The sequence below is a fragment of the Alosa alosa genome, chromosome 10 (assembly GCF_017589495.1).
Source record: "Alosa alosa isolate M-15738 ecotype Scorff River chromosome 10, AALO_Geno_1.1, whole genome shotgun sequence".
Lineage (NCBI taxonomy): Eukaryota > Metazoa > Chordata > Actinopteri > Clupeiformes > Clupeidae > Alosa > Alosa alosa.
The window spans coordinates 26,163,025-26,285,657 of record NC_063198.1 but is presented as its reverse complement, the minus strand read 5'-3'; the positions used below and the strand labels follow the sequence as shown (position 1 = coordinate 26,285,657).

Sequence of the window (122,633 nt, the reverse complement as noted above, 5' to 3'; positions counted from 1 at the left end):
ATGCTACAGTGCTTAGTGAGTGGTTGCACGTGATCCTTTACCATCACCATGTAATGTAACCTTCATTTTCTGTTACACTTTTTAGGGTTCTGGTCTGTTGACATTCCTAATAAACACATTAATACAATTAAGAGATCATTTCTTTCAGCCATCCACTGTGTAATGCAGCAGTTCGCCAGATTTACAGCTCTTCTCAGAATTTAGGGTCATAGGTCATCAGGCCAGGACTGGAAAAGACAATCACCCAGAGGCGTTTCATGATCTGGAATCATTGTAGTCTCCCACTGATAGTACTGATTAAATAGAAGACTGCAGGTTTTTTAGTCATGGCCATATTTCCATTTGTAGGAACACACAAACAATTTGGGAAATAAGATACCATAGAGTTACTTAAAATGATACATACCCTTCAGAGTACCCTATAGAGTTACATAAAATGATACACACCCTTCATTTCACATTACTTATTCAGGACCACTTATAATTACTCAGTATATAGGTGTAACTTTTTGATATTTATTGAATTTTAAATAGTGTGTGTGCACGTGTTTATCCCATTGTTTCTACCTGCCCAGGGACTGCAGATGGAAATTAGCTTTTAGCTAAATCTGGTACAAAGCATCTCTTCTCTTTATGTGATTAATGTATTTTGTGCATGGTCCCTGAAATAAATAAATAAAAAACCTTCTGCGTGTATGAAATTACCCAGACTGACACTATCTTAGCTTAATTAACTGGAGATTGGATACACCAGTTGGCCTATAACAAAAAGGTTAACTGGTGTAACCCTCTTCCAGTGAATTATAAGCTGCTGCTAACATGTCGGACTGGGTTATCGCACGCACCAAGAAGAGAAGGGTTTGTATCCTTTTATCTAAGTCAGGGGTAAACAGAAAATAAGCTATTTTCCCAAAAGGTAATGCCAGTTGCTGCTGTTGGTACACAAAAAGCTGATGAGACAACCAGATGGTTAGCCTGGCCACACCCACTTAAATCTCCTTTTGGGGCGATACTAGTCTGGAACACCATAATTTACTGTTGGCATTAGACCCCAAAAAAGGTCGGCCGATCAGCGAGAAGGGATGACGCTATAGTTTCATCAAAAGTGGCTGTGGTAAAAGGTAGTAGCAACGCCTGGAAACATCAAAAATTTCTCTCGGAAGAATGTGTAAATTTATTTACAGCAAGGTAGGCCTACATACACGGTTTTGATATAGGAAGTAATCCCTGATCATGGTGATTAGTTAGGCTGGACCAATGATTTCAAAGTTAACACAAAGTCTACGCCCTTCACCATGCTAGAGCTGGAAATGTTTCCCAATTGTGAGTGCCCAAACTCTTCACAAAGTGAATGAGTCTGGTTTTAACCAGGATACCAGATGGTAATCATTCTGTTAGAATTGTATTATTTACATTTATCTTAGTCAGGGTAAGCTTGTCTGGGATCTGAGTGAATCACTGAGAACAAGAACCAGGAATGAAAACAAAATGAATCACAAATTGTCAATGTTTTTTATTATTATTTGAGTAACAAAATGTGAAGTGCCCAGAACAACCCATCCAAGAGCTGCCAGCCTACATCCTAGCTAGTATTTACATCACAAACAATAACATCTCATGTTAAATGTTTGTCTCTGTTTTGTCTCCTCGTCCAGTTCAGTCTGCGGTATGACATTAGGAGGGCATCTCGGGGGCTCCAACCATTTTGTTTAAAAGTTTAAATATTTAAAATATTTACAGTCCAGCCATCCAAACTCCAAAATCCTACTGCTGCTCATCTGATGCGGCGTGAGGCGAAAAGTAAACCTGGCTTAGTAGCAGAGTGGAGTCTGGAGCAGTGTAGGTGATGGTCTTTAAAAAAAAAAAAAAAAAAATTCTGTGGTTAATTCCCTCAAAGGAATTTTCACCCAGTCATTTGTACATAATTGCTATACTGAAAACCCAAAATGTATTGTACATGGATATTAATATTCCGTTTGTGTTTTATTGAAGCCAAAATCTCTGTAGAAGGAAGAAACAAAAGAAGTAAATCCACTTTGATGGTCATTTCTTTGTTCTTCAAACATCCTGATTTTTTTCCATGTATTTTGTAAAAAAAAGGAACAATAAAATAACACCACCAATAAATACAAATACAGCAGAGAAATGATCAGATAAGACTGTACATCGTCTGGAGCAGGGCTCCGTGTTGGCCTTTCCCTGAGCTCCTCAGAGAAACACAAACACCAGGCAGGAGAGACTGGATTAGGGAAAAAATGAGAAAAAAAAAATTACGAATGATAGAAAAAGATAATGTTCCATCGAGACGGACTTAAATTCTCAGGGACTCCCAGCTCCAAAAACGTATCAAGATAACGCCATTATCTTGATGAAAAGTGTGTCCATGAAGGTGTAGGGGTAGGGAAAGGCAGCGAAGGCGACTGTGCAAGATAATCCAACATGTCACACAGAAGTGATGACGATCATGAGGTGCTGTGGACAGATACTGGAGATCCTACTCAGGAGGTCTGGCGCAAGCCGTGACAAATGGCTCTCAGAGAACTCGCATGGCGGAAAGATCTGAAGCACATAGGCCGGCTGTGGGGCAAAGAGGGAAAAGCTCACTTAATTATTTTTTATTCAGACAGCAGGGATGCCAGATTAATTTAAAATGCACATTTAATATTTTGAAAAACTAGAATAGTGACTGGAAGGGAAAATACACACACACACACACACACACACAATGTTTACACCACTGTACCATCATGGGTATCAAAATTACATGGCTGTCTATTCACCTGATTGGAGCCTGGGTTTGGGATGTTGATGATTCCTGCTGCCAGCTTGGCCTGCAGGTAGTTTATGAAAGCTGTTCGGAGGAACTGGGTTTGACTACGGACATCATCTTGGTCACGCCCACAAGGCATCGCCAGCAACAGGCAGAACTCACTATCTCCCTAATGCAGAGAAAAGGTTGATATTCATTCTCATTCATTTTAAGAACAATTTCATACATTCATCAGCAAGTAATATCACATACTTCAGACTACTTTCTGTTACATAGCAAGACACAAAGAAATCTTACAGTCATCCTTCGAGCCACACTATCCAGCTGTGATGCCTCTAATCTCATTCTCTGGACGATGCGCAAGAGAGCCCCTCCTTCTTGCAAGGGTAAAGAGCGCACAGCCAGGGCCTTGTTTCCATACACAAAATGTAACTGGACCGCAGCAGTGTCATTCTTCAGAGCTAACAAGCCTTGCCAAATAATGGGATATTTCTGTGGAGAGAAGACCAGATATACTATGATTTAAAGATTAGGGATGTCCATTTCTAGCCAAAATATTATTCAGAGAATTAGTCGAATATTTTTAAGAATTATGATGAAAAATCGACTAATACAGTATATCTTTATTACTTACACACACACACTTTGTAACTGTAAAGTATACTTTGAAATACTTTTACTCTGTCTTACCGTTAAAAGTTGCACCATGTTCACAGACTGGTGTTCCATCTGTTCCCCTTTACCCTCGTTTAGTGTTTGGCTGCGGTCTGGATCTTGAGGAGCCTTCCAAACACAATCAAAATTCATTGGGACTCATTATATAATATAATATTATATATATATATATATATATATATATATATATATATATATATATATATATATATATATATATATATATATATATATATAATATTATATTATATATATATATATTTTTGGTCAAAGCAGAAAAGCTTTTATTACCTGTGTAGATGCAATGTGTGGAGCTTGGCTGATGTTTAAAGGAGAATTCTCTGCAAACTGTGAAGGGACACTTCTAATATTGGTATACACAGCTGGGTATTCTGAGAATGCTGGGCTCGTTCCTGATGACAGCAACTGAATCCGTTGAGGCGAGGCAATGGCAGGCATAGCTCCACGGATGCCAATAATTCCCTCTTTCGTAACAGGTGAAAGTGGCCTGTTAACCTCTGATGATTTCAAGGTGTCCTTCTCAGGAACATTTTTGGACAGTAGGTGAGCTCTTGGTGACAAGGAAGCAGTTATGCTGGTGGCGCTGGACGAAGATGGGACAGGCTCAGGACCTTGGTGCAACTCTGTGGCAGGGCGCTCCCCCTGCTGATGGTGCATGAGCACACGCATATCCCTCCCTGCAATGTTGTAACGGTCCAGTGACAAGCCACCATGTAGAGTTCCACGATATTCTTGTGGCAAGGTTTCTGGCTTAAGGGAAGTGGCTGCTGGTCTTCCCAAGGCCTGGTATCGTCTTGTATCTTCTTCATTTGCCTCATGTGACCTTGTATTGCCAGGATTGACCTTCAGAACCATATCTCTGCCTCCTCCTGCTTGAGGAGATGTTGGGCACTGTTGAGGAGGCCCTGACCATGGTGATGACAATGGATCAGAATGCATTCCATAATTCATCATAGCCAATGGAGGAGTGTTAACTCTAACATCTCCTTGAGACAAGTGTCCAATTGGAATGGTCTGGCCAACACGGTGTGGTGACATTCTCCCTATGCTTCCATGACTGCTGTGTGGAGGCATGATGACTGACTGTTCTGGGTGATGGACGTTTGGGACATATTGCGACATGGGCGGTAAGCCAGAGGGCAGGACCACAGGAATGGCTTTTGGAGAGGAAGAGCCAATGGGAGACACTTTGGTAAAAGGAGAATGAGGGTGGCCAGATTTCCGAGGAGAACGAGGCTCTTTAATCCCACTAAGGTGAGATGGACCTCTATCTGTAGGGGTGTTGGGTAAGAACCCAACAGGATTGCCAGCTGACGACGGGAGATGAGGGCTTATGGCTGGACTTATAGCAGATGCCCAGGGAGGTTTAGCACCATCACTGAGAGGTTCTGCTCCTTCTGCTTTCTTTGGATGTTTCATGAGCATAGGAAAGTCTGAGTGATGGTAGTTCATAACCTGTTGATTGCCACCAGATTGCTGCAACCTTTTTACAACTCCACTTTGACCACCTGCTTGATATGTTTCCATCTTGTCCAAAGAATTTTCTTGTTTGGTGGAGACACCTGATTGGGTCTTGTGGGAATGTCCATGATCTGAGGGAACAAGAGGACACTTGGCACTAGGAGTCTGGGCATAATGATCTGGTTTCATCTGAGGCATAGAAACCAGCTGTTGAGATTCCATGTCTGCAGGACTAGCTGGAGGAATCTGGCTAATTTTTGCACTTATCCTCTGTGGTCCTTCCATTTTTTGACCAGAGTGACTAAGCACTACCACACCCTCTGAAGTGTTTACCCTCAAACCAGGACTGGGCCCTGTACTAAGAGTTGCACTTTCAACCACAAAACGTCCTGCATTTCCACCTTCATCTCCCACAGTTGCTCCATGGTAAGTGCTACTCTCCTCCATACTTGTTTGAAACATTTGCTTGGGAAGTTGTTTTTCCCCATATGGATTATTCCTTGGGATATTTGCCTTTTCCTCAGATTCAGGAGTGTTACAGATACGACTTATGACTGAGGTGGCAGTGGAAGCAATGACAGAAATCACAGTTTTCTCTCCAAAGAGTTGTTTAGTCTCTGTAGATGGGAGGGAGCCTGGGGACCGGACAACAGGTTGAGCAGGCAAATATGAATGCCGACTTTCTGGTAGAGGGTTTTTATTGGCTACCATCTCAGATGGAGATTCACTCTCTCTTGGTGGGTGGGTAGGCATGTTTCCTGGTGCAGTGTTGGTGGCTGAGAGGGGGATATTTTTAGGCTTCATTAGAATTTTACGCAAGTCACTGTTACTTGAGTCAGGGTCATGGGTTTCAAGTCCAGATGAGACCGTTGGATTTTCTCCTTGAGCTACTGGTACCATTGGGGTGTCCCTGGACTGATTAAATCGGTCTGTTGGAAGAAGGGGAAGTTTGCTGCTGTGTGAGGGTTTGAGACATAACGATGTTGGAGAGAGAGGGGTACACTCATAGGGCTGTGGCGGTTTAAGAATATTTGGACTTTTATTCACAAGGCCTGCAGATCTTCCATGTGTAGGTTCATCATTGAGTGGTTCTTCAGAAACACTGTCTGTTTGATGGGACACATTTAATGATGCCTTCAATTTTGAAGGGGAGGTAATAACTATCGATGTTGCAGATGGATTCTCTGTAACTGCATTAGTGTCTATAACTGGATCTGGCACATTCATTTGTGAGCTGTCAGGTTCTGCTACACTGTCTTTAACAAATTCTTTTCTGCTGGCAGCAGGCTTCTGGGTTTTGGACCTCTTTGTTGTTTTAGCTCTGCCTTTAGCTCCTTTCCTAGGAGTTCCTGTTGGACCGGTCTCCTCCTGAATAGGAGCACTGCCTAAACTAGGTTCCATAGCCTTAGAATCAGTTACAAATGGCTGGATTGCTGGTTCTGACTCAATCACAGTGTTGATGGCTGGCTCTTGTGGCAATGTGCAGGAAAGGTCTTCAGATGTAATGGAATCAATAGCAGCAGCAAGCTCGTATTCACTAGCAGGATTAGCAGGTTTCTCAACCACTGTTGGAGGCTCTGGTTCAACAGGAAGTGGGACCACTGGAATAGGTGCCTCTGTTGTGGGGCTTTTGAATGGCTGGGGGCTGGGACCTTCAGTAAGTTTAGCAATGTTTTCTACGGCTTGCTCAAGTTCAATCTCACGAGATAAGAGAGATTCAGCAGGGTTGGTGATTATGGAGTCTGATGGTGCCTCATCATTATCACTTTGTGTAACTTCATTTTCTTGAGAGCTTTCCATAACTTCATCTTTGGGCAAAAGTTCTGTTTTTTTGTTCAATTCCTCCATCTCGATGTCTTCTTCACCAGACTGAAGCATTGCTTTAACTTCAGTCATGTCTAGCCTGATTCGTAGATTCTTGAGAACAAGGGACTTGTCTTCAGTTGGCAATTTTGTATTCCGAATTAATCTTGCTGCTTTTGACCTCCCCCCACTCTTTTCAGCTTGGGGAGATTCCTCCACAACTGGGGGCTCAGTAGATTTGTCAATTTTGTTCCCAGTAGCCCTATCTGTAACAACATTATCTTTTTGTTGCCCTTCTTCTATGCTCGGTTTTGGATTCTCTGTGGTTTTCTCTCCTTCTCCTGGGGAAACAAAATCACTTTGGGGAGCTGAATCTGGCACATTAATATCCTCAGAAAGATCAGCCTGCTGGCTGGTGTCAGAAGGTTTGTCCCCTTTCTTGCTAGAAGTGCTAGATGCAGGTGCTTGACTTGTTTGTTGTTTCTGTGAGTGAGGAGAATGTTTACCTTTTGAAGTTTTCAAGACATTTTCACTGTTTCCTAATTCTATGCCCTCAATCTCTTTCGTCTCTGCAATTTTTGACTTAAGAGCTGATGCATCCTCTCCCTTGGACCGATTCTTAGGAGGGCGCCCTCGTCTTGAGGTTATTGGTACAGCAAGTATGTCCTGCTCTGACTGCTGTGACTGTGCCACTTCCTTGTCTCCTCCTCGTTTCCTAGTTGCACGTGGTGGCTCTACTTCTTTACTAGGCTGTGTGGTAGACTCATCTTCAACTGGAGTGGCATACACAGACTTTACATTTCTTCGCCTTCGCCTTTGTTCAGTAACCTGCTCCATCTCAGGGCCCTGTACAGGAGATTTACCTGACACCTTGGAGTCAGGAGCGGTCTTCTCTCCTCGTGGGGAAGAGGCACGTTTCAACTTCTCTCGATCAATCCTCTCACTCTTACGAGTGGCTTGTTTATCAGCACTACTTGGGGATGCCAAAGGAGCTACAGGCATTGTTGGGGATGCCTTGGTCTTCTTATTTTTAGATTTTTGTGGTGGCGAGACTGGCTCCTCCACAGACAAAGTATCAACAGAAGTATGGTCAACCTCCTGTTTGACTTGTGGTTCATCATCAATGGGACTAGATTCAGTTTTCAAGGTCTCAGTGTCTTCAACCGGGGTTGGGGAGGCAGACCTGGGAAGATTAAAAACCTCAGGTTCAGGCTTGAGTTCTAACTCAACATTGGTCTCTGTTGCTTCACTAGGCTTGGATTCAATACTAGATATTTGCTCTTCACTGATGTCTTTTTCACTTTTGATTGATGGATCAGTTTGTTCATAGTTCATTGGTTCTTTTAACTCCGTCAACTGAGGTTCAGGTAATACAGGGCTGATGGAGGGTTGCTCTTCCTCTTGTACTTGCTGTTGTGGAGGCACAGGAGTCTTTTCACATTCATTTTCTTCTTTCACAGAAAGCTCAGAAGACTTGGGTGAATTACTTTGCAAAATGTTTTTCTCCAATGGTGGCGACATCTCTTTAGCTGACTGGGCCATTTGTGCCAATGGGAGAGGCTGAATAGGGCTAACTGGTTTTGTTTCAGAATCTAAAGCCGGTTCAATGGCAGGCTGAAAACCTGGCTGAGACTGGTCTTGTGACTCTTCTTGTGGCTTATCCATTCTGCTGCCATCTACAATTTCTTCCCTCTTTATTTCCTGCTGAGGTTCTTTGAGTTCTTTAACATTTTTATGTTGCAACCGTGTCAGCTCCAAGAATCTACTATGAAACAGCACAACTGGTTCCGAGTCAGCTTGTCCCTCTACTGCACCTTGCTGAGTGGATTGGTATCCAATACTTTGTTCAGAGTCCTCGTGCTTTCGTTCAAGGTGCTGAAGGCGTCTTGAATCTTGTTCAAAAATAGAACTATGAAGAAAACGAGAGGCAAAAAGTTCCCTTCGCTCCTGCTCCTCTGGCTTTGGATCCTCCTTCCTGTCATCAAGTTTATCTTCAGATTCACTTCTAATTTTCTTTTTCTTCATGTACCATGAGGGTGTTGGCCGTGGTGTTGCCTCAACCTTCTCTGTATCTTTCCGACTGCGAAAACTAGCAAAGTGGGAGTCATAATCTAAGAAAGACCAGTTGTCTTCTCTAGAAGATGACAGAGACTTCGCCCTCTCAAGCAGAGCTTTAGTGTCAGGTGTGATAGTCTGGTCCAGTGCAAAGGAATAGAACTTATTTCTTTCCAGAGAGGTGGACAACTTTGACTCGGACAACCTGTCCCCTCTCTGCCTCTCAGGAAGAGAGAGAGATGTAGATGGCATTGGGGAGTTCGATTTGTGTTCTCGATCCTCTTCAGAATCTGACCTTACCTCCCCAGGCTCCAAATCATGCCAGAGGCCATATTCCAAATGCTTGTGACCAAGCCGTTTTCTTCCAGAGAAACTTAGATCAGGTAATAAATCTTGTTTCAGCCTATTCTCCCAGCGTTTATGAGCATCATCTACACTACCATGTAAATGAGTGCTAATTTTAGCCATCTGTGTGGTGTGTACTCTTTTGACAGATAGTTCTAGGTCTGGGTGAACAGTTTCTTCAGATTTTGGGACCTCCTTAACATCTTTGACAGTCATGAGATGGGGCATATCTATAATTTCTTCTTCTGTGTTTTGGGAGGATTGTTGTGGTTTTGGAGAATTTGTATTATTCCATTCTGATTCTTCACTTTTTGGCCGGAAGCTCCTGTATACACGCTCTCTCTTCGAGCTCATATCCAACTCAAAAGTGTCTTGCTTCTTGTTTCTAGACGATGGTGAATTGTCTGTTACATCCTGAGGTGGTTTCCCTACCTCATGCACTAAACTGCGATGTTCTAAGTCTTCGGCATCCAAACTCTGAGGACTACCTGGCTTTCCAAGTTTATCAGGCTCCTGCTGCTGTTGCCGTAGTCTGCGGTTTTGTTCCATTTGTTTACGATAGCTCTGGGAAAGATCTATGTCAAGAGAGATATATTCTTCAGTGCTTTTGTTTTCCTGATCAAGAGTCTCATCATGTGAGAACCTTCTAGACACACTAGGACCAGAAAGGTTCTTCCCAGAGTCATGATCATCAAGATCTGATGGTTCACCTTGCCGTACCACTGAACACAAACCTTGCCCTCTCATACTAGACATAGAAGAGGAATCTTGATCTTCTTTAAGACTGTAATGACAAGTCCCCCTCTCCACCTTGGGCTTTAAATGTTCTCTCTTCTGTGTCTCTTTTTCAAGTGCCTTTATATCTTCTGTCTCTTTTGCAAGAGTTGAATTTGATCCAAACTCTGGAGACTGGATGCCCTCATCCTCCATTCTACTTCTCTTCTGTCGGATGGTTTTCCCACTAGGATCACCAAATCGCCTTTTACGAGCTGCTAAACGGTCTGACTCCAGAATCAAATCTTTCCCTTCACTTCCAAGATCAGATTTTAGATGTTTTTTCAGTCTGCCTTTTCCATCCCGATCTGATACATCTCCCTTTCCTGCATCAAGTCTCTCCCCTTTCTGGGGCTCTAGACGGGACATTTGTTCAGAAGGTGAAGGCTCGTTTTCACCCTTGTATCGTGATTTCTCAGGACCATCCGTGTCTGAGGCTTTTCCTTTATTTGAGTTAGCATCCAAAGAAGCCTCTTTGTCAGTTTCTGAATGTGAAACAGGAGACGGCATTTTGCCTCTTCTTGACTTGCCTCTCTCCCCTTTCTCCTTATCTCCCTTGTCCTTGCGTCTACCTCGCCTGCTTCTTTCCGCACCTGCAACACGTTCCATCTCCACTGAATCCATTTCTCTTTCCAGACCTTCAGTTTTATAATCCACTGGTGACTTTTCAGGCTTTTCAAACTGTGCTGGTGGAGGGGACAGCGAGCTACAGCTGCCACTTCGCTCTGAAGAATGCCGATAAACCCGTCGTTCAGTCTCTCTTGGGACGCGCTCAGAAGGAGACGGTGAAGCACTAGGGGTAACCGGACGTCTCTGATGAGAGGGGCTCCATCTACCACGGTCAGCCTCAAAACGCTCACGCTCTCTCTCTCTTTCCCGCTGAATGTAGGTGTACTTGCGCATATCCTGCTCAAATGGGTCACGGTAATCTCTGTACTCCCTGGGATCTTCATGATAGCGAGGGTCATAGTGTTCACTTGGATAGTGGTCTAGTTCAGAGTAACGATCCCGGCTCCTGCCAGGGTATTCACGTCGAGGATCATCAGTGTAAAGACCTGGAGTTCGCACATTTTCGTAGTATGCCCGCTCTGCTGGGAATTCATGATAAGGAGGCCTCCGTTCTTCTCTGCGAAAGGAAATTGGGTGGAATTTAACAACTGATCATCTTGGAGGTTATAAACACCCAAAACATATTTTGTCCAAATAAAATGCTTTTTAAAAGCCAATCATTGTTTGTATGGGGAGTTGAAGACCACCTCAAATAGAAGACCTCATTTAAAAACAATCGACAACTGTTTAAACTTTTTTGTTGAAGAGAGCTACCATTTTATTTGTGAAATTTAACAGCAAGATATAAACATAGGTTCTTACCTCCTCTCTGTTGGGATTTCATAGAAGTCCCTTATGTCTTGCCCAGAGGCTTGCATGGAGCGATAGAAGGCCATCTGACTCTCTTGACTGGCAAAATCAACCTGCAGTAACAAATTAGTTGGTGAAATACTACAATCACATACAATTGTTTACTTTTGCAACAAAGTTTCTTATTAAACAACTTATATTTTACCAATTGTTATGCATGTTATGGAACTACAACTTTTTATAGCCTACTCCTGAATTTATATTCACACATCATAATACCATAACTAGGCTTACTTTAATTTTGTTGCCACCAATCTTCCAACCTTTGGTCTCTCGAACAGCTGCTTGGGCAAAGTCGGTATTGTTGTACAAGATGAGAGCCATCCCTTTCAATCGGTCAAACACTACCTGGAATTAAAAAGTAAACAGAATGTCAAAATATAAAATTTCTAGGTACTAGACAGGTCATTTAAGAAACTACTTAAAAGAGGATGTGAATCATATTGACCTTGACCACATGCCCATAGCGACAGAAATGTCTGGTGAGGTACTGCTCTGTGATGTTGGAGGACAAACCATCCAGCCAGACACATGTTGTGGGCATACTCTTCCCAAAGCCAAGCTGAAAATAAAAAAACCAAGTCACAGTGGTGTTATTCACCTTGTTCAGGCCATTGTAAACCAAATGAAGCTACAGTGTTCTATGCATTCGCCAGTAGGTAGAGAAAAAGCATTAATGATATAGTCAGTGTACCCTGTTGCCTTGTTTTGGTTAACACAATGGCCGCCTCCTGAATAAGGCGAATTATGTGTTGTAATCAGTCATAATGGTGAAGGGATATGTATGAACAAGCACTGAACTAGTACTGGATTGTACACTTTGAACATATGCATACGAGTATAGATGATCAAACCTTTAATCGGTTGGCTCCTAGGTATTCTCCGTCCATCTTCTTTATAGCCTTACAGACACTGGCAATGTCAGAGTACTGCACAAACGCATACTGAGGAACACCATTAACCCTTTTGATGTCAATGTCCTATGAGTGAAAGCAATGATTTCCCATTAACCATACAACCAATTATTGGCAACATTTTAATGATTTCCAATGAACAGAATTCAAATGATCTGCACTTTAAGACAATTGCAAAAAAACCTCTTTAAATCTTTCGTCTCAGATGGTCTGCTAAATAAGTAAATACTCTTGTTTATTCCCATTATATGGGTACTATTACACAACACCAAACCTTTAGGCAATTTATACAGAAACATACCACTATCTCTCCAAAGCGCTGAAACACATCCAATAGCTGCTGGTAGTTGGTGGTCTTTTCCAAATTTCCAATAAAGAGAGTGCGAGTTGCCTTTGGATGAAATTCATCTATTCTTCCATCCAGTGGGCGGAATTCATTCTCACTTTCTGTCTCTGTAACATATATTACTGAATTTACAATACACATATACAGTTAAGAACAAAATTATTCATTCCCCTGTCAAATATTAATTTAAAGTTGATTTTCTCTTGACTGATGTGTTTGTTCTGACTGAAAATAATACTGCCACATGACAAAAGGTTGTAAGACAATGTGGTAGAAGCATGGAATCAAAAAAAAGAAGTGCTTTAACATTTTTATGAAAAATGGCATGTCCAAAATTATTCATACCCTTTTTTAACAATGACTGGAAACATCTTTATTTGCATTCACAGTAGGGCTGCAGCTATCGATTATTTTTGTAATCAATTAATCTAGCACTTTATCGATCGATTAATCGGATATTTTTTTTTTTGCATTTTTAAACAACCAAAAACAAATAATGCATAACGAAAATGACATTGCTGTAAAATGATCAAGCAATTGGCACAGAGGTATTTATTCTAACTCCAACATTTGGCTTCAAAACTAAGCCCATTTATTGCAATTTACCCATTTAGTGCTTATAAGTGCCAGTGCAAACAATTAAATAATGTTCAAAATGCTCTCTGTAAAATTGCAACCTCTTGTGCATGACTTAGTATGGACAGCTTTGTTCGCCCAGCTATGTTGTGAAGTGATGGGAGGGAGAAGAGGGAAAGCAATTTAATGTATTAATATGCACAACAAGTTTCATGCTGTAATCTAGACCTGACATCAAAAAAAATATCTGTTTTATGTAGATTTCTACACCTGCAGCATTTGGCATTAGACTACTAACAAATAATTTTACCATTAGGCTACTAAAATATTTCTGGGGTGAGCCTATTTGCTATGGTAACCTAGCAACCTGTGTGTGTACGCGTGCGGTGCGTGAGGGAAGATGAGGGTACATGCATGTGTATAAGAAGGGGTTCTTTTTTAGTCATACTGTCTTACAATTGAACGTGAATAAGTTTACTACTTAAAAGCATCAAAGCTAAACATTATATCACGACATCACTACAAATACAGTATGTGATTAAAATCAGCCAACATCAATGTAGGCTATAGGCTACGTAGATAGATAGATAGCCTACTTTATTGACGCTTGGTGAAACAGCATGGAGTGGGTGTTTTCGGTTCAGATGCTTGTTCTTTTCCTTTTTGAGTATGTAATGATCCCAAAACTTTACTTGAAAACTTTACACATTCTCTGACATTTATGGACATCTTGACTCCGCAATCGCGCCAGCTACTAATAATTCAGAATGCATCACGATTCACGCGCTAGTAAAATGACATTGCTTCCTGAACAACGGTCCGTGTGGAACAATCAGATCACTGCGCGCATAGTGCGCGTCATAGGAATTTAACGAGGCTTCGAGGCAGGGTTTTTGCCTCGAGTAATTTTTGTAATCGAGTTATTCGAGTAACTCGATGAATCATTTCAGCCCTAATTCACAGCTCTCAAAATGGTTCATATAATACCTACCAAGCCTCTCCACAATGATTCTAGACCGCACCTTTTTAGCAGCAACCCGGGTTTTGAGGCAGGAACGAGCACTCTGGCCTCGTGCTCACTTTTTTGACGGATTGAGGTCTAAACTATGGCTGGGCCACTCTAAAATGTTGATGTTGTTCTCTGTTAACCATTTCTTGCTTTGTTTGGCTGTATGTTTTGGATCATTGTGTGGTTTAATGGTCAAATGCCGCCTATTGTGGCAGGTCTCTCGGCACACTGTCTGATCTTTTCCTCCAGAATCATAATGTAGCTTCTTGTTTTAGTGTCACACCCACAATCGAAATAGACATGACGTCATTTGGGTTTAATGCTTCCTTTTTTATGCCAATCTCAGGCCATATCCCTGGGTCAAATCTAGCAAAAGCTAAATTATTTGTTAAGCTGAGTTGTGCATGTTTGGAGAAGAGTGATCCATGATCAGCATCCATGATGACCAAGTGATCCATTTTGGGATGGGGTGAACATTTCAACCACCAAAACACCATTCCCAAAGTGGAGACTAGCTATTGAAATGTATTAGTTTTGGGTGTTTTTCAAACAATGGGACCTGGTAAACTTCTCAAAGTAAACGGTAACACAAAAACAAGGGGCTACATTAAGATTTTTGGAGGAAAAGATCAGGCAGGCTGCCGAGAGACCTCCCCCAATGGGCAGCATTGGACCATTAAACCACACAATGATCCAAAACATACAACCAAACAAGGCAATAAATGGTTAACAGAGAACAATATCAACATTTTACAGTGTCAGCGCCCAGACCACAATCAGTCAAAAAAGTGAGCACAAGGCCAGAGAGATGGCAAATAATTGTTCCTGACTCCAAACCCGGTTTGCTCTTAAAAAGTACAGTCTAGAATCATTGTGAAGAGGCTTGGTAGGTATTATATGAACCATTTTGAGAGCTGTGAACGCAAATAAAGACGTTTCTATTGATTATTTAAAAGGGTATGAATTATTTTAGACAAGGCATTTTTCATAAAAATGTTAAAAAAGATGAAAACGCTTCTTTTTTTATTCCATGTTTCTCCTTTTCTTATTTTCAGTCAGAACAAACATATTGGTCAAGAGAAAAGCAACATTAAATCAATATTTGCCAGGGGTATGAATAATTTTGCTCTTAACTGTAAATATAAAGCTGATACATTAAATTGGTCTGACAACAAAATAATGCATGACTTCATCTCATTTGACCTTGCAACAAGTTGCATTTAGCTTATTAATGTATGTAGATTTGTATTGTAGATCATTTATAAGCTGTGTCATGGTTGGCATTTTGACTATAACATTTAAAGAAGACAAATACAAATTGATTCTGACCTGGGCCGTTCCAGGCAGTGACCTCGATCATCATGCCAAAGAAGAGTTTTCCTTTGGAGACACTGAGTGCTTTTTCCTGGTCCTCCTGTTGCCTAAAGAAAACTAGTCCGTACCGTTCCTCTGACGCCCCGTGGATCTGAACAGATGTCACCTTCCCGTACTTCTTAAACTCGTGGAAGAGTCCGTCTTTCAAACTTGTGTCTAAGGAGATTATTTAGCAAATATTCACATTAATACAGTATTTTTGTGCTTACAATGGAGCAATGTAGACAAGACCAATCTCACAGTGTGACTGGAATATCTCCCAATTCTTTTCATGAATAACAGAATGTTAAGTGAAAGAAACAGTGTGTAGGTGAAGGAGTCTACCTGTAGAACGCACAGGTAGGTTCTGAACCCTAATACCAAAACTCCTGCGAGGCTCGTCACCGTCTATGGACAGGGGGGGAGGGGCAGGGGGTGCATGTGTAGCGGCTGATTGCACTGAGCGTGCTCGTGACCCCCCACTGGAGCTGCTGTTGGAGTCACTGCTGCCAATGAAGCAAACAAGTTATTTTTGCCAGGCTTTTTTGTTTAGAATCTGGTTCTAAACTGTGCTGGGAGAATGATGTTCCATTAAAGAACACGTTTACTGTATGTTAAGGATTAAGGTCTTGGACCTATGTAAAATTGGTTAAGTACACAGAAACCAGCAGAAAACATTCTTTAAACATAGTGTTAAACGAACTGGCATGAAAAAAATTCCCTTGCCAACTTTCATGTAGGAAGCAAAAAATGTAATCATCAATTTTCACAATTATCTGACACATTTAAGCCTACCTGCCACTACCCGTGCTGCTGGTACTGCTGACAGAGTCCGAGCTGGATGATCGGGAGCGCGACTGTGAGCGCGGCCCTCTGCTAGGGGAGACAGGGGCTCGTTTGGGGGAGTGGGGATTTTTGGAAGTCTGGCCAGTGGTCCGCTGTGGCGAGGGGTGGCGTGACTGTGAGGAGTGTGAAGACCGGCTGCGACGGTGGTGGTGATACGTCCGGTCTACTCGCCGCCCCCGGTCATCACGGTAAGGGTCACGGCGCGTGGCGCTGGACAGTGCAAAGGGGTCACGCATGCGTGACTCAAAGTGAGGCTCAGGGGCATCAAACCCACTGGCCATAGCACTAGCTGCAGTGCTAGAGCCCACAGCCGAACTAAACATGGCACGGTCACGGTAATAGTCTGTGTTGTAGTGGCGCGGCCGGTCAAAGGCTGCCCCACGCTCATGGTGACTGTAGGGACTATGGTCGTAGGTACGCTCTCGACTGTCAGAGCTGCTGTAAGACAAACAGACAAAAGATGGAGGTGTCAAAATCTCTGATACAGTCTGTCCTCTTTAAAAAAAAAATGTGTCTATGATGGTCTATGGCCATATAGATCAAATTATGTTATGTGTCAATGCTTTAATTTAATTTGAGCCTTCAGGTAGCATGTGCCCTTGCAGCAGTATAGTGAAACAGGATGAAACTACGCACACAACTGCTGGCCCAAGACTTGAGATGAGCTAAACCTGACCTGATCCCTTTGCTAAGGAAACTGTCAGCAAACAGGACCTACATTTACAGAGGTTTGTTGCATCTTAAAGACCAATGCACTTACGTTCTTGAAGTTGCTTATGGCATGAGATTTAGACATTTGTATAACTTAGTCAAACTGCTCTGACCAAGTGAATCTGACTCAACAGGCAGATCAATTAAGAAAACCCTGAAATCTTTGTGAACAAAAATATTAACTAAAGTTATTTCAAAGCGAAAACAGAGTTGATTTTTTTTGCCAATATTTTTGACAAGTATTTAAATTTCACACTGTCCTTTATTCAAAACCTTCATTATTCTTATTATTGACAGAGTACCCCAGTGAACAGAAATGAGTAAAACTGAACAAAACACTTCATGGATGTGGTGACACCTTCATATCTAACTGTAAAAAAATTGTAAGCTGGCATCTTTAAGGTTTAACCCTAGCCCTGTTTCCAAAGTCCTTTACCGGCCTTGTATGGTGAAGACCCTGAACCTTCACAAGGTGACTACATAGAAGGTGAAAAGAACAAAGAAACTAAGTGTGACAGGACAGAGGGGATGAAGAAGACATGCCATTCAGCTACAAGTTCTAAGAGTTAGTGGGGGTGAAAGAGACAAGGCACACCTGGGTTAGCAGGACAGAGAAGAAGGAGATAAAGATGAGAGAGGGGTAGAGAAAGGGCATAGATGTATAGCGCAGGACAATACCAACCTTTTCAGAGCAGTAACTGAACCTACTAATCCAATATACAATTCTAGGCGGAAAATTGTGTAAGCCAAAAAAAATGTAAAAAAAAAAAATTTCAAGTTAGGCAGGAGGGAAAAAAAAACTTGATAGCGGTTGTATCTTCTTTTTTGCAGTGCATTGTGGGAGTCTGGGGTGGAGATAGTATTATCCAATGAAGCGCCGGTTCTGGACTTACAGGGCTGGTCATTTTCATCAGTGCAGAGAAAACGATCAGAAAATATATCCTCTGGGAATTCCAAAAAAAAAACCTTCGGAAGAGCGAGCCAAAAGTAAAACTTTTGCGCAACAAGTATATCCAATTTCATTTTAAGAACTGGTTATGGGGTAATCCAAATTTTAGTCCATAATTAGTTCCGTTTACAGTCATCTTCAAAACCTGTTGATAACTCAGTTTAGTTAATTGCATCTAAAAAAAAATTCATTGGAGAGATAATTCCAGTCCAGTACTATACGTTTCCATTAGCATGGCAAAATAAAAATCTTGCAGTGGGTTTATTCCATTTAAAGTAGATTCCAGATTTGTCTGAGCACACTAGTCAATCCAGAGAAAGACTTGCCTGAGCTCTATTTAAAATCCCATTAGTTTAAATGCAAATGTAGCAGGCACCTACATCCACATTGAACCACAATAATCCATGATAAGGGCTTGCTGTTACATTCCAACATCCAGAAGAGTAAGTCCAGGTCAGGTATCTTCTCACCTCAGAAAGGCACGATGTCTTCAGATGTCTTCACGGACCTCAGGTGGGGAAAAATCCTCCATTTCGAACCTCTGCTTTTCATTTTTTTTAAACTAATACCCTCCTGTAATAATTTGTGATAAACTAGTAAGTTACCATTCCTACAGGAGTGGTGACCCCATGAAGCCCTAGATGACGTACTCCGCGCATCACTGGTACATCCATGACACTCGCATACTGGACCTCCTTTCTCAACTGGCATAGAATCCAGAAGAGACATATCCAGAGCTTCATCGCAACCATGAGAATAAAAGTAATCTCAATGATCACACGTGTGATGAGGGAAAATGGATAGAAGAAAGAAAAAAATGATCCCTAATCTTATAGGTGTACCTGAAAGAAAGCTACTTTCATGTTTAATCCACCAGGCACCGCGCTGCATTCCTGGACTGTGAGATCTTGGGTGGGATAGATCCAATTTTGCTGGGAACTCCTAATATCCAAACCACATAGGGATAATTCCACCATGTGTGATACATCCAACTCACCAGGGACGATAATTTTTCCAAGAGTGTATTATCCAATTTGAAAGGTTATGGGCTCACACTGCACATCCAACACATCGAATGAATACATATCACATCCACACATTCTTTCAAATGATAAAACAAATGGCTTTAGATAATTCCATGAGTGAAGTCAGGTCTCTGAGAATGAAGATAGAATCCCTAGATTTTGTTCTATGTCAAATTGAAATGGATTCCTTATTCTCCTCTCTTTCATAACCCAAAATATACACCTCTTTGATAGTGGGAAATGGTTTAACAGACCCCTCGGCTTCCCTTGCACTTCGGAAAGGGAGCCCTCGTCCACTTACCCGTCTATTCTGCGTTCATAGCGTCCCTCTCTGCCGTGGAGGGACACGGGGGGGCCATAAACAGGACCAACCGCAGCCCGTGAGAACCCCGAAACTTCCCTGGCGTGACTGCTAGAGGGAGGGTTGTCCTCCAGCCCTCGCACGGCACTGGGCACTGAACCGGGCTCGTTGTAATCAGTGCGTAGGTCCCGGTCACCCATCTTGTTGACGGCATTGTGAGCCTTCTGTGCACTTTTGATGTCCACAAAATCCACAAAGGCCGCCACCCCACCCTCTGAGCCACGTTTCCGCAGGACCTTAACACTCTCCACACGGCCATAGCTGGAAAACAAGGGAGAAGAGTTAAGTCAATTGGGGTCACACATACTGCAAGTACAACTCTTGCCTTGTGCAGGAGAAATTGTTTTCCTCAGTGTAATAACTCAAGTTTCTGTTGGTCAGGTATCACTCAGGTCACCTCAGGTCAAGAGCAATTCATATGCAAAGTCAATTATTTCGGGGGAGAGAGATAGCCAAAATCTACTCTTATCACTGAAAGAAAGCACCATACATTAAGGGAATTATTCTATTAGGAGAATTTCATCTGATGTCTGTTCCTCAATACTCGTTTTTTTTGTAAATTTCTCATGTCTAATGGACAATTTAGTGAGTAATTTCAGACCAGAATCGCAGACTTGTCATGTATTGACATTATTTTAGCGGACATTTTTGTGGGGCAAGTCTGAGCTATCGCTGACAAGATAGATCGTACAACGTAGCTTGTTTTTTTCCTATTGCAGCTACAAGAAAGATTGCTTATCGCCATTCCGCAAGCGCGAAATCATTTTTTCTTTTCGATTTGAAGTCAAAATGTGATACTAGATCAGGCAACGTATCCGATAGTCCGGCGACCACGTTCGTGTTGTCCACAAACCTGAGGAAATGTCGACCAATGCCACCTCTTCATAACAAACCAGAAATTAAAACCAGTACCGTAGAAGAACACGAAGAAATGTGGATCTATCGTGAACGCATCCCTGATGTGTGGTATATTTTCATCACGTCAAAATACAAACTAACCATGTGTAACTTTGGCGGTGTAGCTAATCAGCGTCTTCATGCAGGGAAACAACTCTTTAAAGGACAGCGAGTTAACGTTACAAGATGGCAAGACGACATTGCGCCGAACTAGGGATCAACAGAGCAAGCTGATTTATCCGATCAGCATGCAATGCCCCCTTAATGTACTCACATGGATTAAGCACGGTTTACAAAAATGTCCACGGTTATAACTTTTTTGTAATATTGTTCTGGCTTGAAGCAGGTTATTTCTTATGCGAAACCAGCCGGTCCAAACTGAACGTTCGGTTCCTTTTAGCTAACAGATGCTAGCTAGACGTAGCCAACGAGATGAATAGCATGGCTGGTAAAGTGGCCAGCTAACTCGCTAGCCACCTCTTATCCACCTGGGGATAGTGAGAATCGATGTTTGATCTTTGGGGTTATTGTGCAAATATACTTCGTGTGAAAGTGTATTGGTTTGTAAGAGAACATTTAAGTTATAATGAAAACAACAAATCTACCAGAAACAAACGTAGCTGTCATGCTAGCAAGATCGTCTCTTAGCACTCTTGCTACGAACTACTATGGCTAGCTTACTTAGGCTACGGTTAGCTAGCTCGTTGGTCTTAAAATTAACGTTGGACTGCAAATGGCTGCTAGCCCTAGCGCTACTGTTGAACCAAATTAAAGCACGATGGTTGCACAAATAACACGTTTTGAACATACTGCGATTGTTAACGTTATAGTTTGGAATTTTGGAGGCTATCGGAGTCCGATTTCTGTGCGGATATACGTTCCTTGCTAGCAACCCACTAGAAAAGCTGGGATATAGCGCGGGCTGATTCCCTCTTGAAACCCTCTTGTGTAACTCACCGTTTAAAATGCTCAACAATTTTCTCCTCTCGAACATGTTCGGGTAAATTTCCCACCCAAAGGTGTCTGGTTTCCCGAACCATCCTGTTCGTTCTGTTTCCCGTCTATACTCATATGCTCTCACGTTTTTAATCTCCGCCGGTGGGAAGTCCGCCTTGCTAAACAAACGCCTATCGACTCGGTGAAAAAATGATCCGGGCCCTGCTAGTGAATCTAGCCCCTATCGAATGCGTGTGAACACTGATGACAGGAGCGCGCCGCGCGCAGTCCTACAGCTTTGACTGTGACTGTTCAGCTATCATTTCTCGTGACTAGCGCGTTCCCGTGATCATGCGACATCAAATATTTGCAGTCAACATTGTCATTTCTAGCCTGCATATGCTTAGTCGTTCGGTCATGTTTATCATAAAAGTCTAATGCAGGGCACATTTCATATTTAACACATTGAAATAACCTGAAAAAAAAGACGTTTCACCAGGGCAGAAATGACAGTGTGACCAATATTTTCTTTTATTTTTCTTAATTAAGTGAAAAACAGGGATGTTCGATGTATTCATGTAATATAGAAAATACCAACAATGTGTATGATTTAATGAATAAATATCTTTGGTGCATTTAAATTGATGGTGCTCACAACATGTGCAAACTAAGCTATGTGAAAAAATAGACGGGCTGCTTGCTACACATTAAACAAAGGGCTAAGCTTACATAAGGTACATTTGATATGAACAAGAATATGAGTTTCCACAAAAATATAAACACATTGTAATTTTCAGTGGTTCATCCCACAAAGTGTGATGCTCCATCAGCATAGAGTTTGCTGTGTCCTTCTCTCCTTGCTCCATCCCATCTTAGGGTTTGCTTCTGGCCTTGAGCTTGGCCTCACTGCTGTGCCCCTTGGACCAGTGTCAAGTGGCAGGGTTTACAGAGGATCTGACCCTCCAGTGGGTGACAGCCCTGATCATTAGGCTCCGGAGAGAGAATAACCCTGCAGACCTGTATGAGTGAGAGGGAGGGCATTTCAGTTTGCAGTAAAATCCAAATTTGAATTTGAAAGTCATATACACACACACACACACGTGTGTGTCCTCACTCATTTCATACATGCATACAACAAACTCACTGATATATAGACATACGGACAACACTGCTTCAATTTGTATCAGATGCTCTACCTCACAACGATAGCATTCTTCATGGAAGGAACGTCCAAGACACTCCACTGTGAAGCTGTCTGTGCCGTCCTCTCTCGGAATGATCAGCAGGTCACAGGCACTACACTGTGGGGCATACTTCCTGCATTGTTCAAAAAAGCAAGTGATTGTTAGACCACCATGTTTCTCTGCATGTTTCAGAGAAGTCCTTCATTAGTGTCAGGTCAGACAATTAGCTGAATAAGCATCTGTGTAATATGTTTATTTCAATTGAATAGTTTAAATAGTCAAACTTAGCATTATCACACTTTTTTGTCAATTGTGTACCTGTAGTAGTCCTGAAGGCAGTACACCTCCCCAACCTCTCCCTGTGCAAATCTCTGCTCCCCAATTGGTTGCTTGCAGGTCGTACATACGAAGCAAGGTGGATGATAGGCTCGTTCCAAGGCACGAATCACATGATCCTTGATGACCTCACCGCAGGCCCAGCAGGGCTCCAGGCTGGCCTTTTAAGGGTTGAGAATAGGTTAAGTGCTATTGTCCTCTATGCAGGGGTTCCCGTGAAACCAGTGTGAAACCAGCATGTTGTTTGTCAGTTTAGATCTAATGAGTTGTTGTGACAACAAAGTAGTTACACAGAGTAGCACACACCTGGTAGCAGTCCTCACAGAGTGGTATCCCAGCTTTGTTATAGTACAGTTTGCCAGCCAGGGGAATGTGACATTGCCGACACTGGAAACAAGTGGCATGGTATGTCCTGTTTAGGGCCTCGATGGCAGGTTCACTCAGAGCCACTGATTTTCTGCAAAAGCCACACAGATCTAACAAACAAAATAGAATTAAAGCTAGCCATGGCATGCACAAATGAAAACTGCAAAATGATAAGAATAAACTAAATTCGCTAGAGCTATGTTTAAAGCTTTAACTTTGTGTTGGCATTCACCTCTGCTCTCTAGTCCCACATTGTCCCTCGAGTCGTCCGGCCATGTCTGAGGCTGTTCATTTTTCTCGTCTCCACCAGAGGGGTGTCTCTCCTCAAGCTGTTTCTCAGCGGGAGCTCCTGCCTTTGTGAGAAAGGTTACGATGGTTCAGAGCACGACGACAGCTATCCGCTTTGTAAAAACTCAACACCATTCAACTGCCCAGGCTTCAAATCAATCTTTGAACTTTGGAGGTTGTGACGGAGCCCGTCTTCCTATTAGACATTCTCTGGTTGTGATGTGTTTCATCCAGGTGATGAAACTGATGTAATGATTGGCACAGCTGCTGAAAATGGCCTTAAGTCAAGAAATGATGCTACTCAGAATGTTACATAATGGATCACTGTAGATTATTGACCCCCTCTTGATCTGTCAGTATATTGTACATTCCACCTCCACATCACCTGGATGAACTGTTATCATCCAGGATACGCTACAGGTCCATAAAAACACGCATCACAAGACTCATGAACAGTTTTTATCCCAAAGCCATTACCATAATGATCTTGGAGCTTAAAGCAAACCGGAACACATCACAATAATTCTCTTTTTAACTGCATTAACTACATTGGCATGAATGAGTGGGAGATACAAATGTATGTGTGATGTGAAAATAAGACGATGAGTACATGGAGGCAGAGTATTTATTATCTTATTAATTATGTTATTTTTACTATATTTTATTATTTATTGTATATATTTTACTCTCTATAGAGCCTGGTTCTTGAGTGTACCTGAATTTCATTGTATATTGTACAATGACAATAAAGAAATCAAATCTTATGTTATCTTATATCAGTACCATTTTTGTATTTGAAACATCACCTGAGTTTAACAATTTGTCTCCTATTTGGGATTTCCAACCTAACACCTATATTGTGTACTCCCTTCAACTCCCTAAATAATGTCCTGTCATTGTGTTGTATACATGCACATTTTGTGTCTTTCATGTTCTCACAGGAAACGTTACACAAATAGCGTATGGGGAAAATCTGCTTAATGCAGAGAACATTTGTTGCCATAGATGGAGCTGAACACAAATATTTGCATTTTTGAAAACATTGTGTATTTCTATGCGGAGGAATGCTGTTTGCTGAGCTCAACCAACATAGCTGAACACTCATAGGGCCCCATGGCCTGGGTGAGTTGTGAACAGAAATGTGTGAATTCCCCTCTGACCCGATGAGGGAACACTATGCTCCCAGCCTCGGTGCCCGAGATTAGGCAGCTACAGTGGCCACTGTTTTCATTGCATCTGCCACAAGACTGAACCCACAATAATGGCGCAAGAGGGAGCGTTAAATTTCACTGAGCTGGAGAAAAGTTGCCGAGATGTGTGTATTTGGTTAAATGCTCTGTTTCTTTTGGTAAGGCTAAAAAGACAGAGACAACAAAGCGCAGGTCACGCTTGTCTCCTAAAAAACAACTGCGCCCCAGCTGCCTTCACGTACCCCCCCCCCCTCTCTAATATCATCTGCAGATGTACTTATTTGACACTGCTCTCTAGAGCACCACAAGTCCTCCAAAATCCACTGGAAATTCTGCAAAAATGTGCTGTCACAACAAGCTGTTGGATTCCCTTTGTGTTCCTACGATGGTGAGTATGCCCGGTCTTGGGGTGGGAATGGTTGTGGGGGAATAAGTGGTTCTTGAGGCCAGGAGGACTTACCTCAGCTGTTGTGGCAGTGGGTGTAGCGTGCTGGAGGTGAGGGGGGCTGAGATGGGGGTTCTGGATGGATGGAGCAAGCGGTGGGGGAATGGCAGGATCAGCCGAGAGGGCAGGGGGAGACGTCACAGGGGGCGGAGGGGGAAAAAACTCTGGTATAACAAGATCACAGTGGGGTGGAGGGTGGTTAGATGAACATGGTGGATTTTTCCATCTGCCCATCACAAGCACAGGCATACTAATGTTGATTGAAATACTTTAACTTCGCACAACACACAAATATGTTGCCATCTTTCACTGCACAATATTGCTTGCTTGCTCTGACTTGAGTCAGAAAGATCACAGGGAGTATATTATAGATATTGATGACTTTGGTAACACTCAGAGGAGAGAGGAGAGAAGAAAGGCGATAATGCATACTGATTCCACATATGTTTTGACATATTCAGAGAGGCAATGAAATATCTTTTGACTAAATCTGTATGGTCTGGCAGGTGATTACCATCAGAGAAGGGTTCTGCAGCCGAGTCCTGTTTGGGGCTCTTTCCTCCCCCAGGGCCCCTGTCCTTTCCCACGGTTGCCGCAGGTGAAGGGGGTTCGGGGAAAGGTTCTGGGGCTGAAGCTGGGAAAGGTTCTGGAGCTGAAGCTGGGGAAGGCGAAGGCATCTGTGTCCTCCTGTGTCCATCTTGCAAGGTGGCAGAGGGTCGGCGCTGGGCGAGCTGAGGCTCACTGGTGCCATAGCCAGGGCTGAGGGGCAGGCCAGAGTCTCTGGCCTTGGTGCTGTGAACGTGGGAGTTGGGTGTGACGGTGGCGCGGTAAGGGGAGGCCAGAGTGATGAACACTGAGGACACCATCCTCTTTGGGGGTGCTGCAGACATCATGGTGCTGGAACGGCAGCATGGAGAGTGTTAGTTAAAGACTCTCCTGCGTCTACCCAAACACACAACAGTCATACTTCCTTCTCATTTATAGGCCTGCTGTATAATTTGCAGAGGATAAAAAAAAAAAAAAAGAAAGTTATTCTGTATTACAACCCAAAAAAATCATGTTATGTAACTTTGTTTCATGTTGCTGCCATATTTCAGGAATATTATTATTACTAACTTGGACTTGCTGTTAAAAAAGCAATGTTTTTTCCTGTTTTTCTATCTGGGCAGGCAGTGGAACATTGTGGTTTATCTAAGCATCCAGAAAGAGAAAGCAAGGCTTTTTAACACCCATTTATGATCAAGCTGGTCAGTGGAGTCCCACCCATGGGACACATTTCCTCACACCAACTATAATCATTTACACAAACCACCCCCACTCTGTCTCCCTCCCTCTCACATGCAAAAGAATAACAGTGTCTATATCTGCTGCAAGAGTAATGTGTATTCATTTGAGTATTGTCTTTATGAAAGTAGTGTTTAAGAAAGTGAGTACAAGTACTGGCTTCAGATTGTTTTGCTTATCAATTTGCTTTTACTTTCAAATTAAGACAAAGACCAGAACTTTGTTTATCTTTTGGAGATGTATCTGGCCTTGGCCCTGCTAGAATGTTTGGTCAGAGATGGGAATACTGGCACTTATGTACGACTCCTTGTGTGGGGCAAATGTATGAGGTGTGATCACCTGAGTGTAAAGCTATTGGAATATCATATACAGAGAGTTACCAATGTCTTTCACACTCAAACAAGAACGACATGTCAGAGAGGACTGTTCCATTTACCAGTAAATACTGATATTGTGCCTTTAAACACATTCACCAGACACACAAACACAAACACAAATACACAGACACATATAAACAAATGTGTGTCTATGTACATGTGCATGTATGTACTTATAGGCTACTGTGTATGCAGTATGTGCAAAGTATACTTAAAATGCAGGAATGAACATACTGTATAAATCACAGCAAATCTTAAGCCCACAAGCACAATCCTCTCTCCCACTGTTCCCTCTGGTCCAGTTGGCACGGTTTCATCATATTCACCATTTTGTCAAGTATTGAGAAACTAAAGTGAGATCACGGTTTCCTGAAAGAAAAGAATTGCATAACTCAATGTGCAAAACCCATTCAACATACCTGTTGGGGAACCAGTATTAACCCTCTGCTCTGTAGTCCTCCTCTTTTTCTCTCTTCCTCTCCCTCTCTTTCACTCCTTCTGAATCTTGAAGCTCCCGGTCGGCCCCACTAGTGTCACTCACAGGGCCGTCACTAAAAGAGTAAGAGAGAGGGCTGTCGTAGAACGGGCAGCTATCTACAGAAAGCCACTCCTTTTCCTCCACTGCTCGCCCCCTCCCTCTCTTCCTCCCTCTCTCCCTCCCACACTCCTGCTCCCTCCCTCTCCCCTGCTTAGTGACAACACTCCTTTCCCAGCCGTAAAAGGTAAACAGTTCATCACTGACAAAGCCCACTAAAATGGATGACACTTGCACAGTCATCAACTCACAAAAACAATCTAGTCATAAAGTTTTCGTACAGTCACACACACACACAGATTTCACAACCACTCATCAGCTGTGAGACATGCACTAAAACACAAGCACTGAAAGCTAAGACATGATGTATAGTACATGCAAAAAAGCATGCACTACTACAAGGCATGCGTGTGCATACACGCACACAGGCACACATACACACACACACACACGCACATGCACACACACACAAATACACAACCCCCCCTTTCCTCTCCTTTATCTCTGAGAATTCAGCAGGATGTGACTGTACCTGCCTTTTCCAGCTTTGCCTCTGCCTCTTTTCTCTGTGTGCCCCTGTTCCTCTCTCCTTCTCATTGTTCTGTCACTTTATTTTCTCTACCTCCCTCATCGAGTCTGCCCTCTCTCTTTTTTTCTGTTCCCCTTCATTCTTCTCCTCCCATCCCCCAATGCCAATGCTATTGCCTCTTGTTAGTTTTTTTTCCCCCCTTTTCTTGAAGCATCCATTTTACACAGTTTTCCTGTTGTTTTGTGCCTCTGGATAAATCAAAACAAAGTTAAATAATAATATCCAAACTGAGGCAGGCTCAGACAGTTCTCAGGAGCTCAGGTCAGTTCATGAGGGTATAAAGTGAGACTGCAGACAGATTCCTTAAAGCAAGAAGGTAGGGGAAAGGCAGGGATTGTCTAACTGAGAGGCAAAAAGTAATGATAGGAAGAAAAGAATAGTGAATACATTTTGAATGTGGTATACTAAGCCACTGGAAAAGTAAGTGCCCCCTCTCTTCATATTTATCAGTCCTATCAGCAAATAGTTTGGCTTTGAATGGACCGTAACCTTGGGAAGCTAGTTCCCTTCACTGACTCTGGAATCTGGAGCAAGGGAAGGAAAAAAGACACCAAAAGAAGAAAGGAGTTGTAGGGGGTGGGGTGGAGGGAGGGATTGAGTGAAAAGAGGGTACAGACTCATGAAAATGGAGTGAGAGAGGGAAAAGGATTGAAAGAGATGAGATAGAAAGGGTGAGATGTAAACCAATATTAGGTAAGGGGGCTACAGGGTTAAGAATCAGGGGGAGGGGTCTGGGTCGGGGGGTTGTGTTGTTCCAGTGTCTGAAGAATGGAATGCCACAGTGATGTCACAGCAGCAGGAGGGAGCATGCCCAGCAATGACATCATCCCCGCCAGCTCAAGCTCCTCCTCCTCACCATCACTTTAGTTGCCAAAAGCTGCAACTATAGACAAGAAGTGGAGGAGCAGCTCTGATGCTGTGTTTGTGTGCAAGAATCTCTCCATATGCTTGTGTGTTATATGCAGATAACACACTATCACTTTTGTCCTGTTGTGAAGAGGACAACTGACAAGGAAATGGGTTTGGAATATGCCTCAAACATCTCAAAACAGGAAATCACACAATTCTGCATGAGTATACTGCTGGTTGAGATATGATTCTGTCCTTGTTAATTTAGTAAGCTCGATGTGTGTGAGGAAAATGAGTCATAGCACATAAGTGTGTGTGTGTGTGTGTGTGTGTGTGTGTGTGTGTGTGTGTGTGCAGACTCACATTTGTGTTTAAACTGAGTCACATTAAAAGTGTGTTGTAATTGTCTTTAAAAGACGGTAGTGTGTCTCATTCACTCTATGGGCTCTATCTTGCACTCCAGCGCAATTGACTTTGTATACTCGCGCTTTTGTCTTTCCTATTTTGCAGTCAGCGCATATTGGAATTTTCCCTCCACAGGTAGGCTAATGTAGCTACTTCAGACCACCCAATTTTAGATTTGCGTCGGGCGCAACAGTCATTATCCCGCCGGTAAAGTAGCAACAGCGCCCGGGATTCGCCCACAAGGCTACTTACGCTTTGCGTTTTCATAATTCTGTTTTCTGTCGTTAAGATAGAGCCCTATGTCTTTTCTGTATTTTCTCTTCACCATACAGACGGTGATTACAAAAGCTAATCCAAACACCCCATTCTATCACTGATAATAAATATGACCAGTCAATGATTGGAGGTTTTCACATTTAATTTGACACTGAACGCATCAAGGTACTGAGAATGTTCTAGAAAATGTGTCCCCCGTGCCACCGGTGAGTTAGTCAGCCTCTGTGGATGGCAGTCAGATTTACTAACAGATATAAGCAACTCAATGACAGACATAGTTGGAACATGTTGGTCTATGTACATGCCCATGCCCCCCCCAATAATGTAATCACGTTATCAAGGTGTACATTGGACCACAGCTGCATTTAACACAAGAAAACAAAACTAGTGCTCTAAATCAAACTCACACCATCCTACCAAACCACTATTTGAGTGTGTGAATGGTTTATTGAGGTAGATGCTTTTGTTATTAAATGTTTGAATCCCGTGAACACCTGAAATTTTACAAGAAGTTCAAAATGTTTAGACCACTGTATGGTGTTTCCCCATTCATGCCGACCATGGAGTTTAGTGGGAGCCTGAGATAGTTACCACATTTCCTTGTTCATGATTGAAACAGCCAGGAGCTGAGGTTGATTACTGCACAAGAGTCTTCTTCTGTTGGGATGGTTCTGCTGACTGTGCAGTAGGCTGCTCTTATGAACAGTCTGAACAGTGTGGCCTTGACATACAGTTCTCTCTTTGTTCACAGACCAGTTCTCTTAACAATGTCCTCTAACTCTAACTTTCTTCCTTTGTGTTTTATGCTATATTTTTTCTGGAACCACTTTTCTGGAGTCCCATTTACCCATGGCATTCCATGCTATTCCTGTCATCACAGACTGTAAGCCTGTGTCTTTAAAGAATGATTTCCTGTGGCAGTGGAGAGGCCCTGCTTTATGAGTTTGAGTCATTGTCATTGTCAGAGCTTTGGCCCTACGAGGACCTGTGCCACACCCATATGCCATTCCACCTGGTTAATGAGTGAAGAGTTACATAATATGCCTGCACGGCCTGTAGATAAAACAGGTTGAGTCCACATTACAGAGCATGAACATGGGACCACATCACCATGTACAGGAGTTTAGCGGTCTTGTGCAATGGGTTCAGTCAGTTAGTCATGCCACAGTTGGCTGTGTGAGAAAAGGAAGCCTGTTCTTGTCATTCAGAGGATGGTGGGCCATGAGGATCCTTGTCATCTTCCTTGAGAAGGAACGGGATAAACACAGCCTTTAGAAACACACCCATAGCATAGAGAGCAGGTCTACATAAAAATATGTTTTACGTCATTATCAATTACACAACGAAAGTAACAAATAAAGAACACAATGAGCCAAAACAAAAACAATAGCAACCAAGTTTATGTCCTGTATTACAGGGGACCAAAACTTAAATGCAGTGCTGTGAGTTGATTTCCCCTTCTAATTACCAACTTACTGCCTTGCAGGATATATTTATAGACAGAAAGTAGCTATTAGTGCACTTGTCCTAGTTAAGAAAAACGCCTGCAGTCGATTATAGCTAACACTTGGTAGCATGTTGAATTGTCTTTGACTTCCAAAAGAGCTTGTAATCTTGACAAATTAGTGATTCTATTTCTGGGCATAGAGATCACTGCAGCATTTGTAAGTCACAGTGAACTTCAGTGCTCCTGTCCTAAATTTATTCATTTTTAACATTGACAACTTTGCTATAAAAGGGACAAGGGCACAGGATTGTTACAAAAGTGGTACCTGGGCATGTACATAGACCAACATGTTCCAACTATGTCTGTCATTGAGTTGCTTATATCTGTTAGTAAATCTGACTGCCATCCACAGAGGCTGACTAACTCACCGGTGGCACGGTGGAACGCAGGAGGCCCAGAGAGGGAAGCAGGCACACACTCTCCCCCAAGAAGCAGAACAGCACCTGGAGCACATCGGTGAAGTTCCCCACCATCAGCAGCCACACAAACAGGGTCACCACGCGGAGCCCTGCCGACCGCAGCATCGCCTGGCCGCCTGGGCTGCTCTGCTGGTCCTCTGAGGAAAGACAGAAACAAAGCTATACTCAACAAGGTGCAATAGGATCAAAGTTCATTCTTTATTCATCTCCATGCATCTTGTGGTTACTTGTTGTATGTGATGATATGATTATTAGCTTCCTCAACTAATTAAAACAAGATAAATTAGAATGGAGTGAACACAAGCTGGGGAATCTTCTCCCCAGCAGCATTTCTGAAAAGCTCATTCCCTGTCATCACTCTACTTGCTTATTATAACCTGATGTTATCATGTTGATAAGGCTCCCATATGCATTCAAAGCCTCTGAACCATGAACAGCTTTATTTTTTAAAGAACTTTTGTTCTGAGCTGATTGTCTAAGGTGTTGTTCTGAGCTGATTGTCTAAGGTGTTGGTTGATGAATGGTTACAGTCACACACACACACACACACACACACACACACACACACACACACACACAGACACAGACACACACACACATGCACACACACACACACACACACACACACACACACACACACACACACACACACACACACAGACACAGACACAGACACAGACACAGACACACAGACAGACATACACACACACACGCACACTTACCCAATACCCGAAGCAATAGTAAGATGTAGCACAGGGTCATTGGTGTCCAAAACCTCAGGTCTTCCGCCCCCAACAGGAAGTGCTGACTCACCACAGCAGTGGCAGCCACACTGGCTAGAGTGAAGATCATGACGACACTGCGGCGTAGCATAGGTAGCAGAGCGTCCCGAGAGGAGACCAGGGTGAGGCAGACGCCGCAGTCACGCTGAGAGTAGTGCCTGGGGTATAGCAGCCCTACATGAGCCCACAGGCGCTCACCCTGCCTGGCCAGGAACCAGCAGAGGCCGGCGGCCAGCAGGAGGCTGAGTCCGCGGTGCGGGGCTCCTCCGTGGAGGTACTGGAGAGTGCAGGTGAGCGCACAGCCCAGCGAGAACTGGCACTGGATCAGGAACTGCTTGGTGACTTCATGCAGGGTTCCCTAATAGAGTAGATAGAGAGAGTCTCAATCTAACTAGATCAAAACAGATGTTCCTCCAGCAGTAATATGAAGGGCCACCACAGCATTGTATTACAATACAAAAGTTTGAGCTGGAAAACTGTGTGGTGATAGACACAAGATAACGAGAGAAATTCTTTACAAGCATAATGTGACCAGTGACTTATAGTGCCTTGAGATAAAACCATTGGTGGAATGATTATGTGTAGCAATTATTGTATCACCCCAGGACTGTATAAGTTTGTGTGGTTAATGTGGGTTTTGTGGAATCTTGCCTGTCCAAAAATGAGTGAGGCCAGGACAGCTCTGAGGCAGAACTCCAGGACTATCAGGGAAGAGACGCGAGGTCCCACCAGAGAAAGAACTCCTGTGAGGAGAATGAATTGGATTCCACTGCTTAGGCGACCAATCGACTTTGTTTCACCATTTGGTCTCTCAGAAGTGCCATCTGCTGGTGTGTATCTGAGGAGTACAAGTCAAGAGACATTTGGTCAGATCCCATCAAGTGTATTATATCACTGTAACTAATAATGCTGTTTCAGACTCACTCATCAGTCCCAGCACTCAAGAAGTCATACAAATGTTGGATATTTAGGGTTGAGAGTAGACTTTTTAAACAACAACAGTTTTGCATGAAAGCCTGGAAAAGGTTTGAAAACTTGGCAACAATGTTTCATATCATCAATGTTATTATAATGGTTACAGAACATAACAATTCAAAATGTTTTATGGTTTTTATTGCTTAAATAAAATATACTGCAAAATCACCTTGTGCAACGGACGAACAGGCTAACCCGTAACAGATTACACATCAGAGTTGTTCCACAAGCCCCAACCACTCCTGATAACAAAAGAGTCATTAACTACAGGACATTATGTGTACTTTTTGAAATGTATATATTAATACAGCAGCAAACATTATCACATGAGCTCTCCCTTGATTATTTTTATATTCATTCTGAAACATCCCCACTCACTTACCTTGCAGAATGGAAACCACAGGATTGTCCTCCATCGGCAGCCACACCATTACAGCACCAAAAGTCATGATTCAAGTATAACAAACGGTGATTAGTCCAGCTCTTATGTGGGACAAGTGATTCAATCATCAAGGATCCTTTCATCAAAAAACAGAATACTCTTTTCAAAGACATGCACCCATTTCATAGCACTGATCACAGAGCTCATGTTACCACTATCTATCTCAAGCTACAAAGGTCAGGACATTACTCAACTCAAAGGAGATAACCATTCTTTTGCCTTGTATTTTCTTTCAGAGTGTACTGAGAATGAGTTTCAGTCTCGCTAAAGAACTGATTATCAATGGTGCTCTGTATTTGTACAGTATATATTTTATTGGTTTATATTTTCTAATATAAAGTACCATCAACACATTTTTATATCAGCAAAATCTTTATTAAGGGGGATACATAGTGATTAATATATCAACATTTATAGATAATTAGTATTTACATTTTTCATTCAATACATAAAGCACAGACGGCATATCATTTTCTCCATTTTACTAATGAATATAGCACATCTTTATCTTCAGGGAGAGCATACATCATATTAGCCTGTTACATGACAGTGTACTCATTCTAAGGTCAGGCACAGAGAGGAGGATTGCATCCGTTTTATGATGAGTTGTGTTCATTGACCATAGCTTTAGTATTAGTCCAAGACGTATTCAGAGGTAATTATCAGTATGTTCACTAAAACATGGAGATGTAGCACCCTGTGATTCAGTATGTACTGCTTAAAAGACAAAATGATACAAGGAAATCCTGAGAGACCTACCAAATGAACATGAGGCTAAATTAAATGGCCCCAAGAAAAGTTTCCCTTCCCTTTCTCAGCGTGATCCTGTAACACATTCTCCCTGAGAGTGTCTTTAACTGGAGTGCTCAGACTAAGGCGCAGCTGCGCTGCCATAACCTCGGCACCTAGACAAGCGAGCGTGGTTCCTGACAACCCCCCCCCACCCCACCCCGGCATGACTCTCTTTCAACAGCTCTTCACAGGGAGTCCAACTGGTACTGGAGCGCCCTCTGCCTCATCACGTCCCACAGCAGCATGCTGAGCACCGTGTGGGGGGCCAGGCGCAGGAACACCGGCCCGATGCCCTTATACAGGCCCAGCGGGCCCTCGGCCTTCATCACCTTCAGCATGCAGTCCAGGAAGCCCCGGTACAGCTGGCCCTGAGCATCAGGGATGACAGAGAAAGACAGAAGGAGAGGTAAATACAAACGGAACGAAACAGGCTAGAAAGAGTAGAAAGACTAAGAAAGACAGATGTAAGAAGTATTCGTGGCAGCGCAATTTAAACAAAAATGTGTAAGCATTATGGAATTGAGAGACATGTTTAATGTTTTGTACAAAAGTTACTAGGGGAAATCATATAGGTCATCTCAATACACAAGGCACCGACTGACACACAGATAGCCCAATTAAGAAAAGGGAATATGAAAACCCTACCCTTCGAAACTCATCCACAGGTTGGTTGTAAAGTCTTGTGCTAATCACATCAAATGGGGTCATCGTGATGGTCACCGCAAGACCACTTAGCATAGCAGCGGTCAAGGCAACCAGCCAGCTGTTTGGATGAAACCACTGTAGGAGACAATGTGCATTAAGTTAGCAAAGACTCCGCAAGAACAGCAATAATGCCATGAAAGACAAATGTCTAATTTCAGGAGGCACAGAATATCCTTGTGCTGTGCATTCACCAAGAGCTCAAAAGGATAATGATTCTTACAACTTCACACTCGGGGCAAATGAAAACTATTTTGGTGAATCTACAGAAAGTGAGAGATCTGTGTGTCTGGGGCCCATGACCTCACCTCTGTGTGAGAGACCCACTCCTTGGCCGAGCTGAAGGTTGCAAGCTGGGCAGCTGAGCCCACCATGACCCTGGGCACAGCTCCGTTCACCCCTCTCCACAGTCCCACCAGCCCCTCACGACGGTAGATGGAAGCAAAGGCACTTGACACTCCCTGAGAGGGAAAGAGACAGTGAGAGAGAGCGAGAGAAAGAGAGGATTATTAGTTTAAATCTGTAAGTCTGTTTAGCAATTGACAGTCATTTCAGGTTTAATGCAGCATGTCCCCTCTAAATTCATGTAAATCTGGCTAAACACATCAGGAGTTCCAGAATAAAAGAGGTGTTCAGGGAATTGGTTGCTTTAAAGACATAGACACAATTTACACAACTAAACATCACTGTGCTAAAGTGAATACACAGTATGTCCTGTACAACAGAATGCACTCAATCATAATTAAATGAAGCCACAAGACCGCGCTTTAACACAGAAGTGTGGGGTATTTCTGAATGGGTCCCCTTTAATTGCATTTTTTAAGCATATTTTTTGGGCTTTTTAGGTCCATAGGACAGTAGAGAGAGAGAGAGAGAAAGAAAGAAAGAAAGAAAGAAAGAAAGAAAGAAAGAGAGAGGGAGAGAGAGAGAAAGAGAGAGAGAGAAAGAGAGAGGGGAGGCGAATGGGAGAGAGATATGAGGTGGGATCAGGAAAATACTGCAGGTCGGAATCAAACCGATTGATCGGAGATCGTTCTATGTACATAGTACTATACTATAAACATACAGAGCTATTGAAGTAAATAATTCAATCACTTAACAGTAAGAGGCTACAGTAAGTAAACTAATTGTTTACGCAATGAAGGGGAAAAAATGGTATCTGTGATGCGATCCAAGCCTGGCCAAAGTTCACCTCAGGGACAAGACAAACCAAAGCCACAGCACAAACCAGGCGCACGCCTCTTTTTGAAACCCTCTCATTGGCTACAGCTAGAAGACTGTGGGAGGTGTGTCACAAGCATTTGTCTTGTGGTAGGAAACACACATGCTCAGCAGCACCTGTCTAACACGTTCAGATATAGGCCTGCTGGAACTCTGTTTCTCAACGAGACGCCATCCCTGCACACAGAGTGCAAATATGGACAGATATTTGGATGCCCTGTAATAACAGAGCCTCTGGCCATATATGTAGATCAAAGGACCATTTACTTCACCTGGTGGTTATGTTGATGACCCACAGCAATAGTCTCCACTGTTTGGGCTTGAAGATGTGTCTTGACCTTTAAGAGGGGAAAGTCAGCAATGAGACACAGTGTTAGCTTTCTGTGTGCATGTAGACTAGTGTAAAACTACCACAGGCTCTGTGTGGAATGCTCTGTGCTACAGTCATTCAATGTTAACAACCATAGAGCCAGTCCGCCAATAAAGAGTAAGGTGTGGCTGTTGCATAACACTGAACCATATGTTTAGATTATGGCAGATTGCTCACTCCAATGCTTCTTTCAATCTTTACTTTTTTTGATCTATATTATTTTTACTGCTTTACAGTTTTGAAATTTAAAATGTCATCTATCCCACGTGACTTCATACAGTGAGATCCTTGTGAGATAATGTTTCTCTTCCTGATAGCTATATTAGCATATGACATGAGTGCTCTGCTAAAGATTACTTGGCAGTTTATAGAGCGGGAAATCATGCACGTTATATTGAAGTACACAAACATACACACAGCTTGGACACCTGCCAAAGGACCCTTAAAATAGGTACACATCTCATCACATCAGCCTCCTCTGTCACCCGAGCCTATGGAAGCCTTGAATGCTGGAGAAGCCAGATAGGGTGACAAAGTCACATTTACTGGATATGTGTATATGCCGGATATCTTGTCTGACCCAGATACACATACACACGTATAGAATTTTAAATGGGTCAACATCAACAACAGGACCTGCAGAATTTCAGACATGTAACCTTACAAGACCCGACCTCTGTGAGTGGTGTTCAGATAAGGACCTACTAGATTGTAAAACATTAAGTCACACATGAAAAATCCTGGAAAACATGACTAAATTCTGCATTTGCCGTTCTGGACAATTGTACATAACTGTAATTGTACTGGACACTGTTAATAAAGCAAAGACCTAAAGAGGTGAGTAAAAGCCAAGACCCTGTCCATATTGGTAGATCTCTCAGGATATCTTTGCATCACTTTTTGTCTTTTAAGCAGTACATATATATATCAGAGGCTGCTACGACTCCATGTTTTAGTCAACATTATTGTTAACTGATATAATTAACTGATAATTACCTCTGAATTGCTTTTAAAACCCAGACGTTGACCCACATAACACCACATTCCAATAGAAATGTAGACCAAATTTGTCAAAGGGCCTTTTCTTCGCTACCATAAACATTAATGGAACTACTTAAACATGCCCTCCCCAAATTAGTTCAGCACTTCATCTTCAGAGTTCCAATCAACAGGCTTCACTTCTACTTGACCGCCTTGTCTGGTTTACTCACCAGGTAGGCTGGTGATGCCACGAAGGCCCCCAGGGCTCCCGCAACGGCTCCAGCCATGATGTTCCCTCCTGGGGCTTGGGTGAGCCCAGCCGCCTCGCTGTAGGAGTAGAAGCCCAGTCGCACGCCATTCATGAAGCCCTGGTAGAGTAAACCGGCGCTCAGGCCCTTCTGAAGGCCACGGAGACCATCGTTGCGGCCCACCACCCACAGAGCCTGCAGGACGCCCCGGTAGTGCCTCTGGTAGGAGCCGCGGGCCCTCAGCTCGCCCTGCAGCTGCAGGCGTGTCTTCACCACCTCCAGGGGGTTCGTGAACACGCAGGCTCCACAGCAGGCCAGTGCGCCCAGCACAAAGTCCAGAGGGGGCCAAAGGTGGGGTGGCCCTTGCGTCGGAGCCCGGCTTAGAGCTGGCATGGCGACTGGAGGACTGCTGAAGGGAGACTCTGTGGTTGGATAGTCCAGCAGGGTGCCTGTCGTCATCTTACGAAATGTCTCTGACGTCACAAGGAGAGTTAGTGCCTCTGATCTTGATAAAATCCAGTTTGCTGACTACACGTCAGAGAATTCCCTGGCTTTTGTTATGAGGGCTTTACAACATTTGTGAAACCCTGAGATAATCAGTGATGTACAAGCTGGTGATTGTGTCCTTATGATAGTAGTCCCAGTCCTGTTGTCAGCACTCTGTGGTCATAACTGACACACTGATCCTGCATTAGAGCAGACCACTGCACTAATACTTGGTATTTCAGATATCCTGATCCACATGCTTCTTCTAGAATCCTTGCATACAGTCTTCAGGGTCATCAAAGTGAGATGACATGAAAGTTATCCAGTCAAGTCTGGCTCCAAACTATCTCTTGACTCTACCATCGTAGTCAAAGGTAAAGATTCAATGATTTCTGGAAGGCCAGCTGTAGACAGTGCCTAAACAGGTCTTCCTGAAAGTTTCCTTAGGCTACTCTAGAGATCTGCAGGCAACATTTCAGAGGAAACAGTGATTATAATACGTGAGAGATAACCATAGTAGAGAAAAAATCTTATATTCTTATAATTTAAGAATAATTTACATAATAGCAGCGTTGTCATATTCTATTTGAAGGGTTTTCTTATACAATTAGCCTTCAGTCAAAGTGTAGTGTGACATATAGAACAACACTAACGTCATATGAAACTCGTACGAGTAGCAGTCAACCGAACTCAGGTGCTTTATGGGAGTATACAAACAGTGTGGATATGTAAAGAGTTAGTCCTGTATCGACAGTAACTTCAAAACGTTTTCAGTTTTCAGCTAGTAAGCAAGCCTGCTTACCTGTACTGTAGCCGCTCACTCTCCTCCCTGTTTGTGCCACTGTAGCAGCGAGCGATGGTAAACATGTGCATTCAATACTTTCCAGTCCCCGAAGTCCCGCCCATAGACATTTCTGTCCAATCATCACTATGTCCTAGAATAAACTACCCTCTTCCCTAAGTGTCAGACCAATCGTTTCCTGCTCCTGCCCGTCCTTCACTGCTATAGAAATTCTCTGGGTAAAAGGTTATGGAACAGAGGTGGGGGGTTGTATGATAGTGTATAAATGAGACGTTGTTATTGTTGCGTAGAGAGCGAAAGGACATAGCGTTTTCCTTGGAGAGAAACTATCCGCGTTTCTCATTAGGAAAGCATGCATAAGATGAGAGCTAAACTACTAGTCTACTTACGTATGTTTGAGAAGAGGTTTCCAAACAGACTATGAATTTTGATTGCATGAGTAAAATTGGGTCAGTTTACTGCCCAAGTGGCATCTTGAACCATTGGGGTAGGAGATAGGCCTGTGCATGACAAAAATATTATTGTTTACGAACAAAATTGACCATTTCTCGGGGAAAGCGTGCATAGGCCATGCATGCTCTCATTTCACTCGTCAGAAATGTTCGGATTAAATGGGAACCCACACATCATCATCACTGGCTGGTGTTTACTCGGTCACTAAGGCAGCAATTTTTAACGACAGTCTCATCTATGGCCAGTGGTCTGGGAAACAGAATATTTGAGCAGAATCACATATGAAAATATAAAACGGACAAGTCAACTCTATTAGGACCAAACTCATTCTTCTCACTTAAAAAGTCAAAAATACAGTTAAGACATGTAGGCCTTTATTATTTGACTTTGCTTACATTTCACTGCAACACCCCTCATCCACCCCTGCCCTTCCCAAACGCCAGCACACTGCTTTTTTACACACACACACACACGCGCGCAAAAACTCATCCATTCACACAAACAAACAACACACATAAACACACATTCAAACGGAGTGTTCAATGTAAACAATGCAGGTTGAAAGTGATAAAAAAGCAAGGTAGTAGTCCGCTGCTGTCCTTTCATTTGATCTTCTTTCCCCTCTCCATCAAATCGTTTGCACACAGAAAGAGGATACACACAAACACACTCACACGGTGTTATACATTAGAAACACTTTCACACAAAGCTCTCACCCTTCGCTTACACAGCCACACAAGCATGCACACAAACACACACACACACACACGAGGGAGCCAGGAAAGTGATTTGAACCATCACTTCAGGATCTGGGTCTTTCATTTGTGAGTGTCCTTTAAATGTACTGAATTCTTGATACTGCTGAGCAAACAAGTTGAGCAAACGGAGATGTCTGTTAGAGGTTAACAGTGTAGGAAAGGAGATGAACAGGGTTTAGTGACATTTCTTCTTTTTATTTCCCCAAGATCCTCCCTCTCCAGGTAAAGGCGAGTTTAAATTCCCTTGCCGGGCTGAATGGAGGGAACATCCCCCCTCATCTTTCATTAAATTGTGGAATCCATTGTTCTTTTTTTTTTACACTCTCCCAAACCCACAGGTACAAGTTAGTGTCAGTCTGCTCGTCCGTCTGTTTCCTGCCCTGCTACATTACCTTTTGGCGCGCACAAAGTACAAGGCGTTGGTTTTGGGATAGTATTTGACGTTCTGTTTCTTGTCCATGAGGCCGCCGAAGATGATGAGCTCCCCGCGGCCCTGCACCACCGTGTGCAGACTGGTCTCGGGCGGCCCGGTGACCGCGGCCGGCGCCCCGCCGCTGCCGTAGACGCGCCAGGCCACCGCTCCCACACTCTTGGCACGAGACACGTCCAGCACGTACATCTGCATGGGCTTGCAGTTGAGCGACTGGTACAGAGGCTTGCCCACGTTCAGGCTCTGGGGCGGGTGGTGGCCCAGCTGCCGCCGGGCGATTGGTGGGATGGAGTGTCCGTCAGTGGGTGGTGGAGCCTGCGGAGGACTGGAGGAGGAAGGGGGCGGGCTGGCTAAGGCCCCACCCCCTGCTGTAGCTGCCGCCGAGGAGGAGGAGGAGGAGGAGGACGGAGAGGGTGAGGGGGAAGACGACAGGGCTTTGACGGCCTCCAGGCCCCGGCGCAGGGCGGCGGGGGAGACGGCCCCGGGGGGCGTGCGAGGAGAGACAGAGGGAGGTGGCGTGTGCAGGCCATTGGTGCTGAGAGGCTCGGGGGCGGAGGCCAAAGAGGAGGAGGAAGAGGAGGGAGGGGGCGAGTCCCAGCTGTAGTCCAAGGGGGCGTGAGGCCGGGAGGGAGGGGAGGCGGCCTGGGCGGGACTGGTGCGTGGCGAGGGGGAGGAACCGTTGAGCAGCGGTGGGAGCGGCGGGCTGTCGGGGCCCTGGGAAGGGGAGGGCTGCTGCTGCGGAGAAGAGGCCGAGGGGCTGCCCTCGCGAGCGCCGGAGCGCGGGGACGGCCGCGGACGCAGCGTCCCCCAGCGGCCGTTGACGCAGGGGGCCTCCTCCACGGCGCCCAGCACCACCTCGCCGCCTCGGGCAAGACGGGGGACTGGGGAGCGAGGGACGGGGGCAGACCCCAGCGGGCGCCGGGGGCACCACTGATGGGAGAAGGCCGAGAGTTGAGGCTGGGGCTCAGGGGGGCGCGACCGGACGGCGCCTGAGAGAAGACCACCACACACTGACCCACCTACAGGCAGAGAGGGAGAAATACACAATCACAGAGAGAAGACACAGTGCAGGAGGGCACAGCAAAGGAGAGTAAAGGTGGAGGCGCTGAAAAACTAAGTACCGATGGAACCAATGGAACAAGGAGGGAGGGAGGGGGGATGAGGAGAAATAAATGAGGAAGAGGAAAAGAGGAAGAATGTGAGAGTGTAACATGAGAGGGTGAAACAGACACTGCCATACGAGTCTCACCCTGCAGGCTGGATGACACCAGAGCTCAGGGGCGCCGTGCTCCTCGTTCTCCACACGCAGCTGCTGCCAGGACCACGCCGGGGTGCCCATGTGCAGCAACCAGGCATCCTTCAGCAGCTGAGGGAAGAAGAGAGAGAGAGAGAGAGAGAGAGAGAGAGGAGAGAGGGGGGAGACAGAGAGAGAGAGAAGAGAGAAGGAAGAGAGAGAGAGAGAGAGAAGAGAGAAGGAAGAGAGAGAGAGAGAAGAGAGAGAGGGAGAGAATATATATTAGAGAAAATACAATAAAAACACATATAGAGAATATTAGAGAGGGGAGAGAGATAGATATATAAACAGAGAGATAAGATATATATATGAGAGAGAGGAGACATACATATACGAAACACATAAACAAAACATATATATATATATATATAAACACATTAAAAAAAACATATTATATATATGGAAGATATATATTTTTTTTTATATATAAAAGAGATTAAGGAAAAACATAAACAGATATATATATAAAAACATATATATATATATATATATATATATATATATATATATATATATATAGATTATATAAAACATATTATTTTAGAATATATATACTAAAATTACTATATATATATATTAGACATAGATTTACATTAAACATATAATATATAAAACATATATTAAGAATATATATATATAAACATATAGAAAAACATAATACAAAATATATATTTTTTAGAGGAATAATAATAATAGAGACATAGAGAGATTATATATATATAAAACATATATATTTTTATATATATATATATATATATATATATATAGAGAGAAGGAAGAGAGAGAGAGAAGAGAGAGAGGGAGAGAGAGAGAGAGAGAGAGAGAGAGAGAGAGAGAGAGAGAGAGAGAGAGAGAGAGAGAGAGAGAGAGAGAGAGAGAGAGAGAGAGAGAGAGAGAGAGACTTAAGAACTCAGCACTATACTCAGCTATGTACTACACACATGACCACTGCAGCCAGGAACAAATGCATTCGGGTCAAAATAATACACTTTGCACTTCATTTGACTCAAGATTAACCAGAACAACAACAGAAGCGTACAGGAAGAAAAAGGATGTGATCAAGTCAGCTAAAGACAAACACAGAGAGACTGATAGTGACACACAGTATAGAATGATCAGACTACTCACAGCATTAGGACCACCACATCCTCCCAGGATAAGCAATGTCTCGTTGTCTATAACAATCTGTGAAAGACAAATGGGCAGGTCAGCACGGCAACAAATATTAGAAAAGGTAGCACACAGAAGGGGGGGGATTATATTTCTGCTGTGTTGCAGCAAAGTGAATCTACTCATATAGGTCACCTCAGCACTTTATTTCTAGTATCAATTTCAGTCAATTAATTACTAAAAATATGCCACTGCAGTACCATGAAGTACTAACACTGACATTTTAACACTGTTCAAAGCTACCTTTAGCATTGTTTTAAAAAATATTTTTTTTTTTGCAACACAACTCAGTCAAGCCATTACCATGGATGACATTGGAGGACATGGATGACATGGTACAGTGCATGTGGCACTGAAGGCAGTCTCAAGATTTAGGAACTCTGGATCGAGCAACTGAATGGTAGCTCACCTGTGACTGGCCGCCGCGGGGGTGAGGACTGGGGCCAGTGATGTTGGGCTTGGACCAGGACCACTGCTCCAGATCCAGAACCCACACTTCATTACTCCTGCATAACCAAAAGCACAGCTAACATTACTCAGTGACACCAGGACACCTGGAAGGAGGAGGAAGGAGTAACTGATGCGGCACAGGCAAGCAGGACTCCGCCACAATACGTGAAATGGTCATCTAACAGCATACGTTCCCCCTGGTGTTTCGATGTCAAACACTTGTCAGTTTAGAGCTGTGTCAGGTCAGTTAACATGCTGTAAAGGGCTGTTCTCCCCAGGATCGATAACTATAAAGACAGACATAACTATAACAATATGAGCATCTACACGCCTCTCCTCATGATGATAAAATGTGATATCTAAAATTCAACTCTGATTGGCTGTCAGCTTTTTGGTTCTTAAAATCGCTCTGAAAGAGATCCCCAATGATATCATTCTTCATGATGTCATTGTCATAACATGCGGTGTGGACGTTGTTATTCATATTAACTAAAGCAGTACTTCTGTTATCGTTACCAGTTATCATTTCTGATGTGAAAGGCCCTTAATACTGACCATGTCTAGATATAAGCCTATATTTCAAAAATACTGATGTGGCTTCAAGAAATTAGAAACATTTCAGAACATTTATGCGTCTTCATGCACACTAGAACTGAACTTGGTGTTGATAAAGAAACAAACACATGTAGGGTACTCACTTCTGATTTTTACATTACATTACATTTGGCTGACGCATTTTTAGCCAAAGCGACTAACTGATTTCATGACTTCATACTAAAAGCTATTCTTAGAATAACAGAGAAAGTGGTCCCTTTCAGGATCAGTCCTCTGAGGTAAAAAAGACTCTTATCACAATACATGGATCCCTGCACTGCTGCTTTTATGAGCTTATTTCTACTCTGCTGTGACAAATGAACCGCAAATGTGTTATTTTTCCCTTTCCCAAGCGCAGACTGAAGATATACCTAATAAATTAAATACATTAAGTAGTGACATCGGATATCCAGGGCCTTTGTATTTATATGGAGAGCAACAGCTCCTCCGTGTCATGTTGAAATTTGGGGCGACTTTCGCGTAATGGCCCCTATCGTGCACCTGGTGCAAGGTGGCGCAAAGCTTATTCTTATCTTACACTTACTTAAAGTGTCGATTTTTCACCATGCGCTATTCTTCTATTAAACCTTGCGCCCAGGGGTGTGGTAATTAGCAACATAAGGTGTGGTCTGGCGCATGATCAAAAAATCGCTATCTTACACACTCTAAAAAGCATTGCACAACTGACCAAGAAAAACCTGGTCTATAGCGAAAGGCGCCAATAAAGCACAGCTGAAGACGCACTGTCACGAGATATAAAAATCACTGGTTTTGGTTTACAGGGTCTTTAAGGCTTAGATGTTGGCCAGACAAACACAGGCTAAACACTTTTCATAAATATGGCACCTTGTCTCAAGTACTAGGTTGTGTGGGGTCTTACGTACATTTGTCGTGCTCCAAGAGATCCTCCAAACACCACCATGGTACTGTCAATGACTGACGCAGAATGACCTGCCATTGGCGGAGGTCCATGGGTCGTCACTATACAGTTCCACCTGAGCGGATAGGATAGAAATGGGTTAACATGACAGACAAGGACAACAAGATAGTAAGAGATAACCAAGTTGGTGAGGCTCAGCATCTTACTAGTTTATGCAATATGGTGTTCATTTCTGTGACACTTTCTTTTCCACATCTTATCTATAAATAAATAAATAAATAATGTTATATGCACATTTTGGCCAGTCTAATAAGAAAGCATGACAGGAATCTAAAAACTTGAATCGCTAGAAGGGGGCAAATTAACTCTTGATTCGTGTAATGCCATAAAAGTTGATGAAAATGAACTTATTTCCACAAATTCAAATCTGCAATTTTATCACACTTTTCTGTAATTTATGCCCTGACAAGATTACATTTGATCCTTAAGCTGTTCACAAGTCACAGAGTTTCATGAAGGCGCTTAAAATATGTGAATGAGTTAAATGGAGACCAAGCTATTGTCTTTGCATCCGTATTCTGCTGAATGGCAATAAAGTTTTGCTCTAATACAGCGGTTCCCAAACTTTTTTTTCCCGCGGACCACCTGCTACATCCTGACTCGGCTGGCGTACCCCCACCATCCGAAAAAAGTAACACATTCTATTGACGCATTCTAGGCATCAATAGACGCTATATAATACCAAATAGCAAAATCACAATGTGCAACTTGTCTATGAGCTCTCATGCTAAAAAAAACAGTGTGGAAAACAACATTAGACTGGTTAGATAGCACCTCACTGCAAACCACGCACTGTGGCTTTGGGCAGTCTGTCTCCCAATCCACTTGAAGCCGAGGCCTATATGCCTCATCATAGTGAAGCCCAGGCCCATATGCCTCATCATAGTGAAGCCGAGGCCCATATGCCTCATCATAGTGAAGCCCAGGCCCATATGCCTCATCATAGTGAAGCCCAGGCCCATATGCCTCATCATAGTGAAGCCGAGGCCTTATATGCCTCATCATAGTGAAGCCGAGGCCCATATGCCTCATCATAGTGAAGCCGAGGCCTTATATGCCTCATCATAGTGAAGCCGAGGCCCATATGCCTCATCATAGTGAAACCGAGGCCTTATATGCCTCATCATAGTGAAGCCCAGGCCCATATGCCTCATCATAGTGAAACCGAGGCCTTATATGCCTCATCATAGTGAAGCCGAGGCCTATATGCCTCATCATAGTGAAGCCGAGGCCTTATATGCCTCATCATAGTGAAGCCCAGGCCCATATGCCTCATCATAGTGAAGCCGAGGCCTTATATGCCTCATCATAGTGAAGCCGAGGCCCATATGCCTCATCATAGTGAAGCCGAGGCCCATATGCCTCATCATAGTGAAGCCGAGGCCCATATGCCTCATCATAGTGAAGCCGAGGCCCATATGCCTCATCATAGTGAAGCCGAGGGCCTTATATGCCTCATCATAGTGAAGCCGAGGCCCATATGCCTCATCATAGTGAAGCCGAGGCCTCTATGCCTCATCATAGTGAAGCCGAGGCCCATATGCCTCATCATAGTGAAGCCTCATAGTGAAGCCGAGGCCCATATGCCTCATCATACTTTTGTTTTCTTCGCGCGGTCTTTTCTGTCTCGTCCTTTTTTTTTTACCCCCCTGCGCTCCACCTCCATCATTCTGGCCCCCATCCCATCGTTACCCGTCTCCTGCTCTGTTTCTCTCGCTTCTCTTCTTCGATCACTTTAATTAGTCCTTTTGGACAGTGTCCCTGTTTGCGTAGCCTTCTACATAGCCTAAACTTCCACAAAGTCAGATATTCTGGCTGCCCGCAGGAAATCATATGCATTGTGGGTAGCTTATTTCTTTAATGAAAACATAACCTGCTATAGAGTTTACAAATGATTTCCTTTAATTTCACGTTTCCATATCATTATAACCCGATTAGTAATTATTGATGAACTAATTCGATTATTAATTAATTAATAATTTTTAGCACATTTCTGACATAGCCCTTTTCATCTCGCATACCCCCTAGTGGCAGCTCGCGTCCCACCGTTGGTACGCGTACCACAGTTTGGGAATCCCTGCTCTAATATAACATGTTGTTTGACCAAGGAGACAAATACAAATATAACAAAGAGAAAAGGATGAAAGCTGTCAGCTGTAAACAGTCAGAACAAACATTTCTTTACTGTGACACTGTTTTCCCTCACCAGTTCTTGGAGGGCGAATAAGTGTGGATCTCATCGAAAAACCTTTCGGGTTGGTGCAAGGGGTATGGGCTGGGTCGTGTCCAGCCCCCAAAAAGCACAAGGAGGTCCTTGTACATCACCAGTGTGGCTCCTGCTTTGGGTGAGGGGTAGGAGCCTGCACAGGGGAGAGGGCCAGAATGGAGTTAAACACTTCAGTAAAACAAACACAACTCACCTATCGTAACGCCTCCAATTATCACCACTTTCGTTCGAAAATTCTAAAACGACGATGTTTTTCAATATTTCAAAATAACATTTAATAAATGAACCTTACATTTTTCTTACTGCCTGAAATATCCGATTTTGTTTACCACGCTCGGAGGTTAGTGCTGGCCTAGTGGTTCGCCTATTTACGCCGTTTCAACTGCACATGAACGGTTAGACCGAGAATTCTCGTCATGAAATTAAAATTCCACTGGAGCTCCAAGCGGATGGGTACACGCATCCTTACAACACTGTTTATAGCTCTTCGTGTCACGGTAAAATGTAATTTTTGGTACATAGCTAATTTAGATACACCTATGGTGTGGGTGCCTGCATTTCTTTAGGAATCCACCGTCTTGGTTTGTATAGAAATGGATATTAAGTGACACATACACGCAAGACGGCGGAAATACGGGACCGATGGTAATAGGGGGAGTTCCGATAAGTAGTGGTGTGGGTGCAAAAGGGGTTTACAGACAGTGGTGCACTGGCATTAGAGGCCTCTCTTTAGGCTTGTACAGGTCTATAGGCCTGTGTGAGATCTGACTGTCAATCACAGTCTGGTGCGCACTGACGAGCACAAACTCGATGAGAGGGTGCTCGGTAGTAGTGGGGGAGGGGCATGAGAGTTGTAAACATTCAAAATTTTGGCTAAGTCCCCTCAATCTGTCAGACTTGCCAACTGCAGCTTTAAGGGAAAATTCTAGCGAATTTTCACATAGATCTCCGTTTCTCGATGTCACTGAGTACTGTCGACGCAAAATAAAACGATCAGTTTTACAGTTTGAAAATAGTGCTGTTAAAGTGTCAAAAAGTGCCAAATAGCTGATGTACCAAATACTGAAGAGACTGTCGTCTCAATAATTGATGGTGAATGCCTAAAGAGGCTGTCCTGCCGCCAGCATATACCTGAAGCCAAAGGGCGGATCCACTCCTTGCTGTTGAGGTCGAGCCTCCACAGGTCATTGAAGGCAGCATTGCAGCTGCTCTGAGTGCAGCCACCAAACACATACATGGACTGGTTGGAATCATAATAGCACGCACCTACAAAACACCAAGTTAGTTTCATTACACAGGGGAAACATTAAAGCTTTCTAAATCACTGTGTACAATTCTTGATAAATAAATAAGCAACAAAAGCCAAACAAATGAGATCAGATATCCCGTCTTCCTTACACACCTTCACCCTGTACCTTTTGGGTCTGCATTGTTGAACGGTGATAATCTATTTCTTAAAGAGCACTACTGTCTCCATTACACACACACCCTCTCATATTGCACAAATATACTTTTGGCAAATGAAAACCTATCACATTGTATCTGACATCTCATTGGTTAAAGACCAAAAGAGGTTCTATGTTAAACTTCAGAAGTTCTCTCTCTCTCTCTCTCTCTCTCTCTCTCTCTCTCTCTCTCTCTCTCTCTCTCTCTCTCTCTCTCTCTCTCTCTCTCTCTCTCTCTCTCTCTCTCTCTCTCTCTCTCTCTCTCTCTCTCTCTATATATATATATATATATATATATATATATATATATATATATATATAAAAAAACACATCAAAACTGATTGTGTTGCTTTACTGGCTGCTTCAGGAAAACTAGAAGGTGCCATATTGACAAGATGAGACTTGAATGACAATACAGCCTCATTCACACAGGCCTGCTTCCCTGTCAATTAGCACTTCCTGCTAACGGCCTGGTGTGAATGCAGCCAAGGAACTGGACAAATATTGATCCCGCTACTTCAAACTTACTGACAAAGCAGCGAAGTGCGGCATCATTTTCAAACAGATGCCAGTGCCTGAAGGCCACCAAATTAGTGCTTCATTTAATTAACGCTTCATGCCTTACACTGTAACATATTGTTCTATAAAGACCTGATTTTAAAGTTGTTTTATGTTATAACTTCCACAGAGAACAAACCTAACAGACAAGAATTCACAGCAAAGCCAATCATGTCCAATATATGAGACTGGAGAATCTTAGAAATTCATGTGTGACTACTAAAATTATTAGTTTGCCTTGGACATCTACACTGCGCTTTTCAAAGTACAGCATCTGAAACATTGATGCAAAATGGACTCTTAAAGTGAGGTGAAAGGTGGGGAAAATCATAGGCAGCCAGTAGACAGGGTGACCAGAGACAACGATATATACTGACTGTGCGAGAACCGCTGGGTGATTGGCGTCCCAGGATACGGGTAGGTGCGACTCTCCCACTGAATGTTCCCCTCCTGGACAGCTCTCAGGAAACCATGGTAACACTGATATGCTACACCTGGGAAAAAAGAGAAGGTGTGAATATGACACCTCGATTCTCACATACATACAAACTGCCCAAGGATGTAAGCCCAAATCACCATTTACATTTACAAAACGATAGCCTCATGCAACCAAGTAAAAGTATCAGTCAAATAAAAATATGTAAAAGTATCACTACCACATGCAAAACTAACAGCAGCATTTATACAGTATCATAACCACTTTTTAAAGAATGCTCCTTCAACTGGATTGTCCTCACCTTTGATGAGACGATACCACTGTTTACAGACCAGAGCAGCAGTCTTGTGCTCCTGATATGGTGAAAGAAAGGAGAGGATGTACTCCAGCACTTCTTCTGGAAGCTCCACCATGGCCCTGTGACTCCTTGGCTCGTCCTGGCTCATGCTCTGCCCGTTCTGCTCCTCAGCGCTTACCCCCACCTTCATGCCAACACTGGTGTCCCCTGACCCCACCCCACCCTCTTCTGTATCCATGGCAACAAAGCAGCCATCCTCACTGTCTGAGGAGCGGGACATACTGCCTGATAAAATAGAAATAAATAGAAGAAATATTAGGAAAAGAAAAAGAAGAAGAAAAATAGAAGAAATAATAAGACAATAACCATCACTCAAATGAATACGCAGTTGCTTCAGGTATGATTATAAAACAATACCACTCTGTACGCGTCTATTCTCTTTCAGTATCATGTATTTGGTCGAGATGAAGATCCAACTCCGTAATGCTAACGTTATGTTTATAAGCACTCATAACCTCATACCTAAAATAATTGCAAGCAAATGGCTTCCGTTTTTAGAGAGGTATATGGATGCTGGTAAGTCACACTAACAAGATCAACAAAGTGCTTTGTGAGACCAAGTTTATCGATGAGGCAGCCACATACGAATAACAATATTGCCTGTCTATCTACAAGATGAAAATAGACGTAAATTTTCTTCATGACATTGACGTAAATCTTTACAACAGACCCAGAATTTGACCCGTGTTGCATGCTCGATAAATAGTTAACGTCACGAGATAGCCACACATTTAACATTCAGTTCTTATATTTTAGGTAGGTTTAATTGATATTATGTGTTGTTGTGTTGTACTCACATATAGCTAACCAAGTTAGCTTACCATGCTTGTCAGCCATGGTAACTAGAATGATACAGGCACACCTTAGGAAATTAGATACTTAAAATGCGTGAAGCACCTAACGGTGAGATAACGTTAACTCCCTCATATTTAACATGTAACCACAATGATCAAATGAACATTTGAACTACTGCCATTCGCCTGACTTGAAGTAGGCTGACGGAAACTAGTTATTTGGTTAACAAAATCAGCTAACGTTAGCCAGCAGCTAGCGATGGCTGGGGCAGGGACTTTGCACAATGTAACGTTAAGTGTTTTGCCGTTGTGCACGGAACATGATTCTCTCATCAGGTATAACCGCACTACCCAACAGCAAATATCAGTTATTAAAGGTGTGTGGGACAGCATACACAGTCCCGGTATTTGGTATGTCCAACATTAGCTTGCTCATAACAAATCTGCCGGTTAGCTAGGCCGAAAGCTAGCTTGTTAGACCTGAACCAGACTAGATTCTAACCTATAACGTTAGTGGCTAGCATGCTGCACAGGCTAACGGAGGCTTACAAATCAAGATGGACACCTATTTTTCTGTACCTAGTTCTGGAATTTCTGTTAATTTGACTCACCGTACTTACCACTGTTGTACTCTCTCTCTCTCCTTCTGTTTACTTGTGTAACCCGCTCTATGGTAGTTCCCTTTATCAGCTACAGTAGTAAATCACCAGTCTCAAAACATTCGCCATCTTCCCCACTGGCAGCAGCTTCCGCGAGGACTCGTGAGCGCGCACGCATATTGCTACAGCTAGGCGTCATGAAAACATGTTGACAAAAGCCATCATAAAAGCCTGAAATACCTTATTTACAAGTGTTTAGAGAGTTGTATAAGGATACAGAAAATAAAAGTAAAACTTATTTTGTTGTTAGAAACGTTTTGAATAGTTTATACTTTCCAGATCTGTGCAGTCTTGAAATATAATTTAGGTAAGTAGGCCCAGCCTCATATCCTATCATTTACATTTACAGGCTGTCCAAGAGGACAAAGTTTGTTTTGAAGCCTTCTCAATACAGTGTCATCATTGGTGTCAAAAATGAAAGAGAAATATTAGGTCTAGGCCTACAACTCTGTTGTAACAGCGTTTAAAAGGCATGGGCCTATACTAATGTCAAAAACGTGCACTCGTGCAAATCAGTCCATTTCATATGAGTGAGCGTTATTTCTTGTATTAGGTCTATTAGGTCTATGAAGTTACCAAAGATTAGGCTGCAGAAGAATTAGGCTACTTAGATCACACACACACACACACACACACACAGACACAATGTGTGTGTGCATATGATGTGTGTGAAGATTCTACAGTGTGTTGGTCTTTGTGAATGTGTTCATCTTTGAAACTGATAGCAAACCATGTATTTCAATGGTTGCATACTATTTTATACCATGGTTTGGAGAGAGATGACAATAAAAAGTGTAATTAATACAATTTATTGAGGTGGGCCAAGGCTATGACAGTGTTTCCCACAGAATTGAATTCTATTTGTGGTGGTAGTTTTGCAGAATTAACTTGAATGCAACAGTTTTTAACAAATTAGCGCAGCGTGGTTATGATGCTAACCATATTTAAGCACAATGTAGTACAACCTGGAAAATCATTGTGTTGTGGTCAATGTTGATATTGTGGTGGGCCGCCACAAGTCAATGTATGGGAAACACTGCAGGTGGATCAGACCTACCCTGCCCCCACTGCTGCCCCCTAATATCATTTTAATCCTGTTGTGACTTTAGTAATTTCCTGTTGTTTCATGTTGATTTGTGAATATTTTGTCAACTTGTCAAGAAGCTGGAACTCAGAAGCATAAAGGGGTGAAAGTATTTCCTTTAAGGCCGAATGATTAAAATACAAAGCCGGGCATAGCCAGACTGGAACTCAAATTTTATGGGCGGGGTACAGGCCTAAATTTGCTCTGGCTAACTTAACCTGAACTAAATGTTCACAATAATCTTTTGTAAGATGATGATTTAAAAGTAATCTGTGGTAACTAATCAAATAGAAGGACATTTACCTAAGGATAGTCAGTAGACATTACAGCACAAATTATACAGGGGTAAACGTAACTACCACTGGTGGTGCTAGAGGCAACACCGGCCCATCGGCCACAGAGGAGGACAGCAGCTCCCCGTTCTGAGGTAAAGTTTGAGTCGGCCAGAAGACCTGCGAGCGTGTGCCTGTTTGTGGTCTGTCTCGGTGGGAGGCTGGTTAACATGGAAGATGATGAGGTCTCAGAGAACTGGGAGGAAGCAGCGGACAGCGGTGTAAGACTAACAATTATATTCCTCTTTACATTGAGTTAAGATGAAGTAATCTGTATAAATATTCACTTAACGTTGTCTCAGGACACACAGAGGTGTGTCAGATGCTTTCTTTGCGGAATGATTACTAGCCAGCTAACATAGCTAGAAAACAAGATGCTCGCATTCTAAACGAGAAATGTCCATATCGTAGGTAAGGCCTAGCAGTATGCTAGCGGCTTGCCTTAGCTAACTACATGTACATTCAACGGTCTCTAGACAGACAGTCCATATTTAGAATAGGATATCGGTGTCGGCTAGGGTTATTTTGAGTGTTTCCAAGAACATGAACATGAAGACCAACTTAGTACATGTAGTAGTTAAGTGAAACTATAAAAGTGTGCCTGTTAGCTAGGTTAGCTGAACGTTAACTAGCATGCTAGCTAGCAGCTAATGCTATCTGGCAATGTCGACTAGCTCGGATACCAATGTTTGCAGTGTGAATTATCATATCATTTAGTGATTCCCATGTCCTTTGATATTGAACTCTTTAAAAGTTGACACAGCGGTTAATTTAGATTAAACCGTCTCTATTGGCATGTGGTCAGCCCTTTAGGATTCCTGAGAAAACTAATCAAAGCGATAGTTTCACTATCATTAAGAGCTAACCCCCAGCACCTAATCGTTACAATAGACTGTCTCTGAAGTTATTTTATTCATGCAAAGGCGGATTGTAATGTTTCAGAACGTTTAAGGTAAATTGCGTGTCAGTTGTTACATAATAACGTTAACGTTAGTGAAGTATAATAACATTAGTGAAGTTAGCCAGCCTGCATAAATGACTGACGTTTACATAGGTCACCACCACCTGAAAGCCATTTACAATTAGCAGCTAATGTTATACGGATTTTGATTTCACCCTGTGATAGATTCACGATACTATCAGAAGTATGTATCTATGCAGTGTACCTCCTTTTAATATTGCTTTCTCTATGTTTAAGATTAAGCCTATGTGTGAATGTTAACTTGCTTAAAAAAACTATCTATTTTTGTGCAGGACTTCTTGCTTATCTTTTTTGTTAAGGTTTTCCTCTGACACTTATTGCTTTCTTCCTTTTAGGAAATTGAGAGGAGATTGGAGGCTAAACTAAAAATTAGCGAGAAAGCTAAGTGAGTGTCCCTACTATATTCTATACAAAAAAGATTGTCTATGGCATAATATTCATTGTTAAAACCAAACATTTGACTTAACATCATTAATCTTTAATTACTGAAAAGATAGTTAATACATATAAAATATGTTATGTGCATTTTGCAGGAAGTCTGCTGGTGGCTCTGGAGGTTCCCCGGTAAGGACAGCCATGGTTATACAGGACGACTCACTGCCTGCTGCCCCTCCACCTCAGATTCGCATTCTGAAGCGCCCATCCAGCAACGGTTCGTTGGGCAACGCATCCGCACTGGCTCGACCTGCCATGCAGGTGAAGTCCCTGGCTCAGAGAGAGGCGGAGTACGCAGAGGCACGCCGGCGGATTCTTGGTAGTGCCAGTTCTGAAGAGCCTACTTCAGACAAACCAAGCCCAGACAGGTCAGAACACTCTACATTTTTACCTCTACGCAAGATGTGTGAGTTTGAGATGAAAATAGTTGTGTAAAGTACCATATTATTGATTTATTCTGTGCTTCATCGGATGATGTATAATAAACCAAGATAAACTACCATAGTGATGTAAGAGGACAGGCAATATACAGTAGTAGTTGTGGCGTAGGGGTGTGCATCTCTCCCTAAGATGATCCTATAGTCATGATGGTACATAGACTGACTGAATATGAGACTTCATCCAAGATACTGCAATAAGCAAGTTAACTTCACCCATATATTGTAATTCCATGCTTGTGTTGAGCAGCAGTTAACTTGCTTATTGCAGTATCTTGGATGAAATCATATATTATGCTTCACTCAATTCTGCAACCCGTTGGCTACCATTGTAGTAAACTGGGACACTACTTATCCTAGTTGAAGAAGGCTACCATACTCTGGACAGATCTGGTAGCAAATTAGTTGGTCTATATAATTTTGAAAGTAATGTATTGGTAACATTTGGTCTTCAGCTGCAGGTTTGCTTATTAGCAAGTGATTTTTAAATAAAAAAAAAAAATTGGGCCATTGGCCATTTCATAGTACATAATCAATCTAGATGTCTGCATACCAATGCACTTGCATCTTTAATGCTCAAATTGGGTGCCGATATGTATTGGGTAATCTTTGCACCCCTATTGTGGGGCACTATCCATTTGTCTATGGTTATTCGTTCCCCATCGATATATACAATGCATCTTTTCTAATATATAATTTCTTTTGTATTTTCTTTCACAATATGTCAAGACAATTTATTTAACCTTAGTTGTGATCTTCAAGTCTCTATAGTAAGATAGTCATAGAAGCTTTTCCTACTGTTATGTGGACATCATTTCCAACCCGTTATGTGTATATATATAATTCCCTTCTAGGCCAGTGCGTGTCACTGCTCCATCAACAGAGCAGGTCACACCGAACAGTCACGCAATCCGCCAACCAACAGGTCCTGATGGCTCACAAGGCTTTCGCCACTGTAGATAGAGAGGTGAGGGGGAGAGAGGGCTCCGTCTACTACCCAGAGGGAGTCTGTGGGTATGCCCCAATGGAACAGAAGTCTACACAGATGGGCTGGTGTCGAGCAAAAACACACAACACAACAGTGACATTTTCCAGAATTGGAGAGAGCAGCATGAATATAAAATATAGTGTTTGGGGAGGTCACACAAAGATTCCCCCCTCCATTCTCACCCCAACCTCCACTCCCTGCAACTATGCTCCTGACACTGGCTGCGGGTGGACCCTCAGCACCCCCCACACTGGAACGTGGGGCCATGATGCTGTGTTGCTGAGGGTCAGGACTGTTGGCCACAGCCCACACTGTGACTCCCCCACGGCTTCCTCAGGACTCTGCTCACTGTGACTGCTCCCAGTGAGCATCCTCCCAGCCCGGTGTTGGGCCCCGGTGTGCCTGGAAAAGCCAGGAGTGCACCAGCTTGGGCTGGAAGAGTGGCTGCGCTTGGACGCGGAACAGGTGGAGGCCCGACCACTGTCAGTGGACGGAGCCTCACCTGGCCCCAAGAAGGGACCAGCACAAGGGTAGGAGTGTAGTTTTCACTGTAGGTGTTAGCTCAAATTAGCAATAATGCTGAAAGAAATATGACAACACAAAAATATGGGCCCATCTCTCCCCTGGGTCGCTCCTACCCATGCTAAAATAGCCTCCATCTTTGAGTATTTGGACTGTCTTTTTTTTCTTTTATTCCTTTAGTTTTTAAAGCAGCTTATAGATTAGAAGTCACTGACAGTATGTTGGAGTGGCATTATTAAGTATGTGTACAACTTCTGTATGTTTTATGGTTTCAGTTTGGTCATACTGTCATGCCTTTTTAATTTTTGTCACAGTTGTTTAAAACGATTACTGAATTGTAGCTTGATTTAGGTATTTCCAAGCTCTAAATAGTAGTCTTAACAGTTTCTTCAGCTCCTGAGTGAGAAAGAAAGCAAATGTTCAAACATCTGTACTGTTTAGCAATTGTGTAATGAAATTCATAGTATGGAATTTGGAGGCTTTAACTTTTTACTGTGGCTTTGGTTCAACACGGTACCTTCTTGAAGCATTTTCAGTAACTTACTTCCGTTTTGTACCCTGCCTTTCATACAGCTGTTGCTTTGTTCAAAGGTAATGTGTACAGTTATGGGTACATATGGAACGTATGAAATTAGCTATGAGCAGAACTTGTACAGACAAGATCACTCAGCTTAGAGAAAAGCGGTTTTAACAATACTGGTATGCGTTATGAAATAGAAAGGCCTTAACCAGCTGTTCTGATGCATGCATCAGATCCTGGCTGTTTGTTCCCGAAGTGTTAAAGCATCTCTAGATTCTGGGATTTGTCACACTTGTCCCTCACCCCCCACTGCTACACTAGTCACCCCATCTTCCACCCAATATAGGAGTCCTCAGGAAAAAGAGTTGCATAATCTGGATCCTTTCCAGTGGCAAACAAATCTGTCTGGGTATTCACCCACAACTTATGTGATCATATCTTATGTCTTGTGGAGAACACAAAACGAAAGGCCTGTAACATTTCTGAAGAATCCCTTTAATAAAATCTTTGGCAAAGTACGTATGTCTGATTAAAACTATTGGATTATGAATGTTACTGGTGTCGTGTTTACTTTGTCTTAAATCCTATGAAATGTATGACCGCATTACAAATAAAATGTCTCTTTTCAAAAGCATTGAATTCTATGTAAATATTGAAACACAATTGTGCCTCTCTATCATAGCAGGTTGGTTCAAAACCCTACTGCAATAAATACTTATGTGACTATGCTTCATATAACTGACACTATGTGGTTACAGTACATTAGAGCCAGTATTTGGGTAATGTATCGATTGAAAATGCACTCTAGGCATACGATGTGGATTGCCAGGGCCATCCTGTCAGACCAGTCTGGTAGAGGGAAATCAACCATGAAACAATTACTGATCTAGGTTGCTGCATTTATCTACTGTATTGTTTGTCCCACGCGTGTTGACTTTGGAAAAAGGAGACTAAATTAATACAAGGGCTAAGACCGATAAGACGACCATGACCGCAATCCATATGATGGCCGGAGAGATGACAATAGGTTACGAATTCTCCCACCTTTTTGTGCCATTGGACCCACACCCAGACTTTGTTTGTTATTGGTGTTGAGTAAGATCTAGATTCGAGGTTTTACGGTGTTGTACTTGCATTCATGTGTTGTTCATTTCTCTGTCATTTGCAATGAATTCCTTTTCCCAAATTATTAGACCAGCAACGAATCATCCCTTCCATGGGTGGCGCTATACATTCGCGTATCGCGATGAGGTGCAGGGGGGTAACGTTCCTGGTCATTTGCACTTCGAAAGTTTTGGATGAGTGAAGCAAGATGGCCGAGGATAGCGGTTATGAATCAATACTTTGTGTTAAACCAGAAGTTCATGTTTACAAAATTCCACCTCGAGCAACAAATCGTGGCTATCGGTGAGTTTGTGTTAAAGTAACTGTACTAAACTGGTTGGACGTTTTGTACGTTATTAGAACACGGTGCCTGACTCGAGTAGGAAGTTCCAGGAAGGCTAAGTCGAGTGTCAGGGTTAATGTTGAGTTATCTGCAGTTTACTTATCTAGTAATACTAGAGTTGTTTTGTGCAGTTTATAAGATAATATGCAATGGATGGCACACACTATTATCTGGATGCTATGCTGTTCAGTTAAAAGTACGTAGCTACCGTAGTTTTCAGAAACGTTACTAAGTTTAACAGCGAAGTAACGCTGACGTTTTCCTTTGGTGTGTGTGGAATATCCTGTAAACGTTGGTATTTCAAATGAATATTCGTAACTCTTGGGCGGCAGCAGCATAGTTTTCCCCAGCTGTAGTATTGATCAACGTGACTTGTAGGCTATGAAATAATATAATGGAAACTAAACGTAAAGTTACTGAACAGGAACCACAGACACGATACACGACAGACTACGGTGGCCGAGACTGGGAGGTGCAAAATACTCTGTAAATCTTGTATTTTACCAGAGGACAGGCTCTGCTTTTACGATCTTGAATGCTTGCATGTAAGCAGCGAAGGCTTAGGGTCATCCGGTTTTGAAAATCTGATTTGTCCTAATACCTGAAGGTGTTCCCTTGAAGTTCTTGTTCGTATGATGAATTTAGCACAAATTATGTAAATAATAATGCTGTTACTATGAAGGCAAGGCATTTCATCACAACATGGATTCTCCCATACATTCTCATGGACATACACATACCCATACAGTCAGCAGTAGACCTACTAATATGTGCTCGGAATGAATGCACCTTACACCAGAGTAAGATAGCCAGACCAACTGGACATTCTGCTTGCTTGGTGCTCATCTGTGGATGCCTGTGTCTCTCAGAGCAGCAGACTGGAAACTGGAAGAGCCAGCATGGAGTGGCAGAATGAAAATCACAGCATTGGGAAAGAACGCTTTCATCAAGCTTGAGGACAAGAACTCAGGTAAAACTTAGAGATTACATAATCTCAGAAGAATTGGATAAATCAGTGGGAGTGTGCTGTTCATATGTGGTTGTGGATCACAAATAGTTGCGGAATCCCATGATTGTGTACATTTTGTATGTTCTAATGCACTGCTCCGCTGGTTCCATCAGGAGAGCTGTTTGCACAGGCCCCGGTAGAGCAGTATCCTGGTATTGCAGTGGAGGCTGTGACTGACTCTAGCAGATATTTTGTCGTCCGGATAGAAGATGGAAATGGTGAGATCGGAGTTCTTGATGATCTTTCCAACAATCACAAGATCTAGTCTTTCATGCGTGAGGCCTATAGCTCAGTTACTCTAACTTGAATTTGACTCTCCGCAGTGTCTTTATTTCACTATCATATCATCATGTGTTCATTGCTGGCTTTTGGTGTAGCAGGACGTCATGCATTTATAGGTCTTGGATTTGCTGATCGTGGAGACTCTTTTGACTTCAATGTAGCATTGCAGGACCACTTTAAGTAAGTACTATTTCCTCACCAGCAAACATGAATGGATGCATCAAGCTCTGAAGAAAAAATAGGATTTGCTAGTGTTTTGAATTATTTTATTTTATTCCATTACACACTAGATGGGTGAAACAGGAATCAGAGCTTGCTAAACAAGAGGCCATTCAGAGTGCAGCTCCCAAACTGGACTTGGGCTTTAAGGAAGGACAGACCATCAAGATCAGCATTGGGGTATGAAAATATTTTGCTGTGCTTAAAGGATAATTCCGGTGTGATTTTGACCTAAAGTGTGTTGAAACATGATACCGAGGTGAGCTATGAGACATACGTTCACACTCAGTATCATGTTTCAACACACTTTAGGTCAATATCACACCGGAATTCTCCTTTAATGGATTGCATTCAGTCTCACTGATTAGCTAAAAGAAAATAAATGCTTTCCCATGTATAGCCGAAGAAATTTGACAAAATGATACTGTAAACCTGGGTTAGCTGGAAATATGGCAAGTGTACTAGGGACATTTGATTTAGTTATCTGTCTGTATGGCTGTGTTACTCTTCTGGCATATGGCCTACTATTGCTTATACTAAATTAGGGTGTTTAAGCTAGCTTGTCAGCAACTTTCAGTTTGTAATATTTGTATATTTACAGGCTAGAGTTACACATAAAAGCCTAATTGTCCTAAAAGTCTGCCAGAAAGCATTGCAATGTACTCTTGTTTGTGTCACAGAATGTAAAGAAGAAGGATGGAACGTCACAGGGTGGTGCCAAGGCACGCCCAATGGGCAGTGGTCTTCTCCCTCCTCCACCTGGTGTGAAAGCTGGAGGCTTTCTCCCCCCTCCTGGAGCCCTGCAGCCTGCCCCACCAGCACAGCCCAGCTCAGGTAATATAGCATCCCCATAAATAAGCCCCCATGTTCCAAGGTGGGTTTCTGTCCTCAATTTAGCCCCTGAGTAATATATGGGCACCCTTTAATGTTGGAATGTTTTTGTATTTTCATGTTAATGCAGTGTTTCCCACAGAATTGAATTCTATTTGTGGTGGTAGGTTCTCAGAATTAACTTGAATGCAACAGTTTTTAGCAAATTAGCGCAGCGTGGTTATGATGCTAACCAGATTTAAGCACAATTTAGTACAACCTGTAAAATCATTGTGTGGTGGTCAATGTTGATATTGTGGTGGGCCGCCACAAATAAGTCAATGTATGGGAAACACTGTAATGGTAGGAATCTGTGTTAAACCAATGAATAAACTTGACCAGATGCTGTCTGTTGCAAATGGTTTTGGCCTTTAACAACACCACATTGACTCTGTAATCAATATGTGAACACTCCTCCCACTCAGCAACCCTTTTGGAGTTCGGAGGCCCAGCTGCAGCAGCTGCAGCACCAGCTCAGCCTGCTCAGGACCTCTGGGGAGACTTCACTGCTGCGGGCTCTGGGTAGGTCAGACCTCCACGTCGGGTAGCTGTTAAAGTCGGCTAAGCGATGCTAAGCGAATTTTAACATGTAATACTCAGCGAATATCTCCTCACAATCCGTTAGCTTTTTTGTAAAAAAAACACAGCCTTCTTACACAATACAACCCTGGCTCCATGAACTGTGTGTCAAGTTTCTCGGGAGCCCTGAAGGGAAGGCTGAGCTACCTCTCTGGTGTGTTTTGTTTGCCATTTTGGTTCAGATACAATGTAAGTTGCTTTGGACAAAAGCATCTGTGAAGAAACATAAATATAAACAAATATGATGTCATCCAGTTTCGCTTACCCTACCTTTAACACTCAAAATGTCAATACTTTTTCAAATCGGCAGAGAAGGCTTTTGAGATCTTTTGTGATGTAAAAATGACAGAATTAACAGTTTCTTGCCAAGTTATTTGCTTAATGAGGATGATGGTTTTCATTAGAGCAGTGTTTCCCAAACTTTTTTTCTGTCACGGCACGCTATTTACTAACAGAAAATCTCACGACACACCACCATGATATTAAATAAACATGGGGGCTCATGAACATGACCCCAGAGTGTAGCACTGTAGCCTGGAGCCTGTAGCCTCAAGTGAGGTAGAACCGTTTATTTTAGTGTTTTTTTTTCTTACCGATTGTATTCTACCGTCTGTCTTTTGCTCACCGCTGTCATTTTTTTCTTTTTTTTTTCTATTCTGCATTATGAAAGGGGGTAGGTAAGGTTTGTGATCAAGCATCCCTTTTAAGTGTTTTTCAATGCCTTTGGGCTAGTTATTAGCACACAGCTTTTTGCTACTTCTGAATGCAGCCATGTTGTTCTGCTGTGTTTTAAGGTGTAACTGCTTGGTCACTAAACCAGTATCTAGATGGATTAAAAAACATTATGCTGATAGTAAGTTAGGTTTAGGTGTAATGTCATTAAAATGTGATCTAAATAGCCAGCAATTTCGGCTGATGGTAAACTATTATCAACGACAATAAAAACTTAATATGTATTTTCCTGTGGCACACCTGCGCAGACTTCACGGCACACCAGTGTGCTGCGACACAGTTTGGGAAACATTGGGCTAGAGTACATTAAACTAATTACTTTTTTTTTATTACCTGTCCTATGAACTTGATGAACTCTTCTGTCTTCCCTCTATACAGTGGCTCCTCTGAGACGTCCACCAAATCTGGATGGGTGCAGTTTTAGCAGCTGGACTGACAGTCACTCTACAAATGTTTTTTAGAGAACTAGTTTTTAATCTCTCTACATTCCCCTAATAGAGGGAGTTTTAGGGGTATAGAAATTGGCACACAATCACACTAAGCTCAGATGAACAGTGAGTGTATGTGTGTATATATGTCCCTCACACAACACCTGCATTATTTGACCTTCTCTCCTTTTGTACAAGAAGTCCTATTTTTTTAACAGAAGGTTTCCTATGCAACCAATCAACAGGTGACTCGACTAGACACTTCTTTTCATAGCTTGATTGAGTATCAAATAGTGCATTCTTTTTAAGATCTCCTTTTGATAGAATGTACATAGACGGATTAGCTGTGACACTTCTGAATCTCACCTCATTGGCGCTGCAGTAGCAGTTCCTATATGGTTATTCTCTCACTTCGTCCAATCAGGTGAACATTGGTGCATTCCATGATACTGTAATAACATTGTGCCTTTTCCCTAGACCCCTCCCTTGCTCTCAGTGGTTTATGTTTTCTTTGCCTTGTCAGTTTTGGTTTTGCTCATCAGAAAATTCTTTCCTATATTACATGTCTGCAGTGAAAAGGCCAGCATATGTGCTCTTGTGACTCGGACTGTAGTATCTTGGTACATGTGTCTTCTCTGCGCTGCAGGTAAAATCATTGTATAGGTAGATAGCTGAAATATTTTGGATTGGGAGTGTATGTGTGTGTTTGTGAAGAATTTCATATTGTGTGGGCCAGCAATATTCGCTAAGCAGATGGCAGTTTTAATGAGATTAGTGACTCCCACTGAACTGGAGGAGGCTGTCTCCACCATGCACCTACTGAGCCACTGGCTAGAATTATGTGCACGTACATATGTCGTATCTGTGCTTTGGCTTTTGTGGCTAGTACCCCATTGATTTGTTTAGCAAGCAGGATTGTTGTGTGTTTTACGTGTCTCTCTGTGTGTGTGTGTGTGTGTGTGTGTGTGTGTGGTCTAGGTCAACATGTTCTCCTTCTCTCTGCTTAACTTTTGTTATTCCTCTTGCCTAATCAGGTGCCTTTAATATTAAGTGTGTGCGTATTAGGACAAATGCTTTAAATGTATTCAAAACACTTGTTGAAAGTGCCTTCAATACAAAATATAAATTCTGTATAAATGTAAAGTCTCAATATATTGTAAATAATAAACTTTTCCCTCTTGTCCCTTTTATGTATAACTAATTCATCACTGGACCAAATGTTTCATCTTGCATTGTAACTCTGCTCATAACTGTAAAGTGCAGAGTTTTTCTTTTTCTGCAGGGATGTTCTTGCCAGTACTTTAACTCTTAAATTGCCATTGTTCTATGTGTTCAATACACCTATTGGCATGGACTTGCTGTCTGCGTTTGAGTATTTAGTAATCGGTCACACATCACTGTAGTAACCAGTTGTAAAATAGGATGTCTAGGGAACAAAAGATTACTGTGTGTATATGGGGAGGGGGTAAGGCTGGGCCATCTCCATGGTTGGCTGTTTGACACATGTAATTGTTGAGTTCTGACCTGACGAGTGAGCAACATTGCAGGGGTTTATGGAGACATAGTGAGGACACTTGAACAGCTCAGATGTAAGTAGTTGATGTCAAAGAGTAGAGATTAGGTCTACATTTGTCTTCATTTCATCAGATCGTTCAAGAATGTAATAACAATTTTAGATTTAGTCCAAGTAAAGAGGTGAAACTCAGACTTTACTGGTTAGACCAGCGTAATTCTGACCTGAAGGAATGATCCTGAAATAAGATTTCGTGGTCAGAGATTGTCTCTACACAGTAGACGAAAGGGTTACATCTGAAAGCCGGCCACTCGTATCTTGCCGTTCGGTAGTCCCACCCCGGAAAAGCTTCGCTATAGCAAATCGGCATGGATAGACAACGACATATTGTTTTTACTCTGTACATTTTAAAATAATCCCATGGGCGGTAAACTACATCGTGGAATTGACATGAGCTCGTTTTTCATCTTTTGTTCACACTGTGCCTAGGCTAATCATATATGAGGTAAGAGTTCTGTCTGAAGAATAGAGAGTAACATCTAAAATCGAATGCATATTTTGTCCGAATATGATGCTCATGCAGAAATCCCTAAAAGAAGAAGTGAGCTAGGATATAAGGGGAAGCATCGAAGCTATCGCAAGTTTCGTTCATTAGCTCAATATGGTCTACTGTAGGTTAATATGGTCTACTGTAGGTTTAACTTCACAAAGTGTCAAGCCATCACTGTTGCCACACTGTAGCACAGAGGATGCAGGTTACATCCCTGTGCAAGAACATTCTACCTGTAGATTCATGTTCTGTTGTGATCAGCTTGGCTTCAAAGTTCCCAATAAATCTCGCGCGCGCTAATGCTATGGTGAAAGGAGTAGGCTACTACTATACTATACTATAGCCTTCTGTGCTTCTAAGCTGTAGTGGCTTATCTTAAACTGAGACTGTTAGAAGTTTAAATCATAAATTGCGACACCAAATCGTTGGGTGATTTCAGTTTCATCCACGAATGCAACATTCGGTTTTATTCGGCGTCGGTGGTGCATTACACAAAAACAGGCAAACGGGGGCGCGCAAGGATGCAGAGGACAATGTGCAACATCCCAACAGTTTTGTTGTAGGCTACATCCTTGGTTGGATGATGACACGGAATGCTAAAGTGGTGTGCCATTGGGCCAGAGAGGTTGAAGGTGGAAGTCACCAAGCCTTCTTGTGGCTAATTGCCAGACAGGCTATGGCCTATTACAGATTATGTATAGTTTGAGATGGCAATATTTTGTCTTAGATTTCTGAATGAGATAGACAACAAATGTTCTTAGATTTCAGAATGGTGACATAAGTCTAACCTTAACACCCACCCATCAGGAACCTGGGTGGCATGTCTGGAGTTGACAGGGAGAAAAAGACCATGTCCTTTTTGTTGATATGTTTCTATGGTGACAAAGGCACTGAAGTGATTTGTCCATCAACCCCTTGTAGAGGGGCCCCTCACCCAGAGCCCTCACCCTACCACATCCCACATGAAGACAATTGCTTCCTCTGATTTATCTAGCCTAATTATTATTATTAGCCTGGTTATTGTTTTATTCTGTCAAATAGTCTATTACTAATATCTGTATTTTATTATTATTATTATTATTATTATTATTATTATTTAAGATATATGACTGCTTATAGCTTACTAAATTGTCCTAGTGTGGGATACCTAAGCTCCAGTGTGTGGCTCTTCCCCAACATAATGAATGTCAGTGAAACTATGGGAAAGTCAAAGAGGGTCTTGTCATCAAAATTGGATGTGGATTAATATGTTGTCCTCACATTGTAGCCTAATATAGCCTATAGGCTACTACAGAAGTCAGAAAAGCAAAATATGTCCCACATTAGGGGAAATCCACCCTAAACAGTTACATTTAAAGTTGATTTAATGTTTATTGACTTATTGAAGTTGCTTTATAGACAGGCATCTAAGCCTAAACATAAACATTTAAACATAATAGATTTAGGCTAAAGCCAATTTACACCAAAGACTCACGACAAGATGGAACTGTTGCATAGAGAAGTTGCAACGGTGTGAATTAAATGCTGCGAGATGTTGTTAGCATGATTTGACTTCAAATCACAAATCAAATCACAGTTGCCATTTTTTAGAACACTTTGAATGTGGATGCATCAGCATAGTGAAAGCAGGCCCATAGGGATTAACAGGCCATTGATTGATTTAATCTTTAAGTATATATGTGTGTGTGTGTGTGTAGTCTACACCCAGGCTTCTGGTCTGGAGAAATTAATTACATAACCTATTTATAATCATCCTATTCCGTTTTTTATTTCTTATTATGAAGCATGTTCTAATAATGTTAGGGCCTATAACAAAAGTTTAGTCTAGTTTTAGAGCGGTTAATCAAATTAAGGATAGGCGCGCTAAAGAGTTTGTTACATAGCTACCGGGAAAGAGAATGTGGTGCACCACGTTATAGCGACGTGGGAAGTGGGTGGAGAGGGCAAATCCTAATCCTGCGTCCTCAATCTCACCACACCACTTTTAGTATCAGCAGACGACGAGCGGACGGACACCTGCCATAAGAGTTTAAATTGCTTGGAAATTATATGGCCTGTGTCGTAATTTCTTTTTAAAAGTTAGCTGTGGGTTTCATGATTTTTTTTGGTAGGCCAGGCGACAACAGCATTATTGTATCGTATATAAAGTAGGCTATTTTATGTGAATGGCTGTTGGCTAGACAACACAGCGAAGGGTTAATCCTATTTTATAATGCAAAGCCGACTTGGAGACTTTTCCATTTAAACCTGTCCTCCCTGGCGGTAGGGGAGTTTGGTTCTTTTGATTTTTGCTCGTCTGCAGGTGAAGATTTAACTTAACTCCATGACTGACTCAGAGAATGTTGACGCAGAGTCCAAACTGGAAGCCGTCATACAGGTGATGGTGTAGCCTATTGCATGATTTCTTTTTTCCCATAACAGTAAAACCGTTACTGTCATCGATACTGGGGTCAGTTTAATTTATTTTCACTTGGTGTATTGTGGTCTTCCATTGCGTTTTGTTTGTTGCTACTAGCCTGTGTTGGTGCGTCAGTATCGCTGTGATGCTTGTGACTAGCCACGTAGTGCTAAATATACACTAGAAGACTGCGGCTGAAAGCTCTACTGCTGTGAGGCCACCTGTTCTTATTGCTTCGACCAGGACTTTTGAGCTGGATGGGGCATCCTTGGCAGCATGGGCGTCATGGGTGTTGTACACATCAATAATAACTGTAAACAAATGAAGGAAAACTATCAGAAATAAGCTCTGTGACAACATAGAAAGTAAAGTAAATTGATTACTTTGACATAAGGTAACCAGTATTATCAGGCTTTCACATCAATGCAGCTGTAAGTGTGAATTTTCATATTGCATGCTCCATGTTTGTAAGAATGTCAAAAGATAAGTGCCCAAACTGCCTGAACAAAAAGTAGATTTACAAGATGACTGTCTGCAAAGCCATTCCAGATTAAGGACTTGCAGTGTTGGAATTACAGGCAGGCTGAAATCAGTAGTGCATCATTTTACCCCACACCCATCACATAGACTGCATTCACAGGACACAGATCACCTGAAGTTGCATTTTGTCTGCTTTTGGTGTTCATGGTGATGTATACGGTATTTTTTGGTTTGGTAAACAGAATGTCTATGAATGACTGTGTATATGTCTGAAATATTCTTTTACTTTTTCTTTAATATTATTGGTAAGTATGTACTATTGTTAATAGTATAGTTATATGTTAGCCTTGTGTTTTATATTTGTGTGTGTGTGTGTGTGTGTGCCTCCCTTAGAGGTTGGAAGAGAGTGTCCTCTCTGAGGAGAAGAGGCTGACGCTCCACGGCCCCTCCCCAGATGCACCGCCTGCCTGTCTGCCTGTGCGAGTGCGAGAAATTGTCACCAAGAACCTGAGCGACAGCTGTGAGTACGCGCCGACGTGCTGTGTAAGCTATGGCTGTCCAATTGGATGCCCTGTGAAGCATATGAGAGAGCTCCCTTTCACTTACACCTGTGATTTTGTCCCTCCCATCCCCTGCCCTGCCCTGCCGTGCCGTGCCCTGCCCACCCTCCCGCCAGCCGCAGGAGCCATGTCCTCACTCATGTCCCTTCAGGAGGAGAACCGGGTGCTCCAAGGGGAGCTGGGAAGGCTGGAGGACCTCTTGGCCCACAGCAGAGCCGACCGCGATGAGCTGGCCATCAAGTACAGCGCCATCAGTGAGAGGGTGAGCGGACTGAAACTTACTGACAAAGAAAAGGGATAGAGTAGGTTTATGGCTGTGTTATAGCCAAGCATGATGTTCTTTCATCTCTCACTATTGTGTTTTGTTCAGTCCAGATAACCCTGAGTTGTTTTTTGTTGAATTGTTTGATTTTGACATCTGTGAAAGAGAGGAATGTTGTCTTTGGGGACTGGTGAATGGAAGAGATGTGTTAATATGGAAGTAATCCGCATACAAATGCAACTCCCCCCTTTTTTTGTTTCATTACACTCTTTGTGGGTCTCTCATAGAGAGTTTGACCCATTGCCATGGTAACGTGGAGTGGAATGAAGTGAAGTGGCTTGTTGCCATAGCATTTGTCACCCCTGGTGACTGTAAACACTGACTGTAGTGGAGGGGGTTTGGGGAAATTAGGAGGTGTGAGACCACATTGAGGACACCTATATTGGCAGAAAGCTTTGTGGTGAAAATCTATCAGTATGATTTTGTGAGTGAATTGTTCCTCCCCCCTATTTGAAAATAATATTTGTATTTTCAATCCAAGATGAAAACATTTTTAAGTGCTGTACTAGAAGACTTTAGTGTTCTTGTCTATGCTCCCAAAGACAGAAACAAGGCTGTGTTAATCATTGAGAGCATAGGTCACCTTGGAGATGAGGGTTGGCTTCTCATTTAACCCTTTGATTTACAGAGCTGAGGTTTATGATGTGGTAGAACAAAGCCTGCCCTGGTAGCTCGCTCAAAAGCATCCTTTTCTTTTAATGGCTCACAAAAAATATACTGCTTTAGTTAATGTAGCTATATTTGTTCCCTACACATGATATTTGGTCCAGGAAAGGTGACAACAAATTGATTGGCCCTGGATTTGAATATTGCTGTTTAAACAAGAGGGATAATTCATGCTGGAGAAACAATTGTGTTGTCGCCTGTTACTAGGTAGCCATAGGGCTCAGTCAACAAAGCCATGGTGAGCACATTTTGTAGAGCAGAGCTTATGTGTTGAGACTAGATGGCTGTAGGAATATGATGTCATGAAGACTGTTGAGTGCAAATCTTAACGGTTTCATTCAAGGTTGAATTAACTAAGAATGCTTGTGGTGCTCATAATCCTTATACATCTGTGTGTTGTGGAGAGAACTGATCCAGAGCTGCAGATCCAGTGAAAAGTCCTAGCAAAATCAACCCTCATTGGGCCGTTTAATTAGAAGTTCTAGTCAGGCCAGTTAGATAGATAGATAGATACATAGATAAATAGATAGATACAGTACCCTCCAGAATTATTGGCACCTCTGCTAAAGTTGACTAAAAAGAGGAATATAAAATCATCTTTTGGAAATTGATCTTAATGCCTTAAGTAAAAAAATCCAAGATACAAGGAAGTTTATTGTAACATGCATATAGTTACTGGATGTAAGAAATGCAGTGAAATTATGTCTGGTGTCAGCCTATTTGTGCATTTATGGTGGGGGGGTTGGGATTGGGGGAGGGCACCAACAAGGAGCACCCAAATCCCAGATCCACGGCTCAAGGGGCTAACCCAACTGCCAGGGGTCTTGGTGTGTGTGTTGGGGGATGACAGGGGAGATGGGATAGTGTGCTGTGTATGTGGGGAGAGGGCAGTGTGCAATATGTGTGTTAGAGAAGCTTCCTCATGAGACAATGTGCTGTGTATTGGGGGGGGGGGGGGGGGGGGGGGGGTGCTGTATTGCTTTACAGCAGTGTGCTGTAAAGTATGTTGGGGATGTGTGTTGGAGAAGCTTCCAGCCTTTAAGGACACCAGTTTTCTTTGTGAATGAATAATGTATCATAAATAAATAGATGTTCTTCCTTAAAATACAAGGGTCATAAGTATTGCCACCCCTATGTTAAATTTCCATAGAGGCAGACAGATTTTTATTTTTAAAGGCCAGTTGTTGGATCCAGGATACTATGATGAAGTTCCCTTGGCCTTTGGAATTAAAATAGCCCCACATCATGACACCCTTCACCATACAGATTGGCATAGTGTTATTTCAGTTAGCCTATTAGCTGGTTGGATGCTCATTGAGCTCAATGCAAATCAAACCAGCTAATAGGCTAGCTGAAATAAAACCTATTCACAAAGCTACTCTTAGTAAGGAAAAATGACAACTCCTAAGATAAGAGAAGAGCTCTGTTGCTATGGTTGACGTCATTACTCATGCACAAGCTATTGAAGTGATCACCTTGATTGGCTGATTATAATGCGGGAATGATGCCAAAAACCTCCCCTACGATGATGAGTGACAGGTATAGTATAGTATATATACTCTTTTCCCATGTGGGAAATTTGGTCTCTGCATTTAACCCAATTAGTGAAACACACACAGCACACAGTGTACACACAGTGAGGTGAAGCACACACTAATCCCGGCGCAGTGAGCTGCCTGCATCAACAGCGGCGCTCGGGGAGCAGTGAGGGGTTAGGTGCCTTGCTCAAGGGCACTTCAGCCATGGCCCACTGGTCGGGGCTCGAACCGGCAACCCTCCGGTTACAAGTCCAGAGTGCTAACCAGTAGGCCACGGCTGCCCAGGTCTTTGCTGGTGAGAATATGCGTGTGCTACACAAGTACTGCGAATGATGGAAGATGATGAATAAATAGCCTAAATGAATAAAGAGCAAGAGAAAGCAAATAGGCCAATATGAAATACACTATGGTCCTGCCGACGTGAAATGCCTCAAAAAGCGGCTTGTGAATAGGTCTTAGTGATTTAAGAGTCCTCTCGATTTCTTCTAAGCTGTCCCCAGACTTAGGTGATACTTTTAGGGCTAAAATGCTTCGTGAATTACTCTTAGTCAAAAAAATTAGGAGTTCTAAAGTTACGAGTGACACGCCAATTATGTGTAGGATTTTCTCCTAAATTCGCCATTTAGGAACTACTTTTAGCCTTAAGATTGTTTGTGAATACAGCTCAGAATAATACAAGAAATTTTGATAATATATAAGGAGTTATGGTCAGATTACTTGCTTTTGCTAGGTTAGACCTAAAGGTTGGCACACATTTTTTCTATGCCATTTGTGCAAAACACAACTCTGCGTTGGGGCAAGAGGGGTCGAATAGTCAGTATGCAGATTCAGTCTGTGGTGTTGGTGGCTCTGACTGTGGTGTGTGTGTGTGTGTGTGTGTGTGTGTGTGTGTGTGTGTGTGCGTGTGTGCGTGTGTGCGTGCGTGCGTGTTTATGTGCCTGTGTGATGCGTGTGTGTGTGTGTGTGTGCGTGTGTGTGTGTGTGTGTGTGTGTGTGTGTGCGTGTGTGTGTGTGTGTGTGTGTGTGTGTGTGTGTGTGTGTGTGTGCGCGCGCAGCTGGAGCAGGCTCTGCGTCTGGAGACGGGTGACGGCGAGGGCGACTCACTGGAGTCTCGCAGCCTGGCGCAGCAGAATGTGGACCTGCGCAGACGGCTGGACGAGGAGCAGGCCCAATACAAGCGCAAACTCACCGCCTACCAGGAGGGGCAGCAGCGGCAGGCACAGCTGGTGCAGAAACTCCAGGCCAAGGTACTGCAATGAACAGTGTGATGGACCCGTGAAGGAGTGTCCAGGACTTTTGTACAAGGATACAAGGATACAAGGAAGTTTATTGTCACATGCATATAGTTACTGGAAGTAAGAAATGCAGTGAAATTATGTCTGGTGTCAGCCTATTTGTGCATTTATAGGGGGTTAGGAGGATTGGGATTGGGGGCACCAGGGCAAGGAAAAACTCCCTTACTAAGGAAAAAAATTATGGGGCTAAAAGTGCAGTAGAAGAGGGTTTAGTAGATTAAGTGGCAAGGGCTGAAGAACAGGGGACAGGGAGGAGGAAAAGAAAGAAGGGATGAGAATATGAGGAATAAAGGAAAAGTGTAGGAAAATAAAAGAAATGAGACAAATTAAAATGTGCTTTATTGATTGATTTCATACAGCTTGATATGTAAAGCTAGCCTAGAAATCTAGACGCGCCACTAGCGAGGGCTAGTCTAGCAACTCTCCGTTGGCTTGTGAGCTCCAGAAATCGAAACTTAATCAGGTCATTGAAATCGTGTATAGAGTCGTTAACATAATGATTGATGGCAGAGTTGCAACGGTTTGGCTTGAATTCCCTGCTACTTGAAAACAAATATCCTATTAGTCCCTATTAGTGCAGAGGGAATTTGAAAGGCAACTGATTATCCCGCCCCTCGGACTGAGCACTGCGAACGGTGAGTGCCCAGACCCTACATTTTAATGTGGGTCTGGCTCGCCAGGCTAATGTAAAGCACCAAAAGTGAGGAATGTTCTTAAAGACAATCTTTGTCCTGGTATGTGATGCAAAGTGGTTCTGTCCTTTTCTTCTAGTCGACACACAGTATATATTTCACTATCTCTGCTGGGAAGGGTGTTTCAGAGGTCTGCATACAGTGTTGTGCTTCTTGTGTTCCAGGTCCTGCAGTATAAAAAGCGGTGTGGTGAGCTGGAGCAGATCCTGCAGGAGAAAACCTCTGAGCTGGAGCGCCACCGACTCAACGTGAGAGCACATGCCTCAGGACACCCTAGCTATACTGCTATCAGGGTTGTGCAAAATTCGAATTGCAATTCCGCTTCCTGTTTGCTACCTCAATTTATATGCAACTGAAATTCAAGAATTTAATTGGTATTTAAGAGCCAGTTTCAATTCAATTCTGGAATTTTGCACAACCCTGCTATGCATAGAGCACATATGCGCAGGAGTAGGCTACAGGTGCCTGCTATACATAGAGCACATGCACAGGCTATATGTGCCTGCTATACATAGAGTACATATGCGCAGGAGTAGGCTATATGTGCCTGCTATACATAGAGTACATATGCGCAGGAGTAGGCTATATGTGCCTGCAATACATAGAGTACATATGCGCAGGAGTAGGCTATATGTGCCTGCTATACATAGAGTACATATGCGCAGGAGTAGGCTATATGTGCCTGCTATACATCGAGTACATATGCACAGGAGTAGGCTACAGTATATGTGCCTGCTGTACATAGAGTACATATGCGCAGGAGTAGGCTATATGTGCCTGCTACAACGACAGGGCCTGTTTTCAACTAGCCACTAGACTTTTTTGTTTTTCAGCAACCTATCTAAACTCAAGGTTTCTGCAACTCAGGGCTTAGAGATTCATAATGCAAAGCTAGAGCTTAGGGTTAACATCAGAAAGCTAACCATCTATTTGCTTGTTTAGAGTAGCCAATCAGGCCCACCTCTGCCCTGGTACTGAGTTAGAGCAGATTGTTCCATTCTATAAACGTATTAGTGAGCCAGAGCCTAACCTACATTACACCATTATAGTCCTTATAGGCAAGTCCCACCACTCGGCGGCCATCTTGGTAACGGATTCGGCTAGTTAACGTATTTTAGGCAGTTATTTCATCAATCATGCCGTTTCCAACAATGTGGTTGGTTACTTATATTACAGGAAGGGACAGAATATGTGTAGACAACTGACATATTGCCGTAACGAACTAACCCCATACATTTCTATGAAAGATTCTTTGAGTGCTGTGTCTCATTATAAAGTCAAACACCAAACAAAACAGAAACCATCCTTCACTTCCTACTGTCTAATTTTGAGGAAGCTATATACTTCACATGGAGACACTTACTGTGCTTTCTCTGTTTATGGGTTTTGAAAATAAAATAAAAAACTTGTCCCATAGGGTCGATGTGACTTGTCAAGCGATCGGCGAGAGGATGAGGAGCCGTGCAGTGATCTGGAGAGCGCCCTCATCAGGCTGGAGGAGGAACAACAGAGGTGGGTCAAATGCTCTGCTCGGCCCTAAGCATCCTAGAGCTCACTGTAGAAACACAATCTGATGCCAGTGCTCTGCCTGTCAAACATGCTCTCCCTCTCTGTTTTGCAGAAGCAGTAGCCTGTCTGCTGTGAATTCCATGTTGCGAGAACAGCTGGAACAGGCGAGCCTGGCCAATGAGGCTCTTAGCCAGGACATCCGAAGGCTCACCATTGATTGGACTAAAGCTCGAGAGGAGCTTGAACAAAGAGAATCTGATTGGAGAAAAGAGGAAGAGGTAGGTGGTGACCATGGTGACCAAGCTGACCATGCTTTACATGCTGTTGTATTTAGACCCAGCCTGCGTTTGGCATCTTTGTGATCTCTACCTTGTTTTGTCTCCTCTCCACAGTCCTTCCACAGTTATTACAGCAGTGAGCATAGTCGGCTTCTGCAGCTATGGAGACAGGTGGTTGGGTTCCGGAGACATGTGTATGAGCTGAAGAGTGCTACAGAAAGGTATTACTGACATGTACTGCAACGACAGGACTTTTTTAAAGTATAATTTTTGGGCTTTTTTGCCTTTATTTGGATAGGACAGTGAAGAGTGACAGTGGGAGAAAAGTAAAAGTAAGTAGGAGAGAGAGATGGGGTGGGAATCGGGAAATGACCGCAGGTCGGATTCGAACCTGGGTCCCCATGGGGACTCAGACCCGTACATGCCACAGCGCACCCCACGACAGGACTTTCCTGACATGGATCTCTGTCTCTTCTCTCTTTCCTTTTTCCCCCTTTTTTCCCGTCTGTATCTATTGCCCAGTGAGATTGACCGCTGTCTTGTGAACCTCTTTTCCGTCTCCGCTCAGGGACCTGTCGGACATGCGTAACGAGCTGGCCTGGGCCTCCCACACCGCTCAGTCCTCGTGTGCGGGTCTGACCTCGTCCATGCACAACCGCGAGGAGGGGCTTGCCGTGGCGCTGGAGCGTGAGTCTGCCCAGCGGGCCCAGCTGGAGCTGCAGCTGCGGGAGCACGTCAGCGACACAATGACCCTGCAAGCCCGCGGCGACGCTGAGCGAGCCGAACTCAACGCCAGGTCAGGGCTCATGGAAGGGGGGGGGGGGGGTATCGGTGGGGGGATGATGATTGCACTTGTAGCGGGACAGTGGACAGGATGAAAGGCCTTCTGTGTGTTGGTGTTTATGAGTCTTTGTGTATATTTGGTGCGAAGGCAATAGCATGTTTCCTCAGTGACCGCAGATCCAGTGTTGATGCCGGTACCCCTGAGTCAGTTATGTAAGTCGCTGATTGCGTGTGCTGGTTCCTCAGGCTGGTGGAGGCGGTCAGGGAGATGGAGAGACTGAAGGCCCAGAATGAAGACAAAGAGCAGGAGGTCTCCTCCCTCACCAGGAGACTAGAGGTACCCACGCAGCATCGTCTCATCCACCTTCCACATACACATTTACATGCTGTCTGAAATCAGGCACACTTATGTGCCATTACGGCAAGCATTCATGTTTTCTTATCAAATGTGGCTAATCTATTCTAGTCTAAATAAGGAATGGACAGTGGAAACCTAGTTACTGCTGACTACTGGTGACCAAGAAATCTTTTTTATCAGCAAGAAAACAAGCAACAAAACAAGCAAATCACTGTTTCAGTGATTCACTTCAGTGTGATCTTCTCCAATAGTATTACTGTTATTGTCACTACTTCTACCATCACTAGTTCTCTGACTGCTACAACTAATAATAGCAACTCTATATCTATGTGGAATTAATTTTATGTGAACATCCTACATTTAGCAAGTCATTTATCTAACACAGTCTGCAATATAAGTCATTTATACTTTGTATATTTATTTAAACACCATAGCATTGGTAGCACAGGGGAGTGTTAGTTGAGCGTGTCTGATGAGATTAAAGATCCAACAAAGTGATTAGAGCTCATTCAGCATGCTGACAAGGGAAGAATTTGATCCAATTTGATACATGAGCCCAACACATCAGCCAGTAACTCAGTATATCATTATATACTGTATACTATGCTGAGTATCTGCAGTGGAAGACACTGTATTGACCAATCCAGGCCTGTAAATTAAAGGCATGGCCCTCTGTACAGAAACAGTTGTCTTGTGAATATCGTGTTCTAGTTTTTCCTGTGCTGATCCCTATTAACAGGACCAGAGTGGGGTGGAATTAAAGGCATGGCCCTCTGTGATGTGTTACTACAGAAGCAGTTGTCTTGTGAATGTCGTGTTCTAGTTTTGCCTGTGCTGATCCCTATGAACAGGACCAGAGTGGGGTGGAGGGCACCGAGCTGCAGGCTCTCCGATCTCAAACGGAGACCTTACTGGACACCCTCAGGGACATAGCTCAGGTAATAGTCCAGCTCAAGAAAATGTATGGGTGTTATTTAAAGGTTGAGTTGAATTAAATGTGAGTGTGATGCATGAGGATTTTGTGTTGTATTAAACTACTAATGTATATTATAGTCATGCAGTGTTGTCAGACATTTTATTGAATTCATTTTAAATAGCTGGCTTTGCGATATGTGCTTTTTCTTTCACTTGTCCTTGTAACTACAAGTCTATTAGATATGTGTATCTCTTTCTGTGTGTGTGTGTGTTTGTGTAGGTTTAAATTAAGCCCTGATTTATTCCTGGATTAACACTATCTTTGACTTGGGAATCAGATTAGTTAAAACTAGATTAAAGGTGCTCTAAGCGATGTTGGGTGACGTCACTTCTGTTGACATTCAAACAAAACAGAGAGCTAGCTTGCCCCACCCTCCCGTGCAATTGAAACTCTCCTGAACGTGCATCTCGTCAATGAATGGCTGGAAAAGTCTGTTATGTTTCATGGTCCAGGCCATGCACCAGGCTGTTTTTGGAGCCTGGGCTGTCTACAGAGACCGTGTTTTTTTTACAGTATATTCAGGGGACGGGCAGCTAGTGGATGGTGAGGAGATGTTTAGATCGCTTAGAGCAGTGGTTCTCAAATGGGGGTACGGGAAGGCACTTCAGGGGGCATGTGAGATTTAAAAATATACATACATATATTGATATTTATCAGTTCCAAAGTTTAATAAATTAGACACTGATGGCACAGTGCTCTGTTTTAAGTCTTTTTTTCTCAACTAAAAATGCTTTGCGCTGGTTAGGGGGTACTTGGCTGAAAAAATATTTCACAGGGGGTACATCACTGAAAAAAGGTTGAGAACCACTGGCTTAGAGCACCTCTATTTAAATCCATGACACCGAATGTGAATTGACGCAGCCCAGTTTAGTTTTTCCTCAATGAAAGGGCTTAGTCTAGGTATGGGAAGTAGCCCATTGAATGGTGTAGTACAAACTCTACTGTAAATCCTCAGTGTTGGGAACCAGAGAGGACATAATACAGTAATAATAGTCAGTAATTTTACACTTAATACATTTTACATTTAATACATTTTAATTTGCAACTTTCCACTGCTGAATGTCTCCTCCAGACGATGCTGTCAGATGGAGAGTCTGGAATATTCTCTGACTCGCAGGATGGAGAAGCCATCGGAGCCTCTCTCACGCCCCTGCTCAGGGTGACCTCACAGCGGTCAGCGTCACCTAGACGACCCTCCTCCCCACGACGGCCTTCCACCATGGCCCTTCCTGAGGCCAGCCTGTCTGCTCTACGCTCCGCTGTGTCCAGCAAACAGCTCCAGCTGCAGGTAGTACCCAGACACTGGAAGGCTGACCACAAATAGGCTCTGCCACAGTTGATCTAGAAAGACTTTATGAATCACACATGACCTCCACGTTCACCCAGGTAGACCTCTGTAGCATTTAAGAAAAAAGTTTGCACACTCCTTGACCAAGGAGTGTGCAAACCTTTTTCTTAAAAAACTTGACTTTTTTTCTTCAGCACCTGGGATGTGCACAAAGTCTCCCTGTAAGAGACCTCTGTAGCATACCGACAGGTGATTCTACAGAGGATGTATAGAACTGTAAATTTATATATACATATATATATTTCCCTCTAAATGTACAGTACAGTTAAAATAAGACCCACGTAGATGAAATAATAACACCCTCCTCAGTCCTGCTGTCTTGGGCTTAAATGGGACCATTCTGTGAGAAGCTGAAGAGCATGTAAGCACATGATTCCATGTTTGTGCTAGGGATGTAACAATTACCGGTATAATGGTAAACCGCGATAAAAATGTTGACTATAATAATTACCGTTTTCATTTCAAATATCATGATTATCACTCTTGATTACCGCGGTGTGGAAACCGTGTGTTTAATCCTTCCCAGCTTCATCTGAGCCTGCTTTTGACATACAGTAGGCCTGGTACAATGGAACAAAACTGGCACCCTACTGATTCTGTTGTCTAATTGAACTGCGATTCGGATTAGACTACTCCTGATTTTAAAGGCGGAATTTTTTCACCGCAAAACGTGCACTGTATCATGTAGCCACTCTGCGTCTTTTTATGATCGCGTCCACATTAAATCCATTCCACTCACGTTGTGAGGAGAATACAGTAGCCTAAAGTTTTATTTTGAACGCTTACTTTGGTCTCACTCATTGCATCCAAATAACAGAAATAGCAAACTCCAAGTTATGGTAGTGTAAGTTAAGCTATAAGCACATAGCCAATTAAACATGAAGAAAAAAGTGAACGGGACACTTTTTGAATTTTAGAAATACCGTGATAATACCGAAAACCGTGATAATTTTGGTCACTATAACCGTGAGGTTAAATGTTCATACCGTTACATCCCTAGTGTGTGCCTGCCTCACTCTGCGCTGCGCTGTGTCTGGACAGGAAATCCGCGGGCGTCTGCTCTCAGCGCAGTCGTCTGTGCAGCAGCTGCGCAGGCAGCTTGCTGAGGTCGAGACAGGCCGGCGGGACGCGGAGCTGCGTGTGCAGGCCCTGCAGGGCGAGCGGGACGATGCTCTCCGAGAGAGAGAGACGGCGCAGAGGGAGAGGGACCGCATCAGGCAGGAGAGGACCTCTCTCATCAGGTGAGCGCCTTGGTCTTTGTTTATGTGCTATCATGTCATGGTTTTTTTTTGCTTTGGCAATAGTTTCCCAAACATTGGAAGGTGCCAGTCTAAAAATGCCTTTCAAATGAATTGCCACAAGTGGTCACTAAGTCACTAAGGGCTGTCATACACTGAGTAGCAGCCTATAAACCACAACCAGGTTGTACTGTCAGTCTGTACTGGCTCCATCTCTGAGACCTACAGTGCTAATAGTTAGTCTGTTCACTTCACTAGTGAGAAGCATATTTTCAGTAAGGTTCAATAACTTGTGAAGTGAACCCTCTCATGGAAGTAATCTGTTCTTCTGGAGGAAAATAAATATGCCAGTGAATATATATTTAGCTGTGGCTTATAGCAAAATATAGATGTTCTGAAACCACACCTCTCATGTGACAGAGCTTAGTTGGGTGAATTTGTTACTGAGGTCAGTGTTGGATCTGCATGGCTGTTTCATGTCCAACTGACACTGACCATTTTGCTTCGTTCCAGAGAGAAAGATGGTACGGAAAAAGCCTTGCAGGCAGCGCAGACCAGAGTCCAGCTGTTGCAGCTGGAGAGTGAGAAGCTGCAGATGGCCCTGAGCTCCAGCCAACGTGAGAGAGACCACGAGAGGGAGGAGAAGGAGGCCGCCGTCCAGGAGCGCGAGCGGACCAAGACCGAGATGGATAGAATGTGAGTGGGGAAAGAGAATCTCCTACTCGGTTTCCTGAAGAGACGAAACACATACGTTTTTTTGTTAACTCTTAACTTTAGTTATCCACACACACAACTAAGTCAGTGTAAGAATCAGATCTGCATCAAGTATACATCATCTTCATCTAGTGAAAAGACAATCTGATTTGCCTGAAATGGAAAGACCTGTTGTGTAGAAGTGTCATGTTGGTCATTTTTAAACAGGCACATCTACATTACCATAAACTTTAAGAATTTATTTGGACTGTGGAATTCTTACTATGTTCACCAACCAATGCCGTATATAAAAGAAAAGGTAGAAATGTTATAATGCCAAGTTCAATTTGGTGAAAGGTAGCCAGAGCTGCTAACATTGCTTACAGCTCCTTCCTATCACCCAGGGGCGCGTTTCCCAAAACCATAGTTGCTAACTAAGTTAGCAACTTTGTTGGTTGCAATGCAATTTCCCATTGCCAACCAATTAAGTTGCTAACAGGTTAGCAACTATGGTTTTGGGAAACGCACCCCAGATAAGCATGGATATCACCCAGATAAGCATGGATGTCACCCAGATAAGCATGAATATCACCCAGATAAGCATGGATATCACTCAGATAAGCATGAATATCACCCAGATAAGCATGAATATCACCCAGATAAGCATGGATATCACCATAAATATCACCCAGATAAGCATGAATATCACCCAGATAAGCATGGATATCACCCACATAAGCATGAATATCACCATGGGTATCACCCAGATAAGCATGAATATCAACATGGGTATCACCCAGATAAGCATGAATATCACCATGGATATCACCCAGATAAGCATGAATACCACCCAGATAAGCATGGATATCACCCAGATAAGCATGAATACCACCCAGATAAGCATGGATATCACCCAGATAAGCATGGATATCACCATGGATATCACCCAGATAAGCATGAATATCACCCAGATAAGCATGGATATCACCATGGATATCACCCAGATAAGCATGAATATCACCCAGATAAGCATGGATATCACCATGGATATCACCCAGATAAGCGTGGATATCACCATGGATATCACCCAGATAAGCATGGATGTGCTAATGCTGTGCTGGTGTTGTGCTGATGCTGTGCTGGTGTTGTCCTCCACAGCCAGATAAGCGTGGATGTGCTGATGCTGTGCTGATGCTGTGCTGATGTTGTGCTGATGCTGTGCTGATGCTGTGCTGATGCTGTGCTGGTGTTGTCCTCCTCAGCCAGAAGCAGTGGGAGCAGAGTGAGGGCCGGGCCTCTGGCCACCGTATGGAGCTGACCGCTGTGCGGGAGACGCACCAGCAGGGTCTGGTGGAGAAGCAGATGCTGGAGGGAGAGAGGAGCCAGCTGACCGAGGCCCTCGCCAAGGTGGGAGGACAGACCGGGCCACAATGATGGCATTTATATGAACTTTAAGATCCCAGTTATGATTGCGTTTATAAGTGTTCAGTGTTCGCGCATGTAAACATATCCTGATTTCAGAACCCAGGATGAGCATCAGAAATCTAGATGTAAACGTGGTCAACACTTCACTTTTAATCATAGTGTGTAACATTTCCCCTCTGAGAGCAAATCAGCTATTCCCCAATGCAAGTAGTCTGAAAGCAATATATAAACCCATCTTTGTCATCTTTGCAATACAGGTGTCTGTCCCGCCCCCGGTCTGTTTTTCCTGTCTGTTTTCAGTTATAGTTTTCATTCAATTCTCAACATTTTCTCTTTCTTACCCTCCATGAATCATGAATCATGAACCCACAACTACAAACCCATCTTCTAAATGCCGAAGATGTTGCACCTTGACTTACAATAGAATATATAGAAATCACCTATCTCTTGAGTATTGTCAAGACTGTGAATAATCTTTTATTTCCTCTGAGGTAAAATGGGCCTCCTGTGAGTTGTGTTTATGATGTACAGTATGCGGGACGGCATTATGCAGGGTAGTGTGTGACCACGTGTCTCCTGCAGGCTGAGTCCTCCAACGCTGAGCTGACCCTGCTGGTGAATAAGCTTCGCTCCGAGGAGGCTGGCCTCCGCGACTCCCTGGCCAAGATGGGTAGCCTGAACGAGGGCCTGGCCCAGGACAAAACTGACCTCAATAACATCATCAATCAGGTGGGTGGGGGCTTACCAGGCTATAGCACAGTGTACATGAATACTATGCTCTGTCTCTCTTTCAAGGTCTAGTGCACTTTCAGACATGAAGACAGACAGCTTGCTACATACTAGATGAGTGAACTTCCTATTAACATGTTAGTTGGATTGTTGGAAGTTTTATTATTTCAAGTCACATCGAGCAGATATATGGCTGGCATCAGTTCCACATTAATAAATAACAGTTGGCTGTGTGGAGCACTAAGTTGGAAGAGTATGTAACATGCAGTTAATGAAATTCAAACAAAAAACCCTAAAAAGTAAATCTTTAAGGGTGGTCACCTCATCCCTGTCCACTTTGCCTTGCGCTTATCACATCTCAACCCGAGCGTAATCTTGAGGTTCTCATACTCCACATAGCTGAGGCTGAAGACAGGGATGACCTCCATGAAGTTGATACACATATACGGTCATTGGCTTAGATGGCAGTATGTGTCTTACAAAGCATCGCAAAATCAAAACATGGATACTTGGTTTGAAAGGAAGTATTCAGATTTCAGGCAGTAAATGTCATGTGTATATATATATATATATATATACACATATATATATATATACACATACTCTTTTGATCCCTTGAGGGAAATTTGGTCTCTGCATTTGTCCCAATCCGTGAATTAGTGAAACACACACAGCACATAGTGTACACACAGTGAGGTGAAGCACACACTAATCCCGGCACAGTGAGCTGCCTGCAACAACAGCGGCGCTCGGGGAGCAGTGAGGGGTTAGGTGCCTTGCTCAAGGGCACTTCAGCCGCTTTCTACTGGTCGGGGTTCGAACCGGCAACCCTCCGGTCACAAGTCCAAAGCGCTAACCAGTAGGCCACGGCTGCCCCATGTGTTTCTAAAAATAGAATGAAAGGTGACCCATCCCATTGTCCAGTATGACCTGCTGCTTTCCCTCTCCAGTAAAAATTTCCAGCATGGTAGTGGCCATTTTTACAGCCAAGATTTAAAGCCAGTGCACGTAGCCCAATATTGGCTGACCGATCTCATGTCCAAACCTGTGATGGTGCTTCATTTGGCCTCAGCTGGAGGAGGAGAAGAGCCACCTGCTGACCCAGAAGAGGGAGGCCGAGCAGGAGAAGCTGACCATCCGCGATGAGCTCGTCCGGCTGGAGCAGGACCGATTGGAGCTCGACACTGCCCGTCTGGCTCTCCACCAATCACTGCAGGAGGCTGAGCTGGCCAGGGTGGGAATGGAGGCGGAGCTTCAGACTGTCAAAACGGAAAGAGCCAGACTGCAGGACAAAGTCATACAGGTGAGAAGCTACAGCCATCTAAAGTCACCTCTCTTTGGGGGATCACAGTGGTGAATGGTACCAATTCAGTAAAAGAACGGGTGCATTTTAACACGGCCTATAAAGTTAAGATTAATGAAATAGGATATATAAACTTGGAATGAAACAAATGTCCCCTGATTGCTCTGCCGTGCATGTGGACGTTGACATGGATGTGTTGTGTGTGGAGTGCAGCTGTGTGCGGAGGTCAGTGCCTTGGAGGCGGCGCTGGGCACGGCCCAGGGAGAGGGCGAGAGGCAGGGCGCGGCCCTGGAGGAGGTCGGGCGGGGTCGGGCGGAGCTGGCCAAGGAGAGGGCAGGGCTGGTGGTCCAACTGACAGCGTCTGAGAGAGAGAATGCCGCACTGACCGAGGAGCTGGCTGCTTTCAGGTCCAGCACAGATGAAACACACTTATCATGATTATTTGACCCTGTTGCAATATTCCACAATAGTATATACATATTTATGTGTGTGTGCGTGTGTGTGTGCATGCGTGTGTGTGTGTTGTGTGTACAGGACTGATAAAGAGGCTCTGGAGACCAGCCTGTTTGATGTGCAACAGCAGTTCCTGCAACTGGAGTCTCAGAAAGAGCAGCTGGAGGCCGACACCCACAACCTGCGGCTGCGCCATGAGACCACCACGGGTAAGCTGCCCGGTTCCCAGTGACCACAGTGTACCTGAGCCCACAGTGGGATAGAGAGCGTATAGGTCATAGTTATGAGAATGAAGATCCATGAGATTCACAAATCGTAAGGTTTATTGTCTCGTCATATTGTCTCGTCTGTTTTATAAACACGTTTTGCCATCAAGCACTAGTCTCATCTGTACCCTTGATTTCAGATGACCAGTATTAAAAGCTCTATAGATCAGTGACAATTGGAAGGTTCTTTGTTGTGGCATTTGCCTTACGGCGTGTTTGTTTACTTTTGACGTTTGTGATTGTTGTTTGGGTCGGTGCAGCGGAGCTGAAGCGCATGCGAGTGGATAAAGACAACGCGCTGGTGCAGTGTGAGCGCGAGAGAGAGGCCTTCATGCAGAACCTGGCCTCTGCACAGCACGAGCACCAGCAAGCCCTGCGCAATGCCATGGCCAACCACCAGGAGGAGTCAGAGAGACTCACTGCTGAAAAGGTGAGAGGATCGCGTCTCTCCGGTATCTGATCGGGGAAAGCATTTTCCTTTTGTTAAAAAGCTGTAGAAAAATTGTGTTTAACTTAAAAATAATAATTAAAAAAAAAATCAGTATTTACATTAGATAAAGCATGAAGTTACAGTATGGTTACACATGAGATATGAGTGCTGAGCACGAGACGAGGTGGCCGAGTGGTTAAGGCGATGGACTGCTAATCCATTGTGCTCTGCACGCGTGGGTTCGAATCCCATCCTCGTCGTGATATTATGTACAAGTTCAATTTGCTAGAACGTAGCCTAGATAAACAGCACATAAATGTCCCTGTCACATCAGATGAAATGAATGGCTGTAATATGTGGTAATATGTGTAACATGAATCTTGCTCAGCCTCCATCTTGATTCTAGGGAACTACAATGGAGTCTCTCTGGCAAATGAGAAAATATTTCCCTACAACATCTAACCCTTTGGATGCCATTGAAATTGAATTAGAATTCAAAGTTCAGTTGAGCATAATGCAGTAACAGCAATAATACAATACAATATGATATCTGGATATAATGAATTAAAATGATATAATTTCAATGAAGAATCTTTGTAGCCAGTCTTTGTATTTTAGTAATCTTTTATTCCTAATGTACATCACACTGTTTACATTGAATATAATCACTATAAGTGAAAGATGAGCTCTCCTGACGCTGGCGGTCTGTTGCTGTGTGTGTCCTGTAGGAGGCGCTGCAGCGGTTACTGGAGGCGGAGCGCGAGGCGGCGCTGCGGCAGACGCGGCAGGAGTGTGAGGAGCGGCTACAGCGGGCGGAGAAGGAGAGGGAGGAGCTGCAGGAGGAGGTGCGGGCGCTGCAGCGCGACCGGGACCAGAGCCTCCTGCAGGCCGAGACCGAGAAACAGCAGGTGGGAGCAGGTGGACCGCAGCTCGCTGGAGGGACCGTGATTTGATAGCAGTTCACACTCACATCACGGCCACTCTACTGCGTTTGGCTGGACTCTGTTAAATGTATAGTGTAATGTTTCATAACGTGAAAACTGGTTGCGCTGGTTATATCAGTATGTTAGTTTGGCTACACTTACACACGAAACCTAATGCATAGGTAAGGAGACGAGGTGGCCGAGTGGTTAAGGCGATGGACTGCTAATCCATTGTGCTCTGCACGCGTGGGTTCGAATCCCATCCTCGTCGTCATTATGTATGAGTTAAATTACACAGTTTTGCAGTAAGTCAATGCCATTTCCTCTCCTAATAGTGTGTGTGTGTGTGTGTATGTGTGTGTTTACTCCAATTAGGCACTGTCTCTGAAAGAGACGGAGAAAGCAGGCCTGTCTGAGCGTGTGTCCACGCTGCAGGCTGAGCTGGCCGTAGCCACCCTGGAAGTGGAGCGTCTGAGCCGGGAGGCAGGGCACGCTAAAGAGATGGAGAGGGTAAATTCTGACGGAGGTTGAAAGACAGATCCAAACCCTCAAGAAGTTACTGCCACTGACTGATCTAGCTCAGTTTATAGGTGGAGCCGTAACTTCAGAACCAACTGAAATGAACAAATTAATGTGAAATATTATATCTCAACTTGACAGTACCCCCTGCTAGACTCATTGTTTCTGATGAGTTACTGTCCCAGGCTTTCTAATGCATTCTCTGAGTGGATTATTGTGTTGTTTTGGTCCCCACAGGCCACCGTAGCTGCTCTCAACGCTGAGCTTGAAGAGGTGCGTGCCCAGCTGGAGGAGACAGCGAGCTCGTACGGGCGAGAGCTCCGAAGACTCCAGGACAGCAGCGCTGACCAGCAGACATGCACAGACACGGCCCTCAAGGAGGTGCGTCAGCACACCGCAACACTCCGCTAGAGCCACACACAACCAAGATGCCCTCTGCTCCAACATCTCAAGTGTTTTTAGTGTATGATATTACAGAGCTGTAAGACATGTTGAATAACAAGTGGCAGTTATTAACGTTTGAACCCTTTGAGCTTTATTACGATGTGTTTTGGTTCAAATTTTGTCTTTGTAGGAACAGAATGAAAAATGGACTTCTTGACTAAAACCTCTAACTAAAGGTTCATGATAGATTATTCACTGGTAATAGATAGATAGATAGATAGATAGATAGATACTTTATTGATCCCCAGGGGAACAGATATATTGTAGATAATAGATAGATCATACCTGACGAAGACCTGAGTGGTGGAAACGTTGTAACCTTACCTACGGCAGTGTGCGGGTATCGTTTCTTTTTATATACGCTGTTGCTAGTATCCAGCATCCGCCGAATTTGTACAGATGTGTGTATATCTCTACACCACAATGATAATAGATATGTCAGCAGCACATTGCTCAATGGGTGACCCTTTGCTGTGGGCAGCTGGAGGAGTGTCGGGCAGCGCTGTCGGCCAGTGAGGAGAGTCCGGGACGTGGTGAGGCGGGAGGTGCTGGAGTTGGAGCGGCGGCTGTGCCAGACGCGCGACGCGGGCGAGGGCCACCGGCGGGACACGGTGGAGCTGCGGCGCTCTCTAGGGGACGTGACGCGCGAGAGGGACACGCTCGGCCAGTCCAACGGCCAGCTCAGGGAGGCCCTGCGCTCCGCCGAGAGCGAGAGGATCAGGTGACCGCAACCGTGTCCGCAGAATTCCAGAATTAGAAGCAGCTCTCTGCACTCACACATACACACACACACACACACACACACACACATAGTGTGTGTGTGTGTGTATGTGTGTGTTTACTCCAATTAGGCACTGTCTCTGAAGGAGACGGAGAAAGCAGGCCTGTCTGAGCGAGAGGATCAGGTGACCGCAACCGTGTCCGCAGAATTCCAGAATTAGAAGCAGCTCTCTGCACTCACACATACACACACACACACACACACACATAGCACAACACAGTTCCAAGAAAGGGTAAGGGAGCAGGGCAGTGTGCATTTCAGTAGAGATAAGGATTGACTAAAAATGCTTTGATCCATTCATGTTTGCCCAGTGTAGAGAACACTTAACTCCACTATCTGATAACCTTGTAAACTGTGAGGGACCTGTAATTACCATGAACAGTCAGTTTTGATGCATAGCCTATGGTGTACTTAAAAACAGAAATTGATCCAATCTGATAATCTGCCAATTACTGGATTTGAAAACTTGTGTGCGTGTTGTGTGTTCACTGAATTGGTCTTCCTCCCCCTCTTTCTCCACCTCTGTGTCTCTCTATCTCCTTCTCTCTCTCTCTCTCTCTCTTTCTTTCTCTCTCTGTCCCTCCATCAGTGTGAAGCGGCAGTGTGAGGAGAAGGAGCAGAGGGTGAGTGTGCTGGAGGAGAGCCTGGCGTCTGCGCAGAAGGAGGTGGCGGATCTGCGCAGCTGTCTGCGCGAGGTGGAGCGCTCCCGACTGGACGCCCGGCGAGAGCTGCAGGAGCTGCGCAGACAGGTCAGTCCCACTGAGAGAGGAGGAGATAGAACAGACAGACAGGTCAGTCCCACTGAGAGAGGAGGAGATAGAACAGACAGACAGGTCAGTTCCACTGACAAAGGAGGAGATAGAACAGACAGTGAGGTCAGTCCCACTGACAAAGGAGATAGAACAGACAGGTCAGTCCCACTGAGAAAGGAGGAGATAGAACAGACAGTGAGGTCAGTCCCACTGAGAAAGGAGGAGATAGAACAGACAAGAATGGAGTAGAAACTAAAAAATAAATCACGCTTGTCCATCTCCTACTCCTACATCTCCTACTCTTTTGTGTTTATGTGCTTCTGTGTGTGTGTGTGTGTTTCTCCTTGTGTGTGTGTGTGTGTGTGTGGGGGGTAAACACAAATAACTAAAGAGAAAATGAAGAAGAATTAAATAAAGGTTGTGAACCACAACATGAACATGAACATGACTTGAGCGCTGCTTCGATTGCCCCCCATCTTAACGACTCCTCTGGGCCTCCTCCGTCAGGTGAAGGTGCTGGACGGGGAGCGCGAGCAGAGGAGCAGGGAGGTGGCTGAGCTCCACACGCGTCTCTCTCTGGAGGAGCAGAGGGAGGAGGAGAGGGGCAGGGAGCTGTTCGCTCTCAAGCAGAAACTCAGCGAGGCCGAGACCACCAGGACCTCCATCAAGAAGGAGGTGAGGAGAAGAGAGAGTCTTCCAGTGCTGGAACTCTGGGCTCTGCTCCACTTCAGAATTATGTAAGGGATAGAACGCCGGTCATTATTGGGAAAATAAGTCCCGACAAGGCGAACCGGACCCCATCGCGCAGCAGAGGAGTCTTGTTCCGCCCTGAAGGGACTTATTTTCCCAATAATGGCCGGCGTTCTATACATTATCCCGCTTATTACACGGCTACTTGCCAAAACGAAATAACAAACTCCCCACGATATGGCTTTAGCCTACATAGCCTAGCCTATTTGTTACCGTTCATCTTGGCATTTGCTGAAACAAATAGTTCGCAACAACACACGCTGAACTTGAATCAAACATTCTTTAGAACACAGCTGATCAACCGTCTGCTTTCACTTTTGAATGAAGTTCCAGTCCTTGTGTAGTGATATGAAATACCTGAATTAGAAGCACAAATTCCGTTGCCATTGACAGCGGTCATTATTTTTAGAGGTCCTTTCCTCGGAAATAATGACCGCTAGAACTTTGGGAAATCCCATTCAAGTCAATGGAGCGTTCTACTTGCCTTGTGAAGAGCCGTGTAATAAGAAATGACAATGGCATCATTATTTATATAACATTTATTACACGGCTCTTCATAATGCTGCAGAATGCTCCATTCACTTGAATGGGCCTTCCCAACATTCGGTGGTCTGCTATTTTTCGATAACAGACCGTCGCTGGCGCGTCGGGGTCCTGTTCGCCCTGTCGGGACTTATTTTCCAATAATGACCGGCGTTCTATACGTTGTCCCTCACTTATATTAGACACAGTATAGATCATGTATTATTAAGTAAGGATGAGGGATGACTTCTCTGGTCCACTCTTTCTCGCGGCTTCTCTGGTCCAGAATGGAGCTGACCATGCTGCAGGCGGCTGGACTGGACTGAAGGACGGAGAGCACGAACCTGGCGCTGCTGGGAGGGCGAGGACTGGCTGGCAGCTGAGGGAGGAGCAGGGCGGCTGCCACCGGAGGGCCGAGGCCGGCCGGCGCGAAGAAGTTCCGCAGCAGCTTGCAGGGCGCTGACGCCAACCTGGGGCATCGGGGCGGGGGCCGGGCGCGAGGCAGGGCCGCAGTCCTGCGGGGAGCAACAGTGCCGCCACCTCACCTGGGGCCAGCATGACCATCCTCCGCCACCGCAGCAGCTCCCCGCTGCACGCCTCAATGTCGCCCCCTAAAGGTAAGGAAGACTGTTAACATAACTTATCCCGGAGACGAAATAGGGTGTTTCTGATTGGCTGACAAAGATGGCAATTAATTCTCTGTATTGGGAAATAGATCTGGTAAAAAGTTAAAATTACCATTTCATATCAATGCACTTTTTGAGAATTTGCATCATGGAGTTCTTTTGCTCCACTTCCATTAAGTTTGTATATGGACACCACGGCGCAGGCCCAGCTGCAGCTGAGCGGCAGGGTCGACTGGCCTCCACCGAGGCTAGCTGGCGAGGGCGACCGTCCGGCTGGGCTCCTGGAGTTCTCGCGATCAGCAGCTTGCAGTCGGTGGCCAGCGCCACTAGGCATCGGGGACGGGGAGACAGGGGCAGGACATGAGTCCTGCGAGGGGAGCAACAGTGCACACCCTACCTCACCTGGGGCCAGCATGACCATCCTCCGCCACCGCAGCAGCTCCCCGCTGCACGCCTCAATGTCGCCCCCTAAAGGTAAGGAAGACTGTTAACATAACTTATCCCCGGAGACGAGAAATAGGGTTGTTCTGATTGGCTGACAAAGATGGCAATTAATTCTCTGTATTGGGAAATAGATCTGGTAAAAAAGTTAAATTACCATTTCATATCAATGCACTTTTGAGAATTTGCATCATGGAGTTCTTTGCCTCCACTTCCATTAAGTTTGTATATGGGGACACCACGGCGGCCATTATCCCGTTCTTACTGTGTTCACACCACTTCCTTTGTCCTCTTGTCTTCTTGTCTCCTTGTCTCCTGCTGCTGGTGAATTGCAGTACAATCCCAAAAGAGCTGTAAATAACAGCAAAAAGATCTGGTGTAATGGAATCATCCATTTCAAATCACCTTCTACACATTGTCCCACTTGTGTCTTTCTCGTCCAGATTTGGGTCGCAATCCCACTCCAGACAACAGTGTGAGCTCTCGGCCACTGTCCCCAGAGAGAGGGGACACGCCACTGCCTCTAGCTCCGTCCGAGCTGGACCCAGAGGCGCTGCGCTCTGGTCTCAGAGACTTCCTGCAGGAGCTCCGCGAGGCACAAAGAGACAGGGTAACACACACACCCACACACACACACACACACACACACACACACACACACACACACACACACACACACACACAGGCAGGGGGATGTATTTAACTTAAGGGAAGATGAGAAAATGCATACTTAAACAGAAAAACTTTTGTGTGTGTGCTTTACTGAGTGTGTCTATGGTTGTACTTTGACTGTGTGTGTGTGTGTGTGTGTGTGTGTGTGTGTGTGTGTGTGTGTGTGTGTGTGTGTGTAGGATGAGGCACGTGGCCAGTTGGGTGTGGTGCAGCGTGAGCTGGAGGAGGTTACAGCAGAGAGAGACTCTGCCCAGAGCCGTCTCTCACAGCTGCACAACTCACTACAGGACTACCAGTTAGGTGAGTTACACACACTACACACACACACACACACACACACATACTGTACACACACTCACACACACACACACACACATACTGTACACACACACACACACACACACACACACACACACACACACACAGCATATATACTGGAATTAAAATGAGTAAAGTTTACATTGACTGAAAAAGTAAAAACAAATGGCTGCTCATGTACTTTGTGTGGTGTGTGTGTGTGTGTGTGTGTGTGTGTGTGTGTGTGTGTGTGTGTGTGTGTGTGTGTGTGTGTGTGTGTGTGTGTGCAGTGAGGCGTGATGTGGATGGGAAGCTGAGCTCTACTCAGGCCCTGCTGCAGCAGCAAGAGGAGGCGATGAGGAGAGGGGACAGGGAGAGGAGAGTCCTCACTGACCGCATCAGAGAGCTCGAGAGAAATGTGCAGAACGCGGAGGCCGAGAGGAAACACACACAGGTACACACACACACACACACACACACACACACACACTCTCTCTCTCTCTCTCTCTCTCTCTCTCTCTCTCTCTCTCTCTCATGTGTAAACATACATAGTGACTCAGACAACAAAGATACACACAGTCTCACTCCTCACTCACTTGCATACATCTTGACCACCAATCCAAATAGTGCACCAGACAGGAGCCCCAGCAGGCCAGGCCCTGTTGTCCCACACTAACTCAAACACATTCTTCACCAGCTGCAAACCAGAGTACACAAAAGCCCACGCAGACACATAACCCACGGCCTGGTTTAATGTGCTCCCCTCTCATCATCTCTCTCCCTCCCTCTCTCTCTCTCTCTCTCTCCCACCACCATGTGCTCCCTCTCTCATCTCTCTCTTCCACCACCATGTCCCTCCCTCTCATCTCTCTCTCTCTCTTCCTCTCCCACTGCCATGTGCTCCCTCTCTCATCTCTCTCTCTCTCTTCCTCTCCCACTGCCATGTGCTCCCTCTCTCATCACTCTCTCTCTCTTCCTCTCCCACTGCCATGTGCTCCCTCTCTCATCTCTCTCTCTCTTCCACCACCATGTGCCCCCTCTCATCTCTCTCTCTCTCTTCCTCTCCCACTGCCATGTGCTCCCTCTCTCATCTCTCTCTCTCTCTCTCCCACTGCCATGTGCTCCCTCTCTCATCTCTCATCTCTCTCTCCCTCTCTCCCACCACCATGTGCTCCCTCTCTCATCTCTCATCTCTCTCTTCCTCTCCCACTGCCATGTGCTCCCTCTCTCATCTCTCTCTCTCTCTTCCTCTCCCACTGCCATGCGCTCCCTCTCTCATCTCTCTCTCTCTCTCTCTTCTCTCTCTCTCTCTTCCTCTCCCACTGCCATGCACTCCCTCTCTCATCTCTCTCTCCCTCTCTCATCTCTCTCCTCTCTGTCCCTCCTCCAGGAGCAGCTGAGTAATCTCTGGGCCCTCTCAGGCGCCCTGGAGAGCCGAGCTGCATCTGGGAGGGGAGGGGAGGCCCCTGAGGCGGGGAGGCCCTGGAGACGCTGGCCACGCTGGTTGAGCTTGAGCAGGCGCAGCCTGGAGGGCGAGCTGCAGAGGGTCCGTCTCAGCGCCGGCGACAGGGAGGCCGAGAGCCAGGCATCGCAGGAGCGCCACGACGGCCTGCTCAAACAGGTCTGGCCCAACACACACACACACACACACACACACACACACACACGCACACACGCCTGTCTGGAGGCCGAGAGCCAGGCATCGCAGGAGCGCCACGACGGCCTGCTCAAACAGGTCTGGCCCAACACACACACACACACACACACACACGCCTGTCTGGATACAGAGTTTAGTGTTTGTGACTTACAAGTTTTTGAACGTTTCCCAGTCAAGCATCTTCTTGTATAGTAGCGTCTTAGAAGCTGTCTTTGCTACTAGAAACTATATACAGTACACACTGTTATTGTGACATACAGTATCATAATGTTCTGCCAGTGCCCCTCAAACAATGTGACTAGACGTTTAATATTGTAGTCTTAGTTAGGCATACTGACCTGAATCTGTGTGTGTGTGTGTGTGTGTGTGTGTGTATGTGTGTGTGTGTAGGTGGCAGAGTCGGAAGGCCGCTTGTCCTCGCTCCAGCGGGAGGTGGATCGTCTGAGCCAGCTGCTGACCAAAGCGCAGGAGAGCGAGAGCAGCCAGCGTGAGCGTGTCCAGAGCCTGGCCCAGAACCTGCAGGAGGCCACTGCTGCCCACAGCGCCACCCAGGGGCGGCTTGCCACACTGCAGAAGAGCCTGGGCCTGGCCGAGCAGGAGCGCAGGCAGCTGCAGGTAAGCAGACCCCAGGTGCATCGGGCTCATCTCTGAGAGTATGGACTTATCTGGGTACACAGGGGCCAGACATGGGTAAAACCCCAGTGATCAGAATCTCACGTTATTGAATCATAGTCCAATAATTATGATTCAGTTGAGTCATGAGGACCTTGCAGATGTCCCTGGGCCTGTGGACATCATAGTTGAACTGGACTATGAAGTGGACTCTTATATAGATACTGTGCCTGTGTGTTTGTGTGTGTGTGTGTGTGTGTGTGTGTGTGTGTGTGTGTGTGTGTGTGTGTTTAATCCTCCATGAGACTCAAAAGAGTGTGTGTGTTCAGGACCGTGTGGATGGAGTGCGGGCATCTCTCTCTGAGAGCAAGAGGAATGTGGCCACCCTGACTGAGCGCGTGCAGAGCCTGCAAGCTGAACTGACCCAAAGTGAGCTGCGCAGGACAGAACTGGAGGCGGAGCTCTCCAACACTCAAGAGGTGTGTGTTTGTGTGTGTGTGTTTATGTGTGTGTGTGTGTGTGTGTGTGTGTGTGTGTGTGTGTGTGTGTGTGTGTGTGTGGGGGGTGGGTGGGGGGGGGGTTATGAAATGTAGAGAGATGAAAGATAGTCTAACAATGTTTAATAAAACCATAATATACAGACTAATTTCAAATTAAAGTCGAACAAAAAAGTACTTTTAACAGCAGAGCAGGTTGCATTACATTGACATTTCATTCAGCAGTGCTCTCAACCCCATTTCTCTACCTGTCTCTTACTCTACCCATCTGTGTCTCTGTTTTGATCCGTCTGTCCTCTCCTCTCGTCCGGCTCTTAGGCCCTGCGTCTGCGCCTAGCCAGCCTCACAGAGGCCCAGCGCAGTGCCCAGTCTGCGCAAATAGAGCGAGCGACCATAGACGAGCGTCTGCGCAGCCTCCAGAGGGCCCTGGCCGTGCTCGAGACGGAGAAGAAGGATGCCGAGAGACAGGCCGTTCGTCTGGAGAAGGACAAGAACGCGCTGAGAAACACCTTAGACAAGGTAGTAGCGTTAGACATTTCAACTGTTTTGAACTCTTAACGGCTCATTTCTTCAGTTCAAAATAAATATTGATGTCCCACTCTCTCTCTCTTGCTCTCCTCTCTATCATCTCCTTCATCAGAGGTGTGTGTGTGTGTGTGTGTGTGTGTGTGTGTGTGTGTGTGTGTGTGTGTGTGTGTGTGTGTGTGTGTGTTTGTGTGTGTGTGTTTGTTTGTGTGTGTGTGTGTGCGTGCGTGCGGGTATGTGGGCGTGTGTGCGACGTGCGTGTGTGTGTGTGTGCGCGTGTGTATGCGCGTGTGTGTGTGTGTGTGTGTGCGCGTGTGTGTGTGTGTGTGTGCTTGCATGCGTGTGTGTGTGTGCTTGCGTGCGTGCGTGCGTGTGTTTAATCCTCCATGAGACTCAAACGAGGTTGGGGTCGTTCTGATCGTCTCTCCTGTCTCGTCTCTGGCTCCCTCTCTTCCTGCAGGTGGAGCGCGAGAAGCTGAAGTCGGAGGAGGGCAGCATGCGTCTGTCCGCTGAAAAGGGACGTCTTGACCGCTCACTCAACACCGCCGAGCAGGAGCTGCAGGACGCCCAGAGGCAGATTACTCTGTTGCAGGTGAAGAGGCATACACACAGCAGAGATCTGAAAAAGCACACACAGACTTACACACATACAGACACACACACTCACTCACTGATGCTTATTATACTCTTAATAAACAGACCCAAACAGCCACATTCACATATACAGACATGCATAGTGACATAAAAACATGCAGACTGAAGCAAGACAAGACATGAGAAGGCAAGACAATGCACCAATGAATGGGAAGACATGACATGAGCAAGCGAAGCTCTGTTTCTCTGTGATTGAGCTGCTGGGTCACTGTGGAAGTGTGTGTGTGTGTGTGTGTTTCTATCAACCTCCTTGGTGGATAGGGGGATTTTGTGGACGTGAGACAGAAGATAGCTTTGTGTCTGGTGAGTAATTACCGTAGCTTGTGCCATAGTAGCGCTTATAGCTCCCCTCTCATATTAGCTGACCAGTCCTGGACTCACTAGCCGATCCCTGGGTGACGCAGTGCTTTCTCTCACTAAATGCAGTGTTAGCGTCTTAGATATGAGCATTGGAGGGTGTTGTGGTCCACCCTAAACAAAAGCAGCCGGACTCCTGGCACCCTGGGCCGGCCACTCCACACTGCCAGCTTCGGGGCTCACTGCTGGAGACCCATGTGCAGCTGGTTAGACGCATAATGCCCAACAGTCGAGGACAATTGGCTCAATTGTTTATTCTTTTATTTGTGCAGCCAGAGAGCACTAATGTTTATTGTTGTGTCGTTGTTTTTTTGTGATCCAACACACTTTATACTTCAGAAGATAATGGCTCATGTGATGTCTGTCGGCTGGGATGTGTGACGGACTGGTGTTGTTTTCTCGAGTGAAAATGGGGGTGTTATTACATTTTTTTTGCTGTGTTTACCGAGTTGATTACTGAGTTGATACCTCTCTCTCTCTCTGTTGGTGTGATGTGTGTGTATATTTGTATGAGAAGTGTGAGAGTATGAGAAAGTCTGGATGAAAGGTGTGAGAATTTTATATTTATACATATATATATATATTTGTTTTGTGAGTGGTTGCGTATGGTGTGTGTATGAAATGTGTGCTTGTGAGTGAGTGTGTGTGTGTGTGTGTGTCAGAGAGAGAGAGAGAGAGAATGTGTAACAGATGAGTTTGTCAGGAATGTAATGTGTGTGTGTGTGTAGGCACAGCTGGCAGAGATGGAGCAGACTCAGACTGTTAGTGAGAGCTCGGCGCGGCAGAGGGACGAGGTCCAGCGGGAGATGGAGCGTCTGCGGCTGGCCCAGAGGGACGCCGAGCGCACGCTGGCCGCCAGGGAGAGGGCCCATCGCCAGCGCGTCAAGGGCCTGGAGGAGCAGGTAACCCACCCGCAGCACGGACAACACAAGTCCAACTTTATCGCCATGTCAACAGCACGCGTGATAGAAAGGGCCTTGGTATGCTCACAGCACAACACAACACACACCTGCAACATGGAGCACTGACTCTAAAACCGCAGCGCACACTGCATTCCTGTAGCACTGACTCTTAACACGCAGCACTAACTATACACCCGCAGCACTGACTCTAAACACACATAACAGACTCTAAAACAGCATCACTCACTACACACCCGCAGCACTGACTCTAAACCCACAGTACTGACTGTAAACACGAAGCACTTGCTCTAAACACGCAGCACTGACTCAAAACATGCAGCACTCAATACACTCCTGCAGCACTGACTCTAAACACGCAGCACTGACTACACACTGTGCCCCCCTCCACCCCACCCCCTATGAGCCAAACATAGACTTTTATAGCTGGTTAGGTCTGATATCTCCCTGTTTAATGTCAGACTAAATCACTGGAAAGGTGGATTGCATTATCCGTGTTAGCCAGTCGCTTGGAAACGCTGGTGGGGGGAGGGTTTGGAATCTCTGTGGAGTAATGACATCATAAGTGCCAGACGAGGAGAACATTAAAAACTTTTATGGGGCCAAAGATGGCTCTCCCCGTTTGCGCTTTGGTGTGGTTTTTCAGGACATGTCAAACAAAGGCCCTTGATGTTAACAAGATGTTAAACAAGACGGCAAACAAGAAACCATAAAGAATGGACAGATGAAAGGATGAACCAGATGGGGAAACTTGTTGAAAGAGAAACAGCATTTGTTTATTCCCTCCTCTGCTTCCTTCGTCTCTTGCAGGTGTCCACTTTGAAGGAACAACTGCAGCACGAAATCCGGCGCCGGCAGCCATCTTTGACCCCTTTACCTGGGGGCAGCTGAGAGAGGCTGTGCCCTGCAGGACACTGGGGATACTTCTGAGCACCAGCAGCAGGAACACTACAATACTTTAGGTTCTGACCCACTCATGGCTTTAATGACCAAAACCAGTACCAGCAACTCAGACTGGAGACAAAGTCTTCACCATTTGGAGAGCTTCTGTTAGTCGTACACATGCTGAGGATATGAACTTTTCCATGTACCGATATTCCTGAAATTGGAGCCATTGAACAATGTGTGTGTTGTATAATTATGTTGTCAAAACTTGAATTAAGATAGATAAAGTGCAACATAAATAGCAATGCACTGCACAAAGGGACCACTGGATATTAGGACATCATTTTTTCGGTGTGTTTGATAAATATAGAAAATGCCACTACTATAGAACATATTAGTAATATTATATAGTGCACTATACTAACACTGTAACGGGTCTCTTATGTTTACATCTTATCCAAATACTAATGACCGCATTCTAACATCAAATTAAATGACATTCCAGTTGGATTTTAAAGGGACTCTGTGGACTTGAAGAAGAAATGACCAATTAAACGCTAGAGTTTGATATTTTACATGTTGTGTGTCCACCTCTGTTTGTATTAGAGGAGCTTCAGTTATAGAAGCTCACATATGCCATACTTATACATGCTTATTTTTCACAATCTTCTTCCAAAGTTCCTCAACAGTAGTGGAGACAACATACATGACACAAAATTGTGGAAAAAAACCGAGAACCCATTTATTTAGTCTGAAGCAGTAGTACAGGAACAGCATGTCAGCTGCATTCACCAAGCACAACTAGACAACTAGTCATCTCTACTATCCGTACACTTCAAGTCGGTTGGAGCTTGTAGCCAAGGTTGTGACATAACAGGAAGAGAAAGCACTGATCGATGGCAGATCAATAACTGGTAAGAATGCTTTATGGAGCCCCATCGGCTGGGGTTTGTGCACAGTGGCCATGATTGACTGGATGACCATTACTGGCACTCTGCTTTCTATCACAAATACAGTACAAAGTAAAAAATCGCACTAAAAACAAAACAAAGAATACATGATACAATAAAGGCAAAAACAAATCACACAGACACACAGACATAAATTCTGACATCAGACATCCTTAAACTGGTTCTGTGCATTGCAAGGACATATATGCTGCCTGTCCTAGAACCAGTGTAGTTCATTAGCACCAGTGACATTGTACAGTCATCAGTATTTGAGTACAAAGGTAAATACAAGTGTTTATATAAATGCAGATTTGTTCATAGATGTATATTCTGGAAGTCCATTTCACACAAGTACATACAATATATGTGTTTGCATATTATACATACTTAAAGTGTATAGTGGATGGGGAGGGGGGTTCGAGTAGTAGCAATACTGAAGTAAAAGGATGGTGACCACGGTGGGAGGGTCCAGGTGATTACGCAGTATTAGGGCTGGTCTCTGCTGACCTGGACAATGACATGCAGCAGACAGAAAGAAACAGATGTCAGGAAGACCGCAGTATCAATGGCGTTAACGAAAGTCACTGGTGTCATCAGTAACATCAGATACAGTCGTCACAATACAATGATAAAATAAGATTTGAGCAGATTTGGATTCACTGCCAAGCTGACTCATCCATGCTTGTGTCCCCACATGGGGTTAGTTTTAGTTGGTCCCATGCTGTTTTCCACTTCCCCCCCAGTGGGAATGTTAAGCCTTGTTTCCACTTCCTGCACACTAATTACAACATTTCATATTTTATGTGTTGACATGTCCAAAACCCTGGGTTTTTAAAGTGCCTTATTTGCATTTTTGAGGGATCTGGCAATGACTTTCTGGGTTTATTTGACATTCGCTAGTTTTCAATTGAGATTTTGTTGGGATTAAAGACTAGCAGATGCTAGGTCAGTAGACTGTTCATAAGGGCATCTCAGCCTGTGCTGCCACCCTGAACCTCAGCGGCTTCGTCCACTTCGCCTCTGTATCCATATGGCTTCCCACATGTAATATCCATTATTCACAACCTCACTGCCTTGTGCCTTGTAAAAAATATTTGCTTATGTTGTGTTTATTTGGTATATCAGAAACAAAATAAAAGGTTTGATGCAAAATATAAAATACATAAAATATACACATTTTATATGAAAAGTCAAAGCATTTCATAGGAAAAAGGCTCATTATATTGTCAACAGTCAAAGCATTTCATTGGAAAAAGGCTCATTATATTGTCAACTGAACTAGTTCCAAGTGTACAATAATGTAATGTAATTGTGTATGATACAAAGGGAAGACTCCTGTCCTGTGCACTAGTATTGTTCCACGCTGCCCTATTTTGAGTGGGAAATATAATCAAAAGCTCACACTGTCAGTTTGTTCAAATGTGACATGGCGCTCACCTCACACGCTCAACAGCCTCCACAACTCTTGCCACAGCTGCCGCCCATAGAACCACAGTGGCCACTCAGCGCCGCCACACCACACCGCGAGAACTGGTCCCGGCACAGGTCAGCTGTAGATGACATGGAGAGCAGATGAGAACAGGGAGGTTTGCATGCTCTGGTTGCTCTGGTTTCACATGCATCACCAAAGCAGCCAAATTACCTTTAAGAAGCTCTTCATGGGCGCAGACAGTCCTCACACAAATCTCCTTGTTTATTATATACACTCTACGCAGGCTGGGCACAGAAGAGAGATAAAAAAAAAAAGTCTGATTAAAAAAAAAGTCACTACGATTCATGGCAGACAGGTAAAACATGTACAATTATCAAGACAATAAATCCTATTTGTGTGCAAGTTAACATCCAGTGACTTCAGACATCATGACCAACTGTGAAATAAACAAAGACTTCATGCATCCAAACAATTGGTACACTTTTTAAACCTCAAACTTTACCTCATTGAATCGGTCTATGAGTACAGACAATGTGAGACAGATATGTAGTGTTCACCTGTAGAAGCAGAGGCTGTTGAGGCATTGCTTGCATGGCTGATGGACAGAGTACAGCCTGGTGCATGGGTACTGTTCCTCACGGCAATCTGCAAGCCAGACCACCACATGGCTCACATTAACATGCACGTCATGACACACTCATCACGGGTACACGATAAATCCTACATAGATGCATGTATTTGTACTTTATTAGGCCCAACCATGAACTGAAGGTATTTCCCCTTTTCTTGTGAACCCTTCATATATTGTGATATATTGGCTAATGTATGCATTTGGTTGAAAAGCGAGTTTTTTTTTCCACTGGCAACTTTCAGAGTTGATCATTTTTTCTCTTACCCAGAGGGCCTGGTTCTGTTGGCTCAGTTGAGAAATCCGCCCCTGGAAAACATATTAAACCATAATAATCACAGAAACGAGGGAAACTCTCACAATCAGCATGGCTTCAGAGAACATGGTGAATTGGGCCTTGTGAGCAAAATGGCATAAACTTCCTCTATTGTAAACTCAGAATTGTTGATAATAGACGAACTGCAAACAAACAAAAAGCACAACTTTTCTCCAACATACACATAAACAGGAAGTGTGAGGGCCTGGGAGCTGGAATGAGTGAGTCGTGAGGGAATCTGCAGTACAGTACACAGAAGTGACAAATGAGTGACACAGGTGGTAACGTGGACAGATGGCGAAGGACGATCCTGAGAGGGTGGTCAGAAGTGGTCATGGGGATCAGGAGAAGGAGAACTATGACTGAGACATAACAGTGAGGTCACACTTCTGAGTGAATAGAGGTGGAAATGTTTTGAGAGTCAAGAACACGAGTGGTGTAAGGAACTTAAAGTAAAGAGAAGAGGGTCACCAGAGCATGTGTGAAACCAACTGACGGACCATAGCTAGGGCTTGCTGAGAGAGGTGAGTTGTGAACCAAAGATTCTAGAACAGAGCTCTGTTCTAGAATCTTTGCTGTGAGGAGTGGAGCAGTGACCAGAGAGGGCACAGAGAGTAGAGCCCTGTGCAGAATGGGACGAGACGTCCTGTCAGATCAGACGAGTGACTCACCAGACTGTCCAACCCCAACAGCAGGCTGCAGGAGAATCTGTTGCTGAGGAGAGGCATCCAAGTCTGGGTTATCCCCTGAAGGTGCACCAGAATGGAAACATTGAGCCAGGGATGTACAGGGATAGGAAGAAATTACACATTTTTTCATTAGACCTGTATTAGTGTTATAGTCAACTAAAAGATGCCGTTCTGTTTTAGTGCAACAGCTGTTCTGAGGAACCTTCAAATCACCAGAGAGGTAACGCTGACATTTAGAGAAACTACAGTATATAGAGCATAAACACCCTCATTCAATACCATACATATAGAGCATAAACACCCTCATTCAATACATGCAACATGAATCATAAAGAGAGAGATGAACGTACCATAGTTGTAGTCGTCGTCTGTCATGAACACATAGTCCTGAGTGTTTTGCGCTTGGACGAACTGAGCAACTACAAGGACTAGTGAGATAAAGGAAAACAAGGATCTGACAAAACTCCACAGACACACAGGGATATCTACAATACAAATGAGGGCCTGTAAATGCCAGGAAAGGTTGTCCGCGTGTGTGTGTGTGTGTGTGTGTGTGTGTGTGTGCTTTTTCAGCACCCACCATGACTCACCAGGTATGGCGAGCAGAAGGAGGCAGTTAACTTTCATGGTTGCTCACAATGAAGAGGTAGCTAGACTGTGTGTAACAGAGAAAGAGCGAAAGCACCAAAGAGAGAGAGAGAGAGAGAGAGAGAAAGAGAGAGAGAGTTAAATTATAATTTTCCAAGAGCTGTGATATTTTAATTAGTGGTGTAATTCAGACAACCCAAAACTGTGACCACTAATGATGACAGTAAATCTGCCTCTCTCTTTTCCTCTAAACTCCACCACTCCCTCCCCCTCTCAGCCTTCCCTCTCCTCTCCTCTCCTCTCCTCTCTCCCCCCCTCCTCTCTCCCACCCCCTCCTCTCCTCCCCTCCTCTCCTCCCTCCTCCTCTCCTCTCCCTCCCTCCTCCTCTCCTCTCCTCTCCTCTCCTCCCTCCGCTCCAATTCCCTTCTTCTCTGCCCTCCACTGGCCCCAGAGAGTCAGGGGAAAATCCTGACAGCAAGAATGTGGCACGTCTGTCGTTTTTTAACAATCCCTCTGTTTTCCTCCTCTTCTCCAGTCCACTGTGAAGCGCTCTGCCACTCCACTCCACTCCACAGCAGACAGAGCAGGGGCTGCATTCCGAGACTAGAACCAACACTGCTCGCCCCCTCCCCCTTCGTCCTTTTTCTCAGCAGAATTCTCTCTGTAAGTCGTGCTCACTCACACACACACACGCACATGCACACACTCACACACGCTCACACACACAGACACACACATACACATGCACATTGCACACACACACATGCACGTACGCATGCCCATACACACGCTCACACACACAGGGACACACACATGCACAAGCTCACACACACAGAGACAGAGACACAGACACACACACTCTCTCACACGCGCGCGCACACACACACATGTGCGCGCACACACACGCACACACACACACACACACACACACACACACACACACACCCCAGCTCCTCTCACTTTCCCTTGTGCTGTCATTTACAGTTGATCTCCCTTTCTCTCTCTCTTCTTCCCCCTCTTCCTCTCTCACACATCACACATTTCTCAGAATCCCCCCTCCCCACTCCAGTTTCTGCTCTCAGTGCAGCGGTGGTCAGGTTGAGTGAGTACAGTACTCCGGCGTGCCAGAGAGGAAACAATGGATGGCAGAGGGAAAAGAAAAAGGAGAGAGAGAGATTCATCCCCCAGCTGTCCTCCTCCTCTGGCCTCCCAACAGCTTATCCACAGCCGCAATGCATTTGGATGTCATAAAACTACAGTACGGCAAAATGATTCTGCCTAATCAAGTCCCAAATGATGTGTGTGCAGCCAGGAGACCTAGATGAGAGGGAGACCTGTATTGGGGAGCGACTGGGACAGTGTGGATTTATGGCATTGAGCAGCATGATGTCTGCATGTGCTTGTGTGTCACCAGGATTATAAGTATGTGTGAGTGAGCTTAGACATTCCTCTAGTGCATCACAGTGGCTATCGGAAACCATATGTTTTCACAGCACACATCTGGGAACTATTAACCCCCCTTCTCTCTCTCTCTCTCTCCTCTCTCTCTCTCTCCCTCTAACCCTCCAAACCCCCATTCTGTGTCTGCCTCAGACTTCCTTGACCCCTCCCCCAGAGCTTGCCTGGGGACCTGGGCACTCAGCCACCATGAAAGTGGAGAACCCCAGTTCTCTCTTCCCTTGCAGAACCCTTTCTCTCTTCCTCCAATCACACTGGAGCCTTCTGGCGAGAGCAAAGTTGAACTGAAAATAATCATATGTGAACTCCCAGTCTCTTCATCTTGTGCCTCACAATGGCTCTCCCTCAGCCTCTAATAATTTCACCCTAGCTCCAATCATTCCATGCCCCCATCCCCCTTCCAACCTCAACATTCTGAAGCCCCTACATGTATTTATGTTGGCCACCTCTTTCCATTGTAGCCTATTGTCATTGCCCCCCGGCTCTAATCCCACCCCCTGAAGTGTAACAACAGCCCCCTCTCCATCCTGTAGGGGTGAAAAACACACACAGAACCTCACATCAACTCTAAAACGCAGCGATGACCTCTAATAAAAGACTGGCGCTGATATATGACATAAAACGACAGTTTAAACGAGCGAGATGTTGGATACTCGTCTGCTGGATAGAATAGTACATTTTCCCGAATTAACATTTAGCCTGCACTTTCTCTCCAGGTAAGGCTCATTGGGAACTGACGCTAGAGCAAGACAGACCGCGAAAAGTGCATTATTGTCAACATGTTGAATAATGCAACCACCTTGCACTGAATGCATGCAGTACCCTAGCCTACTACATCATCAGTGACAACATAATATACAATGTATGTTTTTATAATTGTATTTCCAAACATAAAATCTCATTTGACGCTTCAATGCAAAGATTTTACCTTCGCTGTAATGCATGCATTAACTTCTAAAGTCCTTACCTCTGGTTAACTCTGAAGCGGTCCTCAACTCCGCGCTGATCTGATGCACCGTCTGACCGAGCGCCACATCCTACTGCCCCACCTACAGGCTCCCCCTCCCGCCCAAAGGCAACAGGGCCTAACGCCAATCAAACACACAGCTCAATATCACTCTCTCTAACAAGAATCAGACGGAAGCATGCCATTAAACAAAACATGAATATATAATATCAACTGTTACTTTGCGAAGCTCTATTTCCTCGCAGATGTCACTATGTTCGATCCACTGCAAATACGTATTTAGCTGATTTTTTTAAAACTTTATATCAGTTATCTGGGATAGATGTGCGCCACTACAAAGGTTCGTCACGCAATTCCTCGTCCCATATGGTGTTTCTGGGTGCAAGATCACCTACTGTGAACCATTTGTTAAGTCCATAGGGGTCGAGTCTGTCGTCTACCCCATGAAGGTTCACGAGCAATGGAAACTTGTGCCTTTGATTTCATTTGGGCCACATGCCCCATTGACCGGTACATCGCAGTGCCTGTCGATAATCATGTGCAAACACTAAAGCTTTTCTAAAACCAAAACTTTAAAAATAGTTTGGCCTACTTGATAACTGCACTAGACCTATTTCCCATATGAAACCTGTTTATAATGTGCATTTTCAAATGACATATTTTATCACTACACCTCGCCGTCTTGTCAGATGAATATAGATTGCAGGCAAGGTAATGAGCAAAGCTGTGGAACGGTCACTCCGTGTTTTGGTTTTAAGGTCTGAAATGACAGAAACTGTCCGTCTCTCAACTTCATAGTGAAGAGCCTTTCCCAACTACAAGGCAAGCAGTTGCAGTTTACCAGCCCAGACACTCGGTTGAGAAAGTCGGGAGGCGTTGGAGGGAACTCTAGCGGTGTATTGCGAACATTGCAGTTTTGCACAACAGATACTCAGGATGACAGAGGTCCTTTGATAAATATGAACTTTATTTACTGAAAATATGGAGTATCGGATATGAAGATTGATCAAAATTATTGTCCGCCGTTCAACACCCAGTGTATTTATGGTCATAAATTACTGATCATTTAACACAAATATAATTACAACATCAGATATATAATCTCTGCATAAGCAGCTGAAATAGCTCCAGAGATTTGAAAGGTTACTATTAATTACACAAAAACCAAGTCTTCTGTTTAGGTGGAAGAACATGAAATCCGGTGGAATCTGTATATGGTTAACCATGTCACACTCTGAACAGACTCCTGCACACTCCCATTCCAACAGATCTACAACAGGCTGGACAAACTAGGATTGCAGAATACTACTTTAGCCTGTCATAGCTTTTTTATTAGGCACTCACACACATTTGTCTCACTCTTTCCCGTGTTCATTATTTCTCTCTCACACACACATACATCCACATCCACACACACACACATCCACACACACAAAGAGCCATCCGACTACTCTTAGCTGTAGGGTCACTTGCGTTGGAGTGTATCTCTGAGAGGGCTGTGTAGTGAGCGGTCTGTAAGGGTCTCGCCGAGGCTCGTGATAACTGTACATTATGGGAGGGGACGGTTGTGAGGGTACAGGCGTGCCAAAGAAAGTCTTCATGCAGTGGCTGTCTTCTCCTTGTACGTGGCCATCATTTTCTTGATCTCTGCGATGGCTTTCCCTGGGTTCAGGCCCTGGGACAAAGCAAAGGGTAGTGAGTACAATTTATTACAGGCAATCGAAACCTGTGAACAGGGTTTTCATTTTGAAGTAGATGACATCAGATTAATAATAAAACAGCTGTAAAAACAAAAACAACAAGGAACAAAAAAATCATAACAATTTGAAGTAATGTTGTAAGTAAGTTGGGCTAAGCCATTAGGACATTTTTCCAATATGGTCAAATAAATAGCCCGAAGCAATAGGGTTGGGCCAGTCTAATAATTGTAGAGGGACATGTTAGTGTGCTGGGTCTGTGTGTGAGTGGCCTGATGTAGGTATGCGTACCTTGGGGCAGGTCTTAGTGCAGTTCATGATGGTGTGACAGCGGTACAAAGAGAATGGGTCCTGCAGTTTCGCCAGACGCTCCTCTGTGAACTCATCTCGAGAGTCGATCATCCAGCGGTACGCCTGATCAACACAAAGGGAAAGGTCACACAGCCTGCCCTTTGGACCGTCTGCATCTGTTCTGTTCATACACACACACACACACACACACACACACACACACACACATACACACACGCACGTGCACGCACGCATACACACACACACACACACACACACACACACACATGTGCACGCACGCACAAGCACGCACACACAGACACACACACACACACACACACATGAGAAGGACAGGCACCTGCATAAGAACAGCGGGTCCCAGGTATTTGTCTCCATTCCACCAGTAGCTGGGACAACTGGTGCTGCAGCATGCGCACAGGATACACTCATACAGCCCATCCTACAGAGGCACACACACACACACACACGTGGAACATTGCATGAAAAAAACGTCTGTGAAGGACAACGCACAACAACGCAATCTAGATCCAGAATGGCGGTTATGTCTACCAGTTTCTGCCGATCCTCCACTGTCTGCAGATACTGCTCCTTGCCCTCTCGGGACTCGTCCTTCTTCTTCAGGTAGGGCTCGATGGACTTGTACTGGGCATAGAAGTTGCTCATATCCTGAACACAGATGCAGGACTCAGGGGAATGTTCTCGTAACGCACAGCAACATCACATCACTACTTCATCAGTGCTTTAACTCTTTAACACACTTCTTGATACTCACAGGAACCAAGTCTTTGACGACATACATATGAGGTAGTGGGTAGATCTTGGTGGCTTTGCTGGTGTTTGTGTCGATCTTGTTTAGGCAGGCAAGTGTGTTGCCTCCGTTGATGTTCATCGCACACGAGCCACAAATACCTGCGAGGGGGGTCAGACAGTGGAGTGAGTGAGTGACAGGACCATGGGGATTCACAGGGAGGCTTGCTCAGGGAAACCGAAACAGAGCAGGGGGTTTCTGTGAAACACTAATAATTAGACAAACAGTCTGTGGTGCCGCAAGTTAGTAACACACAGGAAGAGCCATTCCTGGAAGAAAAAAAAACTAAATCCAAGCTTGCCATAACATCTGGCCTCGTCTAGAAAGCAGCTGCTTGTTCTCCAGCAGCCATGTTGTTTGAGCAGTGATGACTCATAGTTCATGCTTTCCGCCTTTCCCTTCCCCTGTCTACCTCTGGGCATCTACAGCCTCCGGCCAGGACGCTCTTAAACCCTTCAGGGTTTTTTTGGCTTCTTTACCGTATTTTACCTACTGTATGATGTGGCAACTTGTGAAACCAGCTTCTCTGCCACCTCCATAAGGCGAGGATCACATTAGCCAGCGGCAAACGTAATGCAACGCTCCGACCATAATAAGTTTTGTCTCGTTCCTAAGCAACACAAACGGTTTGTCAATTGAATATCCTCACGCTGCGCTTCGAAAGCTCAGCTTGCTCAACGTTAGTGTTACGCCAGCGTTGCCACCGTTCCGCTGCTGAACCATAGAGAACAATAGGAAACCTAACGCTTGCCGCTGGCTAATGTGATCCCCGCCTAAGAAGCAGCAGATGACTGGATGTACAATATGTCACGCACAATATATACAAGCACTATCCCAGACTACTCCATTTCTCCACACGACTCTGCTGCTCTGCTCGTCGCCTCACCCTCTCTGCAGGACCGCCTGAAGGTCAGCGTGGGGTCCATCTCGTTCTTGATCTTAATCAGGGCGTCCAGCACCATTGGGCCACATCTGTGAAACAAGAGCAAGACAAAGAAATGACTCTTTTCTCATGTTACACGCTGTGTTACAAACTTGGTCTGTCCCTGATGAGCTCCCCTGCCTTGACAAGAGTGTGGAAAGCTTATATATCAAGCTTTACAATGGACTCCCTCCAGTGGACACATGGGTTTCATTTCAATATCAAGGTTTTATTACTGATAATTATGATTTAGTCCTTAGAAAGAACACGCCAACATTTTGGGGAATTAGCTTCTTTGTCGTCTACCCGCCCCCACCCCCCTAGAAGACGACTGGCTAAATCGTGATTAAATCCGTTAGCATCATAACCATGTCACCTACCACAAATAGAATTAAATTCTGTGGGAAACACTGAAGCTCATTTCCCAAAAAGCTGTCATGTTTCTTTAACCGTCCCTGAAGATAGATGAGACCTATGGAAGCACATCTCCCACTCCAGCTCTGCTCTTACAGCACATAGACTGTAAGTTCTATATATACAGTCTTTGTTACAGCATATTTACCCTGCCAATTCACATGATATCCAGAAGAGGAAGATATGGCATTGAGCGCAGTTCCTAGTGCAGTTGAGCAACAGCAGCTACACACACTGAGACAGCTGAAGTATCCGGCCTTCCCTGACCTCTTGTTGACCAGCAGCTATGGTTACATGTGCAACACCCACGAGCCATTTTGCGACAGGCGCAGCCAGGGTTTTTGCTTTTAGAGTCTTGGCAGTATACGGGGAAGACTGGTAGTGCGAAGTCAGGTCAGATGGCCTAATTACAAATGTGTGTGCCCAGTGACATGGCATCGATCTCTTTAAACCTCTCCCCTGATCCCTCTGACATCACCCATGGGAACATCCTCTTCCCCTGGCCAGTTTAAGCTGTCCTCTACCTTAACATGTAGGAGTTTGACCTTTTTAGTGTGAAACAAGGACAAATGATCAGTGACTGGGAATTTCTGACACTACCATGCTTTTGAGCCATGTCACAAACAAAATGCCTCACTTTCCCCCAGTCTTCCAAAACATAAGCATTGGATTGGTAAACAGGGCCTGACCTATCAAAGCCACAATATTAGGTAGAGCTGGCGATAAGTAATGCCTGAAGGCTCTCCCATCTCAAGCTATTTTGCATTCTCAATCTGAATTCACATTTATTTCTCCCACAGAACAGTCCATATTTTGTTCATTTTTAGGTGTGAAATAGAGTTTGACTGCAAAACACTCGGAGCCCCCTGACATACTGACAATGCCTTTATCAGACTCTCTATAGCAGCTGTGAGGTGCTGCACTGTGCAGATCTGAGCCACACTCAGCAGTGCCATTCCGGGGTGCACTCACTGGTTCAGGTCAATCTCATAGGTCTGCATGCGGGGCTTGTCTCCGACCGTATCAGGGTCCCAGCGGTACACCTGGAACTTCTTGATCCTGGGCTGGGCTGCAGGGGCTGCAGCGGTCTGGGCATAACGCACCGCCTTGTCCACGGAAAGGAGGAGAAGAGACAAGACGAGCAATGTTAATACCCAGATGGGGTTGGGGAAGAAATACTAACAGAGGTGTAATTCTGATTATATGTAAGGGATAATGACCAACGAGGTGTCCATTATCAGAAATAAATGGACCATGTCATCCATTTATTTCTGATAATGGACGCACCGAAGAGCATTATCCCGTTTATACCATGGTCACTTACGAAGTAAATAAATATGAAAACAATTATTAATACTAAATGAGTTTTAGAGCTAAAATCGTTAGTTTTTTTCAGCTGTTTTGTTAATTCCATTGTTTGCGAAGCCTGACTCCAGGCTCAACTGTCGTTCTACTATTATTGTTATAGTTACCTTTCATAAGCATTGATATGGAACGGCAATTAAACTTTTTTTTACCAGATCTACTTCATAGGTGTACTGGCTATATCACTTTTATCAGACTCTCTATAAACGACAACCTTAAACGACACCCTTTACAACCTAGACAATGGTAAAACATTTTTTAAACGACACCCTTTTCAACCTAGAACATGGTATAAAAGCCAATAAACTACACAGCTAATCCACAAAATGTTATGTTCTACCTATCTGACAATATACCTCCGAAAACACCAAATGCACGGTATTTTTGAGGGCTTTCAAAACAGATGTCACCTGTCTTAAGGCTAACAATAGAACCCTTTTAAACAGGACAGAAATGAATGATGACATTCATTTTAATGGAGTCAAGATCTCCACGTCAAATTGTACATGCCTTCCTATTTTTTACAGTCTATGATGCCTTCACAAGCGCTCCCTCTACAGACGAGAATATTGTAACTGCACTGTTACATCACATCCCTCCACAAAAGTTACTTAACCTGCGCTGAGGAGAAAACAACGTTTCCTAAACGACAATACTAAACTAACCTAACCGATAAATAGTCATTAAAATCTTCATACATATATAACTATTCTTACTCCTTACTATACCGTGACATATCTATCCAAAAAACGACGTCAACACATAAGGAACTAGCCTAACATAAAGGAGGGATAGACGACAAACTATCGAATAACACTACTAAAAGAATCTGTATGCCATCAGACATTGTGGTTTGCATGAACTTTGCGTCTTCCAAATCAATAATAGTTCTATGTGAGCGTCCATTCTTAATTTCGTTTGATACCAATGTTTGAGTGTGTGTTAACCTAACGTTACCCAAGCTAAATGCTATGGTGTGAACAAATGTTAGCCAGTTGATATGTTACCGCAGACATCTCATGTCATAATATACACTGATGCTGACAACGTAGACCACTCCAAATCCATGATCTCATGTGAAACAACTGGCAACAAAAGTTGCTTGGCTAACGTTGAATCCAAACGTTAACGAACACTCATTCGGCTCAAATTGAGCATAAAATTAACTGAAACAAACACTGCTTATTAGCCTTCTACGAATTAAGTCCGCATTGAAAATCAATTCTTCTGTCAAGAACCTGAAGCTTCAAAACATGCTGACCTATGTAAGATGTAACCCTTGACAGTAACCTCTGATCCTAACTCACTCGACTTGATATACCAAACTGTCATCGTTAGCATGCGCTAGTAAAGTATGCTACCGGTTAACCAGACAGACTCTGTCACGTAAAGGTAAGATGCGTCGTTATCCTAGCTTAGCTGGACAACAAGCTACCTAGCGATAGCTAGTGTTAGCTAATGTTACCTGCATGGTTCTTTCACTTACAAAACATCCCCACTCCACCCCACATTACTACACAAAGAATATCGGCCTTACCACGACTCCAGCGCAGGAGCGAAGTGCCATGCCACCGCAACGATTCAAGGAGAAACACACGACCGACATCTTGGGCTGTGGGGAGGCTGACCTTACAGTGGACTTGAGTGCCTGACTCTGCTGCGATCCCACAATCCACCGGGCCAACTCAACCCCGGTAGCGCCCCTTTACGAAATGCAGAGGCATGTTCAAGAACGTCAGAACATATTTGCAACAACAGCAATAATAATAATAATAATAATAATAATAATAAAATAATAATAAAATAATAATAATAATAACATAAATAATTTGAAATACCAATAAAGATGAGAGAGATCAAAAATAGCAACAATCCTACATACAACCTGCTTTTGCACACATAACCAACATATCTGCTATAAATTCAGCCTGTGAAAATATTTGGTAAATTGTAATTATTTAGATTTGTTAATACTAGTTGTTCACTTTTGGAAAAGCCAAAGTAGGCTACACTGGTTGCACTGGTTACATAAGTGGTTACACTAAATAAGCCTAAGTGAATCGTGCCAGCGGACTTTGTAGATCATTAGTGTCTGGTAAGCCACTGTACCAGTGCTACTGCTTCATCAATCAGAGCAAGAAACTAAGAGAGAAGTGCAGAAAAGAGAAAAGAAGAGCTGGTAAGATTATTAAGCATATCCTAAACTAGATGAACACTTATTGGCCTCACATAGATACGATACTTCCATGGGTAAGATCAGACCCAGTCGACGAATCTAATTTTAGAATAGAAAGAAAGTCGATTCCGTAAATTTAATTTAAATTATGACAGCCATGATGGGACATTACATTTACAGAGAAACTATTGTGCGCAGCTCAGGCTGACATGGAACGTCCCCCGTGCATGTCACATAGTTACGATTCACGTTGTACAGAGGGGAAAACATCCCATGCAACGAGGATTAAGGTCATAGCAAAGCGCGTCGGACATTACACTTAAACGTTCAGTTTATTTACATCGTAGGTCGCATAATGGTATTTTTGACCTTTCCTTGTTTAATTAGGAACCGTGGTCCTGACAGATATTGGAAAGTACAAGAGCTTTTGAAGAATGCACGGGTAAGGTTTTACTCATGCTGCTAAGTATTAGCATAGCACAGTGATTGTGACTGCGTCGTAAACGTTACAAAAGACTTGACCCCCGGGATCTGTGTCGATTACCAGGAACGGTGTAGTTTATTGTTAGATTGAAGCAACTGTGACCATCACAGTTCAGTATGTAAAACATTGTCCATCATCGTTGACAAGTGTCATTTGTGATATGCGGTTAACGTTAGCTAACAACGATGGCATGGCGATTGACGTTAGTAGAAAGTAGGAGAGATAACTTTCATGTCTTTCTTGTCAGATGCTAGGAGCGCATCTCATATGCAAATGTTAGGCTGTGGATTTATGTGCAAATCACTTAATTAATTCAGGCTAAGCTACTGGGTTCCCTGCTAGGCTGCGTCTAGATTTCTAGACTAGGTTCCCTGTGTAATTTTGAAAAACGCACAGTGAGCTTGATGTCCAACTGTCCTCCACAACCTTTAGTGGATGGTGTCCGTCATGACGTGCTGGAAATACCAACGCTGACACACCCCAGTATCCTACTGTGTGCACGCAAATCTGTCAATTAATCCTGCTATTTGTAGTCAATCCTACCAGTTGAGTGTCAGTGGTTGATCCTAACACATTGGTGCTTGTGGCATTTCTTGATCACCGAAACAACCCGTGGCACTGTGAAGCACTTAAAATTCAGGTGTGTTCAAATTTCGGTTGTCTTTGTGGCTAGATATGGTTGGTCAACGTTAGTGTTTGCAGAGTGATCAGGGTACCCTATTCCAGTTGGATCAGTGAATGGCAAAGGTTTGCCATTAGCAAGAGAAATCAACATGTATGCCTTACATGGTAGAGTTTGTAAATAATTTAAATAGTTGATGCAACATTGTCTGTTGATAACTGACAACTTGTCTTTTTATTCCAGCATTTTAGAGGCAGAAAGAATAGATGTTACAGCTTGGCAGTACGCGCTGTAAGAAGGGCCTTTGTTTATGCCACTAAAGGCCGACAGCTGAAGAGGCGCACCATGCGGACGGTATGTAAAGATCCTAAAGCAACCTGATTTTAAACACGCTTTACAAAATGCTTTTCTGTTCAGCTGTGTGGACTAGAGTAGCTTATTCTATAAAAGACAAGGCAATGTGGGTTAATGAGGATGATTCTTGCAGTAATTCTTATTACCTAGTAACATGTCTATCCCTCAAAAAGCAACTTAATAACTGTATGTCAGTGGAATGAAAAGAGATTTTCATGTAAACAAAAAAAAAAACCCTTCTAAATCCCAGACACCTTAGATGCTTTGTTATCTCAAAGGTACCCTTAAAGTTCTCTAACATATCAAGTGTATATTTGTTGGGTCTTGGTGCTCACTATGGATTATGTTTACAGCTGTGGATCTCGCGAATTGCAGCAGCTACACGTGAACTTGGCTTGAAGTATCCAGTCCTTGTAGACAACCTGGTGAAGGTTAGTAAACATGCACTGATAATACACACACAGTATAACAAACAATTAATAATTTGTACTAAATTCAATTTGGTTGGTGGCATTGTGAATTCTCCTAGCTTTAGTACAGTTCATAAAGGTGGGGTCGCTGGTCTTAATGAATCAATTACTCACATGTAACCCTGGATTATCTCTTTACAGAGTAGTGTTCAGTTGAACAGGAAGGTTCTGAGCGACTTAGCGATCAACGAGCCCCGGACATTCCAGTCACTTGCCAAGCTGGCACAGGCCCGGCAGCAGGAGGGTTTCCGTGCAGCCCTGGGGAGTGGCTCAGAACCTCCTGGCGTCCTGTCCCGCGTCGTCCTCCTCCAGTGATGCCCCCCTTCACCTTATGCAGCATCTCCAGCACACCGATGCAACACATCGCTGATCCTGAAGCTAGGTGTCACCTAGTCACACACACACACAGATTCCTACTCACAGGTTCAGGTGAGCCTCTGCCTCCAAGTAGAACTGTCTCTCTCTCCTAGACCTTACAGAGGAGCTGATGAGATTGACCTTCTGTGAAGTCTTTCTTCTGGAAAGAAAATATTTATGGAATTTGTTTTTGAATGAGACAGGAGTTTTTATAAAAGAGAATGTTTACCTCTTGACTCCTTTGTGTAATGCCTTGTTTTGTGTATATATGTGCAATTGCTGTATTGTATCCTGTTCATAAAAGTGAATAAAACCTTTGTTATCCTTAGGAGTTTAAATCTTTTATTTGTCTGTGTGTTGGGGCCAGAAAAGTGTCTTTAAAATGAAAAAAGGAGAAAAGAGCATTGGCATTTAGATACTTTTACTGGGAAAAGAAGGTTTGGGCAGAGTTATATTTATATGTTATAGGCTTTAAAATGTATCAGATTACATTTTATGGCCCCCTCCCCTCCACAATACAGTAGATGGTGACAGAAAGTTTAAACTGAAAATCACTGTCTCTGGAGAAAGACGTGACGTCAGCGTGACTTGGCGAAACACATTTCCTCAAAGTTGTTGTGGTTTATGTTTACAAAAAGCAGGATTAGACATGAGCAGAGTTCTTACTGTAAACCGAATTGTGTGAAATCTTGTGAATTTGTGCTCTCATTTCTGTCCTCAGCAGTGAGACTAAAATGGATACTCCAGGCAAATTGTTAGGCTACAGCCAAATCTGCCTTAAAGCCTCTTTACCCATCGTAGTTACAGTTTTTCTCAGTTGCTTTGAAGCATTTCTCAAATCATCATTAACATTTGTACCATGACAAGTAGTTATGACAGTTCCACACATTAGCATTTAATGACTGAAGTGATGAAATAAGGCCAATTTGTTTTATGAGGTAGGACTATTCAGCAGGGAAGTGTAGTGTAGTGCATTTTGACCAACATGACATTAGCAATTGAAAATGTAAAATACAGCAGACATTTGTACAAAATCAGCTGCATGGATTTAGGCTACTAAAGCATTGCTGTTCAAGATGAGTACAAGGAAGTAGAGGATACAAGAAAAACTAGTTTAAACTATAGTAGTAAAACATAGTCTGGTGATTTAAAATAGTCCATTAGATATGGTAGACATGATTTTAATCGCTAAGCAAAGAGCAGAGTAAAACAAGAGCAGGGGACAGGCGTAAGGTCTCCGGACACAACAGAACAAGAGACTTTATAGTATTTCCGTCAAAGACAGAAACTGGAACACCTTAATTAGGAACTATTGAGAGGCAGGACAGAAGTAAAATCCTCAGGTGAGGGGATGACAGGTTTCCATGAGGACATCTGTCTATGCACGAGGCTCTTATTTGATGAGTGACTGACCGATAAACACATGAACACATGAACAGAAAACAATTTCACCCATTCAAACCATTTATGTAAACTTAGTGAACTCTCACTGGATCAGGTTGTACATTTTTCCAGAAGGTGGCAGCATTGCTCTTAAAAGTAGTCAAATGGCACACTGTGTGCAGATAGATTTCATGTTGCCAAATTAGTTTCTATATCCCTGCCAATTGTGCTTATAGCCCACATTTACTGCTTTAATTATAATTACTTAATATTATTATGACCATCGGATTAGTCAAAGTTTTTTTTCTTCCAGATTTGTATTTATTCATTTATTTATTTTCTTCAGTAATTTTGTGTCAACAATTCCAGGGACACTGAAAGACCGGGGTGCAGGAAACTTGGAGGGCATGTAGTCCCACAAGGATGACACCGAAACACTATTTTTCATTTTTATCCATCCCCCCTCAAATTCCATTACATTTCCATGGAATTTGAAGTGTAGGATCATTATCCCTCTGACCCCATGCAACGTTTCGTGAAATTTCCGTTCATGGGGGACCATACAATAAATTAATATATGTGTACATTTAGTGACTGTACAGTACACTATGCATGCACACACACACGCACTCATGAACACACGCAAACACGCACATAAAGAAACATGCACACACATGCAGGCACACACACACATAAAGGGCACGCACGCACAGACTCACACGCACACACACACACACACACACACACACACACACACACACACACGCACGCACACACACAAACACGTACACGGATGCATGCACAAACACACCCACATGCACTCACAAACAAACACGCCACACATAAAAACACACATGCAGGCAAGCAGACATACACACACACACACACACACACACCATTACCCCCACACACCCACGCACAAGCGAATACACACACACACACACACCCCATTACCCCCACTCACAAGCGAACACACACACACATGCAGGCAAGCAGACACGCGCACACACACACACACACACACACACACACACACACACACACCATTACCCCCACACACACACTCACAAGTGAAAACACACACATTATACACAAAAGCAAACACACATACACACACTAATTTACATACACAAAAGTTGCAAGAGTAGGGGATGGAGTTGGAAATCCAGACCCTGGAAATCTATAAAGATTAAGGGTCTGGTCATGACTAATTTAATGGCCCAACTCGAGAGGCGGCACCAAGCATGCATTTGAGAATCTCACTGCACGCAATTGGATAACACTACGACCAATGTTTACTGACTGATTCCAGACTTCAACGTTGCAGCACTGTCGTCATCTGTTTAGCTCGCCTCTGGCCCGCCTATTTCAGATACACCGATGTGATTGGTGCCCCATGATACAAGGGACTAAGTAATGTGCATCATTATGGTCTGTTCATGCCACCTGGGAATGACAAGGACCGCCCCTGTGATTACATTGCTTTCCCCACCGCGAGTGTTCATGTGCTTTGCCGTATGAATGTGTGTAAAACATGGATGTCACAACAAAGGTTAAAACATACACTCACTAATCTTAAATAAACAACTGTATTTGCTTAAAAATATGGTGTAAGACGCTTGTGAAAGAAAGATATGCAGCTTTCAAGTGACAAAAAGGGCAGATTCCCAAGTTCACATTAAAACTTTTGGACATGAAAGGCCACATGGACTACAAATGAACTACAATGTGACGACAAAAGTTATGCTGAACCCCTAACTTGGCAACTTATGTAGCAAAATCTAGCCCCAGTTTCCCACCTCTGATTCCCACATGAAGTGACGTGAATGATGACATTTTCACTGGGAAAAAGGGTTTTCCGATGCCCATGAATGCACGCCTACTCATTGCCAGAGTGACTCACTGAGCAAATTCAAATTGTGACCGCAAGAACTCTGGAGAACAAGACAATTGAGATTAACTCTTTGCCAGCGAATGACAGGGACAGTAGAATGTTGTTTGTGCGAGAGGGACAGAAAGTGGCCACTGGACAAATACAAGCAATACCGGAAGATGGGGCAAAGCACAGGATTGGAAACTCCTGGTGGATGTCAGAAGGCAGCCGTGGCCTACTGGTTAGCGCTTCGGACTTGTAACCGGAGATTTGCCGGTTAGAACCCCGACCAGTAGGCACGGCTGAAGTGCCCTTGAGCAAGGTATCTAACCCCTCACTGCTCCCCGAGCGCCACTGTTGTTGCAGGCAGCTCACTGCGCCGGGATTAGTGTGTGCTTCACCTCACTGAGTGTTCACTGTGTGCTGAGTGTGTTTCACTAATTCATGGATTGGGATAAATGCAGAGACCAAATTTCCCTCATGGGATCAAAGGAGTATATACGCCGAACGCCGGTGACCCGGGTTCGATTCCCGCCCCGTGGTCCTTTCCGGATCCCACCCCGACTCTCTCTCCCACTCACCTCCTGTCACTCTCCACTATCCTATCACATTAAAGGCATAAAAAAGCCCAAGAAAATATACTTTAAAAAAAAAATGGTTAGATGAAGAGAGTCATTTTGTGTGGGATGTCTGCAACAGTCTGTGGCATAGTGTGATGCAACATAATGCTGTGCAAGTATAAGTATATACTCTTTTGATCCCATGAGGGAAATTTGGTCTCTGCATTTATCCCAATCCGTGAATTAGTGAAACACACTCAGCACACAGTGCAGTGCCTTGCTCAAAGGCACTTCAGCCATGCCTACTGGTCGGTTTTTGAACCAGCAACCCTCCGGTTACAAGTCGTGTAGTACAAGTAGTGTAGTGTAGTGTAGTGTGATCCGCAGGACTACGCAGTATACCCTCTTAAAAAGCATCACCATCTCAGTATACCCGCTTAAAATAGGCAAGGATACGTATTAACATTTGGGGCTATTGGTAGAGTGTGTATACCAGTATGCCACACTGATATCCGCTGCGTGAGAAACAGATTATCATCATGATGTAGTCATAATCATTAGAGATCCATGGAGTTGGTCAGAAATGACATACACATGGATACACTGTACATACTGTAGACTGGAGTCTGTTTTCTCATCATACTCCTCAGTGAGCTGGTCTTTTCTTGAACATGTGCCATTTGCAACCAAGAGTGAATTATAATGACTACAGAGTGTGTCATATGCTCAGCCATTATGACACCAGGGGAGTCCTTTAATCAGGCTTCTGAGGAAGAATGAAACAATCTGGACATTCCCATGGATGTGGGCATGGATGTTTGCTGGCCTAAGCACCAAGGGGTGCTGTTGGATGAGAAATGAGATTATTACCATTCTATTACAGGACTGACATACAGGCAAACAGGAATAGGTACATTATGTATGTAGGAAATCATTGACACACTGCATATCTGATCGAATACACTTAAGGGAAGAACTGAATATAAATGACCTTTGGCAATATATTTATTTTATTGTAGTGTTAGTTATAGCATATTTATCACATTTTATATGTTTTAATTTGTAAATGTACCGGTAATCCCCCTGGCTCATTAGTCAAGCTCACTGGAAAGAGGGTAACCCCCAGGAACTGAAATACTAATTACTCATGGATTCATCGGGAAATATTTGTGCCATAGACTGGAAATGACAGGACACTTTCAGGCAGGGCGGAGTTCTCTGAAAATGTCATGTGTGTGGGTGCACTTGGACCCAATACAGGCCTCCTCTGCATTCTTGGGGCCTCATATGAAATGTTCTTACGCACAGATTTGATCTTAGACCGTGCGTATGCTCAAATCCACACCGTCAACGCTCAGATTTATAAGTCAAGTCAAGTCAAGTTTATTTATATAGCACATTTCATACACAGAGGTCATTCAGTGTGCTCTACATAAACAAAAGCAAACAGTAATAGCAAATAAAAGCATAGAAGGGCAAAGAATAGTTTAAAAAGTTAAGATCATAAGAAAAAAGAAAACACACAAGGTAAAATCATTTGAAAATAACGAAAAATTAAAAAGACAACATAAAAGACACAAGGTAGAATAATTAAAAGAAAGATTCAGAATTTGTAACTCAGTGCAGTTAGCAGAAGGCATCTGAGAACAGATGGTCTTAAGTCTAGATTTAAAACTGGCTACAGTTGGGGCCTTGATGTCATCCGAAAGTTGGTTCCAGGGACTTAAGAATTGGAGTAATGTGGTCAGTTCTTTTAGTTTTCGTGAGAACCCTAGCTGCTGCGTTTTGTTTCACCTGAAGCTGTTTGATAGTTTTTTTGGCCTGTGAAAAGCCCATTGCAGTAATCAACCCTGCTGGAGATAAATACATGTAAATGACTGAGTTTCTCTAAGTTTGGCAATGTTTTTGAGGTGGTAAAAAGCTGCCTGATTTAGTTATTGTTTTCATGTGGCTGAAATTTAGATTGCTGTCAATTAATACACCAAGATATTAAAAGTCCTTTGATAAAATCTTTGACGTGGAAAAGTGCTTTGCTTCAAGTCAGGTTCCAACTCGGCATACGACCATTTCCTTGTGGTAATGCTGGGTTACTGCAGGTAATCTGAGGTCCAAATACAATTAATTTTCAGAAATCCAAGGTAAATGATCTCTCTTGGATTGGATCTTTCTTTACCATATGTCAAGTATGATCAATATCAACAGAGATTTTTGAAGTAGTTTTTAAAGATTCTTAGCAGCTTAATGCTTCATGGTTTAACATGAAACTGGCAATGAAAACTAGAAAAAAAGATAACCTGTGCCTATAGCTTACCAATTTTATAATATCTTAAAAAAAACACTAAGACCTATCATATAGTGGATTGATTGAAAAATCCTTGATCTAGTATATATTTTGTGTTCCTTTTATTATAGTAAAAGATGATCTAAGATCAAATGAAGGATGGTTTTAACATTTTTATGACTGATGCCCCTGGTCCGTACATTTGCAGCTTCACATTACAAGTCATCATCTGTAGTCAGGATACTGGGCTGCTCTTGGACTTTCTGCTGTGAGACCTCAGCTGAAGATCTGCCAGAATTTCACTCGCCCAAACTTTGTGACTCCCACTGCCAAAGACTCCGGTGAAACTGAACCTCCCTAAGCACTTTGATTTCTCTCTCTCTCTCTTTCCCAGAACTGAGCAGGTATTTATAGACAGACAAAAAAGACAGAGGTATTGGTTTCAAGCACTTCAAGCAGGCACTTGCATGCACTGGCTTACTAAATAGAGAACTCTGTTTTAAAATATGCATAAAAATATGCAGACATGCAACTGCATGTATTTCCTCTCATGTATTTCCTCTCCCTAACTTTCACAGACCCCTTTCTCTCTCTCTCTCTCTCTCTCGCTCTCTCTCTTTGTTTTGACTCTCACAGACTTTCATCACTTGCAAAGCAAAGGACATGCTCATTTCTCCTCAAGGATTAAGATGCATTTCTATTTCAGTCCCCACAGTGACAGTGAACTCTTCCTGTTGTAGAGTGTGCTTGACACAGGCAGGCTGAGCACTGCTTTAAAGGAATTATCCGGAGTAAAATGCACTTCAGATCAATTTACGGATGATTGGGAGTACATACGTTGAGTTGACATCAAAATCATGTCATTCAGATGTGTTTTGAGAAAGTTCGATTTTACCGTTTTTAGTCAAAACTCGTTAGCCTGGAAGTGACCAGGGCAAGTCATTTCGCCGCTACAAAACGCTATTTTTATACCTCTTCTACAGTTCCAAACAACATTACACTTACGTGGTAGTGAGTAGAGGGTCCCTAAAGCCAAACCGAAGTATCCCGAGGTCTTTATGTGGTCGGATAGAGAGTCCAGAATGAATTTCATCAAGCCAGTACCTTTCGAAATGTTGCTGCTGCAGCTGGCGTCTTTAGGGAAAGTCCGTGGAGTCGATTGCCGAGTGTGGAGTAACATGCTCTGGAAATTCACAATTTTGTTGCCGTTTTTAAAGAAAAAAAAAAAACATAGTCCAGTATTTCTTTCGAAATTTAAATGAAGTTGTATGGACTGGACTATGTTTTTTTTTTTTTTAAACGGCGACGAAATTGTGAATTTCCAGAGCGTGTTACTCCACACTCGGCAATCGACTCCTACGGACCAAATCAACCAATCAGATAAACGAAGCGTTCTTCTAATGCCATCTTTTAACAAACAAGTTAGATAAGTAGCTAACGTTAAAGTTTGTATGTGATTTTGTATGTGACATGAACCTCATCAACGACAATCCCCCACCAAGTTTTCATGGTAGGCTACACGTCTGAAGAAAGCATATTCCTTCTCGTTAAGTAACTAAGATTCAGTGCTACCAAACACTAACTTGAATTGGCCATGGAGGATGTCTGTGTCCTTCATTCCTTCCAGCTACATTGCAGAGACTCCTAGCTTCCCCAGGAATACTAAAATATATTCGGATAAAACTTCAGCGATAGCTATGCTCATCTCATCCGTGGAAGTCGCCATGTTGTTTAGATTGAACAGTAGCTTCTCGTTGCGTCACACCTAAACCCGCCTCAAAACCAACGCTGATTGGACGTTCGTTTGGCGAACTGCTCCAAATTTTCTTTATCGGAGAGATGCCAGACTAATCTGCGAGTGAAAATCTGAAACTCTCGAGATCAGGATGGTCTCACGAGGCTAGAGAGGGACGGCTTCCAGACAAAAGCTGCAGCATGCATGGCACGCTTTCCATGCTGGAATAAGGAATGATGGGTTGGGGGGATTAAATCCAGGGATTTGAGGCCATGAGTGAAAAGAAGCTTCCGGGTTTCATTGACTGACTCGACACCGCAGTTCATACTATACATGAGTACAGTCCAGCGCGCAGGGGAGAGGGCAATCGGGGCGCTCGGAGTTTTCCGTGGGCGGCCAATGAGTCTGCAGCGGTCTTGGGCCGGACCATAGAGTTTTTAACGCGGACGTGAGTCGTACGCGGCCATCGACCTGATAGATGAATTAAGAATTTTCCACGAAAATATCTAAGATCTACATTTCAACATTTGGGAAGTTCAACCAATATTTATACCACTCGCTCACTGTCTATATGTCATTCATGGTTACCCTGTACACTCATCTCTCCCATGCTGATTTTTGTGCAG

The 122,633-nt window shown here is 43.9% G+C and overlaps 11 protein-coding genes and 2 non-coding genes across 18 annotated transcripts; 6 read left to right on the top strand and 7 right to left on the bottom strand.

Annotated features, from left to right (window-relative positions):
* Positions 1 to 1,498: 1,498 nt before the first annotated feature.
* On the bottom strand, positions 1,499 to 21,580 carry si:ch1073-335m2.2 (msx2-interacting protein). 5 transcript variants are annotated; one of them, XM_048253964.1, is made up of 15 exons: positions 21,268 to 21,580; positions 19,354 to 19,674; positions 16,317 to 16,805; positions 15,867 to 16,027; positions 15,498 to 15,698; positions 12,539 to 12,690; positions 12,178 to 12,303; positions 11,772 to 11,885; positions 11,558 to 11,671; positions 11,276 to 11,376; positions 3,737 to 11,030; positions 3,461 to 3,553; positions 3,068 to 3,262; positions 2,781 to 2,939; positions 1,499 to 2,577 (listed from the first exon to the last, which is right to left on the bottom strand). In XM_048253964.1, the coding sequence occupies exons 1-15, from the start codon at positions 21,348 to 21,350 to the stop codon at positions 2,443 to 2,445; spliced, it is 9,738 nt and encodes a 3,245-aa protein (XP_048109921.1). In that variant the 5' UTR covers positions 21,351 to 21,580; the 3' UTR covers positions 1,499 to 2,442. The 5 variants fall into 5 exon arrangements, with proteins under 5 accessions (XP_048109921.1, XP_048109922.1, XP_048109924.1 ...); XM_048253965.1 differs by having other exon boundaries at positions 15,867 to 16,024; XM_048253967.1 differs by having other exon boundaries at positions 16,317 to 16,802.
* A 173-nt stretch (positions 21,581 to 21,753) lies between these two features.
* Positions 21,754 to 27,267, bottom strand: fblim1 (filamin binding LIM protein 1). Its single transcript, XM_048253975.1, has 8 exons — positions 27,136 to 27,267; positions 25,570 to 25,952; positions 25,071 to 25,219; positions 23,365 to 23,485; positions 23,073 to 23,242; positions 22,749 to 22,927; positions 22,443 to 22,563; positions 21,754 to 22,263 (listed from the first exon to the last, which is right to left on the bottom strand). The coding sequence occupies exons 2-8, from the start codon at positions 25,946 to 25,948 to the stop codon at positions 22,150 to 22,152; spliced, it is 1,233 nt and encodes a 410-aa protein (XP_048109932.1). The 5' UTR covers positions 25,949 to 25,952; positions 27,136 to 27,267; the 3' UTR covers positions 21,754 to 22,149.
* Positions 27,268 to 29,761: 2,494 nt separating this feature from the next.
* Positions 29,762 to 33,623, bottom strand: LOC125301503 (transmembrane protein 82-like). The gene is made up of 6 exons (XM_048253977.1): positions 33,436 to 33,623; positions 33,223 to 33,295; positions 32,730 to 32,916; positions 32,019 to 32,436; positions 31,246 to 31,433; positions 29,762 to 30,612 (listed from the first exon to the last, which is right to left on the bottom strand). The coding sequence occupies exons 1-6, from the start codon at positions 33,500 to 33,502 to the stop codon at positions 30,571 to 30,573; spliced, it is 975 nt and encodes a 324-aa protein (XP_048109934.1). The 5' UTR covers positions 33,503 to 33,623; the 3' UTR covers positions 29,762 to 30,570.
* A 225-nt stretch (positions 33,624 to 33,848) lies between these two features.
* Positions 33,849 to 39,201, bottom strand: slc25a34 (solute carrier family 25 member 34). The gene is made up of 6 exons (XM_048253976.1): positions 39,098 to 39,201; positions 37,792 to 38,756; positions 36,483 to 36,548; positions 35,298 to 35,450; positions 34,933 to 35,067; positions 33,849 to 34,655 (listed from the first exon to the last, which is right to left on the bottom strand). Exons 2-6 carry the CDS (start codon positions 38,266 to 38,268, stop codon positions 34,473 to 34,475), a joined length of 1,014 nt encoding a protein of 337 aa, XP_048109933.1. The 5' UTR covers positions 38,269 to 38,756; positions 39,098 to 39,201; the 3' UTR covers positions 33,849 to 34,472.
* An 812-nt stretch (positions 39,202 to 40,013) lies between these two features.
* On the bottom strand, positions 40,014 to 51,782 carry fbxo42 (F-box protein 42). Its single transcript, XM_048253973.1, is given in 11 exon segments — positions 40,014 to 41,595; positions 41,598 to 41,757; positions 41,988 to 42,104; positions 43,161 to 43,217; positions 43,612 to 43,708; positions 45,131 to 45,241; positions 47,393 to 47,546; positions 48,545 to 48,679; positions 49,794 to 49,910; positions 50,154 to 50,435; positions 51,616 to 51,782. Coding segments are annotated over 10 exon segments (2,124 nt in total). The 5' UTR covers positions 50,431 to 50,435; positions 51,616 to 51,782; the 3' UTR covers positions 40,014 to 40,696.
* Positions 51,783 to 52,960: 1,178 nt separating this feature from the next.
* LOC125301507 (SUZ domain-containing protein 1-like) lies at positions 52,961 to 57,513 on the top strand. The gene is made up of 4 exons (XM_048253984.1): positions 52,961 to 53,300; positions 54,397 to 54,446; positions 54,595 to 54,864; positions 55,788 to 57,513. The coding sequence occupies exons 1-4, from the start codon at positions 53,250 to 53,252 to the stop codon at positions 55,894 to 55,896; spliced, it is 480 nt and encodes a 159-aa protein (XP_048109941.1). The 5' UTR covers positions 52,961 to 53,249; the 3' UTR covers positions 55,897 to 57,513.
* Positions 57,514 to 58,225: 712 nt separating this feature from the next.
* On the top strand, positions 58,226 to 63,717 carry necap2 (NECAP endocytosis associated 2). 2 transcript variants are annotated; one of them, XM_048253982.1, is made up of 8 exons: positions 58,226 to 58,370; positions 59,280 to 59,380; positions 59,533 to 59,637; positions 59,800 to 59,881; positions 59,992 to 60,100; positions 60,601 to 60,754; positions 61,216 to 61,312; positions 62,480 to 63,717. In XM_048253982.1, the coding sequence occupies exons 1-8, from the start codon at positions 58,276 to 58,278 to the stop codon at positions 62,523 to 62,525; spliced, it is 789 nt and encodes a 262-aa protein (XP_048109939.1). In that variant the 5' UTR covers positions 58,226 to 58,275; the 3' UTR covers positions 62,526 to 63,717. The 2 variants fall into 2 exon arrangements, with proteins under 2 accessions (XP_048109939.1, XP_048109938.1); XM_048253981.1 differs by having other exon boundaries at positions 59,797 to 59,881.
* Positions 63,718 to 66,549: 2,832 nt separating this feature from the next.
* LOC125302347 (rootletin-like) lies at positions 66,550 to 97,741 on the top strand. The gene is given in 39 exon segments (XM_048255506.1): positions 66,550 to 66,969; positions 67,864 to 67,990; positions 68,147 to 68,292; positions 71,612 to 71,803; positions 72,708 to 72,791; positions 73,961 to 74,055; positions 74,165 to 74,330; positions 74,445 to 74,551; positions 74,899 to 75,126; positions 75,360 to 75,450; positions 76,323 to 76,409; positions 77,520 to 77,735; positions 78,837 to 79,036; positions 79,547 to 79,729; positions 80,989 to 81,133; positions 81,734 to 81,880; positions 82,953 to 83,183; positions 83,397 to 83,590; positions 83,718 to 83,845; positions 84,163 to 84,332; positions 85,061 to 85,240; positions 85,631 to 85,765; positions 86,012 to 86,155; positions 86,700 to 86,741; positions 86,743 to 86,939; positions 87,589 to 87,748; positions 88,259 to 88,426; positions 89,317 to 89,347; positions 89,500 to 89,640; positions 90,534 to 90,700; positions 90,942 to 91,062; positions 91,350 to 91,513; positions 92,450 to 92,680; positions 93,107 to 93,331; positions 93,658 to 93,807; positions 94,144 to 94,344; positions 94,811 to 94,942; positions 96,090 to 96,263; positions 97,092 to 97,741. Coding segments are annotated over 39 exon segments (5,835 nt in total). The 5' UTR covers positions 66,550 to 66,915; the 3' UTR covers positions 97,173 to 97,741.
* On the top strand, positions 84,511 to 84,592 carry trnas-gcu. Its single transcript has one exon. It is a non-coding gene; the product is annotated as a tRNA-Ser (tRNA).
* Positions 85,445 to 85,526, top strand: trnas-gcu. The gene has a single exon. It is a non-coding gene; the product is annotated as a tRNA-Ser (tRNA).
* Positions 97,742 to 97,883: 142 nt separating the features above from the next.
* Positions 97,884 to 104,292, bottom strand: mfap2 (microfibril associated protein 2). The gene is made up of 9 exons (XM_048255216.1): positions 104,195 to 104,292; positions 101,772 to 101,836; positions 101,532 to 101,609; positions 101,164 to 101,238; positions 100,444 to 100,485; positions 100,106 to 100,193; positions 99,759 to 99,832; positions 99,554 to 99,666; positions 97,884 to 98,623 (listed from the first exon to the last, which is right to left on the bottom strand). Exons 2-8 carry the CDS (start codon positions 101,806 to 101,808, stop codon positions 99,563 to 99,565), a joined length of 498 nt encoding a protein of 165 aa, XP_048111173.1. The 5' UTR covers positions 101,809 to 101,836; positions 104,195 to 104,292; the 3' UTR covers positions 97,884 to 98,623; positions 99,554 to 99,562.
* An 848-nt stretch (positions 104,293 to 105,140) lies between these two features.
* On the bottom strand, positions 105,141 to 111,391 carry sdhb (succinate dehydrogenase complex, subunit B, iron sulfur (Ip)). The gene is made up of 8 exons (XM_048255620.1): positions 111,250 to 111,391; positions 109,320 to 109,453; positions 107,898 to 107,983; positions 106,976 to 107,112; positions 106,753 to 106,869; positions 106,541 to 106,642; positions 106,183 to 106,305; positions 105,141 to 105,869 (listed from the first exon to the last, which is right to left on the bottom strand). Exons 1-8 carry the CDS (start codon positions 111,316 to 111,318, stop codon positions 105,792 to 105,794), a joined length of 846 nt encoding a protein of 281 aa, XP_048111577.1. The 5' UTR covers positions 111,319 to 111,391; the 3' UTR covers positions 105,141 to 105,791.
* A 728-nt stretch (positions 111,392 to 112,119) lies between these two features.
* Positions 112,120 to 114,503, top strand: mrpl20 (mitochondrial ribosomal protein L20). Its single transcript, XM_048255618.1, has 4 exons — positions 112,120 to 112,330; positions 113,238 to 113,348; positions 113,702 to 113,779; positions 113,960 to 114,503. The coding sequence occupies exons 1-4, from the start codon at positions 112,244 to 112,246 to the stop codon at positions 114,131 to 114,133; spliced, it is 450 nt and encodes a 149-aa protein (XP_048111575.1). The 5' UTR covers positions 112,120 to 112,243; the 3' UTR covers positions 114,134 to 114,503.
* Positions 114,504 to 122,633: the final 8,130 nt, after the last annotated feature.

Coding starts and splice junctions, on each gene's coding strand:
- si:ch1073-335m2.2 (XM_048253964.1), bottom strand. CDS start 21,350: ATGGTTCGGGAAACCAGACACCTTTGGGTGGGAAATTTACCCGAACAT. Junction 3,554..3,736: donor CACACATTGCATCTACACAG/GTAATAAAAGCT, acceptor TGTGTTTGGAAG/GCTCCTCAAGATCCAGACCG. Junction 3,263..3,460: donor ACATGGTGCAACTTTTAACG/GTAAGACAGAGT, acceptor TTCTCTCCACAG/AAATATCCCATTATTTGGCA.
- fblim1 (XM_048253975.1), bottom strand. CDS start 25,948: ATGATGTCTGCAGCACCCCCAAAGAGGATGGTGTCCTCAGTGTTCATC. Junction 23,243..23,364: donor TGTGGGACTAGAGAGCAGAG/GTGAATGCCAAC, acceptor TTTGTTTGTTAG/ATCTGTGTGGCTTTTGCAGA. Junction 22,264..22,442: donor AAGAATGCTATCGTTGTGAG/GTAGAGCATCTG, acceptor TCACTCATACAG/GTCTGCAGGGTTATTCTCTC.
- LOC125301503 (XM_048253977.1), bottom strand. CDS start 33,502: ATGACTTTTGGTGCTGTAATGGTGTGGCTGCCGATGGAGGACAATCCT. Junction 32,917..33,222: donor CTGTTCGTCCGTTGCACAAG/GTGATTTTGCAG, acceptor TGTACTCCTCAG/ATACACACCAGCAGATGGCA. Junction 32,437..32,729: donor CCTCACTCATTTTTGGACAG/GCAAGATTCCAC, acceptor CTACTCTATTAG/GGAACCCTGCATGAAGTCAC.
- slc25a34 (XM_048253976.1), bottom strand. CDS start 38,268: ATGACGACAGGCACCCTGCTGGACTATCCAACCACAGAGTCTCCCTTC. Junction 36,549..37,791: donor TGGCATCACCAGCCTACCTG/GTGAGTAAACCA, acceptor CCCCTCTTAAAG/GTCAAGACACATCTTCAAGC. Junction 35,451..36,482: donor GTCATCAACATAACCACCAG/GTGAAGTAAATG, acceptor TTTCCCTCTCAG/GGAGTGTCAAGTGCCTTTGC.
- LOC125301507 (XM_048253984.1), top strand. CDS start 53,250: ATGGAAGATGATGAGGTCTCAGAGAACTGGGAGGAAGCAGCGGACAGC. Junction 54,447..54,594: donor AAAATTAGCGAGAAAGCTAA/GTGAGTGTCCCT, acceptor TGCATTTTGCAG/GAAGTCTGCTGGTGGCTCTG. Junction 54,865..55,787: donor GACAAACCAAGCCCAGACAG/GTCAGAACACTC, acceptor ATTCCCTTCTAG/GCCAGTGCGTGTCACTGCTC.
- necap2 (XM_048253981.1), top strand. CDS start 58,276: ATGGCCGAGGATAGCGGTTATGAATCAATACTTTGTGTTAAACCAGAA. Junction 58,371..59,279: donor GCAACAAATCGTGGCTATCG/GTGAGTTTGTGT, acceptor TGTGTCTCTCAG/AGCAGCAGACTGGAAACTGG. Junction 59,882..59,991: donor GCATTGCAGGACCACTTTAA/GTAAGTACTATT, acceptor ATTACACACTAG/ATGGGTGAAACAGGAATCAG.
- mfap2 (XM_048255216.1), bottom strand. CDS start 101,808: ATGAAAGTTAACTGCCTCCTTCTGCTCGCCATACCTG. Junction 100,486..101,163: donor TGTTGGGGTTGGACAGTCTG/GTGAGTCACTCG, acceptor TATGTTTTCCAG/GGGCGGATTTCTCAACTGAG. Junction 99,667..99,758: donor CCATGAAGAGCTTCTTAAAG/GTAATTTGGCTG, acceptor TGTCATCTACAG/CTGACCTGTGCCGGGACCAG.
- sdhb (XM_048255620.1), bottom strand. CDS start 111,318: ATGTCGGTCGTGTGTTTCTCCTTGAATCGTTGCGGTGGCATGGCACTT. Junction 107,113..107,897: donor CAGGCGGTCCTGCAGAGAGG/GTGAGGCGACGA, acceptor CCCCCCTCGCAG/GTATTTGTGGCTCGTGTGCG. Junction 106,870..106,975: donor TCGTCAAAGACTTGGTTCCT/GTGAGTATCAAG, acceptor ATCTGTGTTCAG/GATATGAGCAACTTCTATGC.
- mrpl20 (XM_048255618.1), top strand. CDS start 112,244: ATGGTATTTTTGACCTTTCCTTGTTTAATTAGGAACCGTGGTCCTGAC. Junction 112,331..113,237: donor AGCTTTTGAAGAATGCACGG/GTAAGGTTTTAC, acceptor TTTTTATTCCAG/CATTTTAGAGGCAGAAAGAA. Junction 113,349..113,701: donor AGAGGCGCACCATGCGGACG/GTATGTAAAGAT, acceptor TTATGTTTACAG/CTGTGGATCTCGCGAATTGC.